Here is a 144,179-nt window from a genome sequence, read left to right on the forward strand (position 1 = left end):
GAGAAAGTGCATCATTCATCTCTTCTTCCATACACTTAATAATAATAATGATGGCATTTATTAAGCGCTTACTATGTGCAAAGCACTGTTCTAAGCACCGGGGAGTTTACAAGGTGATCAGCTTGTCCCACGAGGGGCTCACAGTCTTAATCCCCATTTTACAGATGAGGTAACTGAGGCACAGAGAAGTTAAGTGACTTGCCCAAAGCCACACAGCTGACAATTGGCAGAGCCGGGATTTGAACCCATGAACTCTGACTCCAAAGCCCGTGCTCTTTTCCACTGAGCCACACTGCTTCTCTAAAATATTAACTCAAATTTATAAACTCTCCCAGCCTTCCTAATTTTTCTTTCTTGCCATTCCGAACCATGGAAGGTAGCTGTTCTGAGGGTTTTCAAGATAAAGTACCTCAGTTAACCATTTTCTCTCTTTCTGGAAGGTCCTATTCTCACTCCTCAATGTTGGGTACCTAGAACCTAGGTAAGCTTCCTCAAGGAATACCAGTAGCTGTGTGTAGCAGAGCAGCCTGCATTACTGAATCAATCAATCAATCAATCGTATTTATTGAGCGCTTACTGTGTGCAGAGCACTGTACCAAGTGCTTGGGAAGTACAAGTCGGCAACACATAAAGACAGTCCCTACCCAACAGCGGGCTCACAGTCTAGAAGGGGGAGACAGAGAACAAAACCAAACATACTAACAAAATAAAATAAATAGAATAGATATGTACAAGTAAGATAAATAAATAGAGTAATAAATATGTACAAACTTATATACATATATACAGGTGCTGTGGGGAAGGGAAGGAGGTAAGATGGGGGGATGGAGAGGGGGACGAGGAGGAAAGGAAGGAAGGGGCTCAGTCTGGGAAGGCCTTCTGGAGGAGGTGAGCTCTCAGTAGGGCCTTGAAGGGAGGAAGAGAGGCTCGGAAGGTCTCGCAACTAGCTGATGGCTTTCATTAAAGGAACCTTTTCATTTCTTCTCCTCTTGTCTTGTCTTATGCCGTCGAGTCATCTCCGACTCATAGTGACACCAGGACACATCTCTCCCAGAACGCCCCACCTCCACCTGCAGTCCTTCTGGGAGTGGGTCCAAAGAGTTTTCTTGGTAAAAATATAGAAGTGGTTTACCATTGCCTCCTTCAGCGCAATAAACTTGAGTCTCCACCCTCGACTGTCTCCCGTGCCGCTGCTGCCCAGCACAGGTGAGTTTTGACTTGTAGCAGGTTGCCTTCCACTCGCTAGCCACTGCCCAAGCTAGGAATGAATAGACCTCGGCTTGATTCTCCCTCCCATAGTCAAGACTGGTAGAGTACAGGAAACTCTCCAGGTGTGACCCTGAGAGGGATCTTCTCCTCTTACTCTTGGAAATTACCATAACTTGGGACCTATTCAGCACAATCATACTTGGAGCCATCCTATGCTCCCCCGTTGCCCACTCAAGCATAAAAACAAGCTAAAGGGAAGCTCTTTGACCCAGTGGAAAGAGTATGGGCTTGGGAGACAAGGGAACTGGGTTCTAATTCCAACTCCACCACTTGTCTGCTGGGTGACCTTGGGCAGTTCACTGAATTTCTCTATGCCTCAGCTTATATTAATGTCTGTTTTCCCCTCTAGACTGTGAGCTCATTATGGGCAGGAACGTGTCCATTTGTTGTTGTATTGTACTCTCCCAAGCACTAAGCACAGTGCTCTGCAAACTGTAAGTGCTCAATAAATATGATTGAATGAATGAACTTGTATCTATTCTAGCACTTAGAACAGTGCTTGGCACATAGTAAGTGCTTAACAAATTATTATTATTATTTCCTCATCTGTAAAATGAGGATAAAATACCTTGCTCTCCCTCCTCTTTAGGCTGGTTCCATGTGGGATAGGGACTGTGTCTGACCTGATAATCTTGTATCTATCCTAATGCTCAGCACAATACTTAGTACAGAATAAGGGTTTAACAAGTACCAAAATTATCATTATGGTTATTAATCTTAAAATTATAGGGAATTTCAGAATCTCTCATTTGAGGTAGGCAGAAGGAAAATGAGCTGGGAATACATCTTATGGCTCAATGGGAATAATGGGATTCAGGAAACTTTGCTTTTCTCCCCAAGTCTCTGAAAAGAAACAACAAGAAAGTCAAACTGCCAAAATGATTTTGGTTTTAGGCAATTTATCTATCAAGTACATTAAAACAAACAGGACCACAGAGGAAAATCCCCCAACTCAAGGCTTGGATTCAAGGATCCAAAATGGGAGTGGTACTCAAAAATAATAATAATAAAGAAAGGGCCACTGAAAGGCAAGTGGGAAACAGTGACAGTTCTGTTTTTTCTGATAGCCTCAGCCTCATGAACACATGTGAAGAGGTAAATGGGGAAAGGGCAATTGGATTGCACACAAAAAATGAGTCCCACGATACACGTTACATCCCATTAAAACCAGAAGGATGCATGCTGCTAAATTCCCACGCACAGCATTAAAAAATGAATTATGTCCCTGTAAGGTATAACAGGAGAAAGGCCTATTTTCTTTATGACCTAATAAGTTTATAAACAGTCAGTGGAAGATGTGCATATTATTACTCTTCAGGGACCTTTATATCAGCCTAGATGCACTAACAATAAAGACGACAGATTAAGAGAAGGGACAAAAAATAACTTGGACCTTCTTTTATACAGGTTTCAGGAGGCTGCAGCAGTATTTATAGGTCTAGCTAATGATGTGAAAAAATTAGACATTTTCAGAACTTCATGTCCAAAGAGATTCGAGCCAGAATTAGCTGCAATTTGTCAGAATGAATATTTTGAGGAGATTTTTTTCAAGTTTAGATTTTATTTAGAAGCTCTAAAACAGGGATTTGGGGTTTTGTGTCTCCAGAAAGAGGACTGCCTTATCCAGGGTGATAACAGCTTGAATCTGTTCTAAGATGACTTTCCCAACCCACTGGATGTGGGCAGGGAACGTGGTCTATCAACGTTGTAATATTGTACTCTTCCAAGCACTTAGTACAGTGCCCTGCAGACAGTAAGTGCTCAATATATATGCTTGATAGAATCAAAGGCAGAATTTGTGGGCTACTGAAATGACATAAAATTAGTCCAATGCTCAGGGGTACTGCTGTTCCCACTCTAGCATTTATATGTTGATCAGATAGATTAAAATCCAATTTTTAATTCTCTCACCAGAACTGGGCCAATTGAATCAGCTAAAAAGAAGTCCACTTAACCCTACCCCATTTAAGAAAAAACTTGGAAACAATCCTTTTTTAAAAATGGTATTTGCCAAGCACTGGACTAAGCGCTGGGGTAGATACAAGATAATCAGGTTAGACACAGCCACTGTTCTAAAAGGAGCTCACAATCTTATTTCCAGTTTTACAGATCAGGTAACTGAGGCACAGGGAAGTGAAGTGACTTGCTCATTGTCACACAGCAGACAAGTGGCAGAGCAGAGATTAGAACCCAGGTCCTTCTAACTTCCAAGTCTGTACTCTATCCTGTAGGCCAAGCTGCTTCTCAGGGACTGTGCAGAGACTCAGAGAGGGACAAACAACATCATATATCTTATGCTGCTTTGCATTCCAAGATTTCTGCAATGGATTACCAATAATTTGTTGGACCAAGTGAACTGCACCGAGAGAATCTTCCAAGGGTAACCCTTGTGGGGTAGCCCTTTTGTGTTTAGGCCCCATCTAGTACACACCCAGCTGTATCCAGTGAAGCCATAGCAGCCAGGCCAGTCTCTGATATTTCATTCTGGTCCACCCAGCCTTGTGTGTTACTATCTCTGATTAATTTATATGGCCCCTTTAACTTATTCCAGAGAGGGAATTCTCAGATGTCTATCACTGACATAGCTTGATTCTAATTTTTATTTTATTCAATTGCCATCTTATAGAATTTCCAAGCACATTCCAATCATAAAATGCAGTCTTTCCTTGGGGAAAGTGCTATGTGCTGAACATTGTCCTAAGTGCTGGGGAGGATATAGTTTCATCAGGTCAAACACAGCCCCTGTTCCACATGGGACTCAGACTGTGACAGTCTCTTTGTCAGGCTGGAAACCCTCGAGGCTGTTTGGGAAGAACAGAATGAATATGTCATATCATGGTCTGAATTCTGCTTGAAACTTCATCAGAGGCAAGGGTTCCCCGATTTTCCAGGCTTTGTTCTTCAAGATTCATTCAATTGTATTTATTGAGCGCTTACTGTGTGCAAAGCACTGTACTAAGTTCTTGCACTGTACTAAGCGCTTATCCCATTAAACTGGTCTTTTGGTGTGGCCCCAGGAGTTCTCTGCAAAGTTTAAATTACGAAGTCTCTATACTTTCCAGATTATGTCTTGATTGCATATGACCTCAGGGGTGGAGTCTGGATTGCATTATGACAGAGGTGGGGGGCTGGGGGAGGCAGTGCCATGCAAGAGACTAATTCAACCCCTTCACTTTGAGGTTCATAGCCTTGAGAGGGCACCTGGGTAATCTTGGAAGGCAATAATACAATGGTCATGCAAATCGCAACTCTGTGGCAGCACTGTTAGTAGCTGCTGGGAGTAGTCAAACCGACATCGAAAGCTTCCCCAGCTTGAAACCTGGAGATGGAGCTCCCAGCTGCAGAGGCTAGTCTCCTGTGTCTTTCAGCCAGTCACTTCCTTTCAACTCTGGGTTCGCACTCCCATGTGTGCAATTTATTTTCCACATTTGGAGTCAATCTCCATAGAAGCCTTTTTTATACTTGAGTTTTCCAAGCCAGTTTTCGAGAGCTCCTGGCCAAAACCAGAGCATGACGGAAACGGATCCTGAGTGATTCCAACCCAGCTTGGTCTAACTTCCGGGCTGGGAGCCACAAGTCTTCTCCTCCTTCAAAATCCCTCTCTAAGCAATATTTTGTCCCCAGGAGGAGACTTAACCAGTATGCAGTTTGAAGTTAGTTTACTAATAAGCAATGCATATTTCTGTTCTGATAGGGACAAACTTTTCATCCACAAATGCAAAAATAGCATGTAATTTTCTCTTCCTCCCACTTCACCAGCAAGGCTTCATTCTTTGCCAGAACCCAGGTCCTCTAACTCCCAGGCCTGTGTTCTTTCCAATAGGCCAAGCCACTTCTCAAGCTGCTTCTGTTTACATTTGTTTACCCCTCACTTAGACTGTGAGCATTGTGTGGAACAGGGACTGTATATATACACTGTTTACCATGTATTTACACTGGCGCTTAGAAGAGTGCTTTAACTATACTTCTACTCATTACTACTTCTATCAAACCATGGTATTCAATAAGCACCAAGTGCACAGCATTGTACTAAGTCCTTGAGAAATACAATAAGAGTAAAACACAATCTCTACCCACCAAAAGTTTATAGTTCAGTGAAGGAGGCAAACATGTCTTCTATTCTTTTTGCAATGACATCATTTGCTTTAATTAAATTTTCCCAAGCACTTAGTACCATGCATTGACTCCATTGGTGCTCAATAAATATCCTTGCTGCTACAGCTGTGGACCATGTGTAAATTTATAAGTGCTAAGGGTCGGCTGTTGGGTTGATACAACGTGTAGCGATGGGAATCTGGGGGAAGGATAAACAATCTCAAAGAAGACGTTCAAAATAATACTGTTTTGACTTCTGGAAGAGTTTCCTCATTCAAATGAATTGCATAATTATGTTTACTTATCATGACTGTATCCTAACTGAACACTGTAAACTGCTCTCGGCTGAAAAAAATTATAACATGACTGCATTGCTCGCTCTTTCATTTCTAAGCTGCCCAAGGTCAAGAGTAGCAGCATCAACCTAGTGGAAAGCATGGATCTAAGAGTCAGAGGACCTGGGTTCCAAATCCAACTCCATCACATGTCCACTGTGTGACCTTGGGCAAATTACTTTACTTCTCTGTGCCTCAGTTTCCTCACCTGTAAAATGGAGATTAAGGCTGTGAGCCCCATGTGGGACACTGACTGAATCCAACCTTATTGGCTTGTATCTACTCCTGCGCTTAGTACATTGCTTGGTACATAGTAAGTGCTTAGCAAATACCATATATAAAAAAGAGACACTTTTTTCCCTCTGGGTGACAATGAACCAGAAACTCTGGGGTCTGTAACCCAGGCTGCTCTGTTCTAAAATAATAATAATAATAATAATTGCATTTATTAAGTGCTTACTATGTGCAAAGCACTGTTCTAAGCACTGGGGAGGTTACAAGGTGATCAGGTTGTCCCACGGTGGGCTCACAGTCTCAATCCCCATTTTACAGATGAGGTAACTGAGGCCTAGAGAAGTGACTTGCCCAAAATGAAAACTAAATGACAAAATAAATAAATAAATCCTATTTATTGAGCGCTTACTGTGTTCAAAGCACTGTACTAAGGCTTGGGAGAGTACAATATAACAGAGTTGGTAGACAATCATGGTCACTTTGCCATTCACCCACAAAGAATTCATTTTGAAACCTAAATCAAAATGCAAAATCATGGGCTGCACCTGGTGATTCCCGATAGTCTCACGCAGAGGGAAAAAAAATCAAGGAAACAGGCCAGACAACACGGTATGAGTCAGGAAGAGAAGCTTATATTCCTGTTCCATAGCAAAGGGAGCATCGTTGGACCCCGGCCAAAGAGCAGCATGAGTAGACCAAAATGAAAAGAAGAACTGAGAAGAGCTAACGCTGAATCGAACAGGAAACGTGCACTGTGCTGCTCAGGGAATAGCCATAATTAGAGTGATTCACTCACCATTTTCAGCCTATCTTTTGTAATGACCATTAAACTAACCCCAGTAGGAGGAGGGAGTAAGGACGATGAAGAGGGGGAAGGAAGGAGGAGGAGGAAGAGGCGGAGGATGACTCGCCTCAAAACCAGAAACTTGAGGACCACTACCATTGCTTCCTGTTTTCCTTTATTGCTGCTGCCGTCACAGCCGCCTCAGCAGGACCTGATTCTAATTAAGAGAAGCAGCACGGCATAGTGCATAGAGCACAGGCCTGGGAGCCAAAAAGTCACGGGTCTAAACCCAGCTCTGCCACTTGTCTGCTGTGTGACCTCGGGCAAGTCACTTCGCTTCTCTGTGCTTCATTATCTCATCTGCAAAATGCGGATTGAGACCGTGAGCCTCATGGAGGACAGAGACTGTGTCCAACCCGATTCGCTTGAATCCACCCCAGCTCTTAGAACAGTGCCTGGCACATATTAGCGCTTAACAAATATCACAATTATTATTATTATTATCCTGGCTCCAAAGCAGCATTGCTCAGTAGAAAGAGCATGGGTTTGGGAGTCAGAGGTCGTGGATTCTAATCATCATCATCATCAATCATATTTATTGAGCGCTTACTATGTGCAGAGCACTGTACTAAGCGCTTGGGAAGTACAAATTGGCAACATATAGAGACAGTCCCTACCCAACAGTGGGCTCACAGTCTAAAAGGGGAAGACAGAGAACAAAACCAAACATACCAACAAAATAAAATAAATAGAATAGATATGTACAAGCAAAATAAATAAATAAATAATCCCAGTTCTGCCACTATCAGCTGTGTGACTTTGGGCAAGTCACTTAACTTCTCTGTGCCTCAGTTACCTCATCTGAAAAATGGGGATTAAGACTGTGAAACCCACGTGGGGCAACCTAATTACCTTATACCTCCTCCAGCACTCCAGAACAATGATGTGCACATAATAAACACTTAAATACCATCAATCATTATTACTGTGAGACCCTGGACAAGTCACTTAACTTCTCTGTGTCTCAGTTACCTCATCTGAAAAATGGGGATTAAGACTGTGAAACCCACGTGGGACAACCTAATTACCTTATACCTCCTCCAGCACTCCAGAACAATGCTTAGCACATAATAAGCACTTAAATACCATCAATCATTATTACTGTGTGACCCTGGACAAGTCACTTAACTTCTCTGTGTCTGTTACCTCATTTGTAAAATGGGGATTAAGATTATGAGCCCCAGATGGGACATGGACTGTGTCCAACCCAATTAACTTGTATCTACCCCAGTGCGTAATACAGTGCCTGGACATAGTAAGCACTTAAAAAATACCATTTAAAAAAGTGTCCAGGTGTCATGGTCACTCCCTCAGAATGGGCCTTCTTCTACAAGGGCCTGTAAATTACAATTGCCGAGTTTTGAGGATTGGTGAGGTGTTTATCAATAGCTTTGAGCACTTTGGGAAAGTTTTTCCATTTCTTAAAGCCAACATTAAGTTACATTGCCCTTCTGGAGATGTATTCATATTTTCAGCTCACCCTTAATGAAGAATAACATATTAAGTGGCCCAATATGGCCTCAAAGAGGCAATTTTGTAATCTTACTGCAAGGCATCTTTGACCCATAACTACCTGTTCTTGCAAATACTAATGGACATGTAATGCAGTGGTAATTTCTTAAGAGATCATGGAATACCTGGGACAGGAGAGGAAATTGTGTGATAAATTCATAGAAATCCTTCCACTCAACAATAATGTCAGGCATCCCTTAGGAACTTCTATTCCTAAACCTTAAATGTGAGCGCTCTCACTTGTGGCTGCCCTTCTTGGAATTAAATTGCAACCCACTTTGCAATCAACTTTTTTAAACAGCTGTAACACCAATTTTCAACAATAACATTTGATCTCATTCTTACCTTAAATTGAGTCTCTCTTCCATGAAATAAGTAACCAACCTGGTAAACTTGGATCTACTCCCACATTTAGAACAGTGCTAGACACGTAGTTCATGCTTAAACAAATACCATAATTATTATCACCTTTCTGCTCCTGTTCATTCTACAGAACCAATGAATGGTTTTGGAACAGTCATTTCTAGACAGCCAAAATGTTTTCAGTAGTAAGGAGTTACTTCACTTAATAAATGCCATCATCATTTCACACAGCCAACAAATAGAGACCACTGGGAAGTAAATAAAAGGGTAAAACTAAAAGAGCTGTGTTTAATTTGGTACTTTATAATGCTTTAAAAGGTTCTGAGCTAACTCCACTTCATAATTAGACTTAACAGGCTCTTCAGTCGCTATCTCAGCTGATTTTTCTAATGCATGCTTTATTTCAGCAGGTCTAGTCACATAAGGGGATCTACTAAGAAAGAGCTATTTATAATTTAAAGGTGGAAACAATAATAATTGTTGTATCAATTATTAATGGAATAAACTTCTTATCTCAGTGATAAGTAACAACTGATCTAACAGCATGTTTAGGTAGGCAGAGTTGCAGAAGTAAGATAGATTTGTTTCATAGGGAAAAATACTCTGTCAGCATTGTCAGATTGACTGATGTTAGACATTAAATATTTGATTTTTAAGCCAATGTGACATGTAGTGATTTGTATCCTTGTCTTTTCAAGTTAGATTTAAATGACTGCACTTCCACACCTGGCTGTCTAAAGGACTTCCTCCTGCATTCCAGGTGGTTAGATTTACTGCTAAATATATGTGGTGATAGTAAAAACATGGGAAGCAACAGTTTTAACAAGCAGTGATACACATTAATTCATGTTGCACACTGGGAATGGTTTCAATAAATTACGTTTTACTGAACAAGATGCTCCCAGGGGCAGTTACTCCTTGGTTGACTCTAAGTGTTCTTGGAGCCAGCATTTTTTCTTGCAGACCATATTTCAGTAGAGATGTCTGTTTGCTGTACTACTCAGGATCAGCTGAAGGACCCAGGCCTTACCATGCATGTAGCTTTATGGAAGCATAACTTCATTAGAGGCTGAGTTCTAATTGCTCAATTCGCATTACATGTTTACACCGGGTTACGGCTATCTGACAACACAAGCAACCTGAGGAAATGCCCTGCCCCTCTTGCTGATTTATCTGAGACTATATAAACCTACTCCTGGTATTCTGGCCACTCACTGTAGTTAGATCAGTTTCCAAAGGTTTCAAACATATAAACTGGAAAATGACATAAGGAATAGAGAAGAGTGTGATTCATTGGCTAGAACATTGGCCGTCAGGAGGACCTGGGTTCTAATCCTGCCTCCTTCACTTGTCTGCTGTGTGGCCTTGGGTAAGTCACGTCACTTCTCTGTGCCTCAGTTCCCTCATCTGTAAAATGAGAATTAAGACTGTAAACTCCATGTGAGACATGGACTGTGTCCAACTTGATTAGGATCTACCTATCCCAATGCTCAGTACACTGGCTGGCACATAGTAAGTGCTTAAATACCATGAAAAAATAGGAGATTCTACCTCATTGTACTATTTAACTTTTCAAAATTCTAAGTCATTTCAAGCATAAGGCACATCTAGAAAACAATTGATTGAGAATGACAAAATTAGAGAGAAAAGATTTAGGGTCTCTAATTTCAAAGTACTTGATATGACTCCCTTTCCTGCCTCATACTTCCGAGATGTCTATTTGTTATAAAACTTAAATGTTCTTTGTGGAACAAACAGCCCATCAGTCTCAAGAAATCTGTTTGGAGCCCTCTAATGATATCTGTTTCAGTCATTCAGGTTGACATGTGTCAAGAATCACTTGAGCACAGAGCTATTATCTATCTATCAACTCCTTATCCATGAATAAAACACTCAAGAAGTCATCATGTTTATTCCCCTTTTGCAGTCCTCAGCAGCTTATGGAGTCATTATGTTTAGCCTGGTCATTCTATATCCTTTCAACTCTTACATGGAGGAGACAAAGTAGCAACTTGAAACTTCCACATCCGCATCAGCCTAGGTGGCTACATGGGAAAGGTTTAAACAAAATTCCAAAAAGCGAATCCTATCGGATTTCCAGCAAAATAATTTTAGTTTTAAAATGGTCATATTGCAGCAGTGCATACTAGGAGAGGGTTGCCATATTAACAGTGGCGGAGCTCAAATTTGCTAATGATGTGCATTTCCCTACATCCCCAAAACTATAAGAATAATATTAAAAATATATTTAATAAGCACTTACTACGTGCCAGAACTGTTCTAAGTGCCAGAGTAGATACAAGATTAACAAGATTAGCAGATCAGACACAGTCCCTATCTTACATATATGGTTCAGGGTTTATGAATGAGGAAACCGAGGAACAGAGAAAACTATTAAGTGACTGGCCCAAGGTCACATAGCTGGCAGCTGGCAGAACTAGGATTAGTACCCATCTCTCCTGACTCCCCGATTTGTGCACTTTCCACTCAGCCAGGTTGTCATTCTGAAACATCTCCTCCAGGAAGCCTTACCTGATTAAATTGTCATCTCCACAACCTGTTTCACCCATAACTGCCACTCCAGCACTTCTGCATCACTTAAGCACTTGGATCCTTACCCCCTAATCCCCATGGTATTTATGTCCATATTCTAACACTCTATTGCTTCCCCTGCCTGCAATTTATTTTGGAGTCTATCTCCTCCGTGGATTGAGACTCCTTGAGAGTTTAGTACTGGGCTCTGCACAGAGTGAATGCTCAGTATATACTACTTATTGATGAATTGATTGGGTTGACCAAATGAGCCTAGAAACCTGATAATCACTGTGACCTAATCCGATATGGTTTATTAGGTCACGTGATTCCATCAGGATGGAGAGTCCATAATAGCACTGTCATCCTGTCATTCTTGGTTCATTTGGCGGAAAGTGAGCAATTGAAAAGAAGGGGGTACAAGGGAAAAATTTTAAGGATTTAATTTTAAAAAGCCTCAAAAATATGGTATATTAGCTGAAAACCTGGAGTCAGTGCAGCAGGCAGACCAATATAATGCATTACAAGTGAGAATGGAGCAGAAAGTTCAAGAGAACTATGGGCTAGAGATAGAAGAAAATGCAGTGCTAGTCTATCAATACTTTTGTTGGAAGTTAAACCACTGGTCTTCAAACAAGGTATGTTTTGATCCCACGCAAAGTGTTAAGACCATTTGTACCAACTGATAACCAAGAGTCTCTGGAGTAGAACAAAATAAAATAAATGGGAATCAATCCTTGAGGAGGAAGCATCAACAGGAAGGAGAGAGAGAAGAAAAATGTTTCTGGTGCTGGAGTTGAGGGGTGGGTCTCACAAGATTTTAAGGTGCTTGGAACAGAATGAAAAGGTTAGGGAGAGATCCTTGTAGAAACAGTGAGGGAAGGAGGCAGATCTGTCATCAGGATATGATTCAAAGAGAAGTCAGCAAGTGTTCACATGGGGATTTGTTGTGGGAACCTAAATTATAAAACCACTAGGGATGAATCTGAAAGACATTTTTGCAGTGATTCAAATGCCAGGGTTGAAAGAGTATGATGTAAGCTTTAGGAGTAGGGCAATTTATGATTTATTTTGGAAGAAATAGCAAGGGAAAAACAGAAGAACTCTTGGCTGGACTTTGTGGTAAAATTGCTCAAGAGCCAAGGATAAAGACCACTTAGATAGTATTTAGGAAAGAAATGGTTGCTAGAGGCAACCCAGTTTATGGTTAAAAAGTTAAAGAGCCTTGATCTGAGGGGGAAGCAGGCTGCAGGGAAGATTTGAGCAGCAGAACAGAGAGTGGGATGTGTATGCAACTCCATGCTCCAGTGGAACACCATTCTACCATGACCACTGGTCCATTGGCAAGGCTAGCCTCATAGCCTTGTTTGTTGGCAGCATTCATTCATTCATTCATTCATTCATTTTACTGAGTGCTTATTATGTGCAAAGCACTGTACTAAGCACTTGGGAGAGTACACACTGGAATTTTCCTGCCCCACTGGAGATGTACATCATTAACAGCTAAGGCATCCAGTGTCATAACTGTATGACACAAACCAGCTGAAAAACAGACTGTATCATATAATCAGATGAATTGATTAACTAAGTGAAGCTAGGCTATGTTTCCTCTATCGCTTTTTAGGGAGAGGAGGTAGTCTCCTCTCTGCTGTGTAGAAACTCTTAGAAAGATACTCAGGACATCCTATGCAAGCTAGCATGTTACCACTACTCCTGATTTTTTACGTGGAAAAACTGAAGCAATGGCTGAAAGCCTGGCTCACGCTCACCCAGGCAATCTATGAGCGTGAACATCACTCTCAAATCAAATGCCACCTCAATTTTACTCCACTTTTGACATGAAAGCAAAGAGTTTTAATTCAAAATACTGTGTGTGAAAATGAAAATATTCAGCATTTTAAATTCTCGAAGACTGCCAAGACTAGGCATGTTGCCTCTTCAGAGGTAAATAACTATTATCCCTTTGTTACATTAACCACCATCTCTGAAGAGGATTTAGCCCAGGCATGTCAATTAATACCAGACTCATTAGATTTTGACAGCCTGTAGCTGTTTGATCCCTTTACTCTAGCCAAGCCCTAGCAGCTATAATTGTCCAGTCTTTTCAGTAACTTGATTATTGTTTTAAAATATTAGTTGATCAAAAGCACTGCAACAAAAATATTGTAAAGTACATATAGTATTGTAAAGTACATATATATATATATATATATATATATATATATATATATATATACACACACACAGAGAAAGATAGAGAGAATTTGCACAATAAAGGGAGGCTTGCAGGTAGCATTTGTTTGGGGCTATTAACATTCAAAAATAACTATTAATTTAGATTTTTCAATTTGTGTTCAGCATAACACGACTGAAATGTTTTGGAGTGGAAAATGTGTTACTGTATTGCAGGCCTATTTGTGTACATTTGTGCACGCATTCAAATTCAATTCTCTTTTTTTTAATGTGACATATGTATGTATATAAATATATATGGATGTAGAAATACATAAAAAGATGTGCATTGTCTAATAAATTACAATGTGTGTGTGTGTGTGTTATAAAAATCTGGGTAAGTCTGAACCTGTCCTCTGACAAAATGGTTTAAGGATGATGAGATGTGTAATGTAGATGATCCAGGACACTGATCATTTGGTCACTGAAGAAGCCGCATCCTGATGGACAGAGAACGCTAGAAAAAGTGTCCCTAAAACTAGTCTGCTTTTTTTAAAAAATGGTACTTGTTAAGTGCTTACTATCAGGCACTGTTCTAAGCACTGGGGTAGATACAAAGTAATCAGGTTGGACACAGTCCAGGTCCCAGTGTGGTCACAATCTTAATCCCCATTTTGCAGATGAAGTAACCGAGAGCCAGAGAAGTTAAGTGACCTGCCCAGAGTCACACAGCAGACATGTAGCAGAGCTGGGATTAGAGCCCAGGTCCTTCTGATTCCCAGGCCTGTGCTCTTTCCACAAAGTCATGCTACTTCTCTCAATAGAGACGCAGCTCTATTGCTTAACCAATAAATAGAGCAAGACTACACCTGTGAAAAGTTACACAACTTGAACACTAAGGAAATAACTATTGTGTCATGGAACAGCAGGGTAGTACATGATGATGGGAATTCATTCATTCAATCGTATTTATTGAGCGCTTACTGTGTGCAGAGCACTGTACTAAGCGCTTGGGAAGTACAAGTTGGCAACATATAGAGACGGTCCCTACCCAACAGCGGGCTCACAGTCTAGAAGGGGGAGGCAGACAACAAAACAAAACATACAAACCAAATAAAATAAATAGAATAAATATGTACAAGTAAAATAAATAGAGTAACAAATATGTACAAACTTATATACATATATACAGGTGCTGTGGGGAGGGGAAGGAGGTAAGGCAGGGGGGATGGGGAGGACTGTTTTGGGATGCTTGCCCTCTCTTTCCCTCAGCAGTGGGAATAATCATCACCTAGAAAGTACAGTACTCATGGCGCATGAAGTGGCCAGACATGGTGTTTAGGTCACAACTCCTAGGGAAACCAGACTATCTGATAAAGGAAGCTTACACACACAGGTGTGGGATACACCCTCTTCTCCATAGATATATTCTCCTCAATAGAATGGAAGTTACTAGAGAAACAGCATGGTTTAGTGGAAAGAGCACAGGTCTGGGACTCAGAGGACCTGTGTTCTAATCCTGACTCCATCCCTTGCCTGCTGTGTGACCTCAAATAAGTTACTTAACTTCTCTGTGCTTCAGTTAAACAGTTGCAATGTGACAAATGCTGCACTAGGGCCGGGTTACATACACGATAATCAGGACGGACACAGTCCCCGTCACATCTGGGGCTACCACTCTAAGTAGGAGGGAGAACAGTATAGATTCCCCAATTTACAAGTGATGAGACTGAGACAAAGAGAAGTCAAGTGACTTGCCCAAGGTCACACAGCAGGCAAGTGGCACGGGTGGGATTAGAACCCAGGTCTTCTGACTCCAATGCCCATGCTCTCTCCACTTTTCTCCCAATTTTAAAGTCCCTTGAAACATAGACAGTGCCACTCTGTGTCTTGCTGAAGGTGGGTTTGAAGAGCCTTAGTTGAGGATGCAATGCTCACCCAAATGGCAGGGGCCAGAAAAGCTGCCCTACTACATCTAGACAGGTGCAATTTGGTATAAGAGATTTTTCTTTCAGTGACACACTCATGATTCAATTTCACTGCCCTCATAATGGTTTTCAAACACAAAGGAAGGCTCTGTATTCTTCATACTAAGTAAAGCAGCAGTCAGCAACCTAAACAATTGGTGCATTGGTCAGCAATCTAAGAGTTTAACCTGAACGGACTGGGATTAAGACTATTTTGTTGGTATGTTTGGTTCTGTTCTCTGTCTCCCCCTTTTAGACTGTGAGCCCACTGTTGGGTAGGGACTGTCTCTATGTGATGCCAATTTGTACTTCCCAAGCGCTTAGTACAGTGCTCTGCACATAGTAAGCGCTCAATAAATACGATTGATTGATTGATTGATTGACCATTCCAAAGGTCAGGTCTGTTCCTCTGCTGCTTCAGAAGACGATCTCATCCTCAAGCTTATCACTCACCAAGATGGTCCATTATGGGTCACTCTTGCAAACCAGAAGGGAAGTCGTCTTGTTCCAACTCTGGCTTGGAACTCACAAAAGCACAAATTCCATGGCCGAAACAGGTGTCAGGTGAGAGGTCAGGAATGAGGCTGAGTCCTGATGGAAACTGGCCTCATCCACCTCTGTGCTGGGCACACCCAGGCTATTGTGAGCTGACCTCCGGTAATCCTAGCCACAGAGCTCTAGTTGAAGTCATAGTTTGTGGGAAAAGACAGTTCAGTGACCCCCAAATCAGTAAAGGCACTTATCAGCGTGGAAACTTCCATGTACTGGATCCAGGTTATGATTTAATCCTGTCCCTAGGCAAAAAGCCAAGCTTCAGGCCTAAATCTGAAGCAGCATGAAGCAGCAGAGAAGCGGCATGGCTCAGTGGAAAGAGCACGGGCTTGGGAGTCAGAGGTTGTGGGTTCTAATCCCGGCTCCGTCACTTCACAGTTGTGTGACTTTGGGCAAGTTACTTAATTTCTCTGTGCCTCAGTTACTTCACCTGGAAAATGGGGATTAAGACTGTGAGCCCCACGTGGGACAACCTGATTCCCTTTTATCTCCCACAGTGCTTAGAACAGTGCTCGGCACATAGTAAGCATTTAACAAATACCATCATTATTATTATTATTAAGTCAAGCTAGAGATTGGATATGACCAGGCACCAGAGCCAAAAGACTGAGCTATCTCCATGCAGTTCAAAGCCTAAAGGGTCGCCAGATTCAGCTCACTGGCCACGTTGGATGTTGACCCATTGAATACACTGACCAGATCTTACCATAGAATTGAAAAATCTTTAACAAGGTAACAACCTACTGGTTGCATTTAAATCACAGCCGGTCATGACTGCCGTTAAAACCAACTATCGGTTGCATTTGAGTCATGGGCCGGTTGTGACCGCTGCTCTTTAAACAAATGAACAAATTAGGAAAGCTGAGTAGAGCCACTCAAATTCTGTCTAGTAAAAGTTAATAATAAGAAGAATAATAATTAATCATAATTATGGTATTTGTTAAGTACTTGCAATGTGCCAGGCACTGTACTAAGCACTGGAGTGGGTAGAGAAGCAGCATGGCTCAGTGGAAAGAGCCCGGGCTTTGGAGTCAGAGGTCGTGGGTTCAAATCCCGGCTCCGCCACTTGTCAGCTGTGTGACTTTGGGCAAGTCACTTAACTTCTCTGTGCCTAAGTAACCTCATCTGGAAAATGGGGATTAAGTCTGTGAGCCCCACATGGGACAACTTGATTACCTTGTCTCTATCCCAGCGCTTAGAACAGTGCTTTGCACATAGTAAGCGTTTAATAAATGCCATTATTATTACAAACTAATTGGGTTGGTTTGGACACAGTCCTAGTCCCATGTGGGGCTCACAGTCTCAATCCCCATTTTACAGATAAGGTAACTGAGGCACAGAGAAGTGAAGTGACTTGCCCAAGGTCACACAGCAGACAAGTGGTGGAGCTGGGATTAGAATCTATAACCTTCTGACTCCTGGGCCCATGTTCTATCCACTATGCCATGCTGCTTCTCAAGTATCAATCAATCGGGTCAAACCATTAAATTCCATTAGCTGGTCATTGCCATTCAGTTTTGACCCTAACAATGGCAGCTTAATTGATTCATTTTAATCAGGTCTGGTAATTGCTACTGCCCCGACAAGTTTCCCCATGGTGATAGTGGATCCTCCACCACAACAGAAAATTCACAGCAGTGGTAACAGAGATGTGCCACCCTATTCATTGCCCCAGATCACTTGTGCCTCAACTATGAGTGTTTCTGAGATGTAAGCCCCTTGAGGGCAGGGATTATGTCTACCAATTCTAGTGTACTGTTCTCTCCCAAGTACTTAGTACAGTGCACTGCACACGGTAAGTGCTCAATAAATAGCATCAATTGATGGAATGATGTTTGGTTCTAGAAATCTCATGTCCCAGAAGTGCTTGAGCCATATAAGTCCTCTTTTCCATCATCCTTTCCTCTCACATTCTTCACAACTCCCTATATCTCCCTGATAACATGTCCACATTCAGACTTCTATTTGTTTGGGTTGCCTAAGTAATGAATAATGTACAATTAAACTTTTCATTTTCTTGGCAAGTTTATCCCATGGGATGCCTCTACTAATCAATTATGTGAATTGAATTTGGTCATTCAGTTCCAAACCCACAAAAATATAATTTACAAAAAATAACAAACGTAATTTGAAGTATGCAGATGAGTTTAAAATATACATTTCTTAACAGACAATTTGACTTTCAAATGCTATGAACCTGATCCCCTTGTACCCTCCCCTGCACTTAGAACAGTGTTTTGCACATAGTAAGCGCTTTATAAATGCCATCATCATCATCATTATTATGATTATTATTATGAAGGTCTTTTCCACAGAGCAAATATGCTTCCCCAAATATGGATAGCTATTTTCTATTGCTATCATATCTGATGTTTAAAATTAAGGATTTTTTGTAAGCTAACCTGTCATTGTCACAAAATGAATGTAACACAAAATTCCCAAATCTTTTGTGTTAGCATAATAGCAAGAATTCAGCCATTCTTGGGGTTTCTATCTCTATGATTCAAGTATTATATCACTGAATTTATAGTCAAATAGCTGCCCCTGAATTAGGAGTTGGCATCATCAAAGTTGATAGTCTATCCATGCAAACGGTGGGCTGAAAAAGCCTAACACCTAACCATTCGCTTTGCTGACTGGAGTTGTGAAGGATGTTTCTTGCTACACATATACACTAAAACCTGTGCTGTTTTAGAATCTTTTTCTTGAACTCTTAGTGCTGGATTCCAGGGAAGAGAATATGTGTATTCAGGGGATGCAGACTTAGTGGGATGGATTCAGTGGGAATTGCGAGCAGCTCCTTCTAAAATAAAGGGCAAGTTGCAGGATAAAATGCAGTACAAGGCATCTGGGAAGCAGTATGTGATCTAGTGGAAGGAGAATGGGCCTGAAAGTCAGAGGCCCTGGGTTCTAATCCTGGCTCCACCATTTACCTGCTGTGTGACCTTGGGCAAGTCACTTGCCTTCTCTGTGCCTCAGTTTCTTCATCTGCTAAATGGGAATTCAATCCCTGTTCTCTTTCCTACTTAAACTGTGAGCCTCATGTGGGACCTGATTATCTGTATCTACCCCAGCCGTTAGTACAGTAGTAGGCACGTAGGAAGTACTTAGCAAATACCACAATTATTATCCAATTCAGTTAAGACAGCGCTGCCAAAAATATCACCTTAAGTTATTTGTAACTGCATTGGAGAACAACTTAAACAGGACCAAGCTGCTTGCTTTTCAATAGGTGAACAAATGTTAACTCCTCTGGGTCTTGCATTTTTCTAATTTATCATCATTATCATTAACTAAAAGCATTATTAAATAGTAATTACAATGTTATTTATTAAGACTTTTCTAACTCTCAAGCTTAAGGAAACTGGCCTTGTGGAAAAAGCAAAGAATTTGGAGCCAGGCGTCTCAGGTTCTAAACCCGGCTCCACCACCTGCCTACTGTTTTTCCTTGGGCAAGTCACAACTCCTCTGTACTACAATTCCTGCATCTATAAAATGGGGATTAAATGCCTGTTCTCTCTCCCTCTTAGACTGTGAACCCCACATGGGGCAGGGCTGTGTCTAATCTGGATTGCATTGCATTTATTTTAATAATAATAATGATAGCATTTTTTAAGTGCTTACTATGTGCAAAGCACTGTTCTAAGCACTGGGGAGGTTACAAGGTAATCAGGTTGTCCCACGGGGGGCTCACAGTCTTAATCCCCATTTTACAGATGAGGGAACTGAGGCGCAGAGAAATTAAGTGACTTGCCCAAAGTCACACGGCTGACAAGAGGCAGAGCCGGAATTTGAACCCATGACCTCTGACTCCAAAGCCCGGGCTCTGTCCACTGAGTCACGCTGCTTCTCCAACGTTTTGGTGCTTAGTACAATGCTTGGCACATAGTAAGTACTTAATCAAATCCTATTATTTGTTAATAGTTAAGTTACTAGTTAAGCATAGTAAGTGCTTAATATTACTATTATTCCTAAGCACTGGGGTAGATAGAAAATATAATCAAATCAATCACAGTGCTTGTTCCACATTTAATAATAGGTATCTTATCCAGATTTTATATAAGCCTTGTGTGGGCAGGGATTGTTTTTCTTTATTGTTGTAGTGTATTTTCCAAGTGCTTAGTACAGTGCTCTGCACACAGTAAATGCTCAATAAATACGTTTGAATGAATGAATGAGAACACTGAGGCACAGAGAGGTTGTGACTTGCCCAAGGTCACACAGCAGACAGATGACTAACCTACACTAGAACTCAGGTCCCCTGATTCCCATTCTGGGCTCCTTCCACTAGATCTTACTGGCCTAGCATACGATGTAGCACATGTGCTTCACAAAGCAAATTAATATGGTCAGTTCCCTACTTCTGGACATTTACAGTTTAAAATAAATAAAGAGTCCTAGACAGACATATCATGGGGACAAAGACATGCCAATTATACAAACACTGGGAGGCAGCATTTTGGCAAGAACATGAGCTAAGGATAAGTGAGCACGACTGAATGAGTGAATAAACTAATGCAACTTTTAAAATATTTATGTTTTATACAAGTGGCTGGAAGGAAGGATGGAGATGGCTTCTCTGACTCCAACTAATCAGAGAAGATTTCATTACATAGCCCTAGATAATTGGAAAATGCCAAACCAAAACAGAGGCTGGGAACCGAGTACAAAGTTCGTAAAAATAAATCAAGCTGTTAAAAAAGATTGATTTATATTATTGTCTCTGTTTTCACATTCACAAGCTCTGTGTTGATCTTAGTCTTTATACACTGGAAAATCGTTCGGTGGTCCTGAGATTTCCATTCTGCAGTAGTTGGTCTACCCCACCTTCAGCACCCTAGCGTGGCTCAGTGGAAAGAGCATGGGCTTTGGAGTCAGAGGTCGTGGGTTCAAATCCAGGCTCCGCCAATTGTCAGCTGTGTGACTTTGGGCAAGTCACTTAACTTCTCTGGGCCTCAGTTACCTCTTCTGTAAAATGGGGATTAAGACTGTGAGCCCCCCAAGGGAAAACCTGATCACCATGTAACCACCCCAGAGCTTAGAACAGTGCTTTGCACAGAGTAAGTGCTTAATAAATGCCATCATCATCATAATCCATCCTTCCTAAGAAAATGTTCAGAAGCGTTTGTTGTTGGGTTTTCTTTGTTTCCATGACTTTGGGTTACAGAGAAGGTTGGAAAGAAAGGAGAAATTTTATGTTAATCAATCCTTCTCTTCCCTGAAGGCTTTAATCTCCATTAGATCCACTCTCTTCTGCAATGAATATACCTTAGGGTTAGTTTCTCTGGCATATTACTCCATAAATGGAGGTTGCCTTAAGCGTCAAGAAAACTTTCTTTTACAGTTCCCTCCCTGGCAGAATGCTCATTTGCACGGCAGGCCCTGACTCCCACTGCCAAATGAGGCATTCTACTTCCACAAATCAGTCTCTTGGATTTGAACCACCCGTTCTGGCGAGGTCAGCCAAGGAAAGGTGAGCTTTTATTTCCAGAACAGTCTCTGGTGTGCCAAAATACATTGTGTATACTATGAGTGAATTCAGAACATTCCCAACCTGCGTGTTCCAGATGTTCTTATGGGTACTTTTCCAAATCAAGCTTGAGCACAGTGCTTCCTGAGTTAGACCATGCTGAATAGATGAGAGACTCCTCATTTCTTCCCATTGCATTGCATTGCAATGAATATCTAAATCAAGTGGAGGAGTTCATGGAGGTTTGAAGAAAATTTAAACTCCTGGATATTGATGTGTGTGTGTATGTAGATGTGCGTGTGTGTGTGTTTTACAATTTTTTTCAGCATGAAAGATCACATATAGTAAAAAATGCATTTCTACCCATCATTGTTCCATTCTGCGTACCGACGGGTTGATGTGAATTAAAAAAACGTCCTTGTGAACCGTCAAGATCAGTCAGCGGTAGGGACCGTCTCTATATGTTGCCGACTTGCACTTCCTAAGTGGTTAGTACAGTGCTCTGCACACAGTAAGCGCTCAATAAATATGACTGATTGAATGAATGAATGAATATGGAACAAGTTGGGAGTTCATTCCAGGTCAGTTGTCGTCAAATCAATCAATCCATCAATAGTATTTATTGAGCAATTACTATGTTAAACACTTACTAATACAATAAAATTAGTGGACCCGTTCCCTGCTCAAAGCGATTTAACAGTCTAGATTATTTATGATATTTCCAAATTGTTGCTACTAAATAAGCATTCGTTCATGAGCGCTGGTTTTTTTTTTTTCATTTAATCAGCACATCTAGGTTCTTGCCACGTTTAGATTTTCACGACTTTATTCTTTGTCACTACAATTACTGACTATGAAAAATTTCCCTAAAGAAAGAAGAAACTCAAGAGATTCAGTTCATGAGCAAGTGGAGTTTAAGTACAGTAATTGGCCAAGCATGACCACAGTACATGAACTACTCATTCATTCATTCAATTGTATTTATTGAGTGCTTACTGTGTGCAAAGCACTGTATTAAGCACTTGGGAGAGTACAATGTAACAATAAACAGACACATTCCCTGCCCACAACGAGCTTACAGTCTAGAGGGAGAGACAGACATTAATATAAAATAAGTAAATTATAGAATACTCACATTTTCAAGTGAAATGAACCAAGAAAAGATAAAGACTGCATGATAAATAAAGCATTGGTGGTAACTGAACCTCTGACTCTAGATGTTTCCATCAGTTAGTGCCCCATAAAGTAATGTACTAGCAGCATTCTTTATTTCAGCTTCTTAAATTCTAATGATGCATAAATGAATAGCTAGATTGTTCCTCTGCTCCTTGGATTTTCAATTTCATTCATTTTTGTGACATCAAAAAACCTTCCATTGGAAATAAGTATGTCAGAAGCAGAAGAAAAAGCAGATGAACTCTTGAGGGGGAAAAAAAATCCCCTTTTCCTGGAAGCAAGTGCATCCCATATTAATCAAAATGTTTCCCAGGAAAACTATTTTTCCATGGTTTATCAAGGGTTTGTGAAAGAAAAACTGCTAGAGTGCACGTTGAAAGGAAACTATGGGGTGTCAATCTCTCCTCTGTGTACTACATATTTGGGTCTGACAAACTGATTTACGGTCATAGAGGCACACTATTTCTGTATCTTTCTTCCCATCACTGTTAATTATCTATTGATATGCTTTGTTCCTCCATAAACCACGTGCTCATTGACCACTTCAAAAATTCTAGCAGATCGGTGAGTCATGTTTTCCTTTACTGTAATCATGTTGCCTATCCCCCAGCACTTTGTGATTTTTAAGTGCTCACTGATCTTAAAAATAATTAGCAATTCTACTAGTTTTCCAGGAACAAAACTGCAACTAATATTCTATAATTCCAAGCACTGCCTATGGAATCCCTTTTCAGTTGAGAGTTACACTGGTAATGCACAATCCTCTAGTACAGCAGCCGTTTGTAATTAATAGTGCTGTTTGTATTCATAAAAAATAGCTTGCACACTCTCACAAAGAGACCCACAGCTTCCTTTCTGAGTTTCATCAGAATGCTTTAGTGGACACCATCTCGTCCCAGTGGTTCATCAATCTGGATTAAAACATTTTATGTGGTTACCCCAATCTAATCCATTTTTATTTCTTGCTTCCAACAAAGTAAAACGTTTTGGGAGTTTCTTTAGCAAAGACCAAACTAAAGAATTCGCTGAGCTGCTTAACTATCTCCTTTTAATCTCAGACTAAGCTTTCATCAAGTGGCATATTTCATTTTTTGATACATTTGAAAAAGTTTTATTACTAGCTTTGGCAACCTTTAAAGGTGCTCTTCAAATTCCTTTTTAATCTGCCAAATTTTGTATCCAGAGCAGAGTAGTTTGTGAGGTTCAACCTTACATACTAAAAATAACAGTCCTCCCCTTATGACAGTAAGTAGGGCCCTGGGACCATATTTGCTTTGTTAGTCCTTAATAAACACATCTAGCTGCTTTCTAAACATTCCTCCTCAGGTCCTTTACACACCTGATCAGGTGAGAGTTGAAATGCATTTGTGGAAAGGTGCCAAACCTTGATTTCCTTCTGGAAGTCAGCCTGGAATTTCCCATAGCCAACAGCATTAGTTCTACCCAGCCAATTAAGTGGGCGGTAAAGCGTTGTTTTTAGCCTGAATTACTGGAATCCCTTGTTTTTGCAACTGTAATTCAACTCTTCACTTTGCTTTCATTGCGTAGACCTGATGCTACTAAACTGTATTAAGACAGAAAAGGGAGTAAAGCCCAAGTCATCCTGCAGTATTCATTATGCACCAGATTTGCTGAAGCCATTATCAACACATGCGGAAGACTGAAACAATAAACCAGCAAAATGGAGTGATTGTTTAAAGTAATGATCTGGATAATTCAAGGAAAAGTACTTTTAAAAACTGCCTAGATTTTACCTAAATGATCGGGATAATTTTTTTTTGATCCTCTATATGTAGGTTCGACCTTCACGACACCACTAAAATCAACCCTCGCCTCTCTATAATAATAATAATAATAATGATGACAGTATTTGTTAAGTGCTATGTTCAAAGCACTGTTCTAAGTGCTGGGGGGATACAAGGTGATCAGGTTGTCCCACATGGGGCTCACAATCTTAATCCCCATTTTACAGATGAGGTAACTGAGTCCCAGAGAAGTTAAGTGACTTGCCCAAAGTCACACAGCCGACAAGTGGCAGAGCTGTTACCTCTGACGCTCAAGCCTGTGCTCTATCCACTGAGCCACGCTGCTTCCCAATGCTCTCTATCCAAACTGCTACTAATCCAAGCACTTATCCTTTCCCACCTTGATTACTGTATCAACCTCCTTGCTGACCTCCCTGCCACCTGTCTCTCCCCACTCCAGTCCACTGTTCACTCTGCTGCGTGGGTCATTTTTCTACAAAACCATTCAGTCCATGTTTCCTCACTACTCAATAACCTCCAGTAGTTGCCCATCCATCAGCTCTTCAAACAGAATCTCCTCATCTTCGGCTTTACAGCACTCGATGACCTTGCCCCCAGCTATGTCACCTCACTACTCTCCTTCTACAAGCCAGCCCACACACCTCACTCCTCTAATGCCAGCCTTCTCACTGTACCTCGATCTTGTTTATCCTGCCACTGACCTCTTGGCCCTCTTTTCTTCCTCTCCCACTCCCTTCTAAGTTGCCCTGACTAGTTTCCTTTATTCATCAAGGCTTTATTCCTTCAAGGCTGTCCATCACCTCGCACCCTCCTACCTCACCTCCCTTCTCTCCTTCTCCAGCCCAGCCCGCACCCTCCGCTCCTCCGCCGCTAATCTCCTCACCATACCTCGTTCTCGCCTGTCCCGCCATCGACCCCCGGCCCACGTCATTCCCCGGGCCTGGAATGCCCTCCCTCCCCACATCCGCCAAGCTAACTCTCTTCCTCCCTTCAAGGCCCTGCTGAGAGCTCACCTCCTCCAGGAGGCCTTCCCAGACTGAGCCCCTTCCTTCCTCTCCCCCTCGTCCCCCTCTCCATCCCCCCATCTTACCTCCTTCCCTTCCCCACAGCACCTGTATATATGTATATATGTTTGTACATATTTATTACTCTATTTATTTATTTATTTTACTTGTACATATCTATTCTATTTATTTTATTTTGTTAGTATGTTTGGTTTTGTTCTCTGTTTCCCCCTTTTAGACTGTGAGCCCACTGTTGGGTAGGGACTGTCTCTATATGTTGTCAATTTGTACTTCCCAAGCGCTTAGTACAGTGCTCTGCACATAGTAAGCGCTCAATAAATACGATTGATGATGATGATGATGATGATCCCCTCTCCCAGACCTACAGCACTTATTTACATATCTGTAATTTTATTTATTTACATTAATGTCTGTTTCCCTCTAGACCTAAGCTTGTTGTTGGCAGGGAATGTGCTTGTTATTTTGTTCTATTGTACTCTCAAGCACTTAGTACAGTGCTCTGCACACAGTAAGCGCTCAATAAATATGATTGAATGGATGAATGAATAAATAAATACAATTGACTGACTGGCTGACTGGCTGACTTGGTGGGAACCTCACCACTCACAAATTAATGATGTAAAGTTAGCTCTATGATTAAGAAAAGTAGACTCTTCTGACATGAATATTATCTTCCCTAGGTCCAGGCATAAGGGCAATTCATTTCTTGCCAAAAAAAACCAAAAACCAAAAACAAAACACAAAACCTTTCTGGCTGCATTTGAGACTTACATATTCCTAATTTATAAAGAAAAGAGAATGTTGATTACATGAACTTTGAAGATATTTGATGTTAAAAAATACACTGCCACTGCAACAAGATCCTCAAGATTCAAAGGACAGTTTTGAATTACTTAGCTTCCTGAAGAATGAAGGAAAATAAAATGCCCTCTCATTGATTAAACTTTGAATCATAAATTTGGAGCATTAAAGAATGAACTTTCCTGGAATCACGATGAAAGAAAAGCCAGAAATGTGATATCTGGCATGACAGAAGTACAGGTTGGGTAGGTAGAATGAGTGTGCTGCAAATGTTCTGTCTAATAAAGATACCTGTGAGAAAAAAATAATGTTTCCTAGGTTTTTTTTTGAAAATCGTGAATTTGTGGAAAATCATTCTTTCAACTTGTGCCAAGAATCCTTCACTAACCCATCTATACCCACTCCTTTGGAAAACTCTTTGGCTCCCGTGGCGTCAACTACTATGCCTACTATTCCCAAATTGACATCTCCAGCCCTGATCGCTGCCCTTCTCTGCAATCTCATATTTCCTCCTGCCTTCAGGACATCTCTACTTGGAAATTCCGTTGAATTTAACATGATCCAAAGAGAACTCCTCATATTCCCACCCAAACCATTCCCTCCCCCTGACTTTCCCAACACTGTAGGAGCACTACCATCCTCCCTGTCTCACAAGCCCATAACCTTCATTTACCCAACATATTCAATCTGTTGCCAAATCCTGTTGGTTTCACCTTCACATTGCTAAAATCCACTCTTTCCTCTCCATCCAAACTGCTACCCTGTTAATCCAAGCACTCAATTCCAAGTGCTTATTACAGTGTTCTGCACAGAGTAAGTGCTCAATAAATATGATTGACTGATTGATTAATCTCTCCTTGATTACTGCATCAGCCTCCTTGATGACCTCCCTGCTTCCTGTTGCCCCCACTCCAGTGCATACTTCACTCTGCTTTCCAAATCATTTTTCTACAAAAACGTTCAGTCCATATTCCCCCACTTCTCAAGAACCTCTGGTGGTTGCCCATCCGCCTCTACATCAAACAGGAACTCCTTACCATAGGTTTTAAAACTCTCAGTCACCTCACCCTTAAACTTTAACTCCCTGATTTCCTGCTTTGAGAGAAGCCGCGTGGCTCAGTGGAAAAGAGCCCGGGCTTTGGAGTCAGAGGTCATGGGCTCAAATCCCGACTCTGCCAATTGTCAGCTGTGTGACTTTGGGCAAGTCACTTAACTTCTCTGGGCCTCAGTTACCTCATCTGTAAAATGGGGATTAAGACTGTGAGCCCCCCCGTGGGACAACCTGATCACCTTGTAACCATCCCAGCGCTTAGAACAGTGCTTTTCACATAGTACGTGCTTAATAAATGCCATCATTATTATTATTATATTATTATTACTACAGCTCAGCTGCACACTTCACTCTTCTTATGCCAACCTACTCACTATACCACAAGCTCATTTGTTTACCCCTCGTCCACGTCCTGACTCTGTCCTGAAATGTTCTCCCTCTTCATATCTGACAATCACTCTCTACACCTTCAAGCCTTATTAAAAGCACATCTCCTTCAAGAGGCCTTCTCCAACAATGTTCCCATTTCCCCTTCTCCTATGCCTTTCTGTGTCACTCTTGCACTTGGATTTGTATAGCACTTATGTACATAGTCATCTGTCTCCCGCCTTAGACTGAAACTCACCATGGGCAGGTAAAGTGTCTACTACCACTATTATATTGTACTCTCCCAAGTACAGTGCTCTGCACACTGTAAGCGCTCAATAAATACAACTGTTTGACTGACTGAGTGAAAGATAGATTGATTGGGGAGTCTTATTCTGTAGCCTCTAAAGTCTAGGAAAATATAATCAAAATGATCTGTTAAAATCATATTTCACAGCAAGTTGGCAATTTCTGTGATATAATGTTTCTTCCTATTACCATACTTCTGGTAGTTGAGGGCTTCATCAGCAAGCAGCGTGGCTCAGTGGAAAGAGCCCGGGCTTTGGAGTCAGAGGTCATGGGTTCAAATCCTGACTCCGCCCCTTGTCAGCTGTGCGACTTTGGGCAAGTCACTTCACTTCTCTGGGCCTCAGTTCCCTCCTCTGTAAAATGGGGATGAAGACAGTGAGCCCCACGTGGGACAACCTGATTACCTTGTATCTACCCCAGCGCTTAGAACAGTGCTTGGCACATAGTAAGCGCTTAATAAATGCCAAAAAAAATGTAATGCTTAGAAGAAGACAGTGGAAAGTACAAATTTTAGCCAAAACAAAAACTACAGGCTTCCTCACCTATCACATATGTTTTCTTCAAAGACTAATTAACTTGGATTTTTTTAGACACCACCTCACATTGCCCTCTTCCCCATGAAATTAGGGGGAGAATCTCCTGTTTGTTCCCTATAAGATGGCAAGTTTTTTCATAAGCTCTTCCCTCATCCTAAACATGGAGACCTAGCAGCCCTGAACAGAAACAGCCCCCTATCCCTTGGAAGCTCAGAGCCAAACAACCTTTCTGGCCTGTGGTGTAAATCTGAAATCAGGGTCCCAGGCAAAGTCCAGAAAAGGAGGCCAGGACCAGAGTGGCGGGAGGGATGCAGGCAATTGTATCAACACTCACCCTCTGATCTCACCACATCGGCTGGGTTCTAAACCTGTACTGGAATAAACTCTTTTTGAAGGTACATATATGTGGAGCTGAGGGGGCAAGGATCAGGAAAAGGGTGCACTCTGGGCTTTTTTTCTATAAGCCATGTAGAGAGACTGCTTGAGAGGTCTTCCCTGACTAAGCACTCAGTTCCCTACTCCATCTTCCTTCTGCATCACCCTTGCACTTGGATTTATGCAAGCATTTGCTATTCACCACCCCCTTAAGCCTCACAACTCCTATGTACCGATCCATAATTGATTTTAATGTCTGCCTCCACCTCCAGACTGTAAATTCATTATGGGCAGGGAACCTTTCTACCAACTCTGTTGTACTGTACTCTCCCAATAGCTGGGTACAGTGCTCTGCACACAGTGAGCACTCAATAAATATGATTGATTGATTGATCAATTGGGTGTAATTAACCCTCTTCTTCCTCTCCCCGCTTTGCAGATCAACACAGCAATTTGCTACATTGTCCCATAGCTTCAACTGTTGATGCCTGGCATACAGAGAGTGCTTAACAAATACTATCATTATTATTAGGGATGCCTCTGCTGTCCCCTAAAGTAACCTTTTCTTTCCATGTCATGAGACTCTCTCCTCAACCAAGTCATGGAGGCACAGCAGCCCCAAACAGAAATACCACAAACTAGCGAATTGTGATCTTTTAGTTGCCTCAGAGGATCCTGGAAAAGTCCCCTTTATTAAAACAATAATAATAATAACTGTCTTATTAAGAGCTTACTCTACATCAGGTACTGCACTAAGTGCTGGGATAATAATAATAATAATAATAATGGCATTTATTAAGAGCTTACTATGTGCAAAGCACTGTTCTAAGCACTGGGGAGGTTACAAGGTGAGCAGGTTGTCCCACGGGGGGTTCACAGTCTTCATCCCCATTTTACAGATGAGGTAACAGAGGCCCAGAGAAGTTAAGTGACTTGCCCAAAGTCACACAGCTGACGATTGGCAGAACCGGGATTTGAACCTATGACTTCTAACTCCAAAGCCCGGGCTCTTTCCACTGAGCCACGCCGCTTCTCGAAGATCTTCAGGTCGGACACAGTCCTTGTCCACAATGGAGCTCACAGTCTTAAGAGGAGGGAGAACAACTATTGAATCTCCTATTTTGTGGATGTAATTGAAGCACCGAGAAATTACATGACTTTTTCATAGTATTAATTAAGTCCTCACTATCTACTGGGGACTGTACTAAGTGCTGGGGTAGATAGAAGCTACAAGCTAATCAGATTGTACACTGCCCATGTCCCACATGAAGCTTATAGGCTTTTCCAAAGCTATACAACAGGCAAATGGCAGAGCTGGGATTAGTACCCTGATCAACCCCCCTCAAAAAACCTCTCTGAAATCTTCACAATACTCTACGCAAGCTGTCACACAGCTTCCGTCACTGTTTGAAAATGCAAAAAAAATAAAGGTGCCTATGGAGCAAAGCATTGAGTTCCTGGATTCCCTTTCATAGACTTCCTTCACTAAGGGGAGCTGCATAAATAGAATCTTTTCCCCCCTTTACTTTTCCCTTTTTGATTTGGACCAAGTCCCATTGACCTCCCTCCATCTTCTGTTCCCTCCTCCATCTAGAAGGGGGAAAGTCTCCACTGTGCTGTAAAGCAAGCTTTCACTAGAAGCTCTTCTCTCAGTCAGCATAGGGAGGCCCAGCAGCTCAAACAGTAATGCACTGGAACCAGCCTTGGAGTACTGACCTCCCACTAAGAGTGTCCAGTGCCCCTGGGGTTATCACTCTATGCCTGTTAGGAACACTCATGCTGTAACCTGGTCTATTCGTCATTTCTCTCATTCCAGGGAAGGACAATAGTGCTTATAAAAAGAAACTGCAGGCCAATGAGAGATGCAGGTATAATTATTCCCCAGGACAATCTAGAGAGCAGAGGAATGTGCTCCAGTTCTCCCTTTTCCTGCCCCAGACTCACATTCTCTATGTAAGAGGAGTTTAAGAGGATTTAATCCTGGAAGTTCTTGGGGAGAGGACAGCCCAACAGGTGCTGATGAGGGATGCCACGGATGATAACCGTAAAGCTCCTTGTAGAAGCAGCGTGGCTCAGTGGAAAGAGCCAGGGCTTTGGAGTCAGAGGTCATGGGTTCACATCCCGGCTCTGCCGATTGTCAGCTGTGTGACTTTGGGCAAGTCACTTAACTTCTCTGGGCCTCAGTTACCTCATCTGTAAAGTGGGAATTAAGACTGTGAGCTCCCCATGGGGCAACCTGATTACCTTGTAACCTGAACAGTGCTTTGCACATAGTAAGCGCTTAATAAATGCCATTATTATTATTATTATTATTGTTATTGTAGGCAGGGAACATGTCTACCAACTCTGCTGCATTGTACTCTCCCAAATGTTTAGTACAGTGCTCTGTACACAGTAAATGCTCAGGAAATACCTCTAGACTGTAAGCTTGTTGTGGGCAGGGAATGTGTCCATTTATTGTTACTGTTTATTGTGCTCTGCAGGCTGTAAGCGCTCAATAAATGTGATTGAATGAATAAATAAATACCATTGATTGATTGGTTGATTGAACGCTAGAGCCATCCCAGGGCTTTCCCTCCTTTTTAAAGGCAGGTTCCCGAGTGTCAGCAACATAATGTTCACGGTGACTAGAGTCCCATTGCCATAGCTGACTGTTTTCTGCTTTAGGTGTGGTGGAAGGCCATGGCATAACCAGTCAGTATCACCATCATCATCATCATCATCAATGGCGTTTACTGACCACTTACCGTGTGCAGAGCAGTCAGTCAGTGGTATTTCTTGAGCATTTACCGTGTGCAGAACACCGTACTAAGTAAGCACTTGGGAGAGTACAATATAACAATAAACTGACACATTTCCTGCCCACAATGAGTTTACAGTCTAGAGATGCGCTTATGGTCCACAGCACTGGACTAAGCACTTGGGAGAGCACAGTACAGCAGAGTGAGTAGATAACGTTCCCTGCCCTCAACGAGTCCTCAGAAGGGTTCACAGCCATGGTGGGGGCTGCAGGAGGTGGACTATGATAATAATAATAATGATAGCATTTAGTAAGTGCTTACTATGTGCAAAGCACTGTTCTAAGTGCTGGGGAGGTAACAAGGTGATCAGGTTGTCCCACGGGGGGCTCACAGTCTTAATCCCCATTTTACAGATGAGGTAACTGAGGCCCAGAGAAGTGAAGTGACTTGCCCAAAGTCACACAGCTGACAATTGGCAGAGCCGGGATTTGAACCCATGACCTCTGACTCCAAAGCCTGGACTCTTTCCACTGAGCCACGCTGCTTCTCTGCTCTCTTCTCCCACTGACCTTCTGAGAAGCAGCATGGCATAGTGGATAGAGCACAAGCCTGGGAGTCAGCAGGCCATGGGTTCTAATCCGGGCTCCGCCAGTTGTCTGCCGTGTGACCTCGGGCGAGTCACTCTGCTTCTCTGGGCCTCAGTTACCTCATCTGCAAAATGGGGATGGAGACTAGGAGCCCCACCGGCAGGGACTGTGTCCAACCCAATTCGCCTACATCCGCCCCACTGCTTAGAACAGTGCCTGGCACATGGTAAGTGTTTAACAAATACCCTAATTATTATTATTATTATTATTCTGGTGATTGGTACCAAAGAATGCAGTGGCAAAATGACTCCCAGGGCCCCGGGACACTAATCCTACCCCATTTTCCCCAGTCAGCCTCCCCACACCACATTGCTGGACTGCAAAATGACTCCCAGAGCCCCGGGACACTAATAATAATAATAATAATGATGGCATTTATTAATAATATAATAATAATATATTAAATAATAATAATAATATCTTATTATTTGATAATATATATTAAATTATAATGGCAATTTACAATGTGCAAAGCACTGGGGAAGTTACAAGGCCATCAGGTTGTCCCTCAGGGGGCTCACAGTCTTAATCCCCATTTTACAGATGAGGTAACTGAGGCCCAGAGAAGTGAAGTGACTTACCCAAAGTCACACAGCTGACAAGTGGCAGAGCCGGGATTTGAACCCACGACCTCTGACTCCAAAGCCCGGGCTCTTTCCACTGAGCCACGCTGCTTCTCTAATCCTACCAGGGGGTAGGATTTTTTTCACTACTCCTACCCCATTTCCCCCACTCAGCCTCCCCACACCACATTGCCGGACTATAGTCACTGAACAGTGCTCCCTGCTTCCCTCTCCATTACCATGAGTGAGGAAATAGTTAAAAAAAAAAAAAGTCTGCATTCCCCAGTCCCCGCGAGGCCGAGCCTTTGTGCTTAACGCTGGCAGGCTCTTTTTGAGCTGCAGGGTTTAAGAGTTTGTTGTTTTGTTTTGTTTTATTGGGGCGGAGGGGCAGCAGTATTTTCTTGGGTGGGTTTTTTTTTTTTCCCACCCTGCAGATTTCTCTCTCCCGCACACCGACCTCGCTCTGTTTGGGAGAGTCAAGTGGAGGGGAGAGAGATTTGGGGAACTCCAGGAAAACCACCAGGAGCAAGTTTCCAGGCTGAAACTGCAGCAGCGCAGGGCAGGAGGAGGATCAGCAGCCTCCTGTGCCTGGGCTGGGCAGGACACCCAACTCGGCAGCTTCGCAGGGATCAAGGCTCATGCACGGACAGGGCACCGGTGCAGCCCCCTGCGCCTTGGGCGCACCCCGGCATCGGAGCTCCACGGTATTTTGAACGATCTTCCTTTCGGGTTTGGGGGGAGAAACGATGGGAAGGGGATGGACAGAGGGAGGAGGCCTAGGCCCCCACCAGTCAATCAATTAATCGTATTGATTGAGCGCTTTCTGTGTGCAGAGCACTGTACTAAGCGCTTGGGAAGGACAATTTGGCAACATATATAGTCCCTACCCAACAGTGGGCTCAGAGGCCTCGGTGCAGGGCTCTCCAACCTGGCTGCACAGCTGGAAAGCAGATTTGGGCATCAGATCCCAAATCCCGGCCAGGGAGACAGAGATAATAATCATAATACAGTGCCAGCGCTTAGAACAGTGCTTTGCACATAGTAAGCGCTTAATAAATGCCATTATTATTATTATTACTATTATTATAATGGCATTTGTTCAGCCAAGCACTGTTCTAAGCGCTGGGGGTTGATTCTAGACTCTGAGCCCCTTGTTGGGTCGGGACTGTCTCTATATTTCTGACTTGAACCTCCCCAGCGTTTAGTCCAGTGCTCTGCACAGTAAGCACTCGATAAATGCGACAATGGATAATAATGATGATGGCATTTGTTAAGCGCTTACCATGTGCAAAGCACTGTTTTAAGCGCTGGAATGGATGAATAGGAGAGCTGTCCTTGCAAACTCCAGACGGCCACACCTGCCCAAAGTTGGGGTTGAGCAAAAGCTCCAAAGGGGTTCCAATCCCGGCTTGTCTGCTGGGTGACCTTGGGCAAGTCACTTCACATCTCTGGGCCTCAGTGACCTCATCTGGAAAATGGGGATGAAGACTGGGAGCCACACGTGGGATAACCTGATGACCCTGTAACTACCCCAGCGCTTAGAACAGCTCCTTGGCCTATAGTAAGAGCTTAACAAATACCATCATCACCATTAATAATAATAATAATAATAATAATAATAGCCCTGTTCAGCCGGGTTAAGGGAGGGAAAGGCAGCGGTGCTAGGTTCCAGTTTGGTGTGTTTTCCCCCTTTTAAATGAATGCACTTGGAAACCCTGAACTTGGTGGGCAGCAGATTCTCTGCAACGTAGCCTGGCTAGCTTTAGTTTCTTTTGTGTAGGGATTTTCTCCTCTGGCCCGGACCCCTTTCCTGCCCCCTCTTCATCCCTTCCAAGAAGAAAAAAAACCCACCCGAGGAAGCTCGGTGAAATAAAAGCTGACACACAGCTTGATTTAGGTACTCAAGTGCAGCATGTCTGCAAAACCTCTGGCAGGCTGGGGCTGGGGACAGGACTTTTTTGTTCCCTAAAAGTCCAAGGGGAGGCTTTGTAACCTTCGATTACCTGATATGCTGGTCACGCGAGGAGCACTATTGATTATTCCTATAGAAATGTCCAGTTTTTTTGTAGTGTCCTTCAGAGTGAGCAGATAACTTAGCCATGGAATAAAAAACCAAAGAGATTAATGCGTGGCAGGCAGCAGTACCCCAACAACAAAGTCCTGTAGTGAAAGGATCTTCTTTCTGCCTCTTTGAATTTGCTTTGATCATTTTCCTCTGTAGTAGAATCCCTTAAAGGAAGGGGGGGAAGCTTTCTTCCCTCAGGTGTTAATCAAACCAAGAAGTAACTTGGCACTTGTTTCACAGAAGTAAATTCACGTGGTTGTGCTAAAGTGGAATTTCCTTTTACAAGTGACTAGTTAGAGTAAACCAGTGTAGCAAAGCAGGAGTGGTTCTAGTTTAATAATGAAAACTTGATCTTGAGAACTAGGCTTATTTAACTCTGTTCCATTGAACCCTGGTTTTTAATTAAGACTTTGCCTGGCTTCTATCTGTCCTCCTTCAAAATGTGGATGGCATGTAAAGAAAAACGTCATAGTTTGGAGGTAGTCATTGACTTGATTTCTGTTCCCCAGTTCCCTGTTATCAAAATGAGTTAGTTAACTTTATTCAATTAAAGGAATGCTGTAAACGGTAAAATGACTATCCTTTCTTTTGGAAATCAGTGGGTTATTAGTGCTCCATAACTATTTCTGTAATAGTTGGTGTTGCCTAAATGTTCTTCATGTTTCGGGAAAATGTTATTTTTGGGACACGTCTTTAGTATGGCAGGGCTGACAGAAATAGTAAAGTTGAGAAGCTATAAGTTCAGGGGAACTGGCCCTTGAAACTGAATATTTCGCCTTGTCTCCTACCTTTTTTTTTTCCCCTTCTTCTGGTAGCTGGAGGATCGTGACACACAACATAGTCTGCTCTTGAATGCTGTTCTCCCCAGCGGTGGTTGTATTTTGTTGGCCTGTGGAGACACTGGTGATGGGCTCCAGATTAATTTGAATTGGTGTTATAATAAAATCTATTAACTACTTGTAATTAAGTTTGGGAAGGAAATTGACCACCTGTGAATGCTGTTAGTTTTAGACTTCAGTTTTACAACATTGTTTGCTACCCACTGGTTAGGCCCCAAAGCCAGAGTTAGATATGCTCAGGCCATCACCCAGACAGCAAGTTTTTTTCCTTTTGCTGACTTTATCTGGGCAATATGCAGGTTGGTCGCATTCAGATGATGAATTCCCCAGAAGACCCAGTCATGGGGAAAGGAATAAATTGCCAATTGAGAAGAAATTATTTAGACATGTTTCTCCTAAAAGTGTTTATCCCATGAAAACAGAATGTCTGCTTTCCTAACCCTGTGAGGAGTTCAGGAAAAGGGCATATATCACAAACACTGAAAAAATTCATAAACAGTGAGCTGGAGTCCACACACAGCATAAAGATGAATGGCTTTCCTTCTCTTTCACATCAGAGCACAAGATTAAAGATGTGGAAATCGGGACAGGAAATGATTTTTTAACAGGGACGGCTTTCCCATTTTATCTGTTCCCTCCACCCCTTCAGTATTCTTATAACATGATGGGAAGAGTGAGTTCCTATCTCTTTCCTTGAGAAAAAAAGGATGGATATCTGTTGCCAAAAGCTTTCTTGAGACAAAATGTTTAAAAGGAGAGACAGGTACCTTAAAACAAATATTTTGTCACTCTGTTAAACCATGGCTTCATTTTGGATGTAGAAATGTATCCACAGTACAGTATACTAGATACCCTGATGTCAAAGAGTGGATGTAATGTGTACCTCTGGCTGCATCACTACCACTAATCATCAAACCTTAGGGGAAAAGATGATGGTCACCCCACGTTTTGCTGGTTGGGATTCTAATGATAAATGGCCCCAGGACTAAAAGGCATGCTTCACTTCAAAGCATGTTAATCCTCAAAACTTGAGGCCAAATATTTCTTGAGAGGGTTTTTGTCTTATCACCCACCTGCTGTATTTAAATATCAGCATGATTATGTTTATTAATAGTCCTTTCATCCTTTAAATTTTAAAGGATGTTCTCTACATAGACTTAGACTTCATATAGACTGTGCATATTTTTTCATTTAAAATCTAATTAAAATATTCTCCATAAGTGTAAATGTATTATCAGCATCATTACCAAAAAACACAATGGCTAAAATTGTTTTTTACTCGTGTATATAATCATTACACAAATGTATTGCATTTTAGCACTGGAAAAAAATTAAGACCTTAAAAAATGTTAAACTAGATTTTAGTTTTATTTATATATATATATGAATACATATATATAAAAGAAACAACTCCATATTTTTTAAATTTCCCTTCAGCCATAGTCTAAAAAATTATTGTATCTATCTTTTGCAGGATTTTCTTCCATGTACTAACAAGTACATAAATGTAAAATGATAATGCAAGATAACTGTGTAGTAGAGGTTAAACAATTCTGGTTCCCCTTCCATCCCCTTCCCCTTCCAGAGAAGCAGCGTGGCTCAGTGGAAAGAGCACGGGCTTTGGAGTCAGAGGTCATGGGTTCGAATGACGGCTCCACCACAAGTCTGCTGTTTGACCTTGGGCAAGTCACTTAACTTCTCTGAGCCTCAGTTGCCTCATCTGTAAAAAATGGGGATTAAGACTGTGCACCCCACGTGGGACAACTTGATCACATTGTATCCCCCTACAGCGCTTAGAACAGTGCTTTGCACATAGTAAGCGCTTAACATGCCATCATTATTATTATTATTATCTGAATTTATTTCAGACATATGCCAGTTGAGGGGCTCTGACATTGTAATTCCTTGCTTCTTAGAAAGATCTGCAGTTAAACACCCAAAGTAAATGAATTTCTCACAGATGACTGCCTATGATAATGGATAATATTTCAGCTACGAAGTACCTTTTTTTTTCTTCCCTTCCAGGTGAAAAAAGTGAATGTGTAAAACTGACGCGCATTATAAAGGACATAACTCATCAAATTGGCCCCAAGATGGAAGCCCTGTGTGTAAGAGCCTCCTTTCTACTGATGTTGGCTGGATATGGGATCAGTGACAATTCGGAGAGATTCTACACAAACTTGAGTGACGGTATCGATGACCTCACCACATTTCGTGGAACAGAACCCAGCTTTCTCTTCACGACCCACAGGCCCACTTCCCCGGTGCTAGCCTCCAATCTTTCTGCACGCAGCTATTGTCCGCAGCAGACTAAAATTACCGCCGCCTTCAAGTACATTAACACTGTGATATCTTGTGCTATTTTCATCGTCGGAATGGTGGGGAATGCTACTCTGCTCAGGATCATTTACCAAAACAAGTGCATGAGGAATGGCCCCAATGCACTGATAGCCAGCCTGGCCCTTGGAGACCTTATCTACATTGTCATTGATATCCCCATCAATGTGTTTAAGGTAGGAAGCCGCCATAGATATCACTGTGATTTATTTGCCAGTTCGCAACACCAGCCTTTCATTTTTCTAACTGAATCAACAAAGTAGAAACAAATGTGAAACTCTTACCCGGAGGCTGTGATTTTCAAAACCCTTCATGGTACTTCTTTGTCTTTGGGGGAAAGAAAAAAAAAATGAACCAAAAAAACCCGCTATGTGCTAGCCATAATAAGGATTGTCCTTTGGGGTTTAGCGAATGCAGGACTGATTAGTTTCAAAGAAAAAAAAAAATGTTACAGCTCTTGCCCTTGATTAATGTTAGCACTAGTACTTCTGGAATATATCTTGGAAAATGGACTCTTCTGTGGTGGATTTGGAAAATTATCCTCACTTTCATAAGATCTTGAATTGATGACCTTGTCTAAACAGTATAAATGAAGAGGGAAGATGGCAGTGAATCTGGTGCATCTGGACAATATAGAACTGTAACCTGAGTTATTTGGGTCTAAAAACTTCACTGTTTCTCCATCAAATGGGTAATTTAGAAGATAGAATGGGTATTGTGTTTCTTTGTTTTTTTGGCCCAATTTGTATTTACTGAGCGCTTAATGTGTGCACAGCACTGTACTAAGCACTTGGAAAGTACAATTTGGCAACAGAGACAATCCCTACCGAACTTTATCCAGTTAATTCCAGCTAAGTAGACCTGGACTTCTAGTGTCTATCGTGACATTTACATAACCATTATTCATGATAGAGAAATACACAAGTTGAGGCCTCAATGTTTGGAAAGGGTAATTTATGTTTTACATTTAAATTTATCATCTAGCCATATGATTATAAATAGCTCCTTGTGCTTCCAGTTTTAGAACTGCTTAATATGGCAACAAACTGAACCAAAAAAATTTGATTCTACATTTTTTGACCCCAAAATGTATATTAACTTGCGTGATTATGTGCTATGAATATATTAGTAGGAAAGGATTGTTACAAATTCCATTGATAAATGTAGTAGCCTGAAAACACAAAAGAGTTGGAGTAGCTTTATAGAGACTTTAAATGAGCCAAAATCATTTTCTTATGCAGCACCCTTGTGATCAAAATATCTGTGGTTTGTAAAATATGCCTGAGTTTTTGGGTTTTTTTGGTTGGAGACTTTTAAAAATAAGTTCTGATCTCTTGAACCTTGAAATCATAATGATAATATTATTGTTTGTTACAGTCCTCAAAAAAGTTTAGCCTTTCATTTTTTTCTTCATTACTCTAATACGAGCAGCAAGCACTATAGTAAGATCAAGCTTATTAAGAAAATTGATCTCCTAAAGATCTTGTTAACTTTCTTTGGTATTTTCTCATTTAACCAATAGACTGAAATTTTAAGTAAAAATACATTCTCATTATCTATGTTCACAACCTTTAAACTGGTTTTAATTAATTTCATAATTCTCTGTGAATATGAGATAAAAGTCCTTTACAAATGACATATTACAAATATGCATTATAAGAATAATAATAATGGTGGATTCTGTGCCAAACACATACTAAAGCACATAAGAAAACTTAGATTACAAATAAGCAGATAAGTAGTATAAATTCATGAGATAAATACATATGTTTTCTGTTGGGTCATAAAATGAGACAAAAACAAAATTATGATCCAAAAGAAAAAAATATATAATTAGGATATACTAGAGAACATGTGTCATGATCTGTTCTTCTAAAAATGTCCATTGATTTTTTTTTTAACTACTAACCAGACAAGTACTAAAACGGACATTCTTTGACATGTTCCTTGGACAACACATTCTATAAGGATGATCTGAACGAGGCTGTAAGCGCCTGTAATTTGGGAACTCTCCCCATCATTAATATTTGTCAGCAAGTATAAGAATAGAGTTGGAAAACGTCATGATGTGACTAGATGGAGTCTCCTATCAGTAACAACTGATGAGCCTCAATTTTGAGATTGGAGTAAGTGAAAACCTGCGCAGAACAATGGATTATATTGCTAATAGCTTGTTCAGTGCTATTCAAATTCTGTTGTCCTTCCTAGTCATGTTTCTGCAGGGGAATTGAGTGCAATCAATCAATCAGTGGTATTAATTCATTCAATCGTATTAAATGAGCACTTAATGTATGCAGAGCACTGTACTGGGTGCTTTTCATTCATTCATTCATTCAATTGTATTTCTTGAGTGCTTACTGTGTGCAGAGCACTGTACTAAGCGATTGGGAAGTACAAGTTGGCAACATATAGAAACGGTCCCTACCCAACAGCGGGCTCACAGTCTAGAAGATACGACCGAATGAATGGATTCAGTCATTCATTCAATTGTATTTATTGAGCGCTTACTGTGTGCAGAGCACCGTGGTTGGGTAGGGACCGTCTCTATATGTTGCCGATTTGTACTTCCCAAGCGCTTAGTATAGTGCTCTGCACATTAAGTGCTCAATAAATACGATTGAATGAATGGATGAGAGTACATTACAACAGAGTTGGTAGAAACGTGCTCTGCCCACAAAGAGCTTACAGTCTAGAGGAGGGGAGCAAGGATGCAGAACATTGCGAAGTCTTCACCCTCATTTGCCAGCAACAGGCAGAAGCAGACCTAGAACTCATATCTCCTAATTCACAGAGCAGTACTCTTTCCACCTGGTTACCAGCAGCGGTTATGTACGGCAGAGGCCTTTATTGTGCCAAATCCACTCACCGCAGCCTTCGTCTCCATCTTTCATTCAGTTGGCCCTCGTTGGTAACTGAGTGAATTCAAAGTTCAGGGGCCACAATTATTATCAGAGGAAATTCCCTCTGAGAAGAAATCTCATGAGATTTCATGGAGGGTCCACCTCCACTCACCACCTATTTCAACCAATCAGTAGTATTTATTGAGCACTGAGAAGTGTACTAAGCACTTGGGAGAGTACAACAGAATTAGCAGACATGTTCCCTGTCCATAGCGAGCTTGGTCTATTTCCTTCCTTTTACTCCCACTTCTGATCATAGCCCTGGGTTTGATGGCACTCCCTTCAGATTGGATGGAACATTTTGCTCTATGGAAATCATCATCATCATCATCATCGGTGGTATTTATTGTGCAATTACTGTATGCAGAGCACTGTACTAAGTGCTTGGGAGAGTACAATACAATAGAATTGATAGACACATTCTACAATCCTTCAGACACTCCAAGATCACTAACACAGAACTTTTAGACTGTGAGCCCACTGTTGGGTAGGGACTGTCTCTATGTGATGCCAATTTGTACTTCCCAAGCACTTAGTACAGTGCTCTGCACATAGTAAGCGCTCAATAAATACGATTGATTGATTGATTGATTGATTTCCGGGTGAAGCTGTGGGTTAGTAATTTTGAACTGCCAAATCGGAATCTCAGTACTTTTGTTTCTGAATTACTATGAAAGTACTAAGAACTTGGTAAAGTTCGTAGATGTGATCCCAGTCCACAAGGAGTTGACAGTCTGAGAGGGGTGGGAGTCAGAAGGTCTTGGGTTCTAATCCTAGCTCTGCCACTTCTCTGCTGTGTGACCTTGGGCAAGTCACTTCACTTCTCTGCACCTCGGAGCAGCGTGGCTCAGTGGAAAGAGCCTGGGCTGGGGAGCCAGAGGTGGTGGGTTCTAATCCCGGCTCCACCACTCGTCAGCTGTGTGACCTTGGGCAAGTCATTCAACTTCTCTGGGCCTCAGTTCCCTCCTCTGTCAAATGGGGATGAAGACTGTGAGCCCCATGTGGGACAACCTTATTACCTTGTATCTACCCCCGTGCTTAGAACAGTGCTTGGCACATAGTAAGCGCTGAACAAATACCAACATTATTATTATTAAAATAGATTACAGATAGGGGAAATAATAGGGTGTAAGCCTATTTACACCCTAAGTGCTGTAGGACTGGAGTGAGTGTCAAAGCACTTAAAGGGGTACCCAGCCAAGAGTACAGTCAGTGCAGAGAGGAGGGCAGGTAGGGGAAATAAAGGGCATATGCGTATGTGGGAAAGCCTCTTGGAGGAGATGTGATTTTAGGAGGATTTTGAAGGTAGGGAGAGTGGTGATTTGGCTGATAAGACGGGCAGGGAGTTCCAGGCCAGAAAGAGAATGTGGGTAAGGGGTAGATGGCAGGATAAATCAATCAACCAATCAATTGTATTTATTGAGCGCTTACTGTGTGCAGAGCACTGTACTAAGCGCTTGGGAAGTACAAGTTGGCAACATCTAGAGACAGTCCCTACCCAACAGTGGGCTCACAGTCTAAAAGGGGGAGACAGAGAACAAAGCCAAACATACTAACAAAATAAAATAAATAGAATAGATATGTACAATAGACAAGATGGAGATACAGAAAGTAAGTAGGCTGGTGTTAGAGGAGCAGAGTGCACAGGCTGGGTCGACAGGGACAGGGAGGATGGCGGTGATAAAATATTACCACTGAGCCCAGGGTTTGGCTGGGAAGGTAAGGAGACGCAGCGTGTCCTCGTGGATAGAGCCTAGGAGTCAGAAGGACCTGGATTCTAATCCTGGCTCCACCGCTTGTCTGCTCTGTGACCTTGAGCAAGTCACTTCACTTCTCTGTGCCTCAGTTCTCTCATCTGTGAAATAGGATTAAGGCTGTGAGCCCTATGTGAGACAGGGACTATGTCCAACCCGATTAGCTTGTATCTACCCCAGGCACATAGTAAGCGCCACAGTTAGCAGCGTGGCTTAGTGGAAAGAGCCCGGGCCTGGGAGCCAGAGGTTCTGGGTTCTAATTCCGCTTCTACCACTTGCCTGCTATGTGACCTTGGACCAGTCACTTCACTTCTTTGTGCCTCAGTTACCTCATCTGCAAAATGGGGATTAAGACTGTGAGCCCCCTGTGGGACAAGGACTGTGTCCAACACAATTATCTTGCATCTACCCAGTGCTTAGAACAGTGATTGGCGTATAGTAAGTGCTTAACAAGTACCTTAATTATTTTTATTATTATTATTTTGAGGAGTTCTGTTTTGTATATGTTAACTTTGAGGTGTCCTAAAGGCAGGAGAAAATGCAAGAAAGCAGAGAAGGGGAGACATCAGGGCTAGAAAGGTGGATTTGGGAATCATCCATGTAAAGATGGTAACTGAAGCTACTGGAGCTAGTGAATTCATTCAATTGTATTTATTGAGTGCTTACTGTGTGCAGAGCACTGTACTAAGCGTTTGGGAAGTACAAGTTGCTCCAAGAGAGTGAATGCTCCAAGAGAGTGGGGTGTAGATGAAGAATAGAAGGAGACCCAGAACTGAACCCAGAGTTAGAGGGTGGGAGGCAGAGGAGGGTCTTTCCATGTCATATTTTGACATTCTCTACACATTCATGCCCAGCATGACCCTGTGTGCTTGGAGGATAATATTTTCATCTCCAGGGAGAAATTAAGCTTCTTTCTTGCTCCAGGACACTGAAAATTTTCCAGAAATAGAATGTAAGAACTCTGATTATATCTAATCTCTGCAAGTTCAGATCCAAGATCTCCTCTTCCACTTAGTAAACCACCCGGGTACCCTACACTTTACATAGTCATAAAAAGGATAGCACACCCACATTTTAATAACAATAAAAGAGAGTATGGCAGTATGGCCTAGCGGATAAAACTTAAGCCTGGGAGCCAGAGGAGCTGGACTCTATTCCCGGCTTCACCCCTTCCCTGCTGTGTGACCTTGTGCAAGTCACTTGACTTCCCTGAGCCTCAGTTTCCTCAATTGCAAAATGGGAATTCAACACCTATTCTCTCTCCTACTTGGACTGTCGGCCCCCTGTGGGACAGGGACTGTGTCTGATCTCATATCTACCCCAGAGCTTAGAACAGTGTTCGACACGTAGTAAACACGTAACAAATACCAGAAAAGAATGAACAAGCCCACAGTCACTTTCTGTAATTGGCAACTCAGGTGCAGATTTCACCTTTGAGTACAAAGGCTGGTCAAGACACCGGCTGGCTTCCCATTTCCCTGTCTGCTCTGTCCAAGATTCTGGGGCCCCGAAACCCAAGTCTGAAATCCCACAGCCTTACTGCTGCATCTGTTTCTGGGGTGACAAAAGTGCAGACTTGACAGAGCCACTGGCCAAGACAGCCTGGCCATTTTGGCCCAGCCCAGAAACACTTTTCATTGCCTTTGTCCGGGGCACAGATCTGGGGTATCCCTGCCTGGCTTCAGACATGGCAGAAAAACTAAATGGTGAGGGAGGTGGGAGATAGCCATACCCCAACAACTTTTTCATCTCTGCCACACTGCTTCCAGAGGTTAGAAATGCTAAAATCACACAAGCCAGCCTCCACCCACCTATTTGAGCTGTGGAGTGGAGAGGTGGTAAGAGAGTTTAGGAGAGGCGTGCTTTATATCTCCCATCGCCTTCCCTGTAAACACTGAACCCATACAGATAGAAATATTGACACTCTTTCCTCCGATACACAAATTCATTCATTCAATCGTATTTATTGAGCGCTTACTGTGTGCAGAGCACTGTACTAAGCGCTTGGGAAGTACAAGTCGGCAACATATAGAGATGGTCCCTACCCAACAACTGGCTCACAGTCTAGAAGTGGGAGACAGACAACAAAACAGTCAATCAATCAATGGTATTTTCTGAGCACTTACTGTGTGCAGAGCACTATACTAAGCATTTGGGTGAATACAACAGAGTTGGTAGACACATTCCTGCCCACAGTGAGCTTTCCCTTTTATACATGACAGACCACCACGCTCCCCATCTTTCAAAGCCTTATTAAAATCACATCTACTAGATGGCTAAACCATCTTTTCCCCTACTCCCTCTTCCTTCTGCCTCACCTATGCACTTGGATCTGTACCCTTTCAAGACTTGATATTCACCCTATCCTCAGACCCATGGCACGAATAATAATAATAATAATAGCTGTGGTATTTGTTAAGCACTTACTATGTGCCAGGCAGTGTACTAGGTGCTGGGGTGGATACAGGCAAATCCCACAATCACTTTTATGACCCATGTACAGATACCCAGAGACTACAATTCTAATAAGTATACACGAAAGCCTTTTTCAATAATCTGTAAATACAAAGCTACAAATGGACTTATGATCAATCAATCATGGTATTAATTGAGCATTTACTGTGTGCAGAGCACTGTACTATGTGCAGAGCACTTAGGAAAGTACAGTGTAAGAGTTGGTAGACACAATCCCAACTCTGTTGTATTGTATTAACTTTTATCTACCCCAATGCTTACAATAATTCTTGATGGAGTAAGCACTTAGCAAATAATAATAAAAATAATAGTCAAAAATTCTTCCCCCAGGTAATATTTCCTCCCCCGTGCATGCACACACAAAAGATCTGCTGAACTATGCTTTCATACTCACTCATTCCTCATTCATAAGGATAAAAGACAGATAGAGCAAAAAAAGATTGTAAGGCCAGAGGAAGGTAGTGGGAGAGATTGAGTATGCTTGGAAAGAGGAAAGGAAAACAGAAGGAGTGAGAGAATGAGAAAGAAGTTTGTTTATGAAACCTAGGTGAAGACCAAATATTTCTACTTGAATCACACACAAGATGTTGAGTGAAACACACTATCAGATCATTTTTTTCCCGATTAACTGTAACTTTTGCTACAGGACTAGTTTCACGGCACTAAGAAAATAAACATTTTGACTAGATAATCCATCTTAGTGGTCAAAGACATTTGCTCAATGGTGGTATGTGAGAATGGCCCTTAAACGTATTTTATATCCTTTGGAAAAGTCCTAGAGTTTGGAATTCCAAAGGAAAACCATATTCTAAACATATCCAATTTTTAGAAAATCTTAAAAGAAATAGGAGATGTTTTTATTTTTTCCCAGGGCAAATTAAATACCTCATTTATCAAGGAGTGAGGCGGTGTCACTTAGCTAACCCTCTGAAAAATATCTTTCTAATCCCATACTCATGAGTTTAAAAAGTGAGTAGGGTTTTCCGGGGCCTTTGAAGCAGGTAGGAGTAATGATGGAAAACTCCAGAATTCCACTATTCCCTTAATTCTCTCCTAAAGTGCTACTGTCTCTAACCCTTTTTATGAAAGTCAGATCACATATACCACTGGAAAAGATTGCATCTTCACTCTGATTGCTGCCCCACCATGTCGTCTATCCAATCATACCAAATATTTGCATTTACTATGCTATATATATGGTTCCATTTGGGATGACGATATTAATTCTCACCTTTTTATGTAGTGCCAAATGGGAGAAAAGAGAGCTACTGTGTTTTCAACCCCCTCACCTCCCAGTGCCAGGATTCTGTTTCCAATGATTATAGGTCCAGGATTATTCCTTCGACTGAGACCTTTCCCATGACACAGAGGATATGGTAGCAAAGTATAATGCTCTGAAGGGGAGGAAATGGCTTTTTTTCTGCCAATTGGATTTACATTTTGCTGGCAAAATAGTTATTACACTTCCTGCTGCTTGAAATTTTTATTTCCTTGAGGTGTTTCTGTCTCCATGAATTTGAGAGATGAGACTGCAAAGTGAAAATCCTCCAACTGTACTATGATTCACCTCATTTAACTCCAATTCCAGATTCTTAAAGCTCAGAAGTTTTCTTTTTCGGAGAACTCAATACCTCATAAGCACTTCATGAAGTCTTTTTCTCTTTAGGTCAAGTACCAGTTGAAATGTCACTTTTCAGTATCTATGTGAATTGTTCATTCATTCCAAACATATTTATTGAGTGCTTACTGTGTGCAGAGCACTGTACTAAGTGCTTGGGAAGTACAAGTCAGCAACATATAGAGACAGTCCCTACCCAACATAGTTTGTGCATGGGTGGGAATATGATTTAGGTTAACAGGGAAAGCAGAGCACCATTTTAGAATATCAAAACAAATGTATTTATCCTGTAAGCTTTATTGTGTCACAGAAAAAGATCCATTAAAGGTCTGTGCTAAGTTGAAAAATCCTAAATTTCAAAATCCATTTTTAAACTATTTTAACACTATATGTGTCATAGGGTTGTAAAATGATAACACGACTTTCTGTCTGTTTTAAGAAAGATCCTGCCTGAATGATTTCCGGATCCTTTCAATTGATACCTCCAAGTCTGAATTTCATTTCCTGTGTCTGGAAACTTCGTTGCTTTCTCCCATAAACATGTTAAATTATTATTCCCATGTGAGGCTACCCTCTGAACCCTCCACATTTGGCTGAAGGCAAAGTAAATTCCACTTCCATGTGGGAGAATGGAATCTATGCAGTGTTTGTGGATTGTCCCTACAATCTGTGAGAGAGTATGATGTTTTCAGTCCAATTCCTATAGGGTAGGTGTTGAAGTGTAAATAGATTTAGAGGTGATTTGCTTGTCTAATGTGGTTTGATCCTAACACAAAAAGAAAGTTAATTTTTTATATAAACTATAGGATAATGAATATTAAGCAAAATTTTAATATAGAGAGAAGTACTCTTAAAGAGGGGAGGAGAATTTTTGTTCCATTTTATTCTTTTTAAAAAATTGACTTGTAAAATATTTTCCAGTCTTAGTACCTTCGCCTATGGACTACGTCAAGGATCTCTCTCTACCTTTCCTTTTAGTAATTCAATTATAAATTATCCTTATCTAGAATTTTCTCAGGTTCAGTTCACTGAACTTTAGGCTGTTTTAAAACTTTTACAGCAATTTACAGGTGCTTCAGAAAGAACCAAAATTGGTGTAGCGGGAATAAATCAGCTTTAGTTTCTCTTTGAATTTTGCATTGTGCTCTTGGTTGCCCAGTAAAAGTTGTTCAACGCCATACTGTCAAAAATAATTCAGATACACTGCAGAACTGGCTCTGGGGAATGAACCTTACCCTCAAAGTGTAGAATTGCTGTTTCTACAGATACAGATTTTTTTTTTCTTATCGAGATCTCGCTATTGGAAAATCCATCGCAACCTTACAGTCATTACTGCTTGCCAGTCAGAGACTGTCTAAAAAATGTGATTGATTGAAGTAACTTATAAGCCACTGTAGGTATCAGCATTTCCAAAAGTGACATAGTCTTTAACTTGCATCCCACACTATTTAAGTGACCCTTAAATTTGTTAACCCAAATAGCTCATTGCAAGTTTGGCCTCCTAGTTTCCGTATTTTTAGAAATTTGCCTTCAGTTGTACACCAAGTTGTAAACAAAGCAAAACGTCTTGAAATGTGTACATTTTGAAAATTTGTTTCTGCTGGTCATTCATTTTGGTTCATATCTCAGTGTTTTAAACAAAGTCTTGGATTCATGGAAACACACTCAGGACAAACGCTCTTTTCTACCTCTGGGATCCCATTCATTTCAGTGGCATTTTTGCCCCAGGACAAGGAAAAGAAAAGATGAAGAAGAAATTTACAGTGAATAGCTCTGGTCATTGACATTAGATCAATCAGTCAATCAGTGGTATTTGTTGAGCACTTACTGTATGCAAAGCACTGCACTGTACTGAGTGCTAGGAAGAGAACAAGACAAGAGAGTTAGTAGATATGTTCCCTGCCCAAAAGGAGCTTACAATTTAGAGGAGACAGACATTGATATAAAAGAATTACAGCTATGTACATAAGTATGGAAAGCATACTTAAGTGCGTAGTACAGTGCTCTGCACACAGTAAGCACTCAATAAATACGATTGAACTGAATTAATGAAAAGCAGCATGGCAGAGTGGATAGAGCACGGCCCTAGGAGTCAGAAGGTTATGGGTTCTAATCCCGGCTCTGCCACTTGCCTGCTGTGTGACCTTGGGCAAGTCACTTAACTCATCTTTGCCTTAGTTACCTCATGTGTAAAATGGATTGAGATTGTGAGCCCAACAGGGGACAGGGACTGTATCCAACCCGATTTGCTTGTATCCACCTCAGCACCTAGTACACTGCCTGGCACATAGTAAGTGCTTAACAAATACCACAACTATTATTATTATTATAGTTATTAGTGCCATGGGTCTGAGGATAGGGTGAATATCAAGTCTTGAAAGGGTACAGATCGAAGTGCATAGGTGAGGCAGAAGGAAGAGGGAGTAGGGGAAATGATGGTTTAGCCAGGGAAGGCCTCTTGTAGGAGATGTGATTTTAATAAGGCTTTGAAAGATGGGGAGCGTAGTGGTCTGTCATGTATAAAAGGGAAAGCTCACTGTGGGCAGGAATGTGTCTACCAACTCTGTTGTATTCACCCAAATGCTTAGTATAGTGCTCTGCACACAGTAAGTGCTCAGAAAATACCATTGATTGATTGTTTTGTTGTCTGTCTCCCACTTCTAGACTGTGAGCCAGTTGTTGGGTAGGGACCATCTCTATATGTTGCCAACTTGTACTTCCCAAGCGCTTAGTACAGTGCTCTGCACACAGTAAGCGCTCAATAAATACGATTGAATGAATGAATGAGTGAGGGAGTTCCAGGCCAAAGGGAAGATGTTGGCATGGGATTAGCAGCGAGATAGGTAAGATCAAGGTACAATACCTAAGTTGGCATTAGAGAAACAAAGTGTGTGGATTGGGTCATAGTAAAGAAATCAGTGAGGTAAGGCAGAAGGGGCCGAGCAGACTGAGTTCTTTAAAGCTGATTAACTCAACTTAGGCTTTTTCCCTAATAGGTTAAAAAAGGGTGTGAGGGTTGGTGGGGTCTTTTTTATAATAATCATGATGATGGCATTTGTTAAGTGCTTACTATGTGCAGAGCACTGTTCTATAAAGGATCCACTAAAATCATGTAGGAAATCAGTATAAACTACAAAGGTTTTTCCCAAGAAATTAAATATACTAGGTCCACACCAAATTTTAAAAATATTGAAGAGTGAGTCCCAAAATTCTGGATTACAAATAGAACCATAAATCCTAGAAAGAAAAACCTGTGTCCCTACACTGAGAGAGGCCTAGAGTTAATCTGAGAAAAGAGTGATTTAAAGCTCTCTTTTTTTTGCATTGTAGCAAAGCTCTCTTCTTTTTGCATTGTAGCAACATTAGCTTTTCATCAGTTTCCTAAGGACATATGGTCTACAGGTTTTTTTGTTGCCCACTAATTCTCACAGCAGCAAAGTCAAGGACAGAAGATGGTCAGCAACTAAAAAACAACTGAAAACAAAATGTTGTGTTCTTTGATGAACTACTCGTCCATCAGTGTCCAGTGGCTCCGAAGCGTGCCTGTTTCACAGTTGGTTTTTCAGTTACCTGTAAAGAACATCACGATTGAGACTATAATTAGTCCTCTAAAGCAGCCTGTGACTTCCAGGGCTATGCTTTCAGTCATATAGAGTCAAAGATCTCTATTTTTCTTAGTTGTAGTTGTTAAGCACTTACATGGTCAAGCACTGTCCTAAGCACTTGGTTAGATTCAAGATAGAATTTTGGACACAGTGCCTGTCCCAAATGGGACTCACAGTCTAAGCAGGAGGGAGAACAGGTATTTATATTATACACATGAGGAAACTGAGGCACAGATAAGTTAAATGACTTGCCCAAGGTCACACATCAGACAGGGATTAGAACCCAGGTTCTCTCACTCCCAGGCCCAGGCTCTTTCCAATAGGCCACACTGCTTTCCAAGAGTCTTTTTCCAGACTCTTCTCCCAAGATCAATGAGAAAGTAGTTTGGAGTTGGTTATCCTTAGGTCCTAACCATCGTAAATTTACAGCAATTAGGCCCAGGGCTAATGCTAAAGTTTTGGCAATTCAATCAATCAATCGTATTTTCAAATGCTATCGATTGAATCAATCAATTCAAATGCTAAAGTTTTGGTAAGTGAGTGAAGCAACTACCTCAGGTCGAGACTTCAGAAGGGGTTGCAGCTTGACTTAATAGGTCACGGGCCTTAGAGTCCGAGGAACTGGCTTTTAGTCCCTGTTTTGCAACTTGCCTGCTGCTTGGCCTTAGGCAAGTGATTTAGCTTCTCTGTGCCTGTTTATTCATCTGTATAATGGGGATTCAATACTGTTCTCTTTCCCACTTTTTAAAAAAATGGCATTTGTTAAGCTCTTACTGTGTGCCAGCCACTGAACTAAGCGCTGGGTAGATAGAAATTTACCAGGTTGGAAACAGTCCCTGTCCAGCATGGGGCTCACAGTCTTTAATCCCCGTTTTACAGATGAGGTAACTGAGAGGCACAGAGAAGTTAAGTGACTTGCCCCAGTCACACAGCCGACACGTGGAGGAGTCGGGATTAGAACCTAGGTCCTTCTGATTCTTGGGCCTGTACTCTATCCACTGGGCCATGCCTCTACTTATCCCATGTGGGATAGGGAGAGAGACTATTTTCAACCATGAGGAGCAGCGTAGCTCAGTGGAGAGAGCCCGGGCTTTGGAGTCAGAGGTCATGGGTTCAAATCCCGGCTCTACCAATTGTCAGCTGTGTGACTTCGGGCAAGTCACTTAACTTCTCTGTGCCTCAGTTACCTCATCTGTAAAATGGGGATGAAGACTGTGAGCCCCCCGTGGGACAACCTGATCACCTTGTAACCTCCCCAGCGCTTAGAACAGTGCTTTGCACATAGTAAGTGCTTAATAAATATTATCATTATTATTGTATCTACCGTAGATCTTAATACAGTGCATGAAATATAGTAAGAGCTTCACTAAGACCACAGTTATTATTAATAGAAATTTTAAAGCGCCCAGCCCAAGTTGGAAGTGAAGCCACTGTGAGCAGGGCTCCGTGTGGGGGACTCAATAGGTCTGGAGCAAGGCAACTCTGAGAAAACACTCTACGTTCAGGGGTTTGAACAGAATTCCGGATGATGTCATATGGAATATTGCATGCAGGGAAACATAATGACATTTTTTAGATTTGGGGTTGACAAAATTTTTACCCGCTTCAGGGTGGCCAAAAATTTGAAATTAGCCACTGGCATAGGATGACTGCGTAGCGTGGGTGGCTGTGGGCGTAGGAGAATAAGAAAAGGGGGAAATTAGTTGAAAGAGCGGAGTGCATTGACTCTGGCCTGGCCTCTGCCTTGGTTTGTAGAGGAAGTACTAAGCAGAGGAGAAGCAGTGTGGCTCAGTGGAAATATCTCAGGCTTTGGAGTCTGAGGTCATGGGTTCAAATCCAGCCTCTGCAAATTGTCAGCTGTGTGACTGGGCAAGTCACTTCACTTCTCTGTGCCTCAGTTCCCTCATCTGTAAAATAGGGATTAAGACTGTGAGCCCCCCGTGGGACAACCTGATCACCTTGTAGCCTCCCCAGCGCTTAGAACAGTGCTTTGCACGTAGTAAGCGCTTAATAAATGCCAGTATTATTATTATTATTATTACTACTGCAGGGGCAAGTGCACCCAATTCTACACTAAAACTTGTTGTAAATACATGAATTGGACAAATTAGGTACCATTCTTTCCACATCATGTCATCCAATAACACGATCTGCAAGTTGGAGCAAGTAGGTTTGCTATAGGAAGAAACAGTTGTGCCTGCAAGTACGATATCAATCAAGACAGATGCTGCCACACTTCCCAGCCCCTGCTAAGCCTTACTGTGCTTTGTGTTTCTCTGTGTTTTGTAACTTACAGTATTTAATAAAGTAAAATGACATTGAGATGAAAGGGTCTAGATGATTTTGCTGGTGGTAGACCCAACAATATAGAGGAATTTGTAATGAAAAATATTAAAAAAATGAAAAATATCTCAACACTCCACCCATTAATTCCTTTTAGGTCAATGGTTTTTCTAATTCAGTTTGCCCATAACCAATTAGTCTACACAGTACTATGTGCAGAACACTGTACAGAGAAGCAGCATGATCTAGTTGGAAACAGCATGAGCCTGGGAGTTGGAGGAACTGGGTTCTAATCCAAGCTCCACCACTAGCCTGCTGTGTGACCTTGGGCAAGTCAATTTCTCTGAGCTTCAATTCCTTCATCTATAAAAAGGAGGATTCAATACTTGTTCTCCCTAGTACTTAGATGTAAGCCCCATGAGGAACCTGATTGTTTTTTATCTACCCCAGTGCTTAGAACAGTTCTTAGCACATAATAAGCTCTTAGCAAATACCATAATTATATTATTATTATTAATAATAATCATACCAATAAAAATAATTACTTGTGAGAGAACAGTAGAATAAGTAGACACACCCCTGCCCTTAAGGCACTCACAACTTAGCTGGGGAAAAAGACATTAAAACATTAAAATAAATTACAAGGCATATAAAGATATTTACAAGTGCTGAGGAGACAGGTGATAAGGCGAGCACCTGATTGTGTACAGGCTACAGACAAGCTCATAGTGCCACTGTAGGGAAAGATTAATTGGGGGGGCTTCCTGGAGGAGGTGTGATCTTAGTAGGGCTTTGATGATGGGGAGAGGAGTGAGAAGGGGAAAGGGATTCCAGACAGAAAGGAGGAGGTGAGCAAAGGACACCTGTGAGCCCACTGTTGGGTAGGGACTGTCTCTATATGTTGCCAACTTGTCCTTCCCAAGCGCTTAGTACAGTGCTCTGCACACAGTAAGCGCTCAATAAATACGATTGATTGATTGATTGATTGACAAAAGCCAGGCCCAGTGACTAGGTTGATGGTAGAGGATGACTCACTGGGTCAGGGTCATCGTGGAGGAGAGGAGCAAAAATAAATAGAAGGGGATTAAGTGCCATAATGCCAGTAGTGAGGAACTCCTGCGTGACGCACAGATGGATGGGCAAACATAAACACAATGTTTTTCAAAAACACCCCCCCATGTCATAGAAGAACTCCTCCGTGTAGTTCCGCTCTATAAATCCCTTTCCTTCTTCCTACCACCACAACCCAATGATGGGGCCAAGAAATGTAGGCCAAGAAATGTAGGGAAAGTACAATGCAGCAGATTTGTTAAATGCTACCTCTGCCTACAAGGAGCTTACAGTCTTTGGACTGTACATCTCAGGAACATCTGGTTACTGAGAGAAGCAGCAAGACGTAATGGGAAGAGTATGGGCCCAGGAGTCAGAGGACCTGGGTTCTAATGATGACTCTGCCAATCGCTTGCTGTGTAACCTTGGGCAAATCACATAACTTCTCTGTCCCTCAGTTTCCTCTACTGTAAAATAGGGATTCAATACCCATTCAATATCCAATCCCTTCTTCTTAGACTGTGAGCCTCACGTGGGACAGGGATTACGTCTGGCCGGATTAACTTGTATTTACCCCAGAGCTTAGAACAGTGCTTGGCATATAGTAAGCACTTAACAAATACCATAAAAGCAAAACAAAAACAAAATTATCATGAGGCTCCTTTGCGTTTGCCGTCCATGACCTGAGCTTCATGTCATGGTTCTTCCAGGGAATTATTACCCTCCTTACCCCAGCCATCTAAGTGGGCACCTTTCTCTCTCTCTCTCACTCCTACCAAATGATAGTGAGGTTTTTAAAGTTTAAGTCTGACGTCACTCTTGGATCAACTGAGCTAAAATATTTAGAAACAACAGGATGTTTTGACTGGGCATAGCTAATGTTCCATAGTTGCTCAGAAAAGCAGTTGTGGTCCAGTTGTAATTTTGTCATTCCAAAACAGCAATGTAGAAAGGGAAGAGATGGAAAAAGGAATCTTTGGCCTGAGATGAAAAAGATGCATTTTTATCAAACTACAGCATGCATCTGTGACCCTTAAAGATCCATTTATAAAAGAATAGCAGTACAGCTTGTAATGCAGATGTCCAAAGACAGACAGAAGTTGGCGAACATCACAGACCAAATAAAAAGAGCAACTAATCTTAGCATGTAAACAGTATAATACTGCGAAAGAGATTTCTCAAACGGTATCAAGTGTCTTAACACCAGATTTTTGTATCTAATTAGTGCAAGATTTAAACTACAGCCAAATTGTCAAACCATACCTGCGGTTTGGCAAGTCTCTCTGGCTGCAGAACAAGGTCCTCATTATCAGTCAGTGAAATATTACATTTCTTTGCTTTTGGGATACCCATAGGTTACTTCTTTTAAAGGGTTTTTGTGTTCCATAGGATCTTCCAAGACCTCAGTTGATACAGTTATCGTTATTAGCTAGAGAGCAATAAGGCTTCTTACCTTCTACAGTCACAAAAAAGGAGACCGCTAAACATAAGTTTTGTGGAAGGTTATGGTGCAGATGGATGTGGGTCTTGGGAATAAAGATATGGCATCCCTAGGCCTAATGGTGAAATTCTTTGGGCTTTAATTATACTTTTTGACTGAAGTCCAAAGTCTAAATACATTCAAATAAAGATGAGCCTAGAAAAAGCTATTTTATTTGTTCTTTCCACTTAGTCTACTTTGGTTGATGAAATGCTCCCCAGAGAAGCAACAACAGTTAGTTGATCCTGACTAGTACTTTCAAAAGAGCTCACAGGTGGCCAGCACAGGTGTTACAAACCTGTTAATGGTTTGAGGAGCTGCAGTTCTTTATCTCCGTTCTAATCCTGGCTCCACCACTTCTCCACTGTGTGATCTTGGGCAGGTCATTTAACTTCTCTGGGTCTCAGTTTCCTTATCTGTAAAATAAAGATTAAGACTATGAGTCCCCTGTGGAACAAGGACTGTGTCCAACATAGTTATCTTGGAACAGTGCTCTGCACATAGTAAGCGCTTAACAAATGTCATCATTATCATTATTATTATTATTATTATCTTGAATTTACCCCAGTGCTTAGTACAGTGTCTGGCACATAGTAAGCGCTAAACAAATACCATTTAAAAAAAGAGAGAACAGTAAAAGTAGAATTAACGACGGATTGTAGATATGGCTAGGAAGGCCCCGAACCTATTTTGGATTCAGTTTTATAATAGGAATGTGGTTGTGCATAGAGAAAACTATCCACTCATTTTCATTAATTATTTCATCAGTAGAATTTATAGTTCACTTTAAGGTATTGATAGTTTGCTTTATGTCATTCATGTGCTCTAACTGTCCAACACTATGCTACCCAATCGCTTGAAAGTGCAAATGAGAAACATGGATTGAGATCAATTAATCAATCAATCATATTTATTTATCAGTTACTAAGAACTGTACTAAGCGCTTGAGAGAATATATGAAAACAGAGGTGGGAGGTAAACATATACTTTGCCCACAAGGATCTTACAGTCTATAGGATGCATTTAAAGCCACTGTTGATTTTCCAATCAGTAGATGACTTCATGCCTCATACAGAAGCTATAAGGACACAAAACCAGCAGTAAAAAGATGGTTTCTCCTTCCTCCAGCTAGTGCTGATTGACCCATTCATTTAAGGTGGTAACATGGCAGGGCTAGAAAGAGATACTAAAATGGAGTTAAATGCCTAATGGACAAAGGCCTATTTTCCAATAGGAAGTATAACTCTTTGTAATGTAACATGCAATGTCATATTGCTCTTCATAAAACACCTTCCTTCCCTAGGTATCTGTCGCTCATCCTCTGACCCCTCTCTTATTTTCATTCATTCATCCATTCATTCAGTCGTATTTACTGAGCACTAAATGAGCACTGTATTAAGCACTTGGAAAGTACAATACAGCAATAAAGAGAGACATTCCCTGACCACTGTGAGCTCACAGTCTAGACAGGGAGAGACAGACGTGAATACTAGTAAACAGGCATCAATACAAATAAATAAAATTATAGATATGTACATAAGTGCTGTGGGGCATGGAGGGGGGAGAGCAAAGGGAATGAGTTACAGGTGATGTGGGAGATGAGAAAAAGTGGGGCTTAGTTTTCAGTTTGTGAGCCTCTTGAGAACTGGGGACTGTGTCTAATATTCACCTCAGTACTTAGTACAGTATAGTACTCAGTACAGCGTTCTGCACACAATAAGTATTTAATCCCATTACTTCTAGTACTCTGAACCTATTTCTTTCTTGGGATGTAAAAGGATTTGTTGTGGTACAATCCCCTGCGCTTCCCCTGCTATTTATTTCTGCTCTCTCTGAATAGCAAAAACCTATTTGTTTATCATATTCATTCATTCAGTCGTATTTATTGAGTGCTTACTGTGTGCAGAGCACTGTACTAAACACTTGGGAAGTACAAGTTGGCAACATACAGAGACAGGCTCACAGTCTAAAAGTGGGAGACAAACAACAAAACAAAACATGTGATGCCCTCTGGTTGTATAAAGCAAATAGCCTTCACCAGTTCTCAGACCTCCTATTTCTGGTAAACGTTAAGTGGAAAAAACTGTTACCCTACATGGCTGCCATGGCGGGTAGAGAAAAGAGGGAAACTTTGGTAAGAAGAGAGAAAAGAGTCAGCCTAAAATATAGTTTGTATGTTGGGGACGAACTGGTTGCAGTATTTTCTACATTTTATAACCCTTTCCCATCACAGCCACCCACCTTGAGATTGTTGTATGGGACTTTCTTGTGTCAGGCAATGGGTTGTAGTGCCATTAACTTGGGGTTTTTTGTCTTGCAGGATTAGACAGTTGTGGAGCGATGGGGCGGGAAGGGAGAATCACACAGGCACGTTTTAGTTACAGGCTTGAATAGACTAGAAACTATTCAAATCACTATATCTAGTCACCCAGCCTGGTTTACAATGAAATGTCAGCTTCAGCTTTCTTTGTATTCCTGGAGGAACATATGGTAACACTTTGTTCATGCTCTAAGCCATATCTTTGTTAACCAAATGGTTCACTGTTTCCATCTACATGCTGTGATAATTACCACCATATGGCATACCTTCTTCTGAGGAACTGGCTCACATGCCAAATCTAAGGACCTCCCTCTCCCTAAATGAGCTTTCAGCCAAATTAGGAAACTCTCCTCCAGCCTACAAAATCCACTGCCATTTGCTTCCACTTTTTCCCTGTAGTTAAAGGGTTCGGAGGAAGGGCAATTATTTTGGTCCAAAGGCCACTTAGTAATTTGACAGTACTGTTGAGTGACACACACCTCCTGATGGAAAGCTGGAGGAGAGAGTGTGTATAGAAACAGAAGTGGCCCTAGAGAAGCGGAGATCACCGAGCTTCCACCCATAGTGGCTATTAGTAGCCACTATGTTGTATCAGCAACAACGGCCCACCCAGCCCAGGCCTCTGAGCCACATGACATGGGAATTTTCTGGCCGCATCGGCTGAAGGCTCAGAGGTAGCGTGACATTCCCAGGAGAGAATGGGTTCCATGGGTCACGGGTGAATTTCTTGGGCCAGATCCAACCCACAACTCACTCTGAAAAAAGGCATGCCTCAAATATATCCCACATTCAAAAGAGTTCGGATAACCATGATTTCCACAGTTCTTTTCAGTGTTTTGGCTTGAATGCTGAATAAAAATGGAAGCACATACTAGCGGCTTGGTGTTGGTACGGGGAATACTCCCTGTGCCAATCAGTGGTATTTAATGAGTGCTTACTGTGTGCAGAGTACTGTACTGAACATTTGGTAGTACACAATAGTAGATGTAATCATGCTTCCTGCTCTGAAAAGAAATGCTGTATTCCTCCACTCTCAAGAAGGAGCCTAGTTGTCTTGGACTGTCCTCAACATGAGGGATGCCGTCATGATTTGGCATTTCCCTGTCAGCCTCAGCAGAGAGGTCGTTTTCTTGACTGAGTCTTCAAGGAGAGTCAAGATACGTGGAGGTCCACTGCTTAGAACAGTGCTCCATCACTTAGAACAGTGCTTGACATTAGTAAGCGCTTAACAAATATTATTATTATTATTATTATTATTATTATTATTATTATTATAAGTGTTGGTACTCTGCAGTAAGTGTTCAGATTTGGACTGACCAGAAAGCAGCTAAAGCAGCATGGCCTGTTGGAAAGAGCAGGGCCCTGGGAGTCAGAGGACCTCAGTCCTAATTCTGGCTCAGCCACTTGCTTGCTGTGTGCTCTTGAACAAGTCACTTAACATCTCTTGCCTCAGTTTCTGTCTTTAAAATGGAAATGCAATACCTGTTCTCCCTCTTACTTAGTTTGTGAACACCATGTGGGACAGGAACTGTGTTCGACCTCATTATCTTATATATTCCCCAGCACTTAATACAGTGTTGGTCACATAGTAAGCGCTTAAAAATTACCATTATTATTATTGTTGTTGTTATTAGTAGTAGTAGTAGTAGTAACAATAATAATAATAACAGTTTTATTTATGGATGCTTGAGGGCATGAAACATGTCTGCTTGAGGGCAGGGAGCGCTTAGTTCAGTACTCTGCACATAGTAAGCACTCAATAAATAAGAAAGATTGATTGATGGGTTGATGGATTCAACGCATTGCTAACTCCATTGGTCACTCACTGTAGTGCCTTTCCTTTCTTCTTCTCAATCATTTATTCATTTATTCATTCAATCATTTATTGAGCACTTAATGCACTCGGCAGAGTACAATATAACAATAAACAGACACGTCCTGTCCACAACGAGTTCCTGCCGTATGGTGTGACTCCGAGTGGAGTCCTTGGCTCTGGAACTAATAAGGACGTGGGCAAATTGAGGAGTAAGCAAAACATGAAAATACAACAAATGGAATGCTGTTGTAGCAGGAGCAGAATCACTGAGGCCTTTTCCATCCACCCCAGCTCACCCCATTTTTGGTATTTCATTACCTGCAGAGATAGTTTTTTCCCTCCCCACAGCCCCTTGTTTATCCAGATGAATCCTCTATTGATAGCAGAAGTTTCCCTGAATAATCTTTGGCAGAAAGATCCCCATTTATTCCAGTCTCCTGCATTGTTAACCTAATAAACTAGAGGAAATAAAAACATCTGACTAATGATAGCAAAATATCTATCCCCAACTCTGTTAATGGTCTTCAAGAGCTCTAAACTCTTGGAAATTCTGGATTTAGTTAATGTGCCCGTAGAGTTGATCTAACAGCTTTGAGCACAACATTGAACCTCTTAATACTGAAACAGTTAAAAGAAGGAAGACTGGGGAGGTAGCATTAAGTCATGCAATGGCCTGTATTTATTTACAGTATCTGCTTTTATAGTATTGGCTTCATAGAAACCAAGGAACGTGTTCTCATTAAAGGCATGCTCTGCGCATCACGTGCTATATAATCATCTCAATCTGTGCCATTGGAGTTGTTTGGGGACTATTTCTCTTTCATTTCTTCTCCCGTTTACCCTATCTCTTGCCTCTTGGACTCTGATTTTGATCATCCCTGCCAGGACTAAGTGGGGTGAAATGAAGATGAGAAGAGATGTGTGGAAAGGAGATAGACACTTTTGATCAAAGTTTCACCACAAATTTCTCCTGCCCCTTCCCCAACCCAGGCAAGTCATGCACATAAATGCAGGGTTTAACCTGGGATTCCTAGTCTCATATTTTTCCATATTTGAAATTGGATTCCCTTTTGACTGGCTGCACATGGGAGGGGCTAGGAATTATAGCTTTAATGGGATTGGAAGGAAGGAAGCAAGGAACTATGTTTATATTTTTAGCAGTACCACATTATTTGGGCTGGTTCCACAGTATTTGTATATCTACGTGGCCCTAGGTCATAATTTTTGAAGCTAGGGATTCTAGTCCAATCATTTCATAAAGGTGGTAGTATTTATTGAACACCTACGATGTGAAAAACACTGTACTAAGTGTTAGAGACGCAGCATGGTATAGTGGATAGAGCACAGGCCTGGGAGTTTACTATGTGCCAAGCATTGTTCAAAGCGCTGGATCTACCCCAGCGCTTAGTACAATGCCTGGCACATAGTAAACGCTTAAGAAATACCACAAGTATTATTAATTATTATTAGTAATAATAATAATAATGATAACAGAATCTGCAGACAGGATCAACTTATATTATGCAGGTTGACTGGTATAATTTGAAGTAAATCGGGGGAAGGAGCCTGTATATATACCTGTATATATGTATATATGTTTGTACATATTTATTACTCTATTTATTTATTTATTTATTTTACCTGTACATATCTATTCTATTTATTTTATTTTGTTAATGTGTTTGGTTTTGTTCTCTGTCTCCCCCTTTTAGACTGTGAGCCCTCTGTTGGGTAGGGACTGTCTCTATATGTTGCCAACTTGTACTTCCCAAGCGCTTAGTACAGTGCTCTGCACACAGTAAGCGCTCAATAAATACGATTGATTGATTGATTGATTGATTGATTTCGGTAGCCTCCGCTTTGCGCAGAATAGTCCTTTACAAACCAGATTTTCTTATCCCGAAGAAACTACAAGCAGGTCAGGTTGGAGTCATGAAAGAAAGAAAGAACTAGGTTGAAGTTTCCGGAGACTTTGCTACACTTGCACAGCTGGGAATTGAGTTTCCAAGCCTACTCCACTTTTCGGGGCCACCCCTTTGCCTACTAGACCAAAGAGGGGAAAGCAGGGGAAAGGTGCAAAGAATATTATGAGATTGGGGACTGTCCAGGCCTGGACTGGACTCAGGTGGTTCTAGAAGAATGGCCCAGAACAGTTGGTTTGGGATTGGTTTTTGCAAGGTTCTAATGCGGAGCACTTTTCCAGGCTCTGGAGGAGAAAAAGGTATAATGGTGAGGCAAGTTATGGGTCTGACAGGGGTAGGATGTGTCTCAAGCCCACTGCCGAAGGGGGCAGAGAGGACAGGGGTCTGTGGCAGTTGGAGGGAATCAGCAAATCAATCAATCAATCAATCAATCGTATTTATTGAGCGCATACTATGTGCAGAGCACTGTACTAAGCACTTGGGAAGTACAAATTGGCAACACATAGAGACAGTCCCTACCCAACAGTGGGCTCACAGTCTAAAAGGGGGAGACAGAGAACAGAACCAAACATACCAACAAAATAAAATAAATAGGATAGAAATGTACAAGTAAAATAAATAAATAAATAAATAAACAGAGTAATAAATATGTACAACCATATATACATATATACAGGTGCTGTGGGGAAGGGAAGGAGGTAAGACGGGGGGATGGGGAGGGGGACGAGGGGGAGAGGAAGGAAGGGGCTCAGTCTGGGAAGGCCTCCTGGAGGAGGTGAGCTCTCAGCAGGGCCTTGAAGGGAGGAAGAGAGCGAGCTTGGCGGATGGGCAGAGGGAGGGCATTCCAGGCCCGGGGGAGGACGTGGGCCGGGGGTCGATGGCGGGACAGGCGAGAACGAGGTACGGTGAGGAGATCAGCGGCGGAGGAGCAGAGGGTGCGGGCTGGGCAGTAGAAGGAGAGAAGGGAGGTGAGGTAGGAGGGGGCGAGGTGATGGACAGCCTGGAAGCCCAGGGTGAGGAGTTTCTGCCTGATGCGCAGATTGATTGGTAGCCACTGGAGATTTTTGAGGAGGGGAGTAATATGCCCAGAGCGTTTCTGGACAAAGATAATCCAGGCAGCAGCATGAAGTATGGATTGAAGTGGAGAGAGACACGAGGATGGGAGATCAGAGAGAAGGCTGGTGCAGTAGTCCAGACGGGATAGGATGAGAGCTTGAATGAGCAGGGTAGCGGTTTGGATGGAGAGGAAAGGGCGGAGCTTGGCAATGTTGCGGAGCTGAGACCGGCAGGTTTTGGTGACGGCTTGGATGTGAGGGCTGAATGAGAGAGCGGAGTCGAGGATGACACCAAGGTTGCGGGCTTGTGAGACGGGAAGGATGGTAGTGCCGTCAACAGAGATGGGAAAGTCAGGGAGAGGACAAGAGAGCAAATGACATTCTTGACTCCCATTAGAGGTCTCCCTAATTAACATCCCAGAACCGTTATCGAGGGCTAGTGAGAAACAGCGTGGCTTGCTGCGTGACCTTGGACAGGTCACTTAACTTCTCTCTGCCTCAGTTTCCTCATCTGTAAAATGGGGCTTCAATATCCATTTTCCTTCCTTATGGTGTAAACCCCGTGTGGGTCAGGGACTGTGTGCAGTCTTCTAGACTGTGAGCCCACTGTTGGGTAGGGACCGTCTCTATATGTTGCCAACTTGTAATAATAATAATGTTGGCATTTGTTAAGCGCTTACTATGTGCAAAGCACTGTTCTAAGCGCTGGGGGGGATACAAAGTGATCAGGTTGTACTTCCCAAGCGCTTAGTACAGTGCTCTGCACACAGTAAGTGCTCAATAAATACGATTGATTGATTGATTGTTGTAACCGCAATGCTTGGCACGTAGCAGGTGCTTAACAAATAACACAGTTATTATTAATTATTATGACAAAGTCCCAAACTGCCTTTCAAAATGCCTTCCTGAAAAGGAAGATTCACTTGCATTTTCCTTTTGGGGATCTAATTTGAAAATCTACCTTTTTTACCTTTCTCCTTCACCATGCATTCTAAATCCTTTTACCGAATATTAAGCCATTATTCTTTCATCCTTTATTTGGTAAGCATCATTCTACTTCAGGTTTGATGTTTATTATTTTGCATTATTAGACCTGTGTATGTAGTCCGTGTACATAATGCATAATCAATAACATTTTATCTCTGTGCCCACCCACACTTAAATCATTGAGACCAATAAATATGATAGGTGTGTATATTTTGTGCTGGGCAAATACTTCCATTTAATTCAGGAAAGGGAGTAAGTATCCTAGAACCAGGAAGTCTAAAATGGGCATATAGAAGTAGTGGCCATTTTTTTCTGGTTCAAGACCTAACCTCCTAGGGCCTTAATTTCCCGTAGTTAGCCCATGAACAGAATTTACTGTACAAAATTGACTCTGCAAATGCCTGTTCACCAAGTGACGATCTGAATGACGTCTAGCATGAGATTTTTTGGGCTAGCCTCTATTATCTGTTAAATAGATTCTATTTGGGAGAGAGCCAAAAAATACTCAATTCAGTTACTCAAACTTCTAATAATCTGAACTAGCCTTGAACTTAATTAAGATGGATAATTGACTTTCTATTGGATTTTTTTTTACTGCTGTGCAAATGTTAGGGCAGGGGACAGGAGATAGCCTGGAATGCAATTCAAGAACTTGTACGTGAACAAATGATTTAGCTGTGAAACAGTCAGGCAGTTACTTTCAATTCCATCATTACTTCATTGTTATTACAACCTTGGAAGTCTTTGGATGAAAACTATTCAGCTGTAAAATTCTGTCTTTCAGGAAACATAATTTCTTTGTTAATGGTGAGTAATGTTGGAAATAGTTCAGAACATCAGTCCTTACTTGTAGTGAGTGGAACAGCGGAAACTGCAAGATGATACTAAACTTTCAGTATGTATCACAACTCCTATAATACTTTTGAACATATCTTGCATATCCTTTTACTTAGGGCACTAACTTATGTCCCCTTCTTCTTCCAACTATTCATAATTTCTTTTATTGTCTGTCTCCCCCTGAGAGCCGGGATTGTGGCTAATTACCATATGGTACTCTCCCAAGCGCATAGTTCAGTGCACTGCATTTAGTAGGCACTCAATAATTACTGTATATCAATTGATAAAAATTTAATAAATACCATTTGTTGATTGATTCATAAGCAGCTTGAAACAGAAGTATGATGGAGGGTGGTGCTTCTCAAGAATTTTGCTTGGGCATGCTCTGGCAGGTCCTCAATTCCAGATTTGGGCTTGCGGAAAGAACTGGAAATCAAGTTGGCTGGTTTTCTGAAGAAGGGCCTAGAATCAGGGCTGAAATTGGTGAGAGGGAGAGAGTAGGAAGAGACACACCGGAGAGGCCCAAACACACAGTAAAACTCACCACAAAACTTCTCTCTTCTTGGTGGGACCATGAACTGTCTAAAGACATTCTCTGGGGACCAAAAGGAATAAGACTGAGTGGTTATGATTATGTGTGGGGAGATGAAGAATCAGGTGTGGGAGTAAAGACTTCCAACAAACCTCTCCATCAATTAGGTGTATATATGTTGGTCGTGCATTTCACGTTGCGTATTAATCTTTCACCAATAAGCTGTAGACAGTTTAAAGGCGTGGAGTTTGTCTTTTCTCTTGTACTACTTCTTAGTGCTTAGAGCAGTGTGGCAAACAAAGTAGATGTTACTTCTAAATATTCAAATTCTGATTGTCCTGGAGTGCTGATAGGAAGATGAAGCAGTGTGGCCTCGTGGAAAGAACACGGGCCTGGGAATCAGAGAGCTTGGGTTCAAATCCGAGTTCCACCACGTGCCTACTGGGTGACCTTGGGCAAATCACTTAACCTCTCTGTGCCTCAGTTATCTCAACCATAAAATAGGGATTAAATCCTGTTCCCTCCTAATTTGACTCAGAACCTCGTGTGCGGCAGGGACTGTGCCCAACGTGATCAATTTGTATCTATCCCAGCTCTTAGAATAGTGCTTGGCACACAGTAAGTGCTCATCAAGCACTGTAATTATTATTTTTATTATCTCAGTTCCACAACTCACCTGCTGTGTAACATTGGGCACATCACTTAACTTCTTTGCATGTCATCCGTAAAATGGGGGTTCCATGCTGGCTTCCGCTTGGATTGTGAGGCCCATGTGGGACAGGGACTGTGTCTGATGTGATTATCTTGAATCTCCCAGATTGCTTCGTTAAATGATTATGTGCCAAAGACCAAACTAATGCCATAATTATTTTTAGTAGTAGTAGTAGTAGTAGTAGTAGTAGTAGTAGTAGTAGTAGTAGTAGTTCATGGATCAATTGGCAAGAAAATAAAGGGAGAAGATCCATGACATTTAATTAGAGGAAGATTTGGGGCAGGAAAAATAATTAGGAAGATTTGGGGCAGGAAAAATAATTAGGGAGTTTGAGTGTAAATCACTCCGGATTAATCAGTTTTGCGGACACAACCCCAGTAGGGACTGTATGATCGTGAACAAGTCACTTTTCCTCTCCTTTTCAGTTTCCTCAACTAAAATAATGACATCAACTACTGTAAACTACTTGTCTCCCATGAAATAATTTTGAATGCTAGAATAATAATAATAATGTTTATTTGTTAAGAGTTTACTATGTGCCAAACACCGTTCTAAGCACTGGGGTAGATACAAGGCATTTAGGTTGTCCCACGTGGGGCTCACAGTCTCAATCCCCATTTTACAGATGAGGTAACTGAGGCACAGAGAAGGTAAGTGTCTTACCCAAAGTCACACAGCAGACAAGTGGAGGAGCCAGGACTAGAACAGAACCTCTGACTCCCAAGTCTGTGCTCCTTCCACTAAGCCACGCTGCTCCTCTATGGAAACCATGGAAACCCAGTTCTGCCGGAATGTGTGTTTTCATTATGCGTTTTGGCTAGAACATCGCAAGGGAATTAGGGAGCATTCATATAGTAATTAATAATTATAGAATTTATTAAGTGCCTACTCTGTGCCAAGCACTTTTCTAAGCACTGCGATAGATACAAGTTAAACAGGTTGGACACAATCCCAGTCCCACTTGGGACTCACACCCTTATCCCCATTTTACAGATGAGGTCACTGAGGCAGTGTGAGCCCATTTAGATACAGGACGCTGCAGTGATAGAAGAAATGGTTTGTGAGCGGGCAGGAAGTATTATACATGGGTGAGTACTGCAGGGAATTTTTTGCTCAAAAGAGAGTTTTTCGAGAACATTGCCCGTGTAGGGAAACTGGCTGCACATGCTCTCCAAAGAGGGGTGTTTCCTATTAAAAGAAGGAGCAAGATAAACTCTGGTAAACTAGTTCTTGCTAACTACCACAGACTATATAGATGGTGCCAAACGTTTAATTTATAAGGAGAAACAAGTGTTTTCTCCTCCCTTTCCTGCCACTCCCAACTTTTTCTGCTGTTTGGAAATCAGGTTTCAAGTGTGATGACGGCGGTTAAGAAACGGCCCATTTTTGCCCATTTGGTGTCTATTCTGATCACGTTGTCTCCTTTCTTTAGCTTCTTGCTCAGCGTTGGCCTTTTGAACATAGCGACTTTGGAGTATTTCTCTGCAAGCTTCTCCCATTCCTGCAGAAGGCTTCCGTGGGGATCACTGTGCTCAACCTCTGTGCTCTCAGCGTGGATCGGTATTGTATCTTCCTCCCTTTTTTCCTCTCTTGTACAATCACGACTTAAGCTGTTTTACCTACCTCCTCACTGCTTCAGAACCAGCAGCATGGCCTAGTGGATACAGCACAGGCCTGGGGACTTGGTTCTCCTCCTGGCTCTGCCACTCGTTTGCTCTGTGACCTTGGACAAGTCACCTAACTTCTCTGTGCCTCAGTGACCTCATCTGTAAAATGGGGATTAAGACCATGAGCCCCAAGCGGCACATGGACTGTGCAATAATATAAATAATTGTGGTATTTGTTAAGCACTTAGTCTGTGCCAGGCACTTCACTAAGCACTGGGGTGGATACAAGCAAATTGGGTCCCTGTCCCATGTGGGGCTCACAGCCTCAATCCCCATTTTACATGAGGTAACTGAGGCCCAGAGCAATGAAGTGACTTGTCCAAGGTCACACAGTGGACAAGTGGCAGAGTCAGGATTTAGGACCCATGACCTTCTGACTGCTAGCCCCATGCTCTATCCACTACGCCATACTGGTTAGCTTATATCTACCACAATGATTAGTATACGGTACCTGGCAAATAGTAAGCGCTTAATAAATACCATCAAAAAAAAAAAAGTGACAACAAAAGACCCACTTACCCTATGCCTTCTGTATCAGGTTCACAGAACTGGCTGGAGGAGAAAAGAATATCAGCAGAGAACTAAGGAGATGGGGGTTGAGGGTGTGTAACCCTTTTTGTTTGTTTTTAAATGGTATTTATAAAGCATTTTCTATGTGCCAGGCACTGTACTAAGCAGTGGGGTAGATACAAGGTTGTCAGGTAGGACTCAGTAAGACCCTTTTAGGGTTTCAGTGGCTTGAAATAGGTAGTCAATCTGAGTAGAGTGGGTACGTGGCTCGGAAAATAGTTAAGATTTTTTTTCCCCGGTTAAGAAAATGTGACTTTGAATGGGTTAATTCAGTGGCCAGGCACAGGCTAAGGAGTTGCAGATCCTCCCTCAGTTTCAAGGGGAAATAGAATACTTTCCCATCAGAACCAAGTATGATAAACTATGAAGTCTGTCTTGGACATATGCATATATACCATTTCTTTCCCCCATCTCTTCCTCCCTCCTCCTCTTCTTTTCTCACATAAGGATCCTTTACAGAGATAAGGGCTGCCAAACAGATATGGGGAAAAGTGAGTGGAACAATAAATTATTTTCAATTCTGAAAATTCATACGTTAGGAATTAATTCTAAATGGAGGATGGTCAAGATTTCAAAGCCTTACGGTACTTATCTTTGCCCTACCACTTTTAGGCATACGGCTGTGTAATTTCCTCACTTATTATTCCAACACTTCCTCTAATAAATCACTTTCTGAAACTTTAATTTATTAAAGTTCATGCTAATGTCCTACTGATGCTGGGAAGCACATTTGAGAACAATTTTAAATTGCTGTTGGAGAAATCTTCTGGTGGTTAAATAACTATTTCTAACAGCAAAGAGAAGATGAAGAAATACCAGGTGGAAAAAAAAGTCAAAAGGTGTTTCTTCGGCTATGTTACTGAGTTTAACTAAATGTTTTCACCCTTTTTATACTCTGCCTTCTGAAAAACTCTTAATCCAGTGGATTTCTTGGAGTAACAGGCTTTCTTTTTCCCTCTAAAGATTCAATACATTAATTTGTATTTTCCCAGTGCTCAGTGCAGTGCTTTGCACACAATAAGTGCTTAAAAATACTATTATTACTAATACTATTACTACCACACAAAACCATAATTTCCATCTCATAAATGTTGACAGAATGCTTACATTACTACTGCAAACACTGCCACATTCGAGCAATAGTCATAGCTTGCCATTTCATTCCTAGTTAATTCTCCAAGAAAAGGTTCTATATGTAGTAACCCCCTGTATTTGGGTGCAGAATTGCTTGATGGTAAGATCACCCTCATAGTGAAATTAAAGTTTAGTAATCAGAGTTTAGTAATAATAATAATAATAATTGTGGTATTTGTTAAGCGCTTACTATGTGCCAAGCACTGTTCTAAGTGCTGGGGGGGGGAATGCAAGGAAATCAGGTTGTCCCACATGGGGCTCACAGTCTTAATTCCCATTTTGCAGTTGAGGAAACTGAGGGACAGAGAAGTTAAGGGACTTGCCCAAAGTCACACAGCTGACAAGTGGCGGAGTCGGGATTAGGACCTCTGACTCCCAAGCCCGGGCTCTTTCCACTGAGTCACGCTGCTTCTCTAGTAGAAACACTTCCTTATTATTTTAACTTACTACCGTATTTAATTGCCTTGTTATTTTGCTTAATTTTTGCATCAGTAAAACGGGGTGGAACTAGTCTATGGATTATATAGTAATTAAGTCTAGCAATAAGGGGAGGAGAAGAAAACAGAAGAAAAAAAGGAGAGAAGGAAGAGGAAGGTAAGAGGACATTTGAGATTGTATCTTTTACTTCATCAACAATCGTATTTATTGAGCGCTTACTATGTGCAGAGCACTGTACTAAGCGCTTATTTTACTTTTATTGCACTCTCTCAAGTGCTACAGACAGTAGGCACTCTGTAAATTAAAACCCACTTCTCTTCCACCCCAGAGTTCACCTTTTTGAAGGAAGAAACTCCCCAGCTCCCAGCCTGAGCCTGTCTCTTCAATATTGCCATGTTCTTACCTTTCTCCTCCTCCTCATGTGTCCATTACTGACACTGATTATAATTATATAGTACCAACTTTTTTTTTTCTGAAAAACCAGGATAGGGTACTTATTCAGTGCAGGCAATTATTCATTCATTCATTCATTCAATCGTACTTATTGAGTGCTTAGCACTGTACTAAGCTCTTGGGAGGGTACAGTACAACAGCAAACAGACACATTCCCTGCCCACAGCAAGCTCACAGGGGGAGACAGATATTAATAAATAAATAGATAAATAAATAAATAAATAAATGAATGAATAAATGAATGAATGAATGAATAAATAAATAAATAAAAATTATGTAAGTGAATACGATATTTAATGTTACTGACTATATACAGTGCTAGAAGACTCAGTGAAAATGTATTCCTCTTCTATCAATCTGTAATCTGCAGAAGGAAGACATTGGGAAAAGAAAAATGATTCATACCAAAATGACATGTAAACTGTTACTGAAGCCTCAGGCCCGGTTATCTACTTAATCATATTTAGTAGTGCTGTGGCATTTTACTGCATTCTTCTAATCTTCTCTTTCCTTTGGCATTGTCAAGTTCTGGATAGAGAAGATAGGATTGTTAGTTATTGAAAAAAAGTTCAAAGAAAGAATTTTTGAAAAAAATACCGCACGATTTTAGGAAAATGGTTTGGGCCATAGCCAGTTTGAGAAAGGACAAGAATTGGAAAAATGCTAAGGCAGTATATTCCATGTGATATATGGGCATTTCCCAGCAAAATGTGAACAATTATCCCTGCAAACTATCAAAACAAGACATACACCTCAGAAGTATGCAGCTTGTTCTGTTTTATTTTAGAAAAGGATCCCTATTATTTGTAGGGTTAACAACCTCATTAAAAAAAAAAACCAAAGTGACTCAGATCATACAGGAAAAGAATTCTGACTGCTGATCCAAATTCCAGTAAAAAGCAATCTGATGAGGGAAATTTAATCAAGATGTAGCTGCCTTAACTACTCTTCTTCAATAATGTTTATGAGGTTACCTGGAAAACTTGCCCCGAGCCACAAAACCGAGGCTAGTTGCTCTTCTACGTGTCTATCTCAGAATCACTTTCTAAACTACTGTCTGTAGCTCTGGATTTAGATGTGCTGCAGAAGTCAGAAATCTGAAGCAGTGAGTCAGAAATGACGGTCAAACTTCCTTCCTTTAAAGGAAGAACCAGTTTCAGTGGAGCAGCAGATAGAGCACAGGCCTGGACATCATAAGGTTCTAATCCCGGATCTGCCACCTGCCTGCTGTGTGACTTCGGGCAAGTCACTTAACTTCTCTGTGCCTCAGTTACCTCATTCGTAAAATGGGGAACAAGACAGTGAGTCCCACCTGGGACAGGGACTGCGTCCAACCTGATTTTATTTGTATCCACCCCAGTGCTTAGTACAGTGCCTGGCACATAGAAAATGCTTAAGAAAGACCATTATTATTATCATTATTACTACTAATAATAATTGACTCAATTGCTTTGATCTGGATCACTCTGGCATGGTTGCCTGGCCTGAGTCCTAGACTGGTTCCAGTTCTTCCAAGGTCCAGGATCCAGGGTTTAGGATGCTCTCTGCTGCCAATGGGGTTTTCCTGGACCAATCTGACCCACAAAACAGTGAGCTAAAGGGAAAGCGTCATAATTGACTTGGCGTTACCCTTAACTCATCTCTCTTCTTCACCCTACGTATTCAATCTGTCACTAAATCCTTCACAACATCACTAAATTCCACCTTTTCCTCACCATCCAAACTGCTACTATGTTAATCGAAGCACTTATCCTATCCCGCCTTGATTACTGCATCAACCTACTTTCTGACCTCTCTGCCACCTGTCTCTCCTGACTCCAGTCCATACTTCACTCTGCTGTCCAGATCATTTTTCTACAAAAACATTCAGTCCATGTTCCCCTACTTCTAAAGAACCTCCGGTGGTTGCCCATCCACCTCCGCATCAAGCAGAAACTCCTTACCATTGGTTTTAAAAAATTCAATCATCTTGCTCCCTCCCTCCCTCCCTCCCTGCTACCTCATTGCTTTCTTGCTACAAGCCAGCCCACACATTTTGCCCCTCTAATACCAACCTCAGTCTTGTCCATCTCACTGCCGACCTCTCGTCCACATCCTGCCTCTGGCCTGGAATGCCCTTCCTCTTCATAACCGACTGACCCAAAGCCTTATTGAAAGTACACCTCCTCCAAGAGGCCTTCCCTGTGCTCAGTTCCTCTTTTCCCACTCCCTTCTGCATCAACCTTGCACTGGGATTTGCCCCACAGAAAATCGTATCCATATTTCATTTCTTTATATTAATGTTTATCTTCCTCTCTAGGCTATAACCTCATTGTGGGCAAGGAATGTGTCTGTTTAGTGTTATATTGTACTTTCCCAAGTGCTTAGTACAATGCTCTGCCCACAATAAGTGCTCAATAAATATGATTGACTGACTGGATTTAGGAGTGATTTGCTTAGAAATTGTAGTTGTAGCCATGGGAGCAAATGAGTCCCCAAGGGAGTGAGTATGAATTCAGGAGAGAAGGGAACCCAGAGCCTAGGGGAGACACCCACAGTTAGGAAATGGAGGCAGAGGGAGAGTAGGTGAAAGGGACCATGAAGAACCAGCCAGAATGGGTGGCCCGACTGGATTACTGCATCAGCCTCCTCTCTGATCTCCCATCCTCCTGTCTCTCCCCACTTCAATCTATACTTCACGCTGCTGCCCGGATCATCTATGTGCAGAAATGCCCTGGGCATGTTACTCCCCTCCTCAAAAATCTCCAGTGGCTACCAATCAACCTACGCATCAGGCAAAAACTCCTCACTCTCGGCTTCAAGGCTGTCCATCACCTCACCCCGTCCTATCTCACCTCCCTTCTTTCCTTCTACAGGCCAGCCCGCACCCTCTGCTCCTCCGCCGCTAACCTCCTCACTGTGCCTCATTCTCGCCTGTCCCGCCGTCGACCCCCAGCCCACGTCCTCCCCCTGGCCTGGAATGCCCTCCCTCCGCACACCCGCCAAGCTAGCTCTCTTCCTCCCTTCAAAGCCCTACTGAGAGCTCACCTCCTCCGGGAGGCCTTCCCAGACTGAGCCCCCTCCTTCCTCTCCCCCTCCCCCATCCCCCCTGCCCTACAGCACCTGTATATATGTTTGTACAGATTTATTACTCTATTTATTTTACTTGTACATATTTACTATTCTATTTATTTTATTTTGTTAATATGTGTTGTTTTGTTGTCTGTCTCCCCCTTCTAGACCATGAGCCCACTATTGGGTAGGGACCGTCTCTATATCTTACCAACTTGTACTTCCCAAGAGCTTAGTACAGTGCTCCGCACACAGTAAGCACTCAATAAATACGATTGAATGAATGAATGAATGAAAGGAGAACCAGAAGAGGAGAGCCAGAAGATTAGATAGTGTTTCCAGGAGGAGGGACTGACTAGTCCACAATGTCAAAGGCTGCCGAGAGGTCGACGAGGATTAGGGCATTCCTATTCCTGTCTCCCCACCTCTGATCACGACTTTCATAATTTTATCCCCATTTCCCCATGTATGTTCCCTCCTCTCTCCACCCAGAGCTAGTGTCATAAAGGAGGCTAGTACTGTAAAATTAGAACCAAGGTAAAGATGTAACAAGGTACAAATTTAGAAACATTGTAAATGCTGTCTGTCATAATTGGAAATGTTTGAAGTCAAGGACATCCTGTATAATTCATGCCTAATTTCTCATCTGTTTTCTGGATCTTGAAGCCTATAGCTAGCTCTCTTACACCACAGCTGCCCTGTCTATCCTACCTTTGTGTGTTCTTATTTCCATTCTACTTTGCTCTTCCCAACTGATAGTTGAGGTATTAAAGGAGTGTTTACCATCTGGGACTTGCTCAGTGCATAGAAATTCCTTGTATACATCACTCTGAACTTTCAAAAACAAAGCTGTTACCTAATTTTTTTAAGCAAACAAGATAGGAAAAACATTTTCAGCTGGTTGTTCTGCATCTGTTTGAAATAGTCTAGACTGTTTTAGCATCTCCCACTTGCTCCAATGTATACAGATCATATTTCTCTAAAAACCATAAATTATGTTATCTCAGAATGTTTCTCCAGCATATCATGTGCTATATGCATGATGTTTGGCATTGATGTGCATACCAGAGATATCTCCCCTAATCTCTAGGCAGTTAAAGTGATGAAGAATTGGGCACATGTACTCCCCAGTGTTGGTATTTTCTGTGATCACAACGTCTCTGAAAGCTTTTGCAACATAAAGAAATACAGGCTCATTTCATTGAAAGGAGATACGGGGAGTTTAAAAATTGAGCAAAGGTCCAAGAGACTGTGTCGTTTATTGTACTCATTGGTTTAAAAAGAGTGCATTTCCTTTTCATTACAACAGCCATAAAAATTAAGTATTAGGCCATGTAAGTATCATACCAGGAATTGTATATCCAGACTAATAGTTCCTTCCTAATACAAAATGTAAATGTGTTGTTATCTAACCTTCAAATTCATTCATTCAATTGTATTTATTGAGCACTTACTGTGTGCAGAACACTGTACTAAGTGCTTCAAATTAGGTCAAAGGACTTAGAGGATCATTAGGCATGTTTTAAATCATTTTTGGAAATTTCCCACTTATGTGAGCCAGGGAAATTCATAATTATCATTTTTAAAAGATAAACAGTGCAGTCTTTTTTTGTGCCTGGTACTGAAAGAACATTAAGTCACAGGACACCAAAATCAGATTTCCCTGAACCAAGTTGGACTAGAAGATAAAAAGGTCTTTCCACATGAATAAGAATTTCATATTGGCAAAAGCAGTTTTCAAAAAATGATCAATAGAGCGTACCTCAGTTATCCATCCAAGTTAATGAAAGGAAAAGATTGCCTGGCTCATTAGAGCCCATACATCATCCATTAAACTTTTCTTACTTATTTTCATGGCTGATACTAGCAAAATGAAATGATTTGCGTTTCACCTGCTTTTCCTTCTGTCCACTCTTCGGTGAGGATTCTGATGAGCAACGGTATCTTTTCTTCTAACTCTTCACCTTAAAATTAAGAGAAACGAAGAGGTTTTGCATATTCAAGATTTGACTGCTTCATTTTTCACCCCCAAGTGCTTCTTAGGATCATTTGGAAGTTTTAGCCAGGAAGTCCTGAATCCGTACATTTTTGGTGCTCTAGGAATCCTGCTGGGGTTTGTAAACCAACTGTAAGCTTGATGCCGTGAGATATCTGAAGACTGTTCCCTCCAAGTATGATTAATTGATACATATGGTTATTTTTTACCGCAGTTATTTTTATTCTTAATTTTGGACATGTTTTCACTGCACTTGTTCTTTTGATTTTCTTTTAATAACCACAGCAGTAAGTACCATGCTTTGCCCAGTGGAATGTCCAAAAAGCAGAAGAACTAACAGTAATAACCGAAGGACTGCTCTTCAGTGGTTTTCAGACAAGGCTAGACCTAATGTTTTTCTATATTCACTATTCAATTCTGTTTTCGAGACTTAAAACTTGCCCTGGTTTTGTAGGTCTTAGGGAAGACAATTGAACAAAGATGTAATGGTCACTGTCCTCTTTTATTTCAGGTACAGAGCAGTTGCCTCTTGGAGTCGCGTTCAAGGAATTGGGATCCCTTTGATCACCGCTATTGAAATAGTTTCCATATGGATCCTCTCCTTTATCCTGGCTATTCCTGAAGCAATTGGTTTTGTTATGGTGCCCTTCGAGTACAAGGGTGAAGAACACAAAACCTGCATGCTCAATGCTACCACCAAGTTCATGGAGGTACTGGCCCAACTGAAATTGATTAAGGCTTTTTGTTCTTTTGAATCGGTAGAATAGACTTCCCATTTTAATTATATATTTTTACATGTTTATCAACAGAAGTTTGTTATCTAATTAAATAATTAATTATAGAATTTGTTAAGCATGTACTATGTGTCCAGTACTGTTCTAAGAGCTGGGGTAGATAAAAGGTAATTAGTTTGGACACAGTCCCTGTCCCTGTCCCTGTCCCACGTGGGGCTCACAGTCTAAGCAGGAGGGAGAAAAGGCATTGAATCCCTTCTGAATCCCTCTATTGAATACTATTGATTGATTTACTGAGTGTTTATTGTGTACCGAGAATACAATAGAGTTAGTAGACATGCCCAGATCAATTTGCAGTCATCTAGAAGAGTGTAATGCACCAGAACAAATGTAATATCTTCACAACGTCGCTAAAATCCACCCTTTCCTCTCCGTCTAAACTGCTACTACTCTGATCCAAGCACTTATCATATCCCACCTTAGTTACTGCATTAGCCTCCTCACTGACCTCCGTAACCCTGTCTCTCCTCACCCCAAGTCCTTTCTTCACTTTGCTGTGTGGATCATTTTTTCTAAAAGAAGTTCAGACCCTTATCTCCCCACTCCTCAAAAACTTCCAATGATTGCCCACCCACCTCTGCTGCAGACTGAAACTCCTTACCGTCGACTCTAAAGCAGTCATCAGCTCACCCCCTCTATCTTACCTTGCTGATTTTCTACTGCATCCATCTTGCACACTTCACTCCTTCAGTGCCAACCCTCTCGCTCTACCTTAGTCTTGTCTGCTTCTCTGCCAAGCCCTTGCCCACATCTTCCTTCTGGCCTGGAGCTACCTCCCCGCTCATATACAACAAACCACTACTCTCCCCACCTTGAAAGTCTTATTAAAATCACATCTCTTTTAAGAGGCCTTTTCAGAACTAGCCCTCATTTCCCCTACTCTCTTTTCCTTCTGCCACTATATACCCTTTGAGCACTTGATCTTCATGCACACACACACACCTCAGCCCCATAGAAAATACTTTAATGTCTGTCTCTCCCTCTAGACTGTAAACACCCGGCAAGCAGGGAATGTGTCTACCAAGTCTGTTGTAGTGTATTCTCTCAAGTGCCTAGTGTAGTCCTCTGCACAGAGTAAGCACACAATATATTCCAGTTTTTGATTGGTGACAAAAAACAAATACCAAGAACCTAAGATGAGGAATTGCTGTCCAGGCACAAGTTCAGAAATAACTAAAAAACCACAAACTGAAAAGGCCTGGAGACTATACAGTCAATTACCAGCCGAATATGCAACAACAGTATAACTCCATTATTTTAAAAAAATCAACACCAAACTGCGATAAATTTATAGGAGCATGACCGACAAGAGCCAGGAAGAAATCCTTTAATTTGTTTGCATTGTTCCAGTTTTGGTGAAGAAACTGGAGAAGGACCAGTGAAAAGTGGCAGAAATGATTAGAGGGATAAAAAGACAGGAAAAGTTGTGTGAATTGGAGTTATTGGATCAGAAGAAGAGAAGGGAAAGATTGAACTAATGTGTGTTTTCATATATGGCTGGGTTTATGATAAATGCCATAGTTATTTTTAAGAACTTAGATTTGCTGAGCACTGGGGTAGATGCAAGGTTATTCAAGTAGACAGAGTTTCTGTCCCACATGGGATTCAGAATCTCTCTTAACCCTTCTGGCCCTCCATTTCCTCTTCTGTAAAGTGGGATTAAGTGACTTGCCCAAGGCCACAAACTAGGCTGCCAGAAGTGGAGCTGGGATTCAAACTCAGGTTGCCTAACTCCCAGTCCCATGTTCTTTCCATTAGGCCACACTGACACTCACAACTTTTTCCTCTATTTCCTACAGAGATAATGTTTAAATTGCAATAAGTGTTTGGTTGAATATAAGAAAAAAACTCTGAGTGCTTGTGGGATAAACTACCGAGGCCTAAACTGCTTTTATGGCAATGTTAAAGGAAGCATATAGGCAGCAATCTTCCCTACTCCCTAGGGGCAATGAATCTGACCAAATTTCCTCTTGCAGTTCTTTCTCTAACTCATCCTATCTGTAATCTAGATAGTAGTTACAGGGCAATTCAGTTTATAACAGGCTGAATTTCATCCCATAGAAATCTTTCTTTGGTAGACTAAACAGAACTTGTGAAAGGTCATATTTATGTTGCTGACAAGCCTTCCTTTAGTTGCATTTGTCTTTAGAGTTGATCTTCAGTGGCCAGAATGGTCTCTATGAAGGGCTTTCAGGCAAACAGTCTCTACCACTGTAACGTAAGTAGTAATGAACCAACACCACCACCCCCACAGGCTGTTTTGTTAGAGACACAGCAGGAGATCCTGTGAGTTGCCACAGTAAATGATTGCTCCAAGCCCAAACTCCAGAGCTCCTATCCCACGAGTGAGGTAGTGCTCAGTTTTAATCTTGCCTGACCTTATAGTTAGGTGTGGAAAATGCCTGCTGGAAAATGCGTCCTTGGTCCCAGTGCAGGGCTGCTGGTTGAAGAATCCTCCTCCAACCGTGTATCTTCAGCAAAGTCGGAAATAATGACAGCATTCAGAATCCTTCTCACCCTCAGATTGGCTTCCCTCTGAGTGTAGGCAGAGGTGGGAATCCCTGATTCAGCTGCAATGGACCACAGGCAAGCAGTTTAGCCCCTGGGAGGTAGACCAGTTGAACAGTTTTGTCCCAGGATACTCTATCCAAGATACTGTATATCTTACTAAGACTTAGCTGACACCATTTTTGATATGAGATTTGAGTTTACGTCTGCTGCCAAGACATTATAACCAATTGTGGTGGGGTACTCGTGCTCATATTTCTCAGGGTCCTTTTGAGTGGGAGAGTGGGAAGTAAAAACCATTGAACCTCTTTTTTACACAGTGCAGTAAGAAATCATTTTCTTCTAGAGTGGGACCATGATTTTTTTTTTCTTTGCTGTGGGAATTGTGATGCTACAGTAAGGGATTTGACCTTGCAAAATAAACAATCTAGAGGAAAGATTATGAGAAAGAAGAACTCCTTTTCCATCACACTGATTAATCATTTAGAGTCAGGAAGTATTTAAGTATCATGTTTCAATTTCCATTTTTGGCAGACCATAAAAGTTCATATTTTAAAATGAAACCAAACAGAAGAATTCTTGGATTTGCAAATACAGCTACTTCCTAGTCCCACAGGAGCACAAAACTAAACACTACAGCAAATATGGAATTCCTTCCAAATGACTTCCAGGTGTTAAGCATTAAAAAGAGAGGAAAATAAAGAAACTTATTGATAGCTCTAATTTCCTGGTGATGAGGTCACATAGCATGCATTCCAGAAAAAAGGGGTTAACTAACTAAAGCTACTGAAAACAACCATTCATAAGCTTCCCATATTCCCATATTCCAAACAATTGCCTGGGATGCAACAAACCAGCTGCAGGAGAAGTTATTCCACTGATAGCTGTCAATGAAAATTGTCAATGAAAATACATGATTGTAGCTCTAGACTGTAAGCTTGTTGTGGGTAGGGAATGTGTCTACCAACTCTGTTATATCATACTCTCCCAAGCACTTAGTACAGTGCTCTGTACACAGGAAGTGCTCAATATATATGATTGATTGACTGATTGATGACCATTCATTCATTCATTCATTCATTCAGTCGTATTTATTGAGCGCTTACTGTGTGCAGAGCACTGTACTAAGCGCTTGGGAAGTAAAAACAACATACAGAGACGGTCCCTACCCAATAATGAGCTCACAGTCTAGAAGGACGGGCTCAGAAAAAGCATCCATTCATTGGAGTTTTGAAAAGAAACCATCTTTCCCAAGTTCTCTGTCAAAAACTATATAATCGAAACCGTTTTAAGTGTTTCAAAATATTGGGTTTTCTATCTCCATTTTTGGTTGTTCTGTTAGTAGTGGTTTCCTGAGTGTTAGGTCTCAGAGATAGGTTTCTGCTCCCATGAACAATTACTCAGTAATTGCAGCCAGAAAAATTTAAGGCCACACAAACTAGGAAGCCTCTGAAGGTTTACCAGCTTCAGCCTGACATGCCGAGTTTCCTAGGCCATTTCAGGTTTGCCTTGCATTTAATTTACAAGATTACTTCCATCTTTCTTTTTTTGTCTCTCTCCTGCAGTTTTACCGAGATGCAAAGGACTGGTGGCTCTTTGGCTTCTATTTCTGTGTGCCTCTAGCCTGCACTGCCATATTTTACACTCTGATGACTTGCGAGATGTTAAACAGAAGAAACGGCAGCTTGAGAATTGCCCTCAGTGAGCATCTTAAGCAGGTAAATAATAAATTGAGGTTGGCCAACGTGTTTTTCTGTGGAGAAATGTGTCAGATGTCCGGCATAGAGGGGCACTGGTGACTGATTATTTATGAATCAAAACTATACAAAGCGTGGTTTAGTGGAAAGAGCACGGGATTGGGAGTGAGAGGTCGTGGGTTCTAATCCCAGCTCTGCCACTTGTCAGCTGTGTGATTTTGGGTAAGTCACTTAACTTCTCTGTGCCTCAGTTACCTCATCTATAAAATGGAGATTAAGACTGTGAGCCCAACGTGGGACAACCTGATAACCTTGTATCTACCCCAGTGCTTAGAACAGTGCTTGGCACATAGTAAGCACTTAACAAATATCATCATCATTATTATCTTCATATACTAATTTAGCCAAGAAGAACAGAAAAGTTTTTTTTTTATTTTCTTTTTTTTAAATGATATTTGTTAAGCGCTTACTATGTGCCAGGCACTGTAACTAAGTGCTGGGATAGATACAAGCTAATCAGACTGAACACAGTCCATGTTCCACCTGGGGATTACAGTCTTAACCTCCATTTTAGAGATGAGGTAACTGAGGCCCAGAGAAGCAAAGTGACTTGCCCAAGCTCACACAGGAGACAAGTGGCAGAACCAGGATTAGAACCCAGGACCTTCTGACTCCTAAGCCCGTGCAAGTGCTTAGTACAGTGCTCTACACACGGTAAATGCTCAATAAATACAATTGAATGAATGAATGAATAGTACTTCTCATTTCCAATGTCATATATTGAGCTTCCCACGAATGAAGAGGTGAAGAGTTGAGAAGAAGCACAATTCTTCAGGGGTGATTATCTTAAGGACGTCATCGTATGTGTTTTGCTAAGGAGAGAATCAGCTCCTTTCAGGCAAGCAGCTGTTAAGCGCTTAATACGGTGCTCTGCACACAGTAACGCTCAATAAATATGATTGATTGATTGATTGACTGAATTGGGTAGAGTTATTAATAATAATAATAATAGCATTTATTAAATGCTTACTATGTGCAAGGCACTGGTCTAAGTGCTGGGGAGGTTACAAGGTGATCAGGTTGTCCCACAGGGGGCTCACAGTCTTAACCCCCATTTTACAGATAAGGGAACTGAGGCACAGAGATGTTAAGTGACTTGCCCAAAGTCACACAGCTGACAATTGGTAGAGCCGGGATTTGAACCCGTGACCTCTGACTCCAAAACCCGTGCTCTTTCCACTGACCCTTGCCCACTTAGAACCCCTGGCAAGCGCAATGTTAGAAGTGGGTCTTCACCTTACAGTAACTTGGCTTTCTTCATACTGCATGTGAAAAAGTCAGCTGGTTCATGGTGGAAAAAGCTCTCAAAGCACAGCATGTATTTTTATGGTATTTGTTAAGTGCTTACTATGCCCACATCGCTCTCTGAGAACTGGGGTAGATACATGTTATAAAAGTTGAATACAGTCCCTGTCCCGCATGGGGCTCACAGTCCAAGTAGGAGGGAGAACAGGAGAACTGAGGCACAGAGAAGTGAAGTGACTTACTCAGGGTCACACAGAAAGCACTTTTTAGAATCAGAATTAGAACCCAGATCCTCTGACCCCCAAGCCCGTGCTTTTTCCACTAGGCCATGCTGCTTCTCTAGTATTGACATGGTACAGTCCATGTTCATCCATTCAATCGTATTTACTGAGCGCTTACTGTGTGCAGAGCACTGTACTAAGCTCTTGATCTGTTGGCTGGTATCCGAAGATGTGATATATTGACTGATTTCTCTTGTTTTAGTTGTTAGTCACCCCACGTTTACTCTCCCATGACTTCCAACTGAAAAGTCATGAAAATTCAGTGCCAACTGAGTGAACCCTATCAGAAGGAGTTGAAAGGTGGTATTACAAATAGGGATGAGGTCACTGAAATTTCACTAAAAATGTTTTCCAAAAAGAATGATATGACTTTTTTTGCATAAATCAAGAGCACAGCATTGGGTGTGAAGCTCCAGTGTAGGGGTCAAATCTGAGCTGCCACCCACCCACCTAGTTTAATCCGGTCCTTAAAGCATCGTTAGGCTTGGTGGCCTTTCACTCCTGGTGAGTCAGTTAGCCAGTCGGTCGTATTTATTGAGCACTTACCGTATGCAGAGCACTGTACTAAGAGCTTGAAGAGTACAATATAACAATATAGCAGATACATTCCCTGCCCACAATAAGCTTATAGTCTAGAGGGGGTGAGCAACAATTTTCCTTGGTACCACTTCAATTTTCCCCCTAGAAGCACTGTTTCAGTGCCTGGCACATAAGTAAGCGCTTAACAAATGCTGTCATTATTATTATTATTCCAAGGCCTCATTCCAGGCTGTTGATTTAAGGGTGGAGATAACACTCAACAAGTAGTGAGCTTCCAATATGTTGTTAATGGTGGGTATTTATGTGGCCCAATACATTTTGCTTATACAGCCATTTGGGAGAAAAAGTTGGGGATCCCATTGGCACAGAGCCTTTTATACCCAATTGGCTGAACACTTAGGCATCCCTTGAATGAAGAAACATAGTCTTAGGTGCTGGGAAGTGCTGAAGTGTTCTTCATTATCTTTGGTCCTTTTTGTTTGCCTTTACTAAAATGAATGAAAGAACTGGAAGGTGTCGGAAGCCCTTAATAATGGAACCTCCATGTCAAATAAAGAGACCTCCCATACAGTCTTCCTTCCTTTCCAAAAAGCAACCTGTCTATTTACTTAGTTTTTCTCTAGGCCAACTCTTTTTTCCCCTATTCATGCTAGATGAGCTGCTAAAGCAGATAAAAGAACTTCCAGTTATAATGGACTAGGAGATGACAATTGTTCCCATTCTCTTATTAGCAATTTGTGATGGCTGAACTGAAGCCCTTTTCAGTGGCGTTGCTAATCATGTGCATGTCCTGCAGTAATTGCACCGCTAAAACTGTATTTTAGAAATGAACCTGCATGCCACTTCCAGTTGAAGCCCTTGTTTTCTACCAATTTTATCTCAACATTTACTTCCCCCCAACTGCACTCAAGTGGCATTTTACATTCCTAGTTAGACATCTAAATGCATGCTTTATTATACGAGAAGGGTAATTGGAGCAAGTTCATAGTAAAAGGAAAATCTAAGCCTATGAGTTCCGTGAATTTCAATATGATGATTAGCAAACCAGATCGAGGTCAAGTTTTTGTGTTATACAAAGCATTAGCTCTCAACATGCTCATTTTATTGGTACTAATGTTTTTCACTCACCTCCATGTTCCTAATTCCATCTACTGCCATATAGCTTACTAATTCTCCAGACAGGGACTCAAGGGACATCAACAGTGCCTTCCCTCCCCTTAGAGTTGGGGAAAACATAGCTTCCCCTTAAACCCTCCCCATCCTCCGATGAAAGCAGATGAATAGAAGATATTCTGGACCAGTCAGAGATTTGGTACTGGCTCAGGATGGGGATGGAGTAATCCCCATTCCCAACTGACAGTCACCGGGGCGAGACCAGGCTTGTTTCGCGTTTGGGTGCTCTCCTGGGGACAAGGGCTCTTCAAAAAAATTGTCTTGTCCATCCACTGCATCCCCCAATCACAATCTGGCCAGTCCCTAGTTTCCAATAATAATAACAGTGGTACTTGTTAAGTGCATACTATGTGCCCAGCACTGTTCTAAGCATTGGGATAAAATACAAATTAATCAGATTGGACACAGTCCCTGTCCCTCCGGGACTCACACTCTTAATCCCCATTTGACAGGTATGCGGTAACAGGTACAGAGAAGTTAAGTGACTTGTCCAAGGTCCCACAGCAGACATGTAGGGGAGTTGGGATTAGAGCTGGAGTCCTTCTGATTCCCAGGCCTGTGTTCTATCCAGTAAGCCACCCTGCTTCCTACCACACTGCTTGCTACCAGCGCTTAGAACAGTGCTTTGCACATAGTAAGCGCTTAATAAACGCCATCATTATTATTATTATTACCAGCAGCTGTGAACTGGGATGAATTGTCACAGGGGCTTTAGAAGCTGCAATCCAGGGCCTGGAATGAGGGGACCACCCACTGAAACTAGGGAGGCGTGGGTGGCCATGTTCTAGGTCAGTTGATGGGGCAGACTCCTGATTATCAATCATATTTATTGAGCGCTTACTGTGTGCAGAGCACTGTTCTCCTGGGGACTAGGGCTCTTCAAAAAAATTGTCTTGTCCATCCACTGGATCCCCCAATCACAATCTGGCCAGTCCCTAGTTTCCAATAATAATAACTGTGGTACTTGTTAAGCACGTACTATGTGCCAAGCACTGGGATACAGGGGTTCCCTGTCAGGTCATTTCACCCGGTTTAGGGAACCAGCATTGTTAGCTCTTTGCTAATGCTAATGAGCATTAACTAATTGCTCAGTCAATCAATCAATCAATCAATCATATTTATTGAGCACTTTATTGCTCCTCTCCTATTAATTGGATTAGTCCAGGGGAAGGTGTTAATGAGGACTCTTCCAGAGGAAAAGCTGGGGGAGGGGAAGGGTGGACTGGGAGAGCTTAGATTTCCCTGTCTCTTCAAAGAGCCTAGTGAGGCTGCATTCACTTCCCAAGCACTTAGTACAGTGCTCTGCACACAGTAAGCGCTCAATAAATACAATTGATTGATTGATTCATTCATTCATTCATCCTTCTCTTCTCTGGCCTCTCTCTCCTGAATCCCCCTTCCCTGCCCCAGCTGCAGCCTTCTGACCCCAGCCCTGTTTGAATAAAAGTGCCTTAGTGTGTGTTTGTAAGTGAGGGGGAAAGGGGTGACTGTTCCCTCTCCCCAAACCCACATAAATATACAGCAATGATGAGAAGTGGAAGCACCAATCTAATAATAATAATAATAATAATAATAATAATGTTGGCATTTATTAAATGCTTACTATGTGCAAAGCACTGTTCTAAGTGCTGGGGAGGTTACAAGGCGATCAGGTTGTCCCATGGGGGACTCACAGTCTTAATCCCCATTTTACAGATGAGGTAACTGAGGCCCAGAGAAGTTAAGTGACTTGCCCAGAGTAACAGAGCTGGCAGTTGGCGGAGCCGGGATTAGAACCCATGACCTTTGACGCCAAAGCCCATGCTCTTTCCACTGAGCCACACTGTTTCTCCTGGCCCTCTACTGTGGAGGCCAAAGGAACACACTCAAGGGGTCCCAGGAAGAAGCATTTCGTTCTTTCCTCAGTCAACCTCTTTCATAGTCTTGGAGACTAATCAACTCTGAATCGATATGGAGATAATAATAATAATAATAATAATAATAATAATGATGGCATTTATTAAGCGCTTACCATGTGCAAAGCACTGTTCTAAGTACCGGGGAGGTTACAAAGTGATCCAGTTGTCCCACGGCGGGGGAAGGGTGGGGGGGAGGATGAGGAAGGGGGGTGGCAAATTCTTCATGCATGCATACGTAAACTCACACACACCTCCATACTTTCTCTCCACCTCTTCCTTTTCTCTCCCCTCCCACCCACCCCCTTTCCGTCACACATGTCCTCTCCATCTTTGCACTCAGGAGACACCTCTGTCTGCGCCCTGCAGCTGGGGCACCTCAATCCCCTCCAGCTTCAGGGACTGTGAGCTGGAGCCTGTTTGGAGCCTGGCCCCTGCTCCCTAACCCCCCTTCCCCTCCCTCCTGCCCCTCTACACCTCTCCTAGGCCAAAGGCTCCAGCACACCTTTGTGCATGTCTTCCTCCCCTCCCTTTTCTCCTTCCTCCCCCCACCCACTTTCCCAGCCTGCTGGCCAGATGTGATGGGTACTTCTAGATTCCTGCAGGACATTCAAATGATGCTATAAGTATTGTTGCCAACTTGTACTTCCCAAGCATTTAGTACAGTACTCTGCACACAGTAAGCGCTCAATCAATACGATTGAATGAATGAATGAATAAGTAATGTGATATAACGTGTCACATGAGGGGGCCGCATAAAATTGAATAACCCTGAGCCCGTTAAAGAGTTGATCCAACCCAGGCTGAGGGCAGGCTCCTTTGGGCATTCCCAAGCTGTCCACCGTGTCTGGTAGCTGCAGGCCCCCAGCAAGTGATTGCCACTTGTGAGCTGTATCCTTTTTACCACCCAATCTCTCTCACTGTGATGCTATCTGGACATACCTGGGCAAAGAGAACATCAGACGGCATCTCCTTTGGCCGATCCAGGTGGGGCCATTCTTTCCCAACATGGAAAAAAGGGAAGAGGGTGGGCTGATAAATCTGAGAAAGAATCAACCTGAACAAAAGGTTCTTCCATAAGATTTTCATTGAGATACTGCAGAGTTTTTGTTTTGGTTTTTTGTTTGTTTGTTTGCTATTTGTTAAGTAGTTATTATATGCCAGGCACTGTACTTAAACACTGGGGTAGATACAAGCTAATCATGTTGGACACAGTCCATATCCCATGTGGGGCTCCCAGTCTTAATCCCCATTTTACAGATGAGGTAACTGAGGCACAGAGAAGTTAAGTGGCTTGCCCAACACTTTGCAGCAGGCAAATGACAAGAGCTGGGATTAGAGCCCAGGTCCCTCTGATTCCCAGGCCCAGGCCCTATCCACTAGCCGCACTGCTTCTCCGAGGTGATAGCAACAGCAGCTTCCTGTTCATCCCTGTCCCCAGTTTGTATTAACTCAACCGTTCCTCTTTGCAGAAAAATATTACCTTGGACTCGGTTGAAAATCCAAACCTTCCACGGGATCTTACAGTGTGGTCTTGTCGATCTTGTGGACTCTTTCTAGTCTTCCCTGGAACCCTGCATTGTAGTTGATCTAACCAATCTTATTTCTTGCTTCCCTTTAGCGGCGTGAAGTGGCCAAGACTGTCTTCTGCCTGGTTGTGATATTTGCCCTTTGCTGGTTCCCTCTTCATTTAAGCCGAATTTTGAAGAAGACAGTGTACAATGAAAAGGATATGAACCGATGTGAATTGCTCAGGTACTGAATAATTTTTCTATGACTTACTCATCATAGCCAAAATGGTTTACTGCACACCCGTGATATCTCCTGGTAGAGATTCTAGAACTTCCCAAATCCTCCAACCATGATCTTCCTTCTCTTCTGTGTTTCCTCTTTTAACATTCTCCCTGTTTAACACTTCATTGTTTTTATTCAGAATGTAAATACAGAGCACTTTAATTCCACATCTGATCCCTCAGGGATTGCCAGAAATGAGTGATGAGTGCTAATTCAGTAATCTGTGCCACAACCAGAAGTAGGTGGCTGTTCTTCAATCTGCATGAAAAATTTTCCTTTGGTGCTAATTGCGGTGGGTTTTGCAACTAAATCGTAGGTCAGCCCAGAACCACCACCTCTCTTTATGAAAGCGACCTTTATCATCATCATCATCATCATCAATCGTATTTATTGAGCGCTTACTGTGTGCAGAGCACTGTACTAAGCGCTTGGGAAGTACAAGTTGGCAACTTCAGTCCATTCAGCAGCCATTGGAGAAAAATGGCTTGTGGGAAGAAATCATGTTTGCCTTGGGGATAATGTAGAAAGCATGTTTAAATAACTATGTGCTAATTATTCTACTATTTTTCCATTGCTTTAGTTTCCTGTTGCTCCTGGATTACATCAGTATTAACTTGGCAACCATGAACTCGTGTATAAACCCAATAGCCCTCTATTTTGTCAGCAAGAAGTTTAAAAACTGTTTCCAGGTAAGCTCTGAATTCTTCTTCAGGGGAAACTGGTAGTGTCTACAAAGTAGAAGGGAAGAAGATATTGCCCTAATACTCTGAAGAGTAATAGTCTGCTTCCTCAACCAAAGGAATAAAGGCCTGGCTTTCTAGTAAACTAAGTTCGTCAAATAGTGTCATGCCAGAGGGAGCACCAGAAAGGCAGCTCTTGTAGAACACAGCCAAGAAATCCTTGAGTTGAAGTCAAAGGTTTGGACGTACCCCGATAACAACTGAGTGTTCAGCTTCAAAGTAGCCCTAAAATAGGATACACTAATCAAGCATCTCATTTGATGTGCTTCCAGTCAATCAATCAATCAATCAATCAATCGTATTTATTGAGCGCTTACTATGTGCAGAGCACTGTACTAAGCGCTTGGGAAGTACAGATTGGCAACACATAGAGACAGTCCCTACCCAACAGTGGGCTCACAGTCTAAAAGGGGGAGACAGAGAACAGAACCAAACATACCAACGAAATAAAATAAATAGGATAGAAATGTACAAGTAAAATAAATAAATAAATAGAGTAATAAATATGTACAACCATATATACATATATACAGGTGCTGTGGGGAAGGGAAGGAGGTAAGATGGGGGGATGGAGAGGGGGACGAGGGGGAGAGGAAGGAAGGGGCTCAGTCTGGGAAGGCCTCCTGGAGGAGGTGAGCTCTCAGCAGGGCCTTGAAGGGAGGAAGAGAGCTAGCTTGGCGGATGGGCAGAGGGAGGGCATTCCAGGCCCGGGGGATGACGTGGGCTTCCCAGGGGCATCTTTTATTCCTGGGGACTTAAGTAAAATGTTTTATATACCAACTCCACCTGCTGTTCCCAATTGCCACGCGCATAATTCTTGTCAATTTAATTTTCATATTCTGATTGTATTTGTTCTCCCTGCATGCCCTCCCTGTGGCACAGACAGAAAATGATAACCCAGATCCAGATTGGCCCGAGTTGAGACCCAGGACTAACCCATAACAGTCCTGACCAGAAGGAAGCCCAAGTCATGTTTCCAGGGAACGGTGTCATGTGTACACAGGGCTTTTTTATGGTATTCATTGAGCACTTCCTGTGTGCCAGGCAGTGTACTAAGCACTGGGTAGATACAAGCTGGGGCTCACACTCTTTGACCATCAGTGCTGTTCATATTCAGGGCTGGATTGGGGGGCAGATGAACCCAATTCATTTTGGAAGCTCTGGGCACAAGCCCTAGTGCAGCGTTAGAGATCTTTACATGCAGGTTTATTGTTTTCTGGTATAAACTCTTCAAACAGGTCACCAGGATTGGAAATGCAATAGATATGGGACTCATGAATTGAACAAGATTGGAAGTGCAGGAAGGTGATCTGACTTGGGGCTCTGTTTGTCTAGAGTCAACCTCACCCTTGCTGCTTCCCAAGTTCTTTTCTCAGTCGGAAGGATAGCGTGAAAGAGAAAAGGGCAGCTATTTGGTAGTGCTGGGAGAAGCAATCGTGCAGGTTCTCCAAACTTGGTCTATAAAGTAAGGAGCCAAATCCCCCCGTCAGGTATATATGCCCTCTAATTTCACAGGAAACCTCAACCTGCCTAATACTTTTAGGAATGCCTTGATCAACTGACGTTACCTGGACTTGTTTCTTTTCTCCAGTCCTGCCTCTGCTGTTGCTGCTACCAGTCTAAAAGTCTAATGACCTCAGTCCCAATGAATGGAACAAGCATTCAGTGGAAAAACCATGAACAAAACAACCACAACACAGATAGAAGCAGTCATAAAGACAGTATAAATTGAAGCTCTGAAAGGACGCTCACAGTACTTCAAATCTCCCGAAGAATCATCCCATTGCAGCAGTTTCAACAGGAATTGATGGATTATCTATGCTCTGATCTCCCTTCCAAAAGAAAAGACTTTGAAGTGATCACAGAAGGACTGGCTGTGCATTTAAGATTTGTGAATCTGATTGCTTCTGACTGATATGCGTTCTCTGGAGATTCTATTTAGCTTTTTGGGAAAAATGGAAAGTATTGACTTAGCAGTGAAACTGTAAGAGTAGTGGCTGCCCTAGGGTGGAATTAACATTGCCCAGAGGTTCATCTTTTGAGTCGACTGTTCAGCGAGAATTTGTTAGGTATAGAGTTTTGGAGAGAGTGCTGTGAGTCATATATCGTAACTTCATCCTATTCTAGATTAAAAAGAAAAATCACTTAATGGGGTGATGACATTTTTCCTTATAAAAAACACATTTAGTATGGGTTGAAGCCATATTTTGAAATGTCAGCCTAAACCAATGTTTTACAAAAGTGCTTATCATAATAGTCTAGTAATCAGCTGGCCTTATTTACACTCTAGGGGAACAATTAGAAGGTTAGCACTTCACAAGTCAAGGTTTTATTTATAAAACATTTTTATTTATAAAAACGTGCATCTGAAATGGCATCAAATTTAGGCACTTACCAACATAGAGTGATACCAACAAGAAGGTATTATAATGTGCAATTATTCTAAGTATTTTAAAAGAAACATATATTTTTGTAAAAAAAAGTGTAGTCTTTTGTTAAAGGGGATCTTGAACATCTTTGTAATCTACCTGTCATGTTGATTGATAATCCATGCTCTTCATAAGCCTGTGCTCTACAGGTGTATCTATTTCTAATTTTAAATGGACAGCATGTGTTAGGATGAACAGGCTTACAAAATATCCTAAACCATTCCTGATAATTTCACAGATGATCATTAATGTAAAACCTAGAGCACAAAGAGTGTCTGGAAGAACGGGAATGGACAGTTTAAATTAACTTTTTGAAACTTTCATTGCGGTTTCATATCTAACCATCAATATAAAAAGCCTATTGCTAATAAAAACTGTAGAAACTTATGTTTTGATACAAGTAAGCATATGACTTAGCTTTCTCTTAATTATTCTCAAAATAAGGCTAGATGGCAGGTATTATTGTTCAGCATTACATTTTTTGTATAGGAAGCATTATACCAAATAGTGGGCTGAAGTTTATCAGTGTATTGTATATCCACTGTAGGATTCTGCCATGAGATTCATAGCGTTTGTCCCGTCAGGCTGAAAGAGCATAGCTCCAACTTCACTCTGAAATTCTTCACCTCTGCTTCAGGAATAAAAATTCAAAACCGTCACCTAATTCACAAGGTCAACTTTTCAAAGTGCCTACAGTGGCTTCCACTACACAACTTTACAGATGTTTACAGTATGTACACAACAAAGAAAGTCTTTTAGTGTATATAAAAATACCCTCTGTAAATTGCTCTCTTGTTTTTGTTGTTTAAACCTCTATAGTATGTGTGTGTGCATATACTATATATATGCATGTGTGTGGTGATATATGAATATAATCGAATAGTACTGCTCAGTAGTAGTGGCAAAGAGCATACTATAAGTGGGATCAAGATGATGTTAATCACAGCTGCCTTACTGGGTCAGGCCTGCCCCAGTCAGAAGCATCCTGGTTCACGGTTCTAATTTCCACATAACCATAAAAAATGTTGATATTAGAATACATGACATCCAGGCCGAATGACCGCAAGCCGTGACGTAGGGCAGGGATGAGCCGAAAAGCGAGAGCGTTTCTATTTTTTTGGCATGCACATAGTAGATGTGATAAATACATTATAATTCAACAACCACAATGCAGTGTGATCAAGGAGAAGCGGAGGATCTGTTTTTCGACGAAGGCCAGTTCGGAAGTACCACTTCATTGAGGAAGGACTAAACCAGTTTATGATGCTGCATTGGAATTCACTGTGAGCACAATGTGTAATCTAAGGCCTGCGAAGTAAATGGACAAGGTGTTCGCTACTTAAAGAAACCAAGTTCCCCATCCTGTCAGTTCAAGGGGTAACAGTCATATTCCATTATTTATTGGTACATCACGTATGCCCGGTATAATCCAAAGTAATATGTCCGTTTCGTTTAGATGAAACATACCTAGAAAAAAGTACTCTGTTTTTTTGCAATTGGACAGAATATGTTTCAAGAATGCAGAAAGGCATTCTGGTCACAAAAAATAACTGCACAAGTTTGTGTGTGTGTGTGTTTGTGTATTTTAATAGATCACAAGACATAACAGACATGACTTCTCTCTAGAGTCGTTTTCAAAGTATTTCCTATCTCAACAGAAAGTTGAATTCCTGAAAACCTGATCCCAGAATCCAAGGCTCTGCAATGGAAGTGACCCCAGAAATGTAAAATAAAAAAGTTACACAGTAATCATTAGTAATTTCATGATTATTCCTATGTGATGCTCTGTGAAAATGATGCTCATATTCTGCAACTGTCAGCCTACTCACGGAAAAGTCACTATTCAGCATTCAAAAAGTGCACCTGTGCTCCCAGAAGATTCCCATTGTAGGAAAATAATAATAATAATAATGATGGCATTTATCAAGCACTTACTATGTGCAAAGCACTGTTCTAAGCGCTGGGGAGGTTACAAGGTGATCAGGTTGTCCCATGGGGGGGTTCACAGTCTTAATCCCCATTTACAGATGAGGGAACTGAGGCACAGAGAAGTTAAGTTTCTAGACTGTGAGCCCACTGTTGGGTAGGGACTGTCTCTATATGTTGCCAACTTGTACTTCCCAAGTGCTTAGTACAGTGCTCTGCACACAGTAAGCGCTCAATAAATACGATGGATTGATTGATTAAGTTACTTGCCCAAAGTCACACAGTTGACAATTGGTGGAGCCAGGATTTGAGCCCACGACCTCTGACCCCAAAGCCCGTGCTCTTTCCACTGAGCCATGCTGCTTCTCTATGAAGCAGCAAATGAGCAAATTCTGTTTAAGGCCGAGCAATTATTGTCAAAAGAAAGCTTCAGAACTGGTAGCTTACTGGAAATCAAGTTCCTTTGTAAGTCCTTAGACGTTTTCCAGGCCTGTGACAGAGCATCAGCCTTCTCTTTCAGGATGCAGTGTGCAGAAGCGAGAGAAGTTGGCATAGGGAGTCAATTCAGTTTGTATTTATTGAGTGCTTACTGTGTGCAGAACACTGTACTAAGCACTTGGAAAGTACAATACAGCAATAAAGAGAGACAACCCCCGCTGATCCATTTCCCAGTGTTTGTACTAGTAATGGAGAAGACTGGTATGGGCATTGTGGGAGAGATGGGGGGCAGCTGAGAAGCCTGGGAGGATCAATCAGTCATATTTATTGAGCGCTTACTGTGTGCAGAGCACTGTACTAAGCGCTTGGGAAGTACAAGTTGGCAACATATAGAGACAGTCCCTACCCAACAGTGGGCTCACAGTCTAAAAGAGGAGGATGTCATTATCAGAGGGAGGCGTCTCACATCCTGGAGGCAAAATTTTGAGTCACTGCCATTCCGTGAAGGGATGAAATAAGCATGTCATTTCCACAGTATTTTCAAAGTTGATCGGTAGGAGGAACGGTGTAGAGAAGCAGCTTGGCTTAGTGGAAAGAACACGGACTTGGGCATCAGAAGACATGAGTTCGAATGGCCACCTCCGTCACTTGTCTGCTGTGACCTTGGGCAAGCCACTCAACTTCTCTGTGCCTCAGTGACCTCATCTGGAAAAGGGGGGTTACGACTGTGAGCCCCACGTGGAACCACCTGATTACCTTGTATCTACTCCAGTGCTTAGAACAGTGCTTGGCACATAGTAAGTGCTTAAAAATACCATTTTATATAATAATAATAATAATGTAGTAATAATAATAATAATAGGAGATATATCTAGAGTACTGGATAGGGTGACTCAAAAACCAAGGATGGTCCTAAAAGCAAGAATATTATTTGAGAACATTTTACTGAAAAGCCTCTACAAATATGCTATACACAAGCTCATAATCCTCACTATACTTTGGAAGTGATGAAGTGACATGAATTTACCAGATAGAGTGGGTTATAGAGATGTTATCAATTACGGGCAGGGGACATAATAATAATAATAATAATGGCATTTATTATGCGCTTACTATGTGCAAAGCACTGTTCTAAGCGCTGGGGAGGTTACAAGGTGATCAGGTTGTCCCACATGGGGCTCACAGTCTTAATCCCCATTTTACAGATGAGGTAACTGAGGCACAGAGAAGTTAAGTGACTTGCCCAAAGTCACACAGCTGACAATTGGCGGAGCCGGGGTTTGAACCCATGACCTCTGACTCCAAAGCCCGTGCTCTTTTCCAGTGAGCCACGCTGCTTCTCATAAGCATGCCTGCTAATTCTGCTAATTCTGGGTATTGTCCTTTCCCAAGTGGTTAGTACAGTGCTCTGCACATAGTAAGTTGTCAATAAATATCATTGATTGATTGATTAATTAAGCACTGCTTAAATACCATAGACAACAATGAGGTTAAGAGACTCTGCAGAAGTCCTAGAACTACAGGTGTAAAAACAGGACTAGCCAACAAGCCTGTGGCCAGGACAAATTAAGAATCCTAAATAAATTAAGGATTAGTGCATTAAAAAGTTTATGTCCCCTATCCCTTCTTTCTATTCTGCTTTTAGGGTGCTTCACTGGAATCTGTGTTTGTTTGTGTCCTTGTAATTGCGGTAAGAAGAGCAGATAGAGGGACAGAAGTGTGCAGCGGTTTGAGCTTCTGGAAACTACTGAATAAATGGAATGTTTCTGTAGTTCAACTGAAAACTGCTTGCAAGACAGAGACAGAAAACTAACAAAGGAGAGAATTCGGGTTTCTGTTCCCTGATCACCTGCTTATTCCTGAGGTTCTCTTTGCTGCCCTTCCTTCCCCCCCAACCCATGACTGAGGCATTATTTTCATTAGATACATCTAGGTTCCTTGTCATTTAGGCCACGACCATTCTTGATACTGTTATTCAAATTACGCACACATCAAATACAGTGGGAGATTGGGTCGGTGCCATATTCTCTGTGGGTATGCAATTAATACAGCTGCCAATGGTTTTTGAGAAGTAAAACCAACAAGAAGCTTAAAGCAAGCAGAACACGTCAGCCCAATATAGAGAAAATAAATAGCTGGAAGATTATTCACAGAGAGGATATGAAACTTGGCCAAAATACAGTCCATTTGCTCATTTGGATTGCTCCATAGCACAGGTCAAGCAAGCGGTCAGAAGCTCTGGTTAGGGCTGGGGCCCAGTGCAACCATAGTGTCCCAGAAGGCAGGGCTTCCTCCCCTATCTTTTCTTGTGGCCGTACTGGAGAAGTGGGAGAATGGAGTTGTGTGGGTCAGACAGCGCTGGAAAGAAGGAAGGGCATCTCACACCTTTGGCTTGAAAAATCAAGATTCTCACCTAAGTGCCAAACTGGATTGTCCTCCCCTTCCCATACCCCAGCACGGCAGCAATGGAAATTTCAATTAAAATAAAATAGAACTACCCTCCTCATTTTAGGCTCATCAGAACCGTCCTCAGCTATCACTGCCACCATCTCTTCTTCTTTTCTGGATGCTTTTAGGTCCCAGATCCCTTCAAGTCCCTATCTGCTACACTTTGGCAGCCCATCCTCCCCACAGCCGTGGTACTAAACTACACTTCTACCTGACTTCTAGCTGAACGAGGGCAGGCTTTAAAAGAAGGTTCTGGAAGGATTTGTTCTTGCCCTGTCAGCTCCAGCTGTTTTTCCCAGCCCTTTCCTAGGCCCATCACAAACAACTGAACTGGCTCTCTGCTCCTGTGAGTCCCATCCCACAAGCCTTAGTAATCACCCTTCTCAGCTATTATTGCTGTGTCTGGAGAATTTGTTTAAGAAACACTTAACCAATCAGTGGTATTTATTGAGCATTTACAGTGTGCAGATCATTGATCTAAGTGCGTGGGAGTGGGCGGAATTAGACCCATACTTTAAAGTTTCAAAGTGGTGCTTCTTGGGAATCCCGGGAAAACCTAAAAAAATTATCCCTGAAATTGGAGCGATTTCAGTAGCATACAGTCCATGAAGGTTATTCGGTTCCCTGAAAGCAACTCATCCTGTTCCCAACTGGAGGTTTATCTTAAGCCTCTACTAATAGAACTCACTAATAAAACATGAGGACATCTCTGTCTCTCTGACTCTCTCTTTCTGCCTTTGTTCTTGGAGTTCTCTAGTTTAAATAATGGAAAGAACTTGTACTTCCCAAGTGCCTAGTACAGTGCTCTGCACACAGTAAGCGCTCAATAAATACGATTGAATGAATGAATGAATGAAAGAGATTCTTAGGTACCTATGGCTTATTAATAACCATAGAATGTAAATACCACTTCAACACTATATGGAAACTTTTGAAGCCAGAAAATCCCCCTTTACTCCTGGAACCAGTGGTCTAAGTAGAATCGGCCCCAGTAAATTTACTCCAGCAATGAGAGTTTCTGGAGGAAAAAAGCAGGAGATAAATAAGCTGTAACTGCATCCTTCCGTCCTGACCTTGATTGTGTTTTTGTGTGTGTGTGTACTATGGGAAAGACTATGTGACCTCTCAAAGGTATCTTCCATCACTAGGCCTGTATGATACTGTAATTCCCTAAGGAAATTCATTATGCTTGATTTGATGGTAGAGCAGAAGCTATGTTTTAGTCTGTAGCAGTACTTTACTGATGGTCCTTGACTTGCCTAATGGTTACCAGTCCTCTCTAAACCCTTTTTAAACAGTTTCATTTAAATCTGAAAGAACAAATAGAATGGCCCCCCAAAGTCAGCAACAGTTAAGAGGTGGGAAAAATTCTGCAGCAGCAGTACAAAGTAGAGGCCCATGAAACATGTTTCAGCATTTATTTTTGAAGTTAGAAGTTCAATTTTCTCCCAGTTTCCCAAATGTTATAATTCAAGAGGTGATACAGAAAAAGAAAAAAAAGTGAGCAGGAGCTGCTCCTGGGAAGTAAATCAGTGATGATAACTCAGTGTAATTAGTAGGTTCTGGGGGAAAAAATCATTGAAATAAATGAATGAAAATTAAATTATTGATCTAGGACTCCTAAAAGACTGGAGGGACCTTTTAAAAAGTTAGAATAAGCCTCCACTCCATTACTTTTCAAAAACCTGTAGCTTTTTTATCTGGATTCGTCTTATATTTTGAGAATCTTCAAGATTTCGGTTTGAGGCATATGATGGTAGTTATTTCGATTTTGATCATTTATTATTTGACCTAATTAGCTGAGTGTAGAATTTTCCAAAGTCCACCTTTTTCCTGAATCATTTCAGAAGGCCTCTCCAACTACTATTATTGGGATCCAGATGTATATATACATATATATATATATACATATACAAATATATTATGATATTGGAAAATGTGAGGTTGTTTGAAGGCAGAGCAGAAGGACAAGTAAGAGAGTGAAACTGTAAGCTAACTGTGGGCAGGGGATATGTCTGTTTTACTGTTATATTGTGCTCTCCCAAGTGCTTAGTATAGTGCTTTGCACTCAGTAAACCTCAATACATATGATTGGATTAATGAAATATTGGCTTTAGGGATCAAGTGAGGGGGAAAAGCATGTACCCCCTCTTATGCTTGGGTGCGAGGATGCTCTTTAACAGTAAATTCCGTTTCCTCCCACTCACCTTTTTCTTAGTATTTGTTAAGTGCTATGTGCCAGGCACTGTATTAAGCACTGATACAAGATAATCAAGTTGAATGCAGTCCCTGTCCCACATAGGCCTCACTGTCTTAATCTCCATTTTACAGATGAGTTAAGTGAGGCACTGAGAATAATAATAATAATAATAATAATAATGGTATTTGTTAAGCGCTTAACCGCTGCTGCTAATCTCCTCACTGTGCCTCGTTCTCGCCTGTCCCGCCGTCGACCCCCGGCCCACGTCCTCCCCCTGGCCTGGAATGCCCTCCCTCTGCACATCCGCCAAGCTAGCTCTCTTCCTCCCTTCAAAGCCCTACTGAGAGCTCACCTCCTCCAGGAGGCCTTCCCAGACTGAGCCCCCTCCTTCCTCTCCCCCTCCTCCCCCTCCCCATCCCCCCGCCTTACCTCCTTCCCTTCCCTACAGCACCTGTATATATGTTTGTATGTATTCATTAGTCTATCTTTTTATTTATTTTACTTGTACATATTTATTCTATTTATTTTATTTTGTTAATATGTTTCGTTTTGTTGTCTGTCTCCCCCTTCTAGACTGTGAGCCCGCTGTGGGGTAGGGACCGTCTCTATATGTTGCCAACTTGTACTTCCCAAGTGCTTAGTGCAGTGCTCTGCACACAGTAAGCGCTCAATAAATATGACTGAATGAATGAATGAATGAACTTCTTTTACCACCTCCCTTTTTTTTTCCCTCATATTCCCTTCTCTTCTTGGATTCTTTCACTCTTTCCCCCAAGGTCTCTCCTCCCAATAATTTTTTTCCTTCCCTCCCTACCTCTAAAAGTCCCTACTTTCATTCATTCATTCAATGGTATTTATTGAGCGCTTACTGTGTACAGAGCACTGTACTAAGCACTTGGGAAGTACAAGTTGGCAACATATAGAGATGGTCCCTACCCAACAGCGGGCTCACAGTCTAGAAAGGGGAGACAGACAACAAAACATATTAACAAAACAAAATAAAATAAATAGAATAGTAAATATGTACAAGTAAAATGGAGTAATAAATCTGTACAAACATATATACAGGTGCTGTGGGGAGGGGAAGGAGGTCAGGCTGGGGGGATGGGGAGGGGGAGGAGGGGGAAAGGAAGGAGGGGGCTCAGTCTGGGATGGTCTCCTGGAGGAGGTGAGCTCTCAGTAGGGCTTTGAAGGGAGGAAGAGAGCTAGCTTGGCGGATGTGCGGAGGGAGGGCATTCCAGGCCAGGGGGAGGACGTGGGCTGGGGGTCGACGGTGGGAAAGGTGAAAACGAGGCACAGTGAGGAGATTAGCAGCAGAGGAGCGGAGGGTACGGGCTGGGCTGTAGAAGGAAAGAGGGGAGGTGAGGTAGGAGGGGGCGAGGTGATGGACAGCCCTGAAGCCGAGACTGAGGAGCTTTTTGCCTGATGCGCAGGTTGACTGGTAGCCACTGGAGATTTTTGAGGAGGGGAGTAACATGCCCAGAGCATTTCTGCACAGAGTTGATCCGGGCAGCAGCGTGAAGTATAGACTGAAGTGGGGAGAGACAGGAGGATGGGAGATCAGAGAGGAGGCTGATGAAGTAGTCCAGTTGGGATAGGATGAGAGATTGAACCAGCAGGGTAGCGGTTTGGATGGAGAGGAAAGGGTGGATCTTGGCAATGTTGCAGAGGTGAGACTGGCAGGTTTTGGTGACGGATTGGATGTGAGGGGTGAATGAGAGAGTGGAGTCAAGGATGACGCCAAGGTTGTGGGCTTGTGAGACGAGAAGGATGGTAGTGCTGTCAACAGTGATGGGAAAGTCAGGGAGAGGGCAGGGTTTGGGAGGGAAGATAAGGAGTTCAGTCTTGGACATACTGAGGCATCTACCCCCATTAAACCACCTCTCTCCTAGAATTATCCCACTCCCAGAAACTTCTTCCTTTCTACCAGACCCCATCTGCCATAAGACCAAAGCTCATGGACCTGTGATAGGTGAGTGTGTGCTTGCATATGTGAATTTCTGAGGACCTCAGTATGGTGGTGAGTGTGAATGACCAAGAAGTGGGGAAATTGAGTATGTGGAAAATGACATCATAATATAGACAGGGAAAGAGGAGAATTCAATCTGGTGATAAACTGGGTATTCCTATATTTATTTGATTTTAATATTGAGGAAAATGCCATAACATTTATAATGATTTATAATGGTCCCTTCCCATATGATGAGTGGTTCCTAATTGTAATAGAGGCAATTCTCTCTTAATTGCTTCCCCAAACAGCAAACGAGACATTCCCACAAAAATGAATGTGAGTGGATTTTGCCTATTCCCATGGCATGTCTTTAGAAGTTAATAAATGTTGGGAATGGCGTCCTGCTTCAGTTTATTGAACAGCATCCACTTTGCCTTTGGAGTCAAGCTTTCTCAGTGCTTCTTTTCAGACCAATAACAAGAGTTGGCTACAGGTTTTTGATATAGCATGATTCATTGCTAGGCCCAAATTTGAACGGAAACCCAAGAATCCTAGTGCTTGGGGCACAAATAAGACTCCAGGATTGGTGTAACTCGGAAGGGATGGGTGGGTGGGGCTGTTGTGCTGTCAAATACTTGATGGCACAAGAACTTAAACAAGGTGACTGTAAAAATAACAGTGTTTCAATATTTAAAAAGCATTCTATTGAGTTGGTGGAATGTGCCCAATCCGGGACGATCTGTACTGAAAATCTTTTCAGGGTTATCACAGGGAGCGTCAAATTTCAGAACCCCCGTAACCATCTGACATGACCCTGACCTATTTGATGACCCTCTGCTAAATGTTTTCCCATTCAGTGATGTGATTTGAACCTATCTCCCAAGCTCTCTCAAGGCCACTGAATCAGGCAGTGGCTCCTGACTGTGTCAGGAAGATAGTGACACAAGAATGTATTCTTTAGGAAGACGGGTGTCACCCTTTCCCTCTGAATCATCGTAGCCTAACGTAACCACTGAGTGACCAGCTTGACTCTATTATCTGGATCCTAGTTGCTTCGGAAGTGAAATTTTAGGGTACTGAAATCCTAAAGCAGGTATAACAAAATGAAGACATTGTCTCACTCCCACAGGGACACACCAGGCATTAATTTCCAAAACTTTTTCTTTTCCCTCATAAGGGCTCTCCAAAAAAAAAAGGATTCGGTTAGTGGTATTCTAGATCCACACATCCAGGACAGAGATCGGATGGCACACCCTAGGGCAGCCTTTGTACTTATTTCGCTTTATTTTCATCTCCTTGGAATGCATATCTGTCTAGAGAGGGAATGAGAGAAAGAGCAAAAAGGCCAACAAAGTCTAGCCAGTTAAAGTAGTACAAATAGTATTTAGTATGGTATTTATTTAGGCCTTACTATGTGCCTAACACTGGGATAAGTATATAAAATAATCAGGGAAGACAGTCCTTGCCCCGTAGGTGCACAGTTTAAGGTGGAGGGAGAACAAGTGCTTCATCCCCTTTTATGAATGATGAAACTGAGGCATGGAGACACTAAGTGACTTGCCCAAGGTCACACAGCAGGAAAATGCAGAACCTGTGTCTCCTGACTCCTAGTGATACATGGCTCTCTGGAATCAAGAAAGGAAGACCTGTTTTGTATGGAAACTTCATAAGGATCATGAGTTGGGGAGGTAACAGTGGAAACAGTACCAGATGTGTGAACAACAAACATGAAAACACACGAAGGTTGAGTACTTACTGTGTGCACAGCACTGTACTAGCAGAGTGGATAGATACATTCCCTGCCCACAGTGAGTTTACAGAAGGAGGCACAGTTTGTATGTGCCCAATATGGTCAGGATTGGGGGTTTGCATTAGCTTTTTTAGTCACCCAGGCTTTCATAGGTGAATTTTACCATCAGTAGCATCTTCAAGTAGGAAAGATAATTTTGTGGCAAATAAACTGATGAGAGGGCTTGGTTTAGTGGAGAATCCAAAGGGGAGTCAGGAGATCCTGGTTTAGTCCCAGCTCTGCCACTGGCCTCCTGGGTAACCTCAGGTAAAAGCAGTTTAACTTCCCTGCACCTCAGCTTTCTTATCTGTAAAATGGGGATAAATGACCAGCTCTCCCTCTCTCTTAGATTCTAAGACGAGGGCTTGTGACCCAACTGATTATCTCTGTCTAGTGTTTAGCACTTCATAAATGCTTAATAAATTGCATAGTTACAAAAACTTTTTAATTATGATCATCTTTTGGTGTTGATGCTCCAATGTGATGTTGCTTTTTTAAAAAATCAACTGAGAGTTGGGAAGCTACGTGGCAGCCCAGTGGTAGATAATAACCGTACCCTGAAGTCAGTTCCATTTACCATCAGCCAGAGCCCAAGTTCCAGGAAACATTAGAACGTGAGACAGAAAGAGGACTCTGGTGGATTGCCCCGGGACAGAGTTCACATCACTCCTTATTCCGCTTGGATTTAACTTGCTTTGTGAGATCAATGACTCGCCTGGCTGCCTAACTAGTGGAGTCTCCAGGGTAAAAGGAGTCATCATGTTCAAGAAGGATATTTTTATAGTCCCATTTTTTTTAACTCAAAGATTTGGCTGAAACATTGTGGACAGGAGGGAGCGTGCCTCCAAATTCTGATATATTGTCCTCTCTCAAGTTCTTAGTACAGTGCTCTGAACACAGTAAGCACTCAAATACCATTGGTTGAAATGGATGGGGATAAATGAATACTAACTTAATAGCAAGTATTATTATAAATAAAAAAAGCAATGGCACAATGTCATGTTTGCATGATTCTACCCTTCCTCTTCCAACCTCTCTACTCCTTCCAAACATCTCTTTCTGGAGGTCAGCTTTTCAAAATATGAGACACCAGATGCTGGGTACATCACTTCAGAGGTGTCTTGTGACTTTCTACGGCACCAAAATCCTCATTTTGGATGGTTATTAAGATATTAAAAAAAAACACTTTTCACCCTCTTAAACCAGTTTCCCATTCCCATATAAACCATAAGAATCAACCCGGAGCCCTGATACCCTATTACACTCAAGAAGTGTTGGATGAGATTTTTGATTTCCTGTTCCCAGGACACACTGTCAACTAATCCAACAAAGCAAAACCCAAGGACAATCTACTTACTAGATGTTCACATTTTTTTGTACATGACCATTCTCTGATGTACCTTTCTTTATTGAACCTTTTTTGCTCTATAGGAATAGTAATAGTTCTAATGGTATTTATTAATAATTACGGTCTTCAAAGTACTTCCTATGAGCCAAAGCACAGTGCTTCTCCCTCAGCAACTTAAGCTTCTGCCCTTTCCTCCCCATCCAAAATGCTCCCACTTGAATCCAAGCACTTGTCATATCCCCCCTTGACTACTTGCTCACCTCCCCGCCTCCAGTCCAATCCATGATAAACCGAAGACTTCACTCTCCAAAGCCATTCTGCTGTTACAGCTGGGAGCAATAAACTTGACTATGAAAATGAAGAAAAGGAGCAGAGTACATAAATAAAATGTAAGATTTCTTTTGATTTACTTAAAGCCAAAATATTTACTCATGGATAAAGTAAAATTGAGAATTTTTTTGAAGAAAGAGGAAAAGTTTCTATGCATGCAAAAGAAACTATTCAGGAAAAAGCCTTTATGAAGGAATAACAACAGGATCAGTTAGTCACCAGCCTGGATTTACACACAAAGCTGAAGCGTAAGTGATATTTACTTCTAGATCGGTCAAAATAATCAATTCATTCATTTACTCAATTGTTTTTATTGAGCACTTACTGTGTGCAGAGTACCGTACTGAGCACTCGGGAGAGTATACTACAACAGAATTAGCAGAAACGTTCCCTGCCGATAATGAGCTGATAGTCTACAGTCAACAGAGATCAGTTTCTTCCAGCTCATTCCAGGGGGTCTGCTCTTCCATGATACTTATGTGGCTGGATTCCTTCCAAACCCAGGAAAAATTTGAAAGAACATTTTAACTCGGAGAAAGACGCAATGAGAAAGCCTTATTAAGTCTCTACTAAGCTGTTTCCAGTCCTTTTTAGTGGTCAGTGAGGATGGGGACTTAAATACCCACAGACCAGTAGGAATACAGGGTATCTGTAATTATGGCACATTCAGTTGGGGAAGGGTTTTGTGGAGTCGTGTTACTTTGGCTTTCAAGAACTACAAGGAGGAAAGGAATATAACTAATCTGAAGCACCAGGACGACAACTGTGCAATCAGCATTAGCATCTACTCTTTGCCCTGATTCCAAATAGTTTATGATGTAATAATTGCTCATGAAATTTGGCCTAGAGGCCACCATCATTCTGCCCCATGGTTTAACATAACAAATTATTTGAGGCCCACCTAGCCACACCAAATTCTTACTTAAAAAAAAAATCTCCAGAAGGAAAACAGAGAATTTGCTTAGAATGATGTCTATTGAGTTTAAGTTGGTCTCCCAAGGTGATGCTGTTGATGAGAAAAGGATGCTGGAAATGGCAACAGTGCAGCTGTTTGCCCACAGGATTCCTTTAAGGACTTCTGAGCCAGGTCAGGTTCCCTTAGGACTCATTCTTGATATTATGTTTACGTACATGAGATCAGCACTTAGGCACGCAATTCTTGTATATGCAACTGTAATTTATTTATTTACATCAATGTCTGTCACCCCTGTAGACTGTAAGTTCATTGTGGGCAGGGAATGTGTCTGTTTACTGTTGTACTGTATGCTTCCTAGTGCTTAGTACAGTGTTCTGCAGACAGTACATGCTCAATAAATATGACTGACTGACTGGCAACAACCTAGGGTCCAATTTGATCTGGGACTCCCTCATCTTCCCTTAGGCCAGTAAACAGATCCAATCCCAGGGGGAGAGGGAGGAGCCCCCAGGACCAATCTGACTTCCTGTCTCCTTCCCAACAGCTCTAATATTCCAAAATTATCCCGGACCCCAGAATCTATTGCCTAGGGGCTGCTTTCTTCCAGAGGGAGCCCCAGACCACATAGAAACCAAACCGCGTTTGACTAGTGGCTTCCCTCTCCTGGTGGGAAAACAATTCAGAAGGGAGCATTTGTGGCCAAGATTGAAAGGGACAGCATATTTTTAAAAATGATCTTTCCAGTGGAAAAAAATCTATTTTTGATTTGGATCTGCTTGGGGCAAGCTTAACCCTCCATCCTGAGGGTTACTGGGGCTTGTGCCAAGCAGAAAGGATAATGGGTTTGCAGCCACATAGCCCTAGCTCCACCTCAGGTCCCTCCCCTGGGGTCAGCACATTTCTAACTGACGGATTATACTTTGGACTCTTCCACACACTCCCAGGTCCATTACTTTACCCCACTGCCACCCTGAAAATCCTTTGGATAGTTTTGGAGTTTGTTCAGGCAGGTTCCTGGTGGGATGGGGTTTGGGAAAACCTTGGTCTTGAACAGCCAGATCAGGAGAGAGAAGGGAAGACTTCAAGCTGGAGAACATAGCTCTGACTGTCACTTTGGCTTTGCCTTTTTGTTCGGATACAAAAAAGCAGGATTAAGGGGAGAGCTATTCTTTTTGAGCATGAAGCTTCCCTTAGGGTTTTGCCCTCTACTCACAAAGGTTTGCGACAGAGACCAACACTATAAATTGAAAGTCCTGCACAGATTACAGTAAAAGGATCAGCAGTTGTCAAACATTCAGACGTTCTGGGCAATCCAGAACTTTTCCAAAGGCATAATCTAGGAAAACAAAATATAGGAGCCAGCCACCAGACTCCAGCTCTTCCTTTATAGCTCACAACAGAAGTATTACAGCAGTTACGATTTTTTCTTTTAAAAAAAGCATTCGTCTGTTGAAAATGGGACTGCAGATATTTGGCTGGATGGGAAATGTGCAGATTCAGCAGTTAATTTGTAAACAGTGATTTTGTCCATTACCAACTGGACCCCTGGGTCTGATTCTGTCCGGCCTCAAACTCAACCATCGCGCTGGTCAAAGAAGAGGGAAATGGGTGAGGCTAGGATTCATTCATTCATTCATTCAATCATATTTATTGAGGGCTTACTGTGTGTAAAGCGCTGTACTAAGCACTTGGGAGAGTACCATGTATTGATATACATGTGGTGTCCATCTATCTGGGTTTCTCCCAAATGTTTAGGGAGTTTGGGAAGTCATTAGGATTACCTGTTATACAACATTAAGGACATGTCTGGATGACTGTTTTTTGCCATGGCGATTATTTAGGCCTCAAACCAGGACTACTCTGTAAGATATTAACTAGAACAACAGTGGTGACCCAACTATCATACAAGTTAGTTGCACACTCTTTTGAGGTGTGAGAAGGATTGAGCAATCCCATCAAAGAAATCCCACAAGGAGGCAGGGAGAGAAGAGTTGTACAGCCCTAAAAGGGGGAAAAAAACTCTACTTATCATCCCAAAACATTACTAATTGCTAAACACCAAAGCCAGGCCTTCTCTGAGAGCCAGTTACATGATTTCTGAATTTTATTAAAGAGATTTATGTTTATGGAAAGTATTTTATCATCTAGCAAATCCGCAAGCATTTTCTCAACAGGAAGAAATAAAGCACTACGGCAATTTAAGAGGAAACCCTCAAAACATAACTACCGTTTTCTGGAAAGACCCCGGGCAATTTCTGAAACGTAGGTAATTTAAGATCAAATATTCTTCTAATGGGAAATGCACCAGCCGGCACTCAGAGTTTGCTGAAGTTTTGTGGGAACAGAACAGTTTGGCAGGATCCCAGTCCATAAGGGCCTGAGAGTGGCGTGCCAGGAAACTCAGGAGGCTCAAAAAGCCGGCTTTGAATATTGAAGAGCTTTCTTTCTTGAGAGGCCCAGTTCAGGGGATTCTGTCTATTCCACAGACTTTTCTCCGCTGAGAAGTTCAGGAGCAGATTCTGGGCAGACTTACCACACTGCGACTATGTTAACTGGACCTACCTCAACAAGGGCTTTTCTTCTGCTGCTGCTTTCCATTCTCCATTAAACTCTCCTTTTAATTCGTTACCCAGAAGCATAATTGGAAATGTCTTCATTAGGCAACGTTATCCTCTAGTGTTTCCTGAGATGTGTGCGTGTGTGTGTGCACGCACGCACCTTTGTCCTCATATGGCTTTTCTATGCTTCTGTTTCAAAAAACAGACCACGAACTCCTTCTAATTGTCTTCGGTGCTGACCGGCTTAGATTTAATCATATACACAAGCTGTTGCAATAATTTTAACTAAATAAATCCATGTGTGGATAAAAGGAAAATCACAGGCATGGTCAGAAAACAAAGGCCTTTGTATTTTTCTTGTCTTTGTTTCAGCAGTTCCTGGAACCTGGAACAAGGAGAGTCTTAAGTTGAGAATCAGCCGTGATTCCCTCAATGAGTATTCATGTTTTTCATCAAGCCTCCAAGCCCTGAAATGACAGTGTTCCTACACATACATGTGCATGTGTAGCCTGGGCTCAATAAGTTTCTCTCATGGGTGAAGAAGAGAAGCTGATTATTTCCCAACAGGCTGCACAGCACTAATGTAGCAGGAAAGAAAGTAGAGTTAACGGTTTTTGATCGGAAATGTGGCACAGAATCTGCACAGTCAATCAATCAATCGTATTTATTGAGCGCTTACTGTGTGCAGAGCACTGTACTAAGCGCTTGGGAAGTACAAGTCCTATGAAGAAACTCTTCAGACTTTTAATAAAGGGCCCTCACTCAGATAGCTGCCTTCGATGTGTGTCTCTCTAAGGATGAAACCAGGATTTAAACCTGTGGTTTATTAGCACCTTGATTTCAAAGCTTACTGTTTCCTCAATCATCATCATCATCAATCGTATTTATTGAGCGCTTACTGTGTGCAGAGCACTGTACTAAGCGCTTGGGAAGTACAAGTCCTATGAAGAAACTCTGCAGACTTGTAATAAAGGGCCCTCACTCAGATAGCTGCCTTCGATGTGTGTCTCTCTAAGGATTTAAACCTGTGGTTTATTAGCACCTTGATTTCAAAGCTTCCTGTTTCCTCAATCATCATCATCATCATCATCATCAATCGTATTTATTGAGCGCTTACTGTGTGCAGAGCACTGTACTAAGCGCTTGGGAAGTACAAGTGGCCCTCTTAGTTTGTGAACCCCCTGTGGGAGAGGGACTGTGGCCAACCTGCTCAGCTTGTATCATCTGACCCAGCGTTTAGTGCATTGTTTGGCACGTAGAAAGCACTGAATAAATACCACAATTATTAGTTAGAACAGTGTCTTGGCACATTGTAAGCGCTTAACAAACACCATCATTGTTATTATTATACTTATTAAGCCCTGGCCTTCCCTCCCACTTCTAGAAGCAGCGTGGCTCAGTGGGAAGAGCCCGGGCTCTGGAGTCAGAGGTCATGGGTTCAAATCCCAGCTCCACCAGCTGTCATCTGTGTGACTTTGGGCAAGTCATTTCACTTCTCTGTGCTTCAGTTACCTCATCTGTAAAATGGGGATTAAAATTGTGAGCGCCCCCCCCCCGCCGCAGTGGGACAACCTGATCACCTTGTAACCTCCCCAGCGCTTAGAACAGTGCTTTGCACATAGTAAGCGCTTAACAAATGCCGACATTATTATTATTATTATGAAGAAACTCTGCAGACTTTTAATAAAGGGCCCTCACTCAGATGGCTGCCTTCGATGTGTGTCTTTCTAAGGATGAAAGCAGGATTTAAAGCTGTGGTTTATTAGCACCTTGATTTCAAAGCTTCCTGTTTCCTCAATCCGCTACATAGGGTGGGAAGCAAGCAGAGCAGCTTTTCTAGGCCGGGTCTGACGCAGGCCCAAGGCAAGCAGCCTGAAGGCCTCCTCTGTACCCAGAGAGGTGTTCATTCAGTGCTACCACCACCTTCACACTGCCAGTGCCCATGGAGGCCGTTTCCAGATGGGCTAAAGCCAATGGGGAGCAGTGACCGAGACCTCTGCCCTCTACTCGGAGTGACGCGTGGAGCCACGGTGGCATGGAGTGAGGAGACAGCACCGCGCCTGGGCCGCAGGACGAGAGCCCCTAAAGTGGAGACCACAGGCCAGGGCTGGGCCTCTGCGCTTAAGCGCTTAGTACAGTGCTCTGCACACAGTAAGCGCTCAATAAATACGATTGATGACGATGACGATGATGCTGGGGGTACGGAGCCTGAGCCTGAGGCCTCCTCCAGGCCCAGAGTAGTGTTGCTAACCATCTCCACACCCCACCCTCCTTGCAGGTTTCTTTAGTAATAATAATAATAATAATGATGGCATTTATTAAGCGCTTACTATGTGCAAAGCACTGTTGTAAGCGCTGGGGGGATACAAGGTGATCAGGTTGTCCCCCGGGGGGGCTCACAGTCAACCCCCGTTTTACAGATGAGGTAACTGAGGCCCAGAGGAGTGAAGTGACTTGCCCAAGGTCACACAGCTGACAATCGGCGGAGCCGGGATTTGAACCCACGACCACTGACTCCAAAGCCCGGGCTCTTTCCACTGAGCCACGCTGCTGGAGGCCACAGCGGCACCATTTTGGGGAACCATTGACTTTCCAACCTCCCAAACGTATCCCAGGCCCTGCCCCTGTGCCCAGGAATCTCTGCCCGTTCTGCCACTCAGCTTGGCCTTTGGAAAGCGAAAGCGATGGATGTGGATTTGCCATTTGAAAGACTGTAGGGACCGGTACGGAAAAATGACAGGTTTTTACCCCCTCACATCCAGAGGCGTTGAATCTACACAATCAATCAATCAATTGTATTTATTGAGCGCTTACTGTGTGCAGAGCACTGTACTAAGCGCTTGGGAAGTACAAGTTGGCAACATATAGAGACAGTCCCTACCCAACAGTGGGCTCACAGTCTAAAAGGGGGGGCAGAGAACAAAACCAAACATACTAACAAAATAAAATAGAATAGATATGTACAAGTAAAAGAAATAAATAAATAGAGTAATAAATATGTACAAACATATATACAGGTGCTGTGGGGAAGAGAAGGAGGTAAGATGGGGGGGATGGAGAGGGGGACGAGGGGGAGAGTCTTCCTTTCTTTCTTTTTGGCTGAAGCTGCCCTGATCCTTGTATCCGTCAGCCTGCCAATCAAGGGTAGCTGCCCCGAGTTTGGGGAAAGTAGAAAGAGGCCACACCCAGGCCCTGGGGGAATTAAGCAAAGCTTCTTCCCACAGATTCACATCTTTTCCCAGCTCTAGTTTTCACAATCTCTGGAGCCCTTTAACCATTTCCTCTTACTTCCCAGCAACTCTGCTTCGGTTCCCTTACCACATAATGAGGAAAGATAGCCAGCTTGCATTCAGGAAATCCAAGGTTTTTATGGGTTCTTTATTACATTATTTTGATAAAGATGCCTAATGTATTTAAAAAAAATTTTTTTGAATATATTTTGGTGAGCAATGGTGAAGCTCTAAACTCGATTTTAGGAATACAGACTAGGGCTGGGGTATTTAGGTAACTGAGCTTTAGCTAATTATATATTCATTTTTATGGTATTTGTTAAGCTCTTACTATGTACCAAACACTGTTCTAAGTGCTATAAGAGAAAGAGAAATCTGAAGTCACTCTTCACTGCATTTAACTAAGCCCCAGAAATGAATTTTTAAATTATTTTTTCATTATCAGTTTACCCCCACCACAAACAAATCTTCAACTGCCTCTTCAGATTCTCTTTCCCCCTTCCTTTTGATTTTTTTCTCTTTCTAATTGTTGTCCATCTACTTGTCATACAACTTTGTTTCCTCAGAATGAAGAATAATTCTACAGCTTTTCCCATCCAAATCTATGAAATCATCAAAGTCAGCATGTACCTCCCATTATACTTTATAATGCCCCCACTGTCTCAAATTATAGAAAGATTGGGTTAAAATATCTTTGCTTAAGGTCTCTTGTGGGCTATAACACTAAATAGTTGGATCCCAACTTCCTGTAAGGGGCAGTTCCATCAGTTTCTCAATCTGATACGGAAACAGCAATCTCATCTACACCTGTGTGCAGGACCGTGGTTCTTTAAATTTTCTCTTAGCTCTAAGTTTCTGCTTGGACTCTCATTTTGTCATTTTTGAAGTGCGGAGGCGAAAACAGGGTTTGGTTTTTATCAGGGGTGCTTGGTAGAGTAGGCCTGCTCCGAGGAGCCATTTTTTATGGTATTTGTTAAATGTTTATTATACGCCAGGCACTGTTTTAAGTGCTCGAGTAGACAAAAGAGCTAATGTCCCACATGGGGCTCACAGTCTTAATCCCTATTTTACACCTGAGGTAACTGTGTCACAGACAAATGAAGTGAGTTACCCAAGGTCACACAACAGACAAGTGGCAAAGTTGGGATTAGAACCCAGGGCCTTCTGACTCTCAGTCCCGTGCGTGGCTTAGTGGAAAGAGCGCGGGTTTGGGATTCAGAGGACACGGATTCTAATCCCACCTCCGCCACTTGTCTGCTGTGTGACCTTGAGCAAGCCACTTGACTTCTCTGTGCCCCAGTTACCTCATCTGCAAAATGGGGATTAAAAGTGTGAGCCCCATGTGGGACAACCTGATTACTCTGTATCTACCCCAGCACTTAGAACAGTGCTTTGCGCATAGTAAGCGCTTAACAAATGCCATCATTATTATTATTACCACTAAGCCACGCTCTCCTTTTTAGCCCCATTTGGAAACACTCAGATCTTTTCAGCTCTGCTCAACTCTGCTCAGAGACAGGGGATGCGCAAGGCTGGGCCGGGGTTGGGGGAGGTGAAAACACGTGAATCAATCAATCAATCGTGTTTATTGAGCGCTTACTGTGTGCAGAACACTGTACTAAGTGCTTGGGAAGTACAAGTTGGCAACATATAGAGACATTCCCAGTTGCCATCACAGAAGCCCCTAGGCTATCAGTATAGTTTGAACAACACTTGCTCTTTCATTTCTCCCGTAATGCTGTCTCTTTTTTTTTTTAACAGCGTAACTTGGGCCAATTGAGTTATTAGGACAATAATTGTTGGCTCCCTAACCTATGAGCTGTACACAGAGCTCGGTTTAACTTCAAAAGGATCAGCTCGGGTGGGAGCGGAGGAAGAGCAAGAGAAATGGGCTTCACGTGCCAAATGTTGCCCTGTGGTACTGACATTCAACTCTCACTGGGATTTGACGGGGCTGGTTTTGGCCCTCCGCGGCTTTAGGTAACATTTCCCACAACCCTCGATTCATAAATATTGACATTTGGACAAAAGAGAAAACAACTTTAGACCGGTTTTGTTTTTTTTTTTTCAATGTGTTGAAATTTTTAGATTGCTAGAGCAGACTGGTCAGTATCCTGAGGGCATTGGCGTACTTTTGCCTAAGTTGTAGAAATTCTCCCTATATAATCCATAAAGGGCAGGAAACAAAATTTATTTTGCATTCACCTATCGTATTGGTAGCCTCTTATTTTGAGGGTAACAAAAAATACCTCACACATCTAGATTAAGATTCTGCTGGGAATGACCTTTTCTCAAAATCAGCTTTAATCTGCAGCAGAACCTATGTTAATTAAAATTGTTTTTCTTTTGCCGGTGAATGTCTGAATTTTCTACTTCTCTATTCCCTTTGAAAATTACCAAAAGAAAAAGTTCCAAGAATAGGGGATTGCTAGGACCACTGAATATCACACAGTTAGTTCATTCTGTGCATTTGGTTCCCACTTGTAGAACTTCAGTACAACCAAGTGGTAACACTTATTATTGCCATTCGGGCATTGCTGTTGAAGAATCCATTCATTGCATTGAATAAATCTGATTTACAGTCTCTCCGGGTTCTGCTGCTGGTCCAGTAGAAAGAGCATGGTTGCAGCGTGGCCTCGTGGAAAGAGCATGGGCCTAGAAATCAGAGGACCTGAGTTCTAATCCCGGCTCAGCCACTAGTCTGCTGTGTGATGCTGGGCAAATCACTTCACTTCTCTGGGCCTCGGTTGCCTCATCCGTAAAATGGGGATTGAGACTGTGAGTCCCACGTGGGACAGGGACTGCGTCCAACCTGATCTGCTTGTACACACCCCAGCACTTAGTTAAGCGCTGAACAGATACCATAATTATTATAAAGTCATTTAACTTTTCGGGGCCTCAGTTTCCTCATCTGTAAAATGGGGATTCAATAACTGCTCTCCCTCCTCCTTAGACTGTGCGCCCCATGTGGGACAGGGATCGGGTCTGACCTATTGAATATGTGTAACCTTTAATGCTGAGGATGGACGGCGAAGTCCGGGCTTGGGAAGCAGAGGACGTGGGTTCTGATCCCGGTTCTGCCACCTGTCTGCTGTGCGACCTTGGGCGGGTCACTTAACTTCTCTGTGCCTCAGTTGGGCATTCATAAAACCCCACACATCCAGACTGGCATGCAGGGCTGAGAGGGAAACTCTTGTGGTTTTACAAGGCTAATCAGCTCCTACTGTATATATGTTTGTACATATTCATTACTCTATTTATTTATTTTACTTGTACATATCTATTCTATTTATTTCATTTTGTTAGTATGTTTCGTTTTGTTCTCTGTCTCCCCCTTTTAGACTGTGAGCCCACTGTTGGGTAGGGACTGTCTCTATATGTTGCCAACTTGTACTTCCCAAGCGCTTAGTCCAGTGCTCTGCACACAGTAAGCACTCAATAAATACGATTGATTGATTGATTGATTGATCCTACATAAATACGAAAAGAACTTCTAAGGTTCTTCGTTAGGCCTAGAGGATGAAGGAGGGAAGAGATAAGGCAAAGAACAGGCTCGGGGCAATTCATTCATTCATTCAATCGTATTTATTGAGCGCTTACTGTGTGCAGGGCACTGTACTAAGCGCTTGGGAAGTACAAGTTGGCAACATAGAGAGACGGTCCCTACCCAAAAGCGGAGTCACAGTCTAGAAGGAGACGGGAAGCATAGCTTTGTGGACTCGCTTGCTGTTGGCAGCTCTGGCTCTTGAGCAGACAAAGTAGGATTTGTGCCAATAGAGGATGTTCGTGGACACAAGGGGCCCTACAAATTGCAGGGATGGGACTGTTGCCCCAATTTTCTGGACCCTTAAGGACAACCTTAGTTTCCCTCTTTTCAGGACCCACTGACACTTCAGTCAGTCAATCAATCACATTTATTGAGTGCTTACTGTATGCAGCATACTGTTCAAAGTATTTGGGAGACTACAATATAACAGGCACATTGCCCGCCCATAACGATCTTACAGTCTAGAGCGGGAGACAGACGTTAATATAAATAAACTGATAAAATTACAGATACGCACCTAAGTGCTGTGGGGCTGGGACTGGGGATGAATAAAGGGAGCAGGTCAAGGTGACGGAGAAGGGAGTGGGAGAAGAGGAAAGGCGGGCTTAGTCAGGGAAGGCCTCTTGGAGATGTGCCTTCAATCAATCAATCAATCAATCGTATTTATTGAGCGTTTACTGTGTGCAGAGCACTGTACTAAGCGCTTGGGAAGTACAAGTTCCCAAGTACATATAGAGACAGTCCCTACCCAACAGTGGGCTCGGCTTTGAAGGTGGGGAGAGTAATTATCTGTCAGATATGAAGAGGGAGGGCATTTCAGGCCAGAGGCAGGATGTGGGTGAAGCATTGGCGGCCAGATCGGTGAGATTTTTCTCCATTATTAGAAGGAGGGAAGAGTTGCCATCCCATTAGGATTGAACTGGAGGGAATCTCGGCCATCTGGACTCTGTTCTAGTCTTAGCCATTATTTACCCTTCACTCTAAGGCTTTGGATGAGAAAAGGGTTGGGTGGGGGGGGGGGGGGGGAATCCTAAATCCCAAAAGTAAATCTTTACATCCCTGGCCTATTTTACCACAGTTGTTCCTTAGAAAGATTTACTACAATGCAAAGCAAGCAGAGAGCCTAGAATTTTCAGCAGAGAGGTATAGACTATCAGCCTTCAATGATAAGAGCTTAATTCCACTCTAGAGATAAAAACACATTCTAATAGTTTTTTCTCTTTCCTAACCTGGGGCTTCCTTACCCGCTCTGATTAGCGTTTGAAGGCACATGGCCTTTACCCAAAAGATTAGCTATGACACAGTCATCTATCAAGAAATTTAATTTAATTTAATTGCCATTTAATTGCTACCGATGTATTTCTTATTCTTTGAGTGCATTTTGACATTCGTTATAGGATGCATACCCTTCTGTGGCTCAGTGGAAAGAGCACGGGCTTGGGAGTCGGAGGTCATGGGTTCTAATCCCGGCTCCGCCACATGTCTGCTGTGTGACCTTGAGCAAGTCACTTAATAATAATGATGGTATTTGTTAAGCGCTTACTATGTGCAAAGCACTGTTCTAAGCGCTGGGGAGGATCCAAGATGATCAGGTTGTCCCACGTGGGGCTCACAGTCTTCATCCCCATTTTACAGATGAGGGCACTGAGGCTCAGAGAAGTGAAGTGACTTGCCCAAGGTCACACAGCAGACATGTGGCGGAGCCGGGATTCAAACCCATGACCTCTGACTCCAAAGCCCGGGCTCTTTGAGCTGAGCCATGCTGCTTCTCAACTTCTTAACTTCCCTGAGCCTCAGTTACCTCATCTTTAAAATGGGGATGAAGACTGTGAGCCCCCCCATGGGACAACCTGATCACCTCGTATCCCCCCAGTGCTTAGAACAGTGCTTTGCACATAGTAAGCACTTAACAAATACCATCATTATTATCATTAGTATTGTCACTTTGAAAATATGTGTTTTAAATGAAAATGTTGAACTACCTAGTAGTCTCAATTAGTTAATAAAAATAAAGTACCTATTGAGAAAGTATTTATTATTCATTATACGGATTCTCCACCTATCTTGGGCAGTATGCCCTTCAATAATGAAAGATAACACACCTATTCATTCAGTAAAGAAATGATATAATCTGTAGTACTGGAAATAAACCAGAATTGACCATAAATTAGTTCCAGCATAGGGAAAAGGTCCTTAAACAGCCCCTGCCTGGCCCATTTGATGCCAATTTGAGGCTCTGGGTTTCCTCTGGAGGCTGGTCATACCATCAGCAAGATGGAAGAGGAACAAAAAAGACTGAGCAGAACCCAGATTTCAAATCCTTACCTTCTCTCCAACTCCTCTTGCTGCCGCTTGCTTCCCAACATGACATCGTGGATGGAGCACGGGCCTGGAGATCAGGAGGTCATGGGTTCAAATCCCGGCTGGGCCACTTGTCTGCTGTGTGACCTTGGGCAAGTTACTTTACTTCTCTGTGCCTCAGTTACCGCATCTGTAAAATGAGGCACAGAGGTAAAATCAAGGCCCCACTGAGAGCTTCAAGGCCCTACTGAGCGCTTCAAGGCCCTACCGAGAGCTCACCTCCTCCAGGAGGCCTTCCCAGACTGAGCCCCCTCCTTCCTCTCCCCTTCGTCCCCCTCTCCATCCCCCCGTCTTACCTCCTTCCCTTCCCCACAGCACCTGTCTATATGTATATATGTTTGTACATATTTATTACTCTATTTATTTATTTATTTATTTTACTTATACATATCTATTCTATTTCTTTTATTTTGTTAATATGTTTGGTTTTGTTCTCTGTCTCCCCCTTCTAGACTGTGAGCCCACTGTTGGGTAGGGACTGTATATGTTGCCAACTTGTACTTCCCAAGCATTTAGTACAGTGCTCTGCACACAGTAAGCGCTCAATTAATACGATTGATTGATTGATTGTATCTACCCCAGAGCTTAGAACAGTGCTTGGCACATCATCATCATCATCATCAATCGTATTTATTGAGCGCTTACTGAGTGCACAGCACTGTACTAAGCGCTTGGGAAGTACAAGTTGGCAACGTACAGAGACAGTCCCTACCCAACAGTGGGCTCACAGTCTAAAAGGGGGAGACAGAGAACAAAACCAAACATACTAACAAAATAAAGTAAATAGAATAGATATGTACAAGTAAAATAAATAAATAAATAAATAGAGTAACAAATATGTACAAACATATATACATATATACAGGCACATAGTAAGTGCTTAACAAATACCATCATAATCATCAATATTATTCTCTGTGCCTCAGTTACCTCATCTGTAAAATGAGGATTAAGAATGTAAGCCCCTTGTGGGACAAGCTCATTACCTTGTATCTCCCCCAGAGCTTAGAACAGTGCTTGGCACATAGTAAGTGCTTAACAAATACCATCATAATCATTAATATTATTCTCTGTGCCTCAGTTACCTCATCTGCAACATGAGGACTGAGACTGTGAGCCCCATGTGGGCCAGGGACTGTATCCAGCCCAATTTGCTTGTACCTACCCCAGTACTTAGTACAGTGCCTGGCACATAATAAGCGCTTAACAAATACCATAATAATCATTAATATTATTCTCTGTGCCTCAGTTACCTCATCTGTAAAATGAGGATTAAGAATGTAAGCCCCATGTGGGACAACCTCATTACCTTGTATCTCCCCCAGAGCTTAGAACAGTGCTCGGCACATAGTAAGTGCTTAACAAATACCATCATAATCATTAATATTATTCTCTGTGCCTCAGTTACCTCATCTGTAAAATGAGGATTAAGAATGTAAGCCCCATGTAGTACAACCTCATTACCTTGTATCTCCCCCAGAGCTTAGAACAGTGCTTGACACATAGTAAGTGCTTAACAAATACCATCATAATCATTAAAAGTATTCTCTGTGCCACAGTTACCTCATCTGCAACATGAGGACTGAGACTGTGAGCCCCATGTGGGCCAGGGACTGTATCCAACCCAATTTGCTTGTACCTACCCCAGTGCTTAGTACAGTGCCTGGCACATAATAAGCGCTTAACAAATACCGTCATAATCATTAATATTATTCTCTGTGCCTCAGTTACCTCATCTGTAAAATGAGGATTAAGAATGTAAGCCCCATGTGGGACAACCTCATTACCTTGTGTCTCCCCCAGAGCTTAGAACAGTGCTCGGCACATAGTAAGGGCTTAACAAATACCGTCATAATCATTAAAATTATTCTCTGTGCCTCAGTTACCTCATCTGTAAAATGAGGATTAAGAATGTAAATGCCATGTGGGACAACCTCATTACCTTGTATCTCCCCCAGAGCTTAGAACAGTGCTCGGCATATAGTAAGTGCTTAACAAATACCGTCATAATCATTAAAATTATTCTCTGTGTCTCAGTTACCTCATCTGTAAAATGAGGATTAAGAATGTAAACGCCATGTGGGACAACCTCATTACCTTGTATCTCCCCCAGAGCTTAGAACAGTGCTTGGCACATAGTAAGTGCTTAATAAATACCGTTATAACCATTAAAATTATTCTCTGTGCCTCAGTCACCTCATCTGTAAAATGAGGATTAAGAATGTAAGCCCCATGTGGGACAACCTCATTACCTTGTATCTACCCCAGAGCTTAGAACAGTGCTCGGCACATAGTAAGTGCTTAGCAAATACCGTCATAATCATTAAAATTATTCTCTGTGCCTCAGTTACCTCATCTGCAACATGAGGACTGAGACTGTGAGCCCCATGTGGGCCAGGGACTGTATCCAGCCCAATTTGCTTGTACCAACCCCAGTGCTTAGTACAGTGTCTGGCACATAATAAGCGCTTAACAAATACCATAATAATCATTAATATTATTCTCTGTGCCTCCGTTACCTCATCTGTAAAATGAGGATTAAGAATGTAAGCCCCATGTGGGACAACCTCATTACCTTGTATCTCCCCCAGAGCTTAGAACAGTGCTCGGCACATAGTAAGTGCTTAACAAATACCGTCATAATCATTAATATTATTCTCTGTGCCTCAGTCACCTCATCTGTAAAATGAGGATTAAGAATGTAAACCCCATGTGGGACAACCTCATTACCTTGTATCTCCCCCAGAGCTTAGAACAGTGCTTGGCACATAGTAAGTGCTTAACAAATACCATCATAATCATTAATATTATTCTCTGTGCCTCCGTTACCTCATCTGTAAAATGAGGATTAAGAATGTAAGCCCCATGTGGGACAACCTCATTACCTTGTATCTCCCCCAGAGCTTAGAACAGTGCTTGGCACATAGTAAGTGCTTAACAGATACCATCATAATCATTAAAATTATTCTCTGTGCCTCAGTTACCTCATCTGTAAAATGAGGATTAAGAATGTAAGCCCCATGTGGGACAACCTCATTACCTTGTATCTCCCCCAGAGCTTAGAACAGTGCTCGGCACATAGTAAGCGCTTAACAGATACCGTCATAATCATTCAAATTATTCTCTGTGCCTCAGTTACCTCATCTGCAACATGAGGACTGAGACTGTGAGCCCCATGTGGGCCAGGGACTGTATCCAACCCAATTTGCTTGTACCTACCCCAGTGCCTAGTACAGTGCCTGGCACATAATAAGCGCTTAACAAATACCATAATAATCATTAATATTATTCTCTGTGCCTCCGTTACCTCATCTGTAAAATGAGGATTAAGAATGTAAGCCCCATGTGGGACAACCTCATTACCTTGTATCTCCCCCAGAGCTTAGAACAGTGCTCGGCACATAGTAAGTGCTTAACAAATACCGTCATAATCATTAAAATTATTCTCTGTGCCTCAGTTACCTCATTTGTAAAATGAGGATAAGAATGTAAACCCCATGTGGGACAACCTCATTACCTTGTATCTCCCCCAGAGCTTAGAACGGTGCTTGGCACATAGTAAATGCTTAACAAATACCATCATAATCATTAATATTATTCTCTGTGCCTCAGTTACCTCATCTGTAAAATGAGGATTAAGAATGTAAACGCCATGTGGGACAACCTCATTACCTTGTATCTCCCCCAGAGCTTAGAACAGTGCTCGGCACATAGTAAATGCTTAACAAATACCGTCATAATCCTTAAAATTATTCTCTGTGCCTCAGTTACCTCATCTGCAACATGAGGACTGAGACTGTGAGCCCCATGTGGGCCAGGGACTGTATCCAACCCAATTTGCTTGTACCAACCCCAGTGCTTAGTACAGTGCCTGGCACATAATAAGCGCTTAAGAAATACCATAATAATCATTAATATTATTCTCTGTGCCTCAGTTACCTCATCTGTAAAATGAGGATTAAGAATGTAAGCCCCATGTGGGACAACCTCATTACCTTGTATCTCCCCCAGCGCTTAGAACAGTGCTTGGCACATAGTAAGTGCTTAACAAATACCATCATAATCATTCAAATTATTCTCTGTGCCTCAGTTACCTCATCTGCAACATGAGGACTGAGACTGTGGGCCCCATGTGGGCCAGGGACTGTATCCAACCCAATTTGCTTGTACCTACCCCAGTGCTTAGTACAGTGCCTGGCACATAGTAAGCGCTTAACAAATACCATAATTATTATTCCCCGCCCCGGCTCTTCTCATGGCCTTTGCTGACACCTAGTCCCTTCGCAGCTGCCGGCATCCCAGTGGGAATTTTTGTGTTTTTTTGTTTTACTTTCACCGCTATGTAAGCACTTTCCAGTCTTAAACACAGTCATGTCAGGAAGAGGCCTCTCTTGAAACCATTCCTGGTTGGGAGTTCCCAAATTCCCAGTCTCCCACAGCCTTCCGCCCTACGTCCAGGCGGGAAGCGCGAATGGGACAGAAAGGCGGAGTTTGGTCAATCCTAGGAGAGCGTCTGCTTTCCCCATCCCCGCTCCGCACGCTTCTCTTACCACTACACCTTCAGTGCTCCCACTTCCACTAATAATAATAATAATAATAGCATTTTTATGGAATTAGTTAAGCGCTTACTACGTGCCAGGTAGGTAGGAGGTAGCCTGGGAGTCAGAAGGTCGTGGGTTCTGATCCTAGCTCTGCCACTTCCCTGCTGTGTGACCTTGGGCGAGTCGCTTCACTTCTCTGCGCCTCGGAGCAGCGTGGCTCAGTGGCAAGAACCCGGGCTTGGGGGTCAGAGGTCGTGGGTTCTAATCCCTGCTCCGCCACTTGTCAGCTGGGTGACTTTGGACAAGTCTCACTTCGCTTCTCTGGGCCTCAGTTCCCTCATCTGGAAAATGGGGAGGAAGACTGTGAGCCCCAGGTGGGACAATCTTGATGACCTTGTATCCCCCCCCCAGCCCCCAGCGCTTAGAACAGTGCTCGACTCATAGTAAGCACTTAACAAATGCCATTACTATTGTTATTATTGTTATCATTCTCTGTGCCTCAGTTCCCTCATCTGCAAAATGGGGGTGAAGGCTGTTAGCCCCCTGTGGGGCAAACTTGATGACCTTGTATCCCCCCCCAGTGCTTAGAATAGTGCTCAGCACATAGTAAGTGCTTAACAAATACCAACATTATTATTATTATTATTATAGTAAGCGCTTAACAAATGCCATCATTATTATTATTATTATTATTCTCTGTGCCTCAGTTCCCTCATCTGTAAAATGGGGATGAAGACTGTAAGCCCCCCATGGGGCAAACTTGATGAACCTGTATCCCCTCCAGCGCTTAGAACAGTGCTTGGCACATAGTAAGCGCTTAACAAATACCAACATTATTATTATTATTATAGTAAGCACTTAACAAATGCCATTATTATTATTATTATTATTCTCTGTGGCTCAGTTCCCTCATCTGTAAAATGGGGATGAAGACTGTTAGCCCCCCGTGGGGCAAACTTGATGACCTTGTATCCCCCCCAGTGCTTAGAACAGTGCTTGGCACATAGTAAGCGCTTAACAAATACCAACATTATTATTATTATAGTAAGCGCTTAACAAATGCCATCATTATTATTATTATTATTATGATTATTCTCTGTGGCTCAGTTCCCTCATCTGTAAAATGGGGATGAAGACAGTGAGCCCCCCGTGGGGCAACCTTGATGACCTTGTATCCCCCCCAGCGCTTAGAACAGTGCTTGGTAAATAGTAAGCGCTTAACAAATACCAACATTATTATTATTATTATAGTAAGCACTTAACAAATGCCATCATTATTATTATTATTATTCTTTGTGGCTCAGTTCCCTCATCTGTAAAATGGGGATGAAGTCTGTTAGCCCCCCGTGGGACAAACTTGATGACCTTGTATCCCCCCCAGCACTTAGAACAGTGCTCGGCAAATAGTAAGCGCTTAACAAATACCAACATTCTTCTTCTTATTATTATTATTATAGTAAGCACTTAACAAATTCCATCATTATTATTATTATTATTCTCTGTGGCTCAGTTCCCTCATCTGTAAAATGGGGATGAAGACAGTGAGCCCCCTGTGGGGCAACCTTGATGACCTTGTAAACCCCCCAGTGCTTAGAACAGTGCTTGGCACATAGTAAGTGCTTAACAAATACCAACATTATTATCATTATTATAGTAAGCACTTAACAAATGTCATTATTATTATTATTATTATTATTATAGTAAGCACTTAGATGCCATTATTATTATTATTATTATTATTATCATTATTATTATTATTATTCTCTGTGGCTCAGTTCCCTCATCTGTAAAATGGGGATGAAGACAGTGAGCCCCCCATGGGACAACCTTGATGACCTTGTATTCCCCCCCAGTGCTTAGAACAGTGCTTGGCACATAGTAAGCGCTTAACCAAGACCAATCTTATCAAGCAGCGTGGCTCAAGAAGCAGCGTGGCTCAGTGGAAAGAGCCCGGGCTTTGGAGTCCAAATGGTCATGGGTTCTAATCCCGACTCCTCCACTTGTCTGCTGTGGACTTTGGGCACCCGTATATATGTTTGTACATATTTATTACTCTATTTATTTATTTATTTTACATGTACATATCTATTCTATTTATTTTATTTTGTTAGTATGCTTGGTTTTATTCTCTGTCTCCCCCTTTTAGACTGTGAACCCACTGTTGGGTAGGGACTGTCTCTCTATGTTGCCAACTTGTACTTCCCAAGCGCTTAGTACAGTGCTCTGCACACAGTAAGCGCTCAATAAATATGACATGATGATGATGATGACTCCGCCACTTTGCTGCGGACTTTGGACACCTGTATATATGTTTGTACATATTTATTACTTTATTTATTTATTTATTTTACATGTACATATCTATTCTATTTATTTTATTTTGTTAGTATCTTTGGTTTTGTTCTCTGTCTCCCCCTTCTAGACTGTGAGCCCACTGTTGGGTAGGGACTGTCTCTCTGTGTTGCCAACTTGTACTTCCCAAGCGCTTAGTCCAGTGCTCTGCACACAGTAAGCACTCGATAAATACGATTGATTGATTGATTGATTGAACTTCTCTGGGCCTCAGTGCCCTCATCTGTAAAATGGGGATGAAGCCTGTGAGGCCCCCGGTGGGACAACCTGATCACCTTGTATCCTCCCCAGCGCTTAGAACAGTGCTTGGCACGGAGTAAGCGCTTAATAAATGCCGTCATGAATAAATACGATGGAATGATGCTGTGAGTCTCATTATATGGGGGGATTATATGACCAAGGCTGAGGGGGGAACCTTCCTTCCCGACCAGCCCCACTGAGCTCCGGAAAGCTGGGGGCCACAGCACCTGTTCAGCCCGGGGGGTGTGTGATATGTGACTGTCATTCATTTCATCGTATTATTTATTGAGCGCTTACTGTGTGCAGAGCACTGTACTAAGCGCTTGGGAAGTCCAAGTTGGCAACATCTCGAGACGGTCCCTACCCAACAGCGGGCTCACAGTCTAGAAGGGGGAGATGGACAACAAAACAAAACATATAAACCAAATAAAATAAATAGAATAGATATGTACAAGTAAAATAAATAAATAAATAAATAGAGTAATAAATATGTACAAACATATATACATATATACAGGTGCTGTGGGGAGGGAAAGGAGGTAAGGCGGGGGCGGGGGTATAGGGAGGAGGGGGACTGTAAGCCCACTGTTGGGTAGGGACTGTCTCTATATGTTGCCAACTTGTACTTCCCAAGCGCTTAGTACAGTGCTCTGCACACAGTAAGCGCTCAATAAATACAATTGATTGATTGATTGATTGGGGAGGACTGTCCCCCCTTCTAGACTGTGAGCCCGCTGTTGGGTAGGGACTGTCTCTATATGTTGCCAACTTGTACTTCCCAAGCGCTTAGTCCAGTGCTCTGCACACAGTAAGCGCTCAATAAATACGATTGATGATGATGATGATATGTTGCCAACTTGGACTTCCCAAGCGCTTAGTCCAGTGCTCTGCACACAGTAAGCGCTCAATAAATACGATTGAATGAACGAATGCCCCAGTAAGCGCTCAATACGATTGAATGAATGAATGAATGCCCCCAGTAAGCACTCAATAAATACGACTGAATGAACGAATGCCTCCAGTAAGCGCTCAATAAATACGATTGAATGAATGAATGAAGGCCCCCAGTAAGCGCTCAATAAATATGACTGAATGAATGCCCCCAGTAAGCGCTCAATAAATACGACTGAATGAATGAAAGCCCCCAGTAAGCGCTCAATAAATACGACTGAATGAACGAATGCCCCCAGTAAGCGCTCAATAAACATGATTGCATGAACGAATGAAGGCCCCCAGTAAGCGCTCAATAAATACGACTGAATGAACAAATGCCCCCAGTAAGCGCTCAATAAACACGATAGCATGAACGAATGAAGGCCCCCAGTAAGCGCTCAATAAATACGACTGAATGAACGAATGCCCCCAGTAAGCGCTCAATCAATACGATTGAATGAACGAATGCCCCCAGTAAGCGCTCAATAAATACGATATGTTGCCAATTTGTACTTCCCAAGCGCTTAGTACAGTGCTCTGCACATAGTAAGCGCTCAATAAATACGATTGATGATGATGATTGAATGAACGAATGCCCCCAGTAAGCGCTCAATAAATACGATTGAATGAATGAATGAAGGCCCCCAGTAAGCGCTCAATAAATACGATTGAATGAATGAATGAAGGCCCCCAGTCAGCGCTCAATAAATACGATTGAATGAATGAATGAATGCCCCAGTAAGCGCTCAATCAATACGATTGAATGAATGAATGAAGGCCCCCAGTAAGCGCTCAATCAATACGATTGAATGAACGAATGAATGCCCCCAGTAAGCGCTCAATAAATACGATTGAATGAATGAATGCCCCCAGTAAGCGCTCAATAAATACGATTGAATGAACGAATGCCCCCAGTAAGCGCTCAATAAATACGATTGAATGAACGAATGCCCCCAGTAAGCGCTCAATAAATACGACTGAATGAACGAATGCCCCCAGTAAGCGCTCAATAAATACGGTTGAATGAACGAATGCCCCCAGTAAGCGCTCAATAAATACGATTGAATGAACGAATTTCCCCAGTAAGCGCTCAATAAATACGATTGAATGAACGAATGCCCCCAGTAAGCGCTCAATAAATACGGTTGAATGAACGAATGCCCCCAGTAAGCGCTCAATAAATACGATTGAATGAACGAATTTCCCCAGTAAGCGCTCAATAAATACGATTGAATGAACGAATGCCCCCAGTAAGCGCTCAATAAATATGATTGAATGAACGAATTTCCCCCGTAAGTGCTCAATAAATACGATTGAATGAACGAATGCCCCCAGTAAGCGCTCAATAAATACGACTGAATGAATGAATGAAGGCCCCCAGTAAGCGCTCAATCAATACGATTGAATGAATGAATGAAGGCCCCCAGTAAGCGCTCAATAAATACGATTGAATGAATGAACGAATGCCCCCAATAAGGGCTTAATAAATACTATTGAATGAATGAATGCCCCCAATAAGCGCTCAGTAAATACGACTGAATGAACGAATGCCCCCAGTAAGCACTCAATAAATACGATTGAATGAATGAATGAAGGCCCCCAGTAAGCGCTCAATCAATATGATTGAATGAACGAATGCCCCCCAGTAAGTGCTCAATAAATACGATTGAATGAATGAAGGCCCCCAGTAAGTGCTCAATAAATACGATTGAATGAATGAATTTCCCCAGTAAGTGCTCAATAAATACGATTGAATGAATGAAGGCCCCCAGTAAGCGCTCAATAAATACGATTGAATGAATGAATTTCCCCAGTAAGTGCTCAATAAATACGATTGAATGAATGAAGGCCCCCAGTAAGCGCTCAATAAATACGATTGAATGAATGAATGCCCCAGTAAGCGCTCAATCAATACGATTGAATGAACGAATGCCCCCAGTAAGTGCTCAATCAATCAATCAATCAATCGTATTTATTGAGCGCTTACTATGTGCAGAGCACTGTACTAAGCGCTCAATAAATACGATTGAATGAATGAACGAATGCCCCCAGTAAGGGCTCAATAAATACGACTGAATGAACGAATGCCCCCAATAAGCGCTCAGTAAATACGACTGAATGAACGAATGCCCCCAGTAAGCGCTCAATAAATACGATTGAATGAATGAATGAATGAAGGCCCCCAGTAAGCGCTCAATCAATACGATTGAATGAACGAATGCCCCCCAGTAAGCGCTCAATAAATACGATTGAATGAATGAATGAAGGCCCCCAGTAAGTGCTCAATAAATAGGATTGAATGAACGAATGCCCCCAGTAAGCACTCAATAAATACGATTGAATGAATGAACGAATGCCCCAGTAAGTGCTCAATAATCACGATTGAAGGAATGAATGAAGGCCCCCAGTAAGCGCTCAATAAATATGATTGAATGAATGAATGCCCCCAGTAAGCGCTCAATAAATACGATTGAATGAACGAATGAAGGCCCCCAGTAATCGCTCAATCAATACGATTGAATGAATGAATGAATGCCCCCAGTAAGCGCTCAATCAATACGATCGAATAAACGAATGAGGGCCCCCAGTTAAGCGCTCAATCGATACGATCGAATGAAGGGATGAATGAATGAAAAAAAGCAGGTGGGCCAGGGAGGCTTGAGTGGCGTCGGAGCGAGCGAATCAGGGGCGGCGGCGGCGGCCCAAGCGGGCGGAGGGGGCGGGGCCTCTCGGCGGCGGCGGCCAATCAGCGCGCGGAGGCGGGCGGAAGCGGAAGTGGGGGCGTGCGCTTTTTGTCGCTCCGGCCGGAGTCAGGAGTTTCCCGGCTGGTGCTGGCCGGCCGGGAGGATGAAGGGAGGAGGAGGAGGAAGAAGAAGAAGAGGAAGGGTCTGAGGGAGGTCCCGGGGTCCGTCCCCCCCGTCTCCCCTCAGGATGCCCTGCACCTGCAGCAATTGGAGGCGCTGGATCCGTCCCCTGGTGGTGCTGCTCTACCTGCTGGTCCTCCTCGTCGCCGTGCCCCTCTGCGGATGGGAGCTGCAGAAGCTGGAGGTGAGACCCCCTCACCCCCACCCCCCCGACACACACACACAAGGCACCCGCATCATCATCATCATCATAATGGCAGTTATTATTTTGTTGGTATGTTTGGTTCTGTTCTCTGTCTCCCCCTTTTAGACTGTGACTCCACTGTTGGGTAGGGACTGTCTCTATGTGATGCCAATTTGTACTTCCCAAGCGCTTAGTACAGTGCTCTGCACATAGTAAGCGCTCAATAAATACGATTGATTGATTGATTGATTGATTACTATGTGCAAAGCACTGCTCTAAGCGCTGGGGAAGTTGCAAGGTGATCAGGGTGTCCCACAGTCTTATGATGATAATAATAATGGTCATCATAGTGATCATCATCATAAGGGCATTTATTAAGCGCTTATTAGGTGCAAAGCACTGCTCTAAGCGCTGGGGAGGTTGCAAGGTGATCAGGGTGTCCTACAGTCCTTTAATGATAATAGTAATGGTCATCATAATGATCATCATCATCATAAGGGCATTTATTAAGCGCTTATTAGGTGCAAAGCACTGCTCTAAGCGCCGGGGAGGTTGCAAGGTGATCAGGTTGTCCCACAGTCTTATGATAATAATAATGATCATCATCATCATCATAGTGATGGCATTTATTAAGCGCTTACTAGGTGCAAAGCACTGCTCTAAGCGCTGGGGAGGTTGCAAGGTGATCAGGGTGTCCCACAGTCTTATGATGATAATAGTAATGGTCATCATAGTGATCATCATCATCATAAGGGCATTTATTAAGCGCTTATTAGGTGCAAAGCACTGCTCTAAGCGCTGGGGAGGTTGCAAGGTGGTCGAGTTGTCCCACAGTCTTATGATGATAATAGTAATGGTCATCATAGTGATCATCGTCATCATCATAGGGGCATTTATTAAACGCTCATTAGGTGCAAAGCACTTCTCCACGCGCTGGGGAGGTTGCAAGGTGATGAGGTTGGCCCACAGTCTTATGATGATAATAATGGTCATCATAGTGATCATCATCATCATAAGGGCATTTATTAAGCGCTTATTAGGTGCAAAGCACTGCTCTAAGCGCTGGGGAGGTTGCAAGGTGATCAGGGTGTCCCACAGTCTTATCATGATAATAGTAATGGTCATCATAGTGATCATCATCATCATAGGGGCATTTATTAAGCGCTTATTAGGTGCAAAGCACTGCTCTAAGCGCTGGGGAGGTTGCAAGGTGATCAGGGTGTCCCACAGTCTTATCATGATAATGGTAATGGTCATCATAGTGATCATCATCATCGTAAGGGCATTTATTAAGCGCTTATTAGTTGCAAAGCACTGCTCTAAGCGCTGGGGAGGTTGCAAGGTGATCAGGGTGTCCCACAGTCTTATAATGATAATAATAATGGTCATCATAGTGATCATCGTCATCATAAGGGCATTTATTAAGCGCTTACTAGGTGCAAAGCACTGCTCTAAGTGCTGGGGAGGTTGCAAGGTGATCAGGGTGTCCCACAGTCTTATCATGATAATAGTAATGGTCATCATAGTGATCATCATCATCGTAAGGGCATTTATTAAGCGCTTATTAGTTGCAAAGCACTGCTCTAAGCGCTGGGGAGGTTGCAAGGTGATCAGGGTGTCCCACAGTCTTATAATGATAATAATAATGGTCATCATAGTGATCATCGTCATCATAAGGGCATTTATTAAGCGCTTACTAGGTGCAAAGCACTGCTTTAAGCGCTGGGGAGGTTGCAAGGTGATCAGGGTGTCCTACAGTCTTATAATAATAATAGTAATGGTCATCATAATGATGATCATCATCATAAGGGCATTTATTAAGCGCTTATTAGGTGCAAAGCACTGCTCTAAGTGCTGGGGAGGTTGCAAGGTGATCGGGTTATCCCACAGTCTTATAATGATAATAGTAATGGTCATCATAGTGATCATCATCATCATCATAGGGGCATTTATTAAGTGCTTATTAGGTGCAAAGCACTGCTCTAAGCGCTGGGGAGGTTGCAAGGTGATCAGGGTGTCCCACAGTCTTATCATGATAATAGTAATGGTCATCATAGTGATCATCATCATCATAGGGGCATTTATTAAGCGCTTATTAGGTGCAAAGCACTGCTCTAAGCGCTGGGGAGGTTGCAAGGTGATCAGGGTGTCCCACAGTCTTATCATGATAATAGTAATGGTCATCATAGTGATCATCATCATCGTAAGGGCATTTATTAAGCGCTTATTAGTTGCAAAGCACTGCTCTAAGCGCTGGGGTGGTTGCAAGGTGATCAGGTTGTCCCACAGTCTTATCATGATAATAGTAATGGTCATCATAGTGATCATCATCATCATAAGGGCATTTATTAAGCGCTTATTAGGTGCAAAGCACTGCTCTAAGCGCTGGGGAGGTTGCAAGGTGATGAGGTTGTCCGACAGTCTTATGATAATAATAATGGTCATCATAGTGATCATCATCATCATAAGGGCATTTATTAAGCGCTTATTAGGTGCAAAGCACTGCTCTAAGCGCTGGGGAGGTTGCAAGGTGATCAGGGTGTCCCACAGTCTTATAATGATAATAATAATGGTCATCATAGTGATCATCGTCATCATCATAGGGGCATTTATTGAGCGCTTATTAGGTGCAAAGCACTGCTCTAAGCGCTGGGGAGGTTGCAAGGTGATCAGAGTGTCCCACAGTCTTATGATGATAATAATAATGGTCATCATAGTGATCATCATCATCATCATCATAGGGGCATTTATTGAGCGCTTATTAGGTGCAAAGCACTGCTCTAAGCTCCGGGGAGGTTGCAAGGTGATCGGGTTGTCCCACAGTCTTATGATGATAATAATAATGGTCATCATAGTGATCATCGTCATCATCATAGGGGCATTTATTGAGCGCTTATTAGGTGCAAAGCACTGCTCTAAGTGGCGGGGAGGTTGCAAGGTGATCGGGTTGTCCCACAGTCTTATGATGATAATAATAATGGTCATCATAGTGATCATCATCATCATAAGGGCATTTATTAAGCGCTTATTAGGTGCAAAGCACTGCTCTAAGCGCTGGGGAGGTTGCAAGGTGATCAGGGTGTCCCACAGTCTTATAATGATAATAATAATGGTCATCATAGTGATCATCGTCATCATCATAGGGGCATTTATTGAGCGCTTATTAGGTGCAAAGCACTGCTCTAAGCGCTGGGGAGGTTGCAAGGTGATCAGAGTGTCCCACAGTCTTATGATGATAATAATAATGGTCATCATAGTGATCATCATCATCATCATCATAGGGGCATTTATTGAGCGCTTATTAGGTGCAAAGCACTGCTCTAAGCTCCGGGGAGGTTGCAAGGTGATCGGGTTGTCCCACAGTCTTATGATGATAATAATAATGGTCATCATAGTGATCATCGTCATCATCATAGGGGCATTTATTGAGCGCTTATTAGGTGCAAAGCACTGCTCTAAGTGGCGGGGAGGTTGCAAGGTGATCGGGTTGTCCCACAGTCTTATGATGATAATAATAATGGTCATCATAGTGATCATCATCATCATAAGGGCATTTATTAAGCGCTTATTAGGTGCAAAGCACTGCTCTAAGCGCTGGGGAGGTTGCAAGGTGATCGAATTGTCCCACAGTCTTATGATGATAATAATAATGGTCATCATAGTGATCATCATCATCATCATAAGGGCATTTATTAAGCGCTTATTAGGTGCAAAGCACTGCTCTAAGCGCTGGGGAGGTTGCAAGGTGATCAGGGTGTCCCACAGTCTTATCATGATAATAGTAATGGTCATCATAGTGATCATCATCATCGTAAGGGCATTTATTAAGCGCTTATTAGGTGCAAAGCACTGCTCTAAGCGCTGGGGAGGTTGCAAGGTGATCGAGTTGTCCCACAGTCTTATGATGATAATAATAATGGTCATCATAGTGATCATCATCATCATCATAAGGGCATTTATTAAGCGCTTATTAGGTGCAAAGCACTGCTCTAAGCGCCGGGGAGGTTGCAAGGTGATCGGGTTGTCCCACAGTCTTATGATGATAATAATAATGGTCATCATAGTGATCATCGTCATCATCATAGGGGCATTTATTGAGCGCTTATTAGGTGCAAAGCACTGCTCTAAGCGGCGGGGAGGTTGCAAGGTGATCGGGTTGTCCCACAGTCTTATGATGATAATAATAATGGTCATCATAGTGATCATCATCATCATAAGGGCATTTATTAAGCGCTTATTAGGTGCAAAGCACTGCTCTAAGCGCTGGGGAGGTTGCAAGGTGATCGAGTTGTCCCACAGTCTTATGATGATAATAATAATGGTCATCATAGTGATCATCATCATCATCATAAGGGCATTTATTAAGCGCTCACTAGGTGCAAAGCACTGCTCTAAGCACTGGGGAGGTTGCAAGGTGATCAGGGTGTCCCACAGTCTTATGATGATAATAATAATGGTCATCATAGTGATCGTCATCATCATAAGGGCATTTATTAAGCGCTCACTAGGTGCAAAGCACTGCTCTAAGCGCTGGGGAGGTTGCAAGGTGATCAGGGTGTCCCACAGTCTTATGATGATAATAATGGTCATCATCATCATCATCATAGTGGTGGCATGTATTAAGCGCTTGCTATGTGCAAAGCGCTGGGGAGGTTACAAAGTGATCAGGTTGTCCTGCAGTCTTATAATAATAGTAATGATGGTCATCATAATGATCATCATAATAATGGCATTTATTAAGCGCTTACTAGGTGTAAAGCACTGCTGTAAGCGCTTGGGAGGTTACAAGGTGGTCAAGTTGTCCCACAGTCTTAAAATGATAATAATAATGGTCATCATAATCATCATCATCATCATAATGGCATTTATTAAGCGCTTACTATGTGCAAAGCGCTGGGGAGGTTACAAAGTGATCAGGTTGTCCCACAGTCTTGTAATAATAATAATGGTCATCATCATGCATTTATTAACCGCTTGCTATGTGCAAAGCACTGTTCTAAGCGCTGGGGAGGTTACAAAGTGATCAGGTTGTCCCACAGTCTTATAATAATAATAATAATGGTCATCATCATCATCATAATGATGGCATTTGTTAAGCGCTTGCTATGTGCAAAGCACTGCTCTAAGCACTGGGGAGGTTACAAAGTGAGCAGGTTGTCCCACAGTCTTATAATAATAATAATAATAATGATGGTCATCATCATCATCATCATAATAATGATGGCATTTATTAAGCGCTTGCCATGTGCAAAGCACTGCTCTAAGTGCTGGGGAGGTTACAAGGTGATCAGGTTGTCCCACAGTCTTATAATGATAATAATAATGGTCATCATAGTGATCATCGTCATCATAATGGCATTTATTAAGCGCTTACTAGGTGCAAAGCACTGCTCTAAGTGCTGGGGAGGTTGCAAAGTGATCAGGTTGTCCCACAGTCTTATAATAATAATGGTCATCGTAATGATCATCATCATTATCATAATGGCATCTATTAAGCACTTACTATGTGCAGAGCGCTGGGGAGGTTACAAAGTGATCAGGTTGTCCCACAGTCTTATAATAATAATAATAATGGTCATCATCATAATGGCATTTATTAAGCTTTGGGCAAGTCACTTCACTTCTCTGGGCCTCAGTTACCGCATCGGTAAAATGGGGATTAAGACTGTGAGCCCCCCCCATGGGACAACCGGATCACCTTGTAACCTCCCCAGCGCTTAGTACAGTGCTTTGCACATAATAAGCACTTAATAAATGCCATTATTATTATTATTATTATTGTTATTATTATTATTATTATTATTATTATGTCTGGGTAATGGTGCAAAATAATGGTGAAGCAGCATGGCCTGGGCCTGGGTGTCAAAAGGGCCTGAGTTCTAATCCGAGCCCTACCACTTGTCTGCTTTGTCACCTTCAGCAAGTCATTTCAGTATTTGTGCCTCAGTTTCCTCCTCTGTAAAATGGGGATTAAGACTTTGACCCCATCTCCCCCCTATGAGACAGAGACTGTGTCCTACCTGGTTATCTTATCTCTACCCCAGTGCTCAGTAAAGTGTCTGTCACATAGTAAGCACTTAACAGAGGCTGCAATTATTATTGTTATTGCTCTTACTATTCTCGGTGCCTCAGTTACCTGTAAAATGAAGATTGTCTGAGAGCCCTACGTGGGACCTGGACTGAGTCAAACCTGTTTAGCTTGTATTGACCCCAGTGCTTAGTACCGTGCCTGACACATAGGAAGCGCTTAATAAATACCATTAAAAAATGGCAAAGTCATTAGTGGTGCTATAAAATATTTTGGACCATACTGCTCCACTTGAAATTTCTTTCACCGCTAAGAGTTTAAAGTTAAAACATGCCGTGAAAGACAAACACTTGCCCCTTGCCGCCTTTCCTCCCTCACTGCCTCCTTCCCCACTGCCTTCAAACATACCGACGTATTCCCTCTCCTTAAAAACAAAAAAACAAAAAACAATCCTCCTCCCTTGATTCCACGCCTCCCTCCAGGTATCAGCCCTTTCCCTTCTCCAGTTCCTCTCCTTGCTCTCCTTCAATTTTCACTCCGACCCACTTGAACTTGGCTTCCTCCCCCTGAACTCCATGGGAATGGCCCTCTCTAAGGTCACCGCTGATCTCCTCCTTATGAAATCCAACCGTTTCTATTCCATCCTAATCATCATCATCAATCGTATTTATTGAGCGCTTACTGTGTGCAGAGCACTGTACGAGGCGCTTGGGAAGTACAAATGGGCAACATATAGAGACAGTCCCCACCCAGCAGTGGGCTCACAGTCTAAAGGGGGAGACAGACAACAAAACCAAACATACTAACAAAATAAAATAAATAGAATAGATATGTACAAGCAAAACAGAGTAATAAATATGTACAAATATTTACAATATTACAACAAATATGTCCTAATCCTCCATGCTTACTTCCAGTGCTCTGCACACAGTAAGCGCTCAATAAATATGATTGAATGAATACCTGTATATATGTATATATGTTTGTACGTATTTATTACTCTATTTTATTTGTACGTATTTATTCTATTTATTTTATTTTGTTAATATGTTTCGTTTTGTTGTCTGTCTCCCCCTTCTAGACTGTGAGCCCGCTGTTGGGTAGGGACCGTCTCTCTATGTTGCCAACTTGGACTTCCCAAGCGCTTAGTCCAGTGCTCTGCACACAGTATGCGCTCAATAAATACGATTGAATGAATACCTGTATATATTTGTATATATGTTTGTACATATTTATGACTCTATTTTATTTGTGCATATTTATTCTATTTATTTTATTTTGTTAATATGTTTTGTCTTCTCTGTCTCCCCCTTCTAGACTGTGAGCCCGCTGTTGGGTAGGGACCGTCTCTAGATGCTGCCAACTTGGACTTCCCAAGCGCTCAGTACAGTGCTCTGCACACAGGAAGCGCTCAATAAATATGATTGAATGAATACCTGTGTATATGTATCTATGTTTATATGTATTTATTACTCTATTTTATTTGTACATATTTATTCTATTGATTTTATTTTGTTAATATGTTTGGTTCTGTTGTCTGTCTCCCCCTTCTCGACTGTGAGCCCACTGTTGGGTAGGGACCGTCTCTAGATGCTGCCAACTTGGACATCCCAAGCGCTTAGTCCAGTGCTCTGCACACAGTAAGCGCTCCATAAATACGATGAAATGAAATGAAACTAGGGACTCCCTTTGCTTCTGGAAACTCTCTAACCTTGGCTTCGCTGAGACCCTCTTCTTGTCCTCCTCTCTCTCTGGCTGCGCTTTCACAGTCTCTTTCATAGGCTCTTCATCCCCCCTCCCACCCTCTAACTTGGGGGGGGGGGGGGGTCCCTCAAGGCTCAGTTCAAGGTCTCCTTCGATTCTCCATCTACACCCACTCCATAAAAGAACTCATTCGCTCCCCACAGCTTCAAATACCATCTCTGTGTGGATGATTCCTGAATCTACCCCCCCATCTTACCTCCTTCCCTTCCCCACAGCCCCTGTATATATGTTTGTACATATTTATTACTCTGTTTATTTATTTTACTTGTACATATCTATTCTATTTATTTTATTTTGTTAGTATGTTTGGTTTTGTTCTCTGTCTCCCTCTGCACACAGTAAGCGCTCAATAAATACGATTGACTGATTTATTGATCTACCTCTCCATCCCGGACCTCTCTCCTCTGCGGCCTCTCATTTCCTCCTCCCTATAGGATCTCTATACTCAGCCACCTCGTGCTTAAAACATGTCTCTCATCTTCTTCGCTGTGAACTCCTTGCCCATGTCCTCCCTCTGACCAGGAACTCTCTCCTCCTTCATATGTGACAGACCACCCCTCTCCCTCCCCACCTTCAAGGCCCTATTAAAATCCCATCTCTTCCAAGAGCCTTCCCCAGCTAAATCCTTATTCCCCTACAGATACTTGGATTTGTACCTTTGGGCACATACTATTTGCCCCACAGCACTTATTTACATTCATTCACGTAGAACAGTGCTTTGCACATAGTAAGCGCTTAATAAATACCATCATCATCATTCATTCAATCGTATTTATTGAGCGCTTACTGTGTGCAGAGCACTGTACTCAGCGCTTAGGAAGTACAAGTAGGCAACATATAGAGACAGTCCCTACCCAGCAACGGGCTCACAGTCTCCTATCCATTTCCACTATCTATAATTTATTTCAATGTCTGTATCCCCCTTTAGACTGTATTTATTTATTTTACTTGTACATACCTATTCTATTTATTTTATTAATATGTTTGGTTTTGTTCTCTGTCTCCCCCTTCTAGACTGTGAGCCCACTGTTGGGTAGGGACTGTCTCTCTATGTTGCCACCTTGTACTTCCCAAGCGCTTAGTACAGTGCTCTGCACACAGTAAGCGCTCAATAAATACAATTGATTGATTGATTGATTAAGCTCCTTGAAGGCAGAGATCATGACTACCCATCGCTAGTATTTTTTGAGTGTTTATCTTGTGCTGAGGACTGTACTGTGTCTACCAACTCGATATTGTATTGTACTCTCCCAAGCGCTTATAACAGTACCCTGCTCACAGTAAGTGCTCAATAAATACTTTTGATTGACTAATGTTTTGAATTTGGTGGTCTGATTGGTATTGGAATAGTATTTGCACTAAGTTGCTCCTTTACATTTTAAGGTTGGAGTGCACACCAAGGCATGGTTTATTGCCGGGATCTTTTTGCTGATGACAGTACCAATATCTCTCTGGGGGATATTACAACACTTAGTGCATTATACACAACCTGAGCTACAAAAACCAATAATAAGGTAATGCCCCTTTGGTTATATCCAGTAATTTCCTGATGGTTTTTCCCAAGCGTGGGAAGCAATGTTCTAACGGATACTCCGCTTTCCCAATAGGATACTGTGGATGGTGCCGATATACAGTTTAGATAGCGTAAGTAAATCTCCTTCTTATATTTGTTTGTCTAATAATTTGTGTATTAATCCTAACTGCTTAGGTTGCTCCAGGGTGATCTAAATCTCAATACATAATATACTCTGGTTGATTTTTCCCAAGCGCTTAGTACAGTGCTCTGCACACAGTAAGCGCTCAATAAATACGATTTAACGATTGAATGAATGGATTTAGCACTGAGCCAAGGTTAGTCCATGTGTTAGTATCCCAGTGTTTTGCATTGCATTGATATTGATTATAGATATGGCATGGTTTTCATGAAAATTAACCACGGACCAAATTGTAACTGTAGTGAAATTAACCCCAAAATGCTAGTTAAAATTCATGACTTTATTGAGATGTCCTTTGATTGCAGTAAACAAGATAAGTGGTATGGTAAAATTTTTCCAAGATGCAACTAATTATTTTCCTTTATAATAGAAAAAGAATTATTACTAATTCAGGTCAGAAAGCTTATGCCTGCAGCTTTATATAGTTAACTGGAATGATATTCTCTATTAGCTGGATTCTTTGAGCCTTTGTTCTTCCATTTAAAAAAAGTTTCACATTCTGACCATTCTGCTCTAACTCCCTTTCTCCCCCAATCCCTCAGTACTGCGAAGTCAAGATAGTCCAAGATAGACCAAATAACAAATTAACCAGAAATTTAATATTGGGAAAGTTTCATGACCTCTTTTTAGGGTCTGAGAGAATGTTTGATGTACTACCATGGATGTATTTAATCTTAAATATTACTCAAGATATAATGGAAGATAACAGGTGGAAAATAAAATACAATTGAAATTACAATATTGATTAGACTATCAATGAAAGCAATCATTTGAACAACATATACAGGACTGAAAATTGATGTTTTAAGCCCTTCTAAACCCATTGAATATACTGGGGTACAGTAGGGTTTTAAAGACGACGGAATTTTAAAATTCCTCCACTGATTTGAGGCCCAGGCAAAAATTCTACTTTCAAGGCATGCAGGCCTATAAAGTTGAATTCCATGGATCAAACCCAGGGAAAACAGCATCAGCCTGTTGGTTAATCTGTGTTGGGTGTAAATGAGGGGAAATTGAAATTTAACTGTGGATGAATTCACTTGCGGTAGCTGGGATGTTTTTAAAAAGTTTAAAGGATGGGCGGAAAAAACAGAGCTGACTCAAATCTCGGGCATATATATATTCATTTTTGTCATGCTTCTTTCTGTTCCCTAAATTTCATAGCACAGTGAGGACTGAAATAGTATTTTTTTTTAATGCCAAGAAGCGTACTAATAAAAACAAAATGCCGTATTTTTCTCTCTTTGTCCCCATCCGTTCATTACAACCGGTCAGTTTATCTATTGTTCTGATTTCTGTGCTTCACCTTTGTGAATTTTTACGCAGCAATGTTCAGTTCATCTTTGGGTATTTTAAGACAATTTGTATAATAATGTGGTCAGTATGTGACTGGGCAAGACACAACTGAGCAGGCTTGTTGGCTGCAGTAACTTTGATATTTATCTTTCATTGTAGTGGGTAGCTCTGAAATATCCCAGCATTGCAATATATGTGGATACTTGCAGAGAGTGCTATGAAGCCTACGTCATATACAATTTTATGGTATTCCTTTCCAATTATTTAACAAACCGGTATCCAAATCTGGTATTAATCATCGAGGCCAAAGATCAGCAGCGACATTTACCTCCATTTTGCTGTTGTCCATCATGGGCTATGGGAGAGTAAGTATGTTCATTCTTACTGTTTAATGCCAAGTGCTTGCATAAAAGGCAGAGCGTTACAAAACCAATCTAAAAAGTGATCTAACCAGTTAAAATTAAATTGCATGTCATGTAAAAATTGTTTTGCTAGTCACCACAAAAATTGACAGGTGATCTTTGTATTTATATCCTTTTATTCCAGCTAATGTGTTTGCATAGTCGTCTTAATCCTTATAGTGAATGATACCGAGGGCTCAAATAATATTCACATTTTACAGATAGGAGGGTGGAGGCAGGAAGTTAAAAAGCTAAATTTCCTGAAGCATCAGTTATACAGATACCAGTCAGTAGTGTTCATAAGAATAATAATAATTGTTGTATTAAGCATTTACAGTATGCCAAGCACTGTACTAATCACTAGAGTTAGGTACAAGGTAATCAGATCGGATACAGTTCCTGTTCCATGTGGATAAGTCTGTTTTGTGCGGGGAAATCAGTGGTTGAGAAATAGTCAGAAGGTCATGGGTTCTAATCATGACCACGTGTCTGCTGTATGACTTTGGACAAGTTGTTTCACTTTTCTGTGCCACAGTTGCCTCATAGAATGGAGATTGAGGCTGTGAGCCCCAACATGGGACAGGTACTGTGTCCAGCGTGATGTGCTTGTATCCATCCCAGTACTTAGTGCAGCGTTTGGCACATAGTAAGCACTTAAATTATATTATTATCATTATTATTATTACAAAGGAAGTAAAATGTGAAGCCTTCCTTTTGTGAGGCTCGCAATCCAGTAGGGGAGATAACAGATATCGATTGGCTACGGTGCCGTAAAAGACCTTTTCAAATTTCTGTTTTTCCGTTTCAGTGAAATCGATAGTTGAAGCCTTACTTAAGAATCTTTTAGAGATGTGTGAGCTATTTCTACATGCCGTTTCTACTATGTGATCATTAAAACCTAGAGACAGCCTTGCAAGAGTTAAACTCTCCCTATTGTGCTTAAAACTTTGGGGCCCCATCCCAGATGTACTTGATTATAGTCTCCATAATGGTGCATTGTTATCCTCTTTTCAGTATCAACGGTAGTAATATAGGGGAAACCTTGAGACAACATGTAGACTCTGAATTGGAAACATCATTACAGCAAGACAAAAATATTGAATATTATAATATATGAATATTAATATTCAATATTAAGACAATATTGAAACTTCTTGGCCTTGAGAAGCTGGTGGTTTCAAGCATTGTTAGAACTGTAGACACTTAAGTTTTTGTATGTAAAAGAGAGAGATTATTCTCCTAGAGTCATGTGGAGATCGATTACAGTGAGAATTGTATTTTACCAGTATGGCCACTTGTTCTAGTGAAAAGCAGAGTAGTGTAGCGGATTGAGCACGGGCTTGGGAATCAGAGGTCATGGGTTCGAATCCCAGCTCCGCCACTTGCCATCTGTGTGGCTTTGGGCAAGTCACTTCACTTCTCTGTGCCTCAGTTACCTCATCTGTAAAATGGGGTTGAAGACTGTGAGCCCCACGTGGGACAACCTGATTACCCCACCGCTTGGAACAGTGCTTGGCACATAGTAAGTAGTAAGCACTTAGCAAATGCCATTATTAGTCTTCATTCATTCAGTCGTATTTATTGAGCGCTTACTGTTCAGAGCACTGTACTAAGCACTTGGGAAGTATTATTATTATTTGTAATGATGTGCTACACATTAGCCAGCTAATGTAAAGTGGGTTTTATACCTTTCTGTCAGCATTCAACAAACAACACTAAATATTTTTGTAACTAGAGTTTCACCAGGCTACATACCCACCTGCCAGGATCTCCGTCTAAAGGGAGGAAGCACTGCCGACAATGTCTGTCTGAAATCCTTCTGTAGTGTCTTAGCACTGAGTTCAGGCTCCCTCCACTTGGACAGACCGCAGAAATATTTCTACTGGCATCCTTCAGGAGTGACTCTGAGCCATTAGAGTCTGATTTAATTTCTCTGTGCCTGTTACCTCATCTGTAAAATGGGAATCAAGAGTGTGAGCATGGTGAGTGCGTGGACAACCTGATTTGCTTGCAGCCACCGCAGCGTTTAGAACAACGGCCAGCACAAACACATACCACAATTATTATTATTAACATTATTATTAGTGTAAAAGCTCATAGTACAGTGCTCTGCACACAGTAAACACTCAGTAAAGACCATTGATTAAGTGTATTTGTCTTGCTTCTGGATTGGCACCCATACATTTTCCTTACTCTTCCGGTTCTGCCGTTCACAATTTGTTAAAAATTCGGGATCTCGTGACCCTGCACAGTCGTCAGTCACTTCCAGGGATTACTGGCAGTCCCAGTGCCCCATACTCTTTCCCCCGTCCCTCCTCCCTAACCGCCCCCCAGCCATTATCCGAGCAGGATGATAAAGTTGGAGAGTGGAAAAAATCCCAAAATATTGTCCGTTAGGTAGACGAGCTGATGCCAGATTTCCTTTGGAATGGGAGGCAAGTGGTAACGTGTCTCCAGAAATGGTAATCTGCTCTGCATTCCCTTGATAATTTTTAGTTTGGTGCCTGACAGATTTTAGCTTGGGAAGATTCATACCAAAAAAAAAATGGATGGAAAATTATCTTTCTAAAACTATGCCCGGCCTGCACGGGACCTGTGCTCTTGTGATATGAACTCACTGCAGAATTTGTCCCCGAAATGTGTGCCTAATTATTCCAGTAGCTCACCCTGAAAGAAGCCAGCAAAAAACCTTGGCATGTATTGGAATTTTTTAGGGCTGAAAGCTAAAGGTTCAGCTGGCTCTTATCATTTGCGGAGAGATGTAGTCATCTCTTCGAGTTCCGACTCCGCCACGTGTCCGCCGTGTGACCTTGGGCAAATCACTTAACTTCTCGGAGCCTCAGTTCCCTCGTCCGTAAAATGGGGATTAAGACTGGGTGATCAGCAACTTGATCACCTTGTCTCCCTCCCCAGCGCTTAGAACAGTGCTCTGCATATAGTAAGCGCTTAACAAATGCCATTATTATTATTATTATTATCTTTTTACTGTGCCTGCGTTTGTCGTGGTACTTTGGGCTGCTACTTGGCACATTTCCCTCTGATCTTCCTGAGTGAAAGAGCTCCAGTTGGTCTCCCTGGATCTGGTGGGGTCCTTCCCTCTTACCTGCCGGGCACCGTTAGGAGTTAACAATTTCCCACTTAGGCTTTCTCCCCGCTCCCTTTGGTTTCCCTCTCCCATCTTGTCTTCGTTCACTAGTGTTACCCCTCAACCTCCCCCCAAACAATCACTCTTAAATAATAATGATGGCATTTGTTAAGCGCTTACTATGTGCAAAGCACTGTTCTAAGCGCTGGGGGGATACAAGATGACCAAGTTGTCCCACGTAGGGCTCACAGTCTTAATCCCCGTTTTACAGATGAGGTAACTGAGGCTCAGAGAAGTTAAGTGACTTGCCCAAGGTCACACAGCGGACATGTGGCAGAGCCGGGTTTTGAACCCATGACCTCCGACTCCAAAGCCCGGGCTTTTTCCACTGAGCCACGCTGCTTCTCTAAAATGTAGTAAGCAGTTGTTAAGCCAACTGGAATACTCCAACATGGAGACCAGGTTTGGCACAGTGTCTTTTTTTTTTTTCTTCGTACGTTTATACAGATTTGATGGTTTTAATGCAATTTAAAGAATGATAATAACTGGCAAAAACATGACCCCATCGAGTATTCGGAGATTCACTTTTAATAATAATTAGGAAACTCGAGAAATGTGTGCAGATGAATTATCAGTAATTAAAAGCCAACATCTTTGCATCTTTTGCAGAGTATTACTGTTTAGGTGCAAACTAGGTGTTCTGCAGTACACGGTTGTCAGGCCGTTCACCACTATTATTGCTCTGTAAGTATGCTAACTTGGGTTCCTTATATTCATTTTATTTCGGTTGGAACGCTTTAAGGCATTGCCACGTTTCTGTTTCTCGGGTCTGGCAAGAGCATAATCTCAGTCCCATTGTCTAAATTTTTATTTTATTATTAAAGCCATTAAAAATTTTTATTTTATTATTAAAAATAATAAATTATTTTTTAGTATTATTAAATACTAAAAGATTCGTTTCACGCTAGGTAGTGTTCCCCCATCACGGTCAGTCGAATAGAAGACGTAACCAACACACTGTGGGATCTTGCCTGCTTCCATGCTCACCAAATTGGTGCCAATCCCTTCCTTGGCATGGCTCCGTCCTCCAGATTCCAGGACTCCTTTGGTCTCAACTTTTCCCTCCTTGACGGCCTTTTGCATTTTTATTGTGCCCTGGGTTTGGAAGTCATAAAAGCATATATAACATATATAACAGAATGCATGAGCTTGGAATTCCTCTTATTAATTTACATTAACTAGACTTCCACATTTTTTAACGAATTGGTTTCTACAACATTAGGGCTTTTTTGACATTTAGGTTGTCATGTCTAGCGCTTTTTTCATAAATCACAGACAAAACTTTCCCTCTTCAAGTAACCTGCTAAAATACAAATCATTTACCATTATCGATGTGTGTATATTTTTATTTTACAGGCTGTGTTTGTATAAATAATATTTTCTCCGTAATAAGCGTTTTTAATTTTGATGCTTACAGTTTGAGTCAGTTATGAAAGGCCAAATTCAGAATCTGTGCAGAGCCTCATAAACGGTTCAGTATTTGCTTAAACTGAATTTAACGGGAAGTAGGTTAGTTGCGAAGCCATTTCTATGTTAAGGTGCATTTTGTGCTGATTTGCCGCAACTTTTTTTTTAACCCTCTAGTATCTGTGAGCTGGTTGGTGTATACGACGAAGGAAACTTTAGCTTTAAAAATGCTTGGACTTACTTGGTTATATTCAACAATGTGTCACAGCTGGTAAGTCAAATAATTATTTTTTTTGTGGAATGGTAATGCTAGCTTTAAAAATGTGTTCTGATCCAAGATCCTAAATTTTTTCTTGTTGATGAAGACTTCTGATTGGAAATAAAGGTTCTACTATAGCTTTTAAGCTCAAGAGATTGACTTTTAAAGTGTTTACTGGTTGGGGAATCTCGGTTATCCTCCTTTTGATGGTACTATCAATCAATCAATCAATCAATCATATTTATTGAGCGCTTACTGTGTGCAGAGCACTGTACTAAGCGCTTGGGAAGTACAAGTTGGCAACATATAGAGACAGTCCTTACCCAACAGTGGGCTCACAGTCTAGAAGGGGTAGACAGAGAACAAAACCAAACATATTAACAAAATAAAATAAATAAAATAAATAGAATAGATACTACCCTTCCCAGTGCCAATTCAGCAGGTCTGAGTCCAAGAAGAGCCATATTCGGCTTGTGAGCCATAGATTCTGATCCCCAAACTGGAGTTTTCTCACTCAATGAGAGATCATAGGTGGTCTTCCCTTATATTTTGTGGGCTGTCTAGGATACTGTCCTTCAAGTTGAAATATTAAAACTTAGTGCTCATGAAAACCTTAAGATGTGGCTCACTTCTGTGAAGAATGTACAATCGAATATTGTTGTAAATCAGAATTAGAGTATTGAAGTGGTCGAGGCAACCCTGGAAAAGTTTTGCCAAAATATCTGTATTGGCTAGTGCCGTTCCACAATATCGTAGCTCAAGTGTACAGCTGAAGATGTTCCCTATTAACCCAAATTCGTCATGTGGGGTATTAAACTTATTGAGTCGATGATAAAGTTTAGGAAAACGCGTGTGATGGTTTGCGCAGGTTTAAAATGTTCTTTTTTTCCCTAGTTTGCCATGTATTGCTTAGTGTTGTTCTATAAAGTTCTGAGGGAAGAACTGAACCCGATCCAACCTGTTGGCAAGTTTCTTTGTGTCAAGATGGTCGTCTTTGTTTCCTTTTGGTAAGTTGTACTTTTCTTGCAAAACCCTGTCACAAGCAGCTTCCATCTAAAGTTGAAATACTGAGCTTCGAAAGCTAAGAAACTACTTCTGCAGTTGGCCCTCCACTCGCTTTCTGGTTGTATAAACTGCCCGCCCCTGCTGTGTCCACAAATATTTGTCGTTCGTGGTGATCTGGTCAGTAGCGGGCCCATTAAGGGAATATCGGGAAAACAAGCGGAGGGAGAAAATACTTTTTAGAAATTATTAGCCCTGTGCTGCAATCTGACGCACTTTAGTGAGGGTTACCAGTAACGATAACACAAATTAGTCTTATCTGGGAAATAAAGCTCCTGAAAATGTATTTCCTGGAACAGTCCCTGGTGAAATAGGGTTATGGAGTCACTTGGCAGGCTGTTCTCCCTCCAACTTAGGTTGTGAGCCCAGTGGGACTGGGTCCAATCTGATTGAACCCGGCGTTTAGAACAGTGCTTGACAAATATCTCCTCACCGTACCTCGTTCTCGCCTGTCCCGCCATCGACCCCCGGCCCACGTCATCCCCCGGGCCTGGAATGCCCTCCCTCTGCCCATCCGCCAAGCTAGCTCTCTTCCTCCCTTCAAGGCCCTACTGAGAGCTCACCTCCTCCAGGAGGCCTTCCCAGACTGAGCCCCTTCCTTCCTCTCCCCCTCTCCATCCCCCCCTTCTTACCTCCTTCCCTTCCCCACAGCACCTGTATATATGTTTGTACATATTTATTACTCTATTTTACTTGTACATATCTATTCTATTTATTTGATTTTGTTAGTATGTTTGGTTTTGTTCTCTGTCTCCCCCTTTTAGACTGTGAGCCCACTGTTGGGTAGGGACTGTCTCTATATGTTGCCAATTTGTACTTCCCAAGCGCTTAGTACGGTGCTCTGCACATAGTAAGCGCTCAATAAATACGATTGATGATGATGATGATGATGAAATAGTATGTGCTTAACAGCATAATGATGGTGACAATTATTTGATTAAATGGTCTGCTATGTCGGTGAGGTACTAGCGAGTCCAAGCTGGACCGCTCCGTATTTTCAGCAAATCCGGGGCTGGCGTGGGCACCTGGACAGGAAACAGCTGGCTCCGTGGGGTACGTGAGGGCTGCAGGGACAGGAAGCCGTATCACCCCTTCCATCGTCAGTCGTATTTATTGAGCGCTTACTATGTGCAGAGCACTGTACTAAGCGCTTGGGAAGTACAAATTGGCAACATATAGAGACAGTCCCTACC

General features: G+C 42.1%; 2 protein-coding genes across 3 annotated transcripts in view; both read left to right on the forward strand.

Annotated features, from left to right (window-relative positions):
- The first annotated feature begins 33,098 nt into the window (after positions 1 to 33,098).
- On the forward strand, positions 33,099 to 91,502 carry EDNRA (endothelin receptor type A). The gene is made up of 8 exons (XM_038755244.1): positions 33,099 to 33,405; positions 37,631 to 38,118; positions 66,721 to 66,848; positions 75,109 to 75,307; positions 79,465 to 79,617; positions 86,412 to 86,545; positions 87,165 to 87,273; positions 88,916 to 91,502. The coding sequence occupies exons 2-8, from the start codon at positions 37,699 to 37,701 to the stop codon at positions 89,054 to 89,056; spliced, it is 1,284 nt and encodes a 427-aa protein (XP_038611172.1). The 5' UTR covers positions 33,099 to 33,405; positions 37,631 to 37,698; the 3' UTR covers positions 89,057 to 91,502.
- Positions 91,503 to 125,722: 34,220 nt separating this feature from the next.
- Positions 125,723 to 144,179, forward strand: part of TMEM184C (transmembrane protein 184C) — a 21,370-nt gene continuing 2,913 nt past the window's right edge. For both annotated transcript variants that reach the window (XM_038755229.1, XM_038755230.1), the window contains exons 1-7: positions 125,723 to 125,909; positions 135,085 to 135,215; positions 135,309 to 135,345; positions 136,872 to 137,077; positions 140,868 to 140,942; positions 141,843 to 141,936; positions 142,819 to 142,931. In XM_038755229.1, coding sequence (XP_038611157.1) covers positions 125,793 to 125,909; positions 135,085 to 135,215; positions 135,309 to 135,345; positions 136,872 to 137,077; positions 140,868 to 140,942; positions 141,843 to 141,936; positions 142,819 to 142,931 — 773 coding nt within the window. In that variant the 5' untranslated portion in view covers positions 125,723 to 125,792. The remainder of the gene's footprint in view (positions 125,910 to 135,084; positions 135,216 to 135,308; positions 135,346 to 136,871; positions 137,078 to 140,867; positions 140,943 to 141,842; positions 141,937 to 142,818; positions 142,932 to 144,179) is intronic.

This window comes from Tachyglossus aculeatus, chromosome 12, assembly GCF_015852505.1.
Source record: "Tachyglossus aculeatus isolate mTacAcu1 chromosome 12, mTacAcu1.pri, whole genome shotgun sequence".
Lineage (NCBI taxonomy): Eukaryota > Metazoa > Chordata > Mammalia > Monotremata > Tachyglossidae > Tachyglossus > Tachyglossus aculeatus.

Coding starts and splice junctions, on each gene's coding strand:
- EDNRA (XM_038755244.1), top strand. CDS start 37,699: ATGGAAGCCCTGTGTGTAAGAGCCTCCTTTCTACTGATGTTGGCTGGA. Junction 66,849..75,108: donor TGTGCTCTCAGCGTGGATCG/GTATTGTATCTT, acceptor CTTTTATTTCAG/GTACAGAGCAGTTGCCTCTT. Junction 79,618..86,411: donor TCAGTGAGCATCTTAAGCAG/GTAAATAATAAA, acceptor GCTTCCCTTTAG/CGGCGTGAAGTGGCCAAGAC.